Source organism: Brachionichthys hirsutus, chromosome 17 (assembly GCF_040956055.1).
Source record: "Brachionichthys hirsutus isolate HB-005 chromosome 17, CSIRO-AGI_Bhir_v1, whole genome shotgun sequence".
Lineage (NCBI taxonomy): Eukaryota > Metazoa > Chordata > Actinopteri > Lophiiformes > Brachionichthyidae > Brachionichthys > Brachionichthys hirsutus.
This window is the reverse complement of record NC_090913.1, coordinates 9,590,147-9,716,270: the sequence shown is the minus strand read 5'-3', so window position 1 is coordinate 9,716,270 and position 126,124 is coordinate 9,590,147. Positions and strand designations below refer to the sequence as shown.

Sequence of the window (126,124 nt, the reverse complement as noted above, 5' to 3'; positions counted from 1 at the left end):
GTTTGTACTTTCTGGTGGGAAAGATCATTTTGTACGCAATAAAAAAGAAAAGAAAAGGATGAATCAAGGCAGTTTATCTTAAAAGCTAATTGCTAAAATACAGAAAATAACCTTTTGGGTGCAGTCACTGTGCTACATTCCAGCTGCTGATAGCGCTATTGGACCACCAAGGACTTTCAGTACACTTTAATGATTTAAGACGTACAAAAACTGCTTATCATCTGCTCGCTGTCAGAGGGGCGGCATTTTGTTCGAAAGGCAACGTGTTTTTTTGGGTTTTTTTATATAGCAAGTTTACAGATGGAAGTTCAGAGTCTGTTCATGGCTGTGGAACAAGATGAAAGTTAAAAATCGAATCTCACTGCAGAGGTCTTTGGTAGAAAGCAGTACGGCCTGCTGACCCTTATAGTCGATTTGATAAATAAATGTTGGCCATTTTCTCTCTACGAGGACATGGATGGGAAGAAGAAGAAGTCCGTGGAGCTTCAGGAAGAATATCGATTCGCCACTTTGCCACACATGCTCCCAATTTCACGTCCCCCCCCCCCCCCTTGTTTTTTTTTTTACTCCTCTCTGGGTCTGGTTAGTCCTCTATGACAGCGCCACTGCTAGTCTCATGGTCGCCTGCAGCAGCAGGTGTTCACCAATGATTTGTGCAGATTTACAGTTGATGCAAATTTGATGCACAAGCTTGACTTTTTTTTTTTCTTTCGTTCGGCTTCTGGCAGACGAAACGGGGGTGTCTTGCCAACATCAGGCCACATCTGGAATAAGTGTTCCTGATGACACAATGTCTTTGATTAGTAAGCTTGTTAGGATTTCACAGGCTCAGAAGATACATGTTCTTGTGGTCCCTCGGCCCACCTAAAGCATTCTGATATGCGAGGGATGCTGGCGAGATAAACCAGGGTGTGCATCGGAGGGCAGATTGATCGGTGCAGCATTTCAACACTTGTCCTTCCTTGGGAAAGTGGATCCCTTTTTTCCGCTAGACTTTCACAACCTGTGGCTTTCATGCTGCTTCAAGGAGAAGGCCACTGCCAAGTATCACGGCTTACAACAAATATTTGTGTGGCCAACTGGACAGCACTGTTGCATTTGGATCCCGTCAGCGAAGCTCAAATACTCTCAAATGTTCCTTTTTTTTATACTGTGCTGCTCACATTTATGTTGATATTCAATGACTAAATTGTGGCAGCTGTTCATGGGAGGAGACGCCCTTTTTTTTTTTTTTTGGTGCCTGTTGATTTCCGTTGTTCTTCCCCAACTGAGCAGCATTAGCATTTGGTACACATTACAGCACTTGAAAGGATGATACATTTGGTTTTCATTGCTTCATAAATTGAAATAATAGCAATGCTGGATATTTATGGGTGTTTTGATCAGTTTGTGGATAAATACCAGTGACTAAGTGATTAAATTTGGAAAGTGCATAGATTTTATGCTTTCAGAACTCACTCTGACCCTGTAATCTGCAACGTGTTCGAAGGAACGCTGTCTGCCCTTTGTCGGTTCCAGAGATGCCTTTGTCATTCCACAGATTGCATGAAGTCTTATCTTTATCTTTGTGATATTGTGACAGTGATAGGATTGCTGAACAGTGTTCAAATGGTCAAAGAGAGGATGCATGAGGATGTATTTGCAGGACTTCTCTCAGATGCAGGTGAGTGAAAGTCACATGTAGCCCTGTCTTTAGGGTGTATGAAGGTGAATAACTCAATAAAATGGACATAGTTTTTTTTTTAATCATGTGGTATAACACTAAAGGTGCTCTTGCAACAGGATGCAAGTACCGTCAAAGTTCATAATCCAATGTATGTTAGCAGTGCTCAAACATCTTTCGTTGTTGGATTACTGCTGAGTTCTACCCAGCCCTGTGATGACTCCTCACTGCAGTAGACCTGCAGATGGAAATATAACTTGAAGGTGTAAAACAAACATACATTTATTTATTGGCAAAGGCGAGGCCTGCAAAATGAAGTGCAAAATGCTGAAAGTGCTAAAGCCACGGTGCGCTCAGGCTCATTAGCAACGTGCAAAAGTAGACGGAGCCATATCTTAGAAAATGTTTGCATACACAAGTGTGACAACTTCACCAGTGGCCAAACAAGCAAGTTCCATGTGTTTGTACCCGTCTTTCTTGGGTGCGTAGCAACCGGTGGCTTAGTCAGTTATGTCTTGACTAATTCATTTTCCATTACATTTTACTCAGAAATAGAGCAGAAACATACCGGCCACAACGCCCGGGCATTATTTATAGTATTGACCTTATAACTTGAAATATATATATCTTTATCTGTGGTGTCTGAGGAATAGCTGGTACACAGTTGGCACAATACGACAGCTCAAGTTAACAAAATCTCACATGGCATTTTAAAGACAAATACTCTATTGACACATGAATACATAACAGCGGCAGCGCAGTATACAGATTATGCCAATGATAGTTGTTCAGCAGGTTGTTTGTACTGGCTATGTGTCACAGTGTGGAGCCCGGGATAAATATTTACTGGGTGTTGAGGTGGGGGGGGGGGGGCATACTTGGTCAAGCTCTGTAGTTCAGGACCAAGGAGACAGCGAGGGATTAAGACAGTGAAGTCATCGCCACCGACTGATGTCGTCAGTGAACCAGTGACGTTCGCCCGTGACCCTTTTACCATTTAGGGGGCCCTGCACTGATATGAGTGTTATTGACCCAGAGGCCATGCGTGGCATGTTTGGGGCCTGCGAAATATATCCCAAGCTTTAACCTATACAACAGAGCCAATTATAGCTGCGAAAGACCAAACAATACGATCCATCAGTCAGGTTTTTTGAGTAAACAGGAACGGGCGGCCCATGTCGGGGTGTAAACTCCAAATCCCAGAGAAGCTAAGGGTCAGTGGAGCTGTTTGATTGTCTAATTGGGGGGGGGTAGACTCTGTGTTAGTGTGTGTTTCTGAGAAAAAGCGAGAATGAAAGATAAAAAAAGAGGAAGAGAGGTGTGTGTGTGTGTGAGAGAGAGAGAGAACACCGAGACACTTAATGAATGTGTGTTTGTCCTTCAGACCCCACACACCTCTGTTTATTTGAACATGGGATAGTGTTCCTGAGCTGTTTTATCCTCTCTGTGTTTGCTAGTTAACACGTGCGCCCGCAGAGTTGGCTCTCGCCGCGGCGCGCGCCACTTTTGAAAAAGAAGGAAAATATCAGTAACGCTGACAAAAATGACAGACAAACAAACCTTTACTTTTGCCTTCAGATAATCCTGCAGTTTGTGGACAAAGTGTCCCTTTTCATTATTGTTCAGTCTTCATTACGAGGCAGAGTGATAATCCAAACAACTCCACAGCAGATGGTGCCAAAGGCAATGGGCCAGTGGAAGATTGACAGTCGGTTTAGTGTCAATGATGTGGTGATGCGGGTCAGGGATAGCAGCGGCGGCCATCATTGCACAGTGGCTAAGAGCCCAGCCGGACCACCGGAGAGGAGGCCTTCACCTCTCTCCTCAACCATCAATCAGTCACCAGCACACAAGCGAGGATAGATAAAAGCAAACACAGTTACTCATCCTTGCACCTTGCTATTTTGTTTCATTTAAATTCACGATTATTCACAATTAAATTACATTTATAGACTTACTAGTGTAAACTTTGGGGGGGTATAATTGACTGATTAAGAGTGAATTTATGTCGATGTTTTCTATTTTTATTTTATTTGAGTTGAGATAAAAAGGTGACACACGCGACGCTAAATACAGCCTCAAGTCCAAAATGAGAAAATTTGGTGCCAATTTGAGAAGCTTTTTCGAGCATCCGACAAGCATTTCTGTTTCAGCGTAGCGACATCTTGAAACTCCAGGGTCAATCTAGGCCGTAATAAACACTGACCTCCAGCTTTATGCTCAAAGATAAGGAGGTTTATGTCTGTCACAACAGACCAGACCTGGCTTAGCGTTAAAGGTCATATCTAGCCCACTTAAGTGGCAAAGGGGAAAACACCCAGGAAATTCAGTTCAATCAATTTCCCTGCACGACGTTTCAAATGCAACGTCTTAAAGGTAACCCGACAAAGAGTCGGATGAAACAAAGAGGATGAAACACTTTCCCTTCTGGACGGATTCTCGTCTTCGGCGCCGGTGTTTCACATTAGCATCAGAATTCCCTCTGCACCAAACCTGCTCAACGTTATGTCAGTAATGTTGAAGTGTGTCTTTGACCTCTGAGACCTCAAAGTGTCCTTTGTGGAGGCCTGCTACTCATCTGGTGTTAGCTGTTTCATGCTGGTACGATAACTGACAGTTATTAATGTTAACGGCGACCTGCGTGAAATTCACCCTGAAAGAGGCGATGAAAGGGACGAGAGGTCCGCCTGGAATATTTACAGCTTGGTGATTTGCAAGGTGCCGTCTCGCTCCTTTGTTTGATGCTGAAATTAAATCCTATAGGTTTCCTCCCTTTGTCTTAGTCATCTTCACACCTTCACACGTGCATATATGTATATTCTACTACACGCAGAGGCTGCCCCATCGTGACACCTCCCTTTTTCACGCCAGCACTTGCTATTCTTTGCTGGTGGCGTGATAGTATTTGCTTAGAGTCGTTCCTCCTGGGTCTTTCAGTTGTCTCAAACACTCTAATTCAGCACGAGACCTTATTGCCCACCCAAAGAGGTTATAGGAAATCTCGACTGCCCTCTCTCTCTCGCTCTCTCTTGCTCTCTCTCACTCTCTCCCTAAGTGGGTGGTCCTCTGGGATATGGCTGAGGCACAGGTGGAGCATTGTAGGGGTGCTCACAAAAATAACGCCCCTCACTCTTCAACTGCAACCCCTCTCCCCACCCGCTTTTTTTTGCCACGCCTGCTCTTCAGAAAGGTGGACTAAATTTTGCAGAACCCTCAATTGGACCATTAAGGAACTAAAGATTGAAATGTTGACAGACACAAACCTGTGTCTTTGCCATTCTGGGAAAGATTAGCAAATTGTTCTTAATAATTGGCATATTGGCACACAAAAAAAATTCACCCCCCCCCCCCCCCCTTCCCCTACTAAAAAGATCCCCATGCTCTGGTTTTGTAAATAATTACAGTTCTGCTGTATGTGTTTTATAAAGTTTACATGGTAGGTTCAGTGCACCCTATCTGTTGTTTGGAACCCTGCAAACCACCAGCAAGATGTTGACACATGGCAGCTCTAGTGTAGTGCACAAGGCACGGATTACTTGGGACCATAATAAACAGGAGCATAAAGAAGGATCTGTGCAGAGAGGGTGCCCTAAGAGGGGGTGACTCTCCTCAGACCTCCTTGTCTTCGCATTTCTGCGACCGTCTCCGGCTTTCCGAAGACATAGGCAGGGATGCTGGATGTAATCACATGGCCTCCCGTCCCATACGATCCCACTGCGTGACCTGGTTGGTAAGGGGCTGACCAGCCACCTGCTCATATGTGTTAACAGAGTGATTCGTTGTAAATGGATGACGGAGAACAACAAAGAACATGTGTCCCGACCATCTTGCAAGCCGTGAAATGACATGGTATCAACAATATTCTGGGAAAATAATGGAATATTTGTGTGTGTTCTTTAAACAATCCTGCAGTCAACTCATAATGGAGCAATATTTGTGAAAGAGCAGCTGGTGCTCCCTATAGAAAAAAGCTCTAGTGTGTACAAAGACTTGGCTGTATGCTCCATCCACCTGCGCTTAGGTGAAGAGATGTTGTAGTTTCCATTCAATGAACCATTTATACAAGGTCGCCAACGATGTTCTGTGTGTTCTCCACGTGTGCACCAGTGTGTGTGTGTGTGTGTGTGTTAGCATGCTGAGCTCCTTTCATCAGAAAAGCACCATTAAGATTGACAATTTGGACAAGGCTTCTGGTATTTCAGTCAATGATGGCATTTCAGAGGAATCAGCCAACTTCACGTGAAGCTAAGCGATCAATTATCCGAGTTCCTATCTTTTCACGTCTCCAGTAACTCTCTGCTCAGATCTTTGCCAGGACCAGATGGTTACATTGGCCACTTGGGATAGCAAGAGAACCTAGAAGGACAGTTTTACAATGTACAATTATGAGAGAGATAAACTGCATGCTCAACAAAGAAAGGCATTCCCGGATCCTTTGCTTCCAGACTTTGATAAGGACCAAGCAGCATTATTTGGCCAATTAACTGCCTTTAGACTCCAAATACCAGCACTAACGAACACATTTTTTGAATTATCCTCTAATGAAGGCACGGCGCTGTCGATAAACTCTAAAGCTCGAGTCAGTGATCCGATTCAGTGTGTGTGTGTGTGTGTGCGTGTCTAAAACGCTCGGCAAGAACCCTTCAAAGTTGTCCGATATATTTTGCGTTTTTTTTCAAATGCCATTTGAAGTTGAAAGGCGTAGACTTCAGCCTGTTTTGTTCCACATTAACATTTCACAGAGAGATCAGGCGCCTGCCCTCTGCGCTTTTACCCCAGGGAGCAAGAACCCCCCCCCCCCCCCCCTCCCCACAAACTGACACTGATACAATCTCCAGGTAATGGCTGCTGCTCGCTTGCAAGCCAGAGGGTGTCTAAGGATATACCGTGTGTGTGTGTGTGTGTGTTTGACTCCAGGAGGTACCCAGCACCACTGGTGTGGTCACAGGGCCAAAGTTCACTCAGAAATGTGTGGCCTGGGGTCGAGAGGTGCTATGGCCTACGTTAACGGTGAGGGTAGAGTTTCAACCTCCGCCCTCGCCCTCTCTTTTTTTCCTCCAGGCAGCTCCGCCACTTACATTTCTCAGCATGATATGCGTGACGACCCCCACCTTTCAGTCAGGTGACGGAGGCCATGATGGAGGTGAAGGAAGAGTGGACAACGGGATGTTAAAAAAACAGAATTGGGTGGAAGTGGACGAGAACGGTTTGTGAATGATTTGTATGAGAAGGTGCGTGTCGATCAGGCAGTGGTAAACACATGGGTTGCAATCGCTTGGATATTGTAACTAAGTACATTTTTGAAATAAACCTCTTACACTATGGCTTTGATTGTATTTGGCAGCTATTGCTGCCTGTTACTTTGTAGAAACAAGCCATTATGATCAAGTACAGCAGTTCAAATTTGCTTTCTCGAGACGACCAACAACATGAAAAGACTGCTTACATCGTACATAAAAGGAGTTGAGTAATAAAACACGTCTGCTCTAATTGAAAAATTAGTACCTTGTTTGTTGGATATTACATTTTCAATGATACTTGTGCGGTTTTGGGGGAAAAAAAACTTTTTTTTCCCCTTAAGTCTTGCCGGAATTATTTACCTATTTTACCTTGCAATACACAACTTTGGCCGCTTTGGGCCTTAGAAAAACATCTAACAAACATTAGAAATTGTGATGACAGGAAGAAATGGAAAAATTCCCATTCCCCAGTGTGCTAAATTATTGACCCCAGAGAGTGATGAGTGGTTTGAATCGATGATGATTCTTGTCAACACAACTCTAGAAACATTTAAAATGTTATTTATTGCGCCTTACCCTCCGCTTGTTTTGGCTGCTAGTTTACTCACTGGATTGTGTTTTGGAGATAGAAACTTGTCTTAATCACAGTTAATATTTTTCTGATATAACTGTTTGAAAAATTCCCATTCTAATGTCAGATTGTGTGGAAGATATGCAGCTTGTGGAAGACAGGTCTTTCTGACTACAGGTCATAATGCGTGCTCGTGCTCATTTCTCACATCGGAATGACTAGCCTCAGGACCTGCGCCCGTCTTCTAAAGGGACGGGCAGCTGCGAAACCTGCATGACACAGATACAGGAAATTAATCTTCAGTGAACCGTCTCGGTTTCTGAACGCGTCTCCAGTGCTGCTGACGCCGGCAAACAGCAACCGGTTGCATATCAACAGGTTGAGCTGACTTTGTGCAGCATTTGCATTAATTAAGAGTAATCCTAAAACGTGGTTCGTCTCTTTGTCGGCTAAATTCTCCTCCAGGTTCACCAACAGCGGATTTTTGAAGGTAACAAACTCTTTTCCGCCGCCAATGAGGTGTAAGCAGTGACAGTTTCAGCAGCGACATGTTCTAGCAATTTGTGGTGTCAATTTTCACATCTCTCAGATACGAACACACACACACACACACACGCTCAGCATGCTCTGTTTAAGTGTTCTCCAGACTATATGATCCGCAGACAGGACGGTGTTTCCTCCTCTGGTAATCAGGTCTGGTCTGAAGGATCAGTCTGGCGAGGTCATCCAGACAGCGACAGAGGGAGAGATCTTTCTCCTTTATGATGCCCCGTCAGAAAAATGCTGTGTTTGTTCAGCTCCTTCCTAACAGATGTTGCCAGCAACCTTTTTTTTATAGATCCTACAGTGTCTTTAGTTTAGTTCCAGGTTTTCTCCATTTCTATCCTCTTCATTATTGAAAAGGATAAAAGGATTTTCAGTCTCTTTATTTCAACTTACTATATGTGTACTGTACCTCTTTCTTTTCTGTTTTAGGTGTCACTATGGGAGCCAATTACCTCCACCAACAAGGGTTCAGGAGGTCTTGGGAATACCTGGTCCACCATGATGAATAAATTGAATCTAGATCCAATTTAAAAAAATGATATTACGGTAGGCTAAATTAAATAGTTTTCTAGCAGTATGACTGAGGTCACAGATTGAGGGGCATAGAGGCATGGCGCTCCCACAAGGAAGTAGCTGAGCTCATGCAGATTCAGAATCATGGACGTTGTACGCTGACGATAAACAGAGTTACGGTTACAATCATTTAACAGCTGGCGACCTCATGTTGATGTAAATCATTCACATTTAAAAGAACACCAATGTTCTCTACTTTCAGAGCTTGGGCACACTCCGATCACGTCTTGGTGATAAAGCCACAGAGCGAGGTTTGTGCACTCGCTTTCTGGTTTGATTTCATTCATACGTTTAAAAACAAAAACTGAATTTATCCTGTGCCTTTTTGCAGTTTTGCCTCCTAGGCTTCCTCTGTCTTGTGTCCTCTGTCTCCCTGCTGGTGTTTTTCTGAAAAATAACAAGGTCTGGTTCTGTGTGTGTGTGTGTGTGCGTGCGTGCGTGCGTGTGTGTGTTTTGCGCTGGCTGCACTGGGCTGGCTTCTTGTGTGGTCCCCCCGGCAAACTTTATGATTTATTCAGCTAAAGGCAGAGGAGCACGACCCCCAGTGACCACAGAGAGAGAGCTGCACGTGGGTTTAATGATTTCACCACAAAAATGTCTGCTATGGATGTGCCTGCATGGAGCTCAGCCCCCCCCCCTGGCTGAATGGTAGCAGGGGGGGCTGACCGGCCTGAGTCAATGCAAATGCTTACCACTACGTATCAACTTGGAGGGATTATGAGGGAAGAGGAGGATGGAAAGAAAGCGGCATCCAATTGTCACGTTCCAACTGTCCGACAATGATTTCTGCATGTTGTTTCTACCTCCCCCGAGGAGGTTGTGTTTTCGCCTGGTCTGTCTGTCTGTCTAACTCAAAAGGTTCTGGATAGAGCTTGTTGAAATTGGGAATCCTACCAGGAACAGTTGAGTAACATTTGGTTGCGATCCTGAAGAAATCCTGGATTTAGGATCACTTTGACCTCAACAAGGTTTTAGCCTTTGCTTTGCATGCGTGCCTCCCGAGGTTTCTCTTGCATGTGTGTCAGAGGCTGAAATCTGTATCAAACCAGTCATCATTACAAACTCATTCCACAACCCCAGGAGGGATTACGCAACAGTCGGCACATGGTGGGTGTGACACACGCTGCTCCGTCAACCCATAGAGCTCACGGTGAGTAATGAGTCCACCCAGCGCAGCCTCAGTGCACGCCCAGGGCCCAAGGAAATGTGTGCGATCACCACGTCTGGTATGAGAACCCTCCTCCTCCTCGAGTCGCCAGGGACAGAAACTCATATCTGCTGCTCTGACATTGATCCCCAGCAATGCCTCCTCTCTAAACATATAATGTGAGCTTGCTATGGGGAGCTAGTGGCATTTAATAGGTGGGCGGCGGACACACACACACACACACACCCTGTTTGGCTTACTATACTTCTCTATTTTTCTCTTACACACACACACACACACACACACACACACGTTCAGGTCCAGACATAAATCAATTACTCACAATGCAAAGAAAACATGACCCCCCCCCCCCAAACATACAGAAGTGATAAAGACGTGTATTTCCTTAGCGGGGTCTGCGATGATATGTGAATGGACTGTTTTGTTTGCTTAGAAAATGGAGTTGAAGTAACGAATGTGCAGGCAGTGAGATTTGACGTCCAAAGGGCTGTTGAGCCCATTAAAGCTAACTGGGAATTTCTCCTGGTAAAGAAGAAAGTGTTACAAAAGTTGGACGTTCCAACGTCGGAGTTGCGAATGTGTCCAATGAGGTAGCGCTTGTTCCACTGTTTTCTTGTTCCGGTTTCCTCCTGACTACTTTTTCTTTCCTTCCTCCTCATCCTTGAAAGGATCTGGTAAAAACCAATCAGTTCCAAGCGTGACATATCCTCATGTCTCTGTCCTGCTTCACACCCTCCCTCTGCCACCCCATCCCTCTTCAATGAGCGTTTGTTTTGGGCCTTGTCACCGCCGTGCCGCTCTCTGGGTCTAACCGCGATGGTGGCGAAACCTCTCCTGCTAATTACTGCACTCCAGATGAGTCACAGAGGGAACGCGACCAAGAGGGAGGCGTTCGCTGCTATTTTTGGCCCTTGACCATAAGAGTTTCCCCTTCTGTGCCAGCCCGTCTCTGTCCCTCTGATCTCTGGACCTCCTCAACAGATGAAACAAGCACTTTGAAGAAGGCCTCGCTTGCCGGACCCGCTCACTCTCTTCGCTGGCTCGGTGTGAACGCCCGCCTGTTTCGGCTTGTGTCATAAAACACAAACATTCGTACATTCGCCGTTTGGGGTTTGAGAGCTTCGCTCAGCGAGTTCTTCATGTCCTTTGAGTTATGACAAACTTTATTATGCTCTCTTTCACATTACTTTAGCACATGAGGAAATGACTGTGTTTTCCTATAGAGCATGGGTCATGTGGCCACCACCCAGTGTTTGAACAGCTGTAACGAGCGCTCAGCATTAATAACTTCACTATGGAGGGGAGGCGATTGGCCCTCCTTAATGGAAAAAATACTTTAGAATTTTCCATCCACAAATTATTCCATTTTGATTTTTAGTATCGACATTCAACTGATGCTCACAAAGTTAATTGTCTCATATGCAAATTAACACTGTTTGGTCGCATGACCCAAATTAGACTGTACCTACCTACCTGCCTGTATGCGCCACTTTGTAATGAATAACTATGCCCCCCCCTGCCCCCTTAGGCATCAGTGTAGGAAGCAAAGCAGCAGGCCGCTCATGTGCAATCGATCACTCTCAGCGTACTGAGGGAACCTGATTTCTTTCTGCCCTACAGTTGAGAGTAAAATAAATGCTTCCACTCAAATCGATCATCTCGCCAGGGGAGAGAGGCTGCCAGGATTCCACCTCTGCTCTCCTCTGCTGCTGCGATCGCAGCTGTAGGAGGCTTATTGCCATCTTATTTAGTGCTAGTTTTCTAAGGTTACATACCTGCTGCTCTATTTTCAGCTGTTAACAAGCATGTTAGGGCGTTTGCTGCCTAATATAATGTCGCTAAGAAGTGAAAACCAGGCAAGTTTTAGACCTTGTCTGTCTGTCTATCTAATCCGTCCATCCATATTTTTATTTTTAGGTTAGCTGCTGTGTTAGAAATCACTCATTGTTGTGTGGTCTCTCCTTTATTTTCCATTGTGTGGTCAGGAGCATTGAGAATGCCTCATGCAGCGTTCCATCCTACCCCGTCAACAGAGGAGGGGGGCCTCACACAGCATCCAACAGTCGTTTGAAGATGAGGTTTGTGGCTAGTTTCCACCCACAAGGCCAAGCTGTCTCTGATTAGACCTCAGATCTAATTTGAGAAGGGGGCTAAGAGTGGGTTGGGCGTGCGGGTCTGCATGGCGCAGCCATCCCCTCCCAGAGGGCCCTGAGCTCGTGGGCTCACGGGCTTGACTTTCTCTCAGGAAATACATCCTGATGGTGGAAGTAAAAGCAGAATAACATGCAGATAAATGAGGGAAATCCTTCATCCTCTCTGCGTTCTGTTTCCAGCTATGATGCCGAGGACTGTACCGCTCCGCTTCCCATCTGCAGTCGCACACATCTCAGCAATCACGGCTCCGGTTGACCCTCTGGCCCAAGTGATGTATTTCTGTGCGTTGTGTCAGCTCCCTAAGCGTGCGTTCTGGCTCCAGTCTGGGTCATACATTGTCAGGAATGTTGATGAAAAATGACCGGTCATTATTACACGCCACGGCTGTCCGCTCCTCCACCCGCCCCTCACCGATGATAAGGGGATACACTTTTAAAAAATCCTCAGGCCCACATCAAAGACCACGGTAGCGACTCCACGCAACGTCCCACTGAGAATCACTGAGAGCCATTTTTCAAAAATGTTACAGAATATAAACCTGGCAGATTTTACATCCTTTTTGGCTCTGCTACCCTTCCTCACAGCCTGCCTCCTTCATCCTACTCCATTAGGGTTTTTTTTTTTTTATGGAGTCAAGTTTCTCTGTGGAGGTCATTGTAGTGCTAATGTTCTGCAGGGCGGGGCACAAAACGGACGGTATGTCAGAGAATGTCCCGGTTCCTGAGGGAGGAGATCAGGCGGTTCCAGGCAGGGAGTGTGAAGGTTTAGGTTACCTGCTCGCTGCCTGAACACAACGGCTCGTCTCCTCCTGGGTCCGGACCACCGGGGTAGCCGGCGCGACTCCTCGAGGAATCAGATAGTGTGGATACAAGAAGAGAGACACACAGAGTTCTCACACAAATATTAAATAGCAATCACACACACACACACACACGCTAAGGTGACTCATGTCTTCACTGACCCATGTCCTCTGAGCACAGCTCCCCGGGGCCTCGGGTGGATGTCGAAAGGTGTGATAGCTGTCGGTGACAGTCGGCCCTGCAACAGTTCTCTGATATCTTCTGTCACGCATCACTACCCAAGAAGCACTCTCTTTTCTCCTGTAGTCACTACACACTTCATCATGCTGTCTCACCATGCAAGAGGGCTCAAACCACACTCACACACACACACACACACACACACACACACACACATTCCGCCGTGTGTGTGCAAGATGAACCGTTACAGGTTATAAGTGAAGGAGTTTGACATTTTGTGCATTTTTTAGATTTGTTCAATTGTTCTTCTTCTTCTTTCTCCTTATGACAAATAACTATTAAATATTGATAACTTGTCACAGATGAGTTTCATGTCCTCAACTTAATCCTAATATTTAAATGACTCTTAAATGACTTATGTTTGACATATGACCATAATTGGTTGTAATTACAGGAAACCCACGGGGATGCTATATCTGTCTGTATTATTGTCCTTAAATAGCACACTAGCACTACCGTACATAGAAATATATTTATTTTCGTAAACCATAATTTCCACCCATTTAAAACACAGAGTAGATTTTAAAACGTCACAGCGAGCTGAGAATAGTTCTCATCTTAATATCTGGAAGCGTTTAGATGTTGTTGTTGTTTTTGTGCTCAGAAAACACTTTAAAGCGGGAAGAGAGCTGCGGTTAACCACAACAGAATATTTATATATAATTTCTGATCAGCTCCGCTAATTACCTTCCGCAGGCTAAATACAGGTAAAGAAAAATCAAATGAAATACATTGCGAGCCACCCTGGTTTTATGTGCTATAGCTGTCCCACACAAATGCGGTCGTCAGATGTTTTACAACCTAAAGTGGTGTGTTGGAGCTCTTTATGTGGGTTGCTACACCCTCGTGTTCCTCGTGCTGTTGCAACTGAATAATCCAACATCATCACCATCAGCATGTTGTCCTCCCCTCCTTGTTGACAAATGCCTTGTTTAACTCGCTGAAGTTGATGCAGCCTTTTTTGGTGCTCTACGCTGTATCTGCGCCGAGGATCATGACAGCTCCTGTGGAGAGCTTGGAAACATTTGTCCTTCCCACATTTGTCCTTAATGCAAATGAGGCGGCGATTGTATGACACTCACTCACACACAAACACACACACACACACACACGCTTTCTGTCCGCCCACGATCTTAAAGTTTCCTGCCAAACCCCTTTGCTAATGTTGCTCTTGACCGCAGTCTAGTTTAGAACATGTGGACTGTGGCTTGACATCCACTTGTGCACAGGTCAGGACGATGATGATGTGCCTCTCGAGCACCTTCCTCTCTCAGTCATGTCATGTAAACAGCTTCAAGTGTGTGACACTGGGATGCTTCCTGCTGCTCTGTGTGTGGTACGCTGCGTACGTCAGCTGACAAAACATAAATTCTGTTTTTTTCCCTGTTATAAATACTTGGACTGTGAATGGAAATAGCCAAATAACCAAGGACTGTTTTGATTAAACTCTTGGAGTGTGATGTGGAAAGTCTTGCAAAGATTTTGACATGAAGTTGACAATGACAAGAAAATCATTTTTGCATAAGCATTTATTTTTCTTCTTTAAACATGGCTGTCAAGATTGACCATGTATATTGCAACATTTTTTTCCCCCTGCAGATTGATTAAATCAACAAACATCAACAGTTTTGACTGATACAGATGGACTTTGGGCTACAACGGATTTCATCCTCGCTTGTTTCATGGTTAAATCTAAAGCCTGGAAGGGGAAAGTAACTGAAAATAAAATACTAGTGTTTGGTAAAAAACAAAATCTCATACTACACACGAAAGAAACTCAAAGAGTTCCAGTTTGATACTGTTTTTAGAGACCAAGCTATGCTCCCACTTTGTCCGACTAATCTAAGTCTGCATTCACTCAAAGCGAATGTGCAATAACAATCAATAAAACATCCCAGCATCCCTTTTTCAGAGAGGTTTGGTCAAGTAAAAACAGCCTATAGAATAAATAACTGTTCATTAATCATAGTGGGGATAGAACCTTTGAAATATTAGTATTATTGATTACATGTCATGTTGGCCAAACCTACAAGAAACTGCTAAAATAAAGCCATTAAAGAATTTGATCTTAGATGTTCAATGCAAAGATGTTGAACTTCCCCTTCAGCCAAAACTACTGAAACTCAAATCGGCACGACCATCAGCAGTATCTTTGATTTGGAGTCAGCAAAGCCTAAAAACTCATTGAAGTCTATCCGTGATGACACAAAGGAAAAGCAAAGAGAGAAAGTGGCAGAGAGCGCGGCGCCGTGACCCGGAGGTCATAGGCAGTAGATGATCTGGTATGAGAACAACTGATAGCCTGTCAGTAATGATGGGGCCTAATGCCGAAGAAGAAAGAGGGGAGCCGCAGAAAGAAACCTACTGAGAACTCCCTTATGTTTTTTGTCATCTGTGTGCCAAATTAGAGAGAAAGGGGAGAGGAAAAAGGGGGGGGGGGGGGGGGGAGAGAGTGCAGATGGACCACACCGACTGACTGGTTGGACTAATGTGGACGTTTTCTCTCCGGGGTCAGATATTTACTCCTAATTAGCCGGAGGAATGCAACGCATGAGAGCGGAACAGATACGTTACCATTCTGGCCGGAATTTCCTCTCCTTCCGTGGCATGCGCTGCTTTAACCTGATTAGGTATGGCACTTATCAGAGGAGATGAAAGCAGTACGGTGACGTACCGCTGGACACCCCCCTGCCCCTGCTCCCACCTCACCTCCCATTTCCACCCGCGACCCTCCAGCGCGGTCATTACCGGTTGCGCCAGTGTGTCATAGTGCTAGGAAACCCGTGCTGGTGTTTTACAGTAAGACCGACAATACGCCGAAGCACTTGTTACGGGATGGGATCAAAAGGATGTTGTTGGGAATAAGCAAGCGGGGAGACTTCCTATAAAAAATATTTTTATCGTAGGAAAACGAGATAAACAAGCTTTACGGGGTGGAATGAGGGGCATGTTGTTGTTGTCAGGAGGTGAGACCATTTCCAGTTTAAATGCGTATGCATGTGTTTTGTTAGCATTAAGCTAAGAACAACGCTTCACGGAGATGGTAGTCTAGACTAAACTCACACTAGACAGTCCAATTTATCTCGTAAAATAAAATAAAATGAAATTTATTAATTCTAAGAGCAGCAGATACTTCCATTCAGTTCCATTGCACTTGTTTGGCAGTAGCGGTTTCGCACATAGATTACGCTAAACATGGAGGGCATCTTTTTTAAAGGTTATCCAAATGTAAAACAGCAGTATATGAGTTGTATTTTGGGTTTTGTTTGTTTTTCTTTGTGTGTTATTTGGTTATAGTCATTAAAACAATCATTGGAATTGATGCAGACAGCCTTTGAATGCCGCACAGACACAAATCCCTCGATATGTGCGTGCAGAGCAGAAATGTTGTCAGCTTTTGTGAGGAAGGAGCTGGTGGTCTTTCCACTGATGTGGTTCTGAATTCAGTTTGAACGTATATTTTTTAGAAAACCCCAACACAAACAGAATCAATCATCGGCTGTCACACAAACCGCCAGTTTCGTGGAACGCCGTGACTACACACTTTACTTATCAGTGTCTGTGTATAAAATTAAATAAAAAGAACGATCATGAATATTCATCCAGCACAAAACGATCCGTCTTTCTTCTGCGTTCGTATTTTTCAGAAATGGAAATGATGTCGGATTTCAGTATTACGCCATGTGAGAATTATCACTTCTGAACGCGAGACCTACCCCTGCTCGTAGCCAGAGGCACATCTGTGCACCTTCTGTGGCGGGCTTTGCTCTGTGCAGATGAGGCAAGCAGATGATGCACGCACACACACACACACACACACACACACATGCTAACAGACAGCCACAGGTGGGCCCCCAAAGTGATAGCAACAACAAATGTCTTATACTCTTTAATGAACTCCATCCAGACAATGTTCCCGACCGCTCATCATCTATGCCTTCTGTTGTCGAGGTCCGAGCAGCCCTTGTGCGTTATTGGTGCCTCAGAGCTGATTGTGCTCTAATGGCCCGGGTGAACGTGTGTTACAGTCATTGGCAATGAGCTCATACCTTCTCATTTTCATCTTGTACCTCACACAGACCTACTATCGATACTCACACACATGCACACACACACACACACACACACACAAGACACTTACTCATCGACGGTCTGTGTTTGCTCAAGAGTTACGGGAACAGGCCACATTGAAATCTGGAAGCAGAAGAACCTCCAACCTCCAGCCTCCAGAGCTCACGGTTCGACTGATTGACCTAATGAAGACCAAAAGCTCCAATCGTTGAGTGTGTGCGTGTGTGTGTGCGTGTGCGCACGCATGCATGAATGTAGCATCTGTGTGGGCATGGCTATCCGTGTGAATGGGTATCAATACCTGACCACACACACAGTGTGGATGAACTGTTACCATTTGCACATTGGGCTTTCCAGACGTTCTGTGGCCAGAAGCCGTATTATCCTTCCCTTCCCCTGCTGTCTTTAATCCCACACAAGAAGACCCACATCACTGGTCTTTCAGGTGTGTGTGTGTGTGTGTGTGTGTGTGTGTGTGTGTGTGAGGGTGTGTGTGTGAAGATTGTTGGTTTTATCTGCTCACTAGGTGGCATGGTAGCAGTGATGGGATCTTGAAAGCTCAGTCAGTGCGTCTGAATTTAAATACAGCTGGTTGAAAAAAGTACACTGGGGGGCGGGGGGGGGGGGGGGGGGGGGGGTGGCAACAAGCCAGTGTGCCGGTCACAAGCCCGGATAAATGGGGAGGGCAGTGACAGGGAGGGCACCCGGCATAAAACCTGTGCCAATTCAGATGGAATTGTCTGCTGTGGTAATTTCTAATCAAGAGCAGCTGAGAGGCGATGAAGATAAATGTGTCCTTCACAAAGCATCCAGAGGTCATTTCTCTGTAACCTGTCTCTGTGCATTTAGCCTGAACACATTATTAAATATGATATTTACACTTTCATTTGTGTCAGCAAAGAATTCAAATTTAGTTTTTTGGCCAATTTTCAAAATTCTGAAAACCTACAATTCAAACTGATAGAAAAAAGAAGGAAGTGGAAGATTCTCTGCTCTGTGACGCTGGAAAACAGACTTTGTTGTTGTTTTTTGATCGAGACATGTTTCAAAATTAGTATTCTCTCGTCAGAATGGCGTTCCAGAAAGGAAAAGCAAAGGTTGATCCTGATAAAGCCAGTTTGTTAAACACAATTTTCATCTAGCATCCTTTTAAAACGTGTTATCCTGGAAGAAATAAGTAGGTTTTGCATTGGTGTGTTGATTTAGGTTTTTTTTTTGGTTGAATAATTATGAGATTAAGAAAACAAATAATCAAAAGAGTAGGTGGGAGTGAAAAAGTGTTTTTTGTAACCTCTGGCTGACGTCACTGTTTACCTCCTATATGTAGCTCATTCCACTGATGAATAACTGGAAGCCGTAGATCTGCATTTACCACACAAACATTTTATCCTCGGCTTCATTATTATTATTATTATTATTTTTTTACAATACTGCACAAATGCCTCCATCAGCATTTGCGGTGCCTGCAGGCAACACCTCTGCTTTCTTTTCCCCATGTTTAATACCTTTTAATATAAGAGCTTCTAACATTTCTCTTCCCCATCAAACAACGAATTGGTGCCAATACTGTAAGCCGCTTTTATTTATCCACCAAAATTGGCATCGGGTGAGTGATAAATTGGCTCAATGGTGCGTGGGTGGTATGGGCCGCCTTCTCTGGGTGGTCATATTTGGAAAATGGGAAATGTAATAAATGTGTATAATTTGGAGGGCATTTTTATCCAGATGTACACAAAACGTCCAGAGGAAGTCAACAGACTCGACTCTAGCTGTCTTTACAGGCGTCTTGTTCATATTCTCTTTGTCAAATAGGTGAAACGTAATGAATTTCCTTGGAAGCACTCGCAAAAAGGAAAAAAAAAAAGCTCATTTTTTATGAGAAAATGTCCATTTGTTCTCTTGAGGAAGTGGAGCATGCGCCAGAATGAATTTGTCTTATGTTCAAAACGCTGTGCACACAATGCACTCAGTGTTTCTGCCTGGAAGAGTTCCTGAGGATGTGTAAGCGATGGTTTCGCCGTATGCAGTCGGCTTATGGATCGGCCCGCTGAGGGAAGTGAGTGACAGAGGGCAGTGGGGAAGAAAGAAAGCAGCCAATAAGTGTTCTGGCTTCTTGACCCCTTAGCATAAGAAGTCTTCTGAGTTCAAACTCCGGTGATTACAAGCTGAGCTGGTATTTAAAGTGCCCCCCCACACCCTCCTCCCCATTCACTGCAGACTCGTGTGAGCTGCGTGTGCACAATTTATATGACTTGGATATAAGAGAGTGAAATGTGTGTGTGTGCGTGCATGTGTGTGTGTTTAGTAGGGGTTTAGTAAAGTAGGTGGGCAGGGTCAGGGGTTTCTTCGTGGGGTTCTGGAGCCAGCAGGCCTTCTCTATTGTTCAAGCCGGAGGAGCCAAAGGGGTCCAGAGGGAGGGGCATCAAGTATTGATGCCCAAGGTAATGCCCGCTTGGGTTAGCAATAAGTGTTTGTGTTCCTCATACGTACGTAGATCTTTGTTCCAGGAGGAACCCACAAGGGGCGGGAAAGGGGGAAGTAATTACAGATGACATAGGACCAAAGGGAGGAAATTGATTTAAGAAAGTGGGTGACCAGGAAGTGAGCAGGAATCTTTGTTTCCCCTTCAATTAAACTATAATGTCTCAGTGGTCTCCCTCTCTTAAAGCTGCACGCAGCGCTATAACCTCCAAATGCAGCTGTCTTCATTGTATTCTGATATGGAAGCGGCATTAAATGGGAATATTAATGGGATTCAGAAGTAAAGTAAAATAAATGCAAATTTTTCTTAGGGGGAATTTACTGAAAGTAGGGATGTTCCAGTCAGACTCACTCACTGATTTGAACTTGCAAGTCATGGCGCACACACCACATGTATAAGCGCTACACCATTCTCATTCATGTTTTGGGAAGTGGGTCTTCATGAATCTAACAGACTTCAATCTTCCGATCAGTGGAGTGGAGTTAATTGAATTTAAATGAATTGGGGAAAAATCGGTGGATTCATGAGCATATGGAAAAATTCTGTTAAATGCCGGCTTCTCTCCCTCCCTCTGTCTCATTTACTGTTGTTTCTCTGTTACTTGCTTGGCAAATGTAAGTATACAGTATGAATAGTTTTACAAGGCCAAGGGAGAAATAACAGTGAGGGGAGGTAGTGGTGATTGTGTGTGTGTGTGTGTGTGTCAGAGAGGGGGGGGGGGGGGTAAAGAAAGAGAAAACAGGTTGTCAGTGTGGTTGAACAGCAAAATAGCATTTTCTCCCTCGGGCTCAGCCTCCACAGATGTTTCATTCAGGCCCCATGGCAGGGCCACTCTAAAAGTGCTCCAGTCCCGACACAATTCAGCCCCTTTGTGCACCGAAGGAGAGAAGCTCAGCCCACTGTTTACTGCTCATCCACCCCCCATCCCTCCTTGTCTAACCCCCCTCCTCAAGTTAGCAGGCGGAACAATTGGGGAGGGCCTTGCCCAGAGCTGGGGCGGTGTGGCAGGTCAACAGAATGGGCTGTGAATCCTGTGCCTCTGAATCCTCCGGGTGGGTGGTCCAGCTCTCTCCCTTTGCTCTCTCTCTCTCTCTCTCTCTCCTGCACGTAGAAACACACCCTCTCCTCTCCTCTCCTCTCCTCTCAGTGATTAGCTCATCCACCAGGCCAGGCCTGATGGTGCCTGGGTTCTGTGATGTGGTGATAGGTGGCCCAGAAAGGAAGCCAGGCAGGGTTCTTTTTTTTTTCCGGATTAGTGGACTCCCAGTTCCTCATCACTGCGACAGACCCATTCAGGCCAAATGGCATGAGGGGCCTGCGGTGGCCACGTGGAGCTAGTGACTGGGTGGCAGTTAACACTAATCCTTCTGCTGATTACCACTGGCATGGGGAAATAAACAGTATTAAAACCTACAGCACACATATTCCACCTCCATAAGACAAGTACGTATAGAAATACTGGCTGCCAATTATCAACATTCAAAACAAATGAGGCTGATTAATCTGACAATAACATTGACGGCTGTGCAAATAATGACAGATACTTTTCCAAGTGCAGGAGATCAGTCGCACATTAAAGGTATCAAATTTCACATATGAGAAGCTGTGAAAAGAGTTAGTTTGGTATTATCACTTAAAAATGACTATTGATTTCTCACCAGAGATTTGCTGCTTGAGTCTCCCGATTGGCTAATTTTAATATTTTCTTTACCATACAATTAAATCAACCTCAGTTTCTCAATTGGCACAATATTAGTACTGATCTTTATATATATATATATATATATATATATAACACATGGTGCAAATGATTGATTTTGATATTTTGTGAACCTACATGCCGAATAAATCGTTTTCATATTATGACAGTAAATATAAAGTTTGTTCTACCCTCGTCTGGTAGCTTTCTCCTTAGTCACAGCGACATCTAGCGACAGTCAGTGGTACTGTCAACAATGGAAACATTCCACCAAGTGGACCTTTTTTTTTTCATCATTATTTCTCAACACTCACTGTTTAACAGTTTTAACTTTACAACGCAACACATTTAAAACACGTTCTGTTCCAGGCTTACAGGAGGAACAAACAGGCCATATTCTTCCCGAAATGAACAATCTGTAAGTAGCCAAAATAAGAGTCATGAACACACCTCTTATTTTCCTGCAGCGATAGGAGAGATTGAAGCAACGCGCCAGCAGAATATTTCCTCTTTATTACACCGTTTGAGCAACACTGTTCTCTGATGCATCCTGCTGTGGTCGGAGACACTGATCCTCTTTTGTTTCAGGAAGAAACTTACTGTATGAGAGCATCACCTCAAGAAGAGAACTCTGATCAAATATTGCACAGCTTATTCTCTTTCACGACCGCCGCTGCCCACTGGCATCAAACAAACTCACAATGCCTCTGATAGCTCGGTCCTTCTTGATCCTGGGTAAGACTTTACTATCCACGCTCCTGATTACGATGCGTTGATAACTGGCGACTTTGGACTCTTCTCAGAAGTGATCTTTTCTTGCAGGTTTGCTCGCTGCTTTCGTTGCAGCACAAGAGACATCAACGGTCACGGACAGTAACACTACTCTCACCGCAGTGGCGTTCTCCAGCACCACCAACATCTCCATTACAGCCAGTACGACGAGCATCACCAACAGCAGCATCACACCCTCACTAACAACGGCAGAAGGTGAGGCCGGTTACATGGATTACTTCAAGTTCTCCATGTGTCGTCATAAGATTCCATTCATCAGTTGTTGTTGTTTTTTTCATTTTAAATGATCGCTGCTGCCTCTGTCACCGCCTGCTTGTGGAATAACACGAGTCTCTGATTCAGGTAATGAAAGTTCGATGCCCACGACGTCCTTAACCCCTAAACCCACCGACAGAACAACGTCCAAGCAAAGAAAGAAAATGACAAGTTTAAACTGCTGGATGAGTGATAAAAACACAGCCTGAATGTTTGACACGTCCACTAAAGATGTATTTATTTTAATCTTATCTCAATTAGAATAAAACAAACAAACAAACAAATCATGGATCCACTTCGCTCTCTGTTTTCTTTTATTTAATCCTTCATTAAAATAGATAATCCCACTGAGATCTGGATTACATGCATCTTAAACATGGCGTTTTAATATTTCTCTCAGGCACCACTGCTAAACCAGTAGCTGACACATCTGACAGCATTGGTGAGTTAAAAGCTCACTAAAAACTAAAGAGTCTTTGTCTCAATAAACACACAGACAGTGCCTTTATCAACACGAACTGCATTTCCTCCTTCAGGTATCATCATCTTAGTTGTGATCATCCTCGTAGCTCTTACGTTCGCCGTCGTGTGCTATGTCGTACGGAAGAGAGGAAGGGTGAGCGGTCGCCCTTTGCTCCCAATCTAGATTAAAAATAGGTTGATATTTTGGGGGATATGGTTTTGCCTTTCTTTCTATGAATGGGATGGGGATACTGATTCCACACAGCCATTAGAGTAGTCCCATTTAAAAAAAATAAAAAAAAATGTTACTGCAGAACCACCCCTCTTGCTGAATGTTGTGCTAATAAAATGTGTTGTGTGTGTGCTTTGTTTTGTTGTTGGTGTTCTGAATCCGTCCTCCTGCAGCGCTACTCAGTTGACTTTGTCTCCAGGCCAGATGAAGCTAACATCCCTCTCAGTGTTATGGAGCCTGAGCTGCCCGACACCATGCCTCAGAACGGTCAGTGCAAAACACACCGTCATGGGCAAATGATGTCACACAAGACATGTGACAGTGCTCAGATAATTCAGAAGGGAATGTGGCTACAGAAAAAGTATTAAACCTGAGCCGTGCACAACTTTCAGGTCTGAAAACCTTTGAAAGCCCAGACCCTGTTGCAAGCACGTCGAAAGAACCAGAGGCCAACAATGGAGCCCAGGATGATCAGAAAGGTCAGACCGAACCTGCGACTAATGATTTATTTCTTTTTCTTTACAGTTGTGTCAACCTGAGAAAAATGGTTTGAATTCAAGAATATGTTTAGGGCAAATTTTGCTTTTGTTCCTTCCTCTTTCCTAAGATCAGAATAAAAGGAAGTATAGTTTGTGACACCTCCCTGCACTCGGCGTTAACACAGACACCCTGAGATAGATTCCTGCAGGCATGTAGAATATATAAACCAGAAGAACATGCGTTATTTTCCACCACATGGCATTTTGAATGAAAACAAATATTTTAGAGTTTGACTATATTAGAAATATAGGAGGAAAATTTTGTACCTGCCTAGAAAAACAAGGCATCGGTTAAATTATTTCAGAGACTATTTTGAAATGTCTGTGGAAAGAGAGGAAACAACTGACACACGCGACTTCCTCACTTTGAGACAAGGAAGGCTGCAAACTGCGACCTGCAGTACTCACGTTGGCCACTAGGTGGAAATGGAAGCATGGTAAAACAGTCTTCTCCAGTGACCAATTATAATATCTGCATGCTTATTACAGCCAAAACCTCCCCCATTGCTTCCCCATGACCTCACTGAAAAACTAAGACAGTCTTTCTTCATCCTCACAGACCCATTGGTACATACAGAGAACGTGACACAAACGTTCTAAATGCTAATATGTTGTGACAATGCTAAACTTCCAAGGTAATGTTTCATATTAGCAGCCTAGCATGTTGTCATTTGCTTTTAAGACAAACTGTACCTGCAGCCGACTATTACTGTTATATTTAGTTGTAACTGCAAAAAGGAGATTTGATTAACGACGCTTCTGCAGACAGGTGTTGTACCCCAGGTGTTCGACTCTAGGAGTTCCTGAACAGCTTTTTGATAAATAGTAGTCGCCAAGCTAAGGCAATGCTAACTGACTTTGTCTGTAAGCAACACACACAATAAATACTTTTGCTCAAAAGTTTTAAATGTTTATTTAAATACTACAATTTAACAAATAAGTACACGAGCCTAAGGCATTAAGATTTGCAGTCTCAGGTCAGGTCAAGGGTCTGCTCGTAGTAAACGGCCTGGCTGTTCACCATAAACTGGAAAGACTTGGTGATTCTCTAAAGAATGGAATGATGCCCGAGGAGACGTTTTACTCACGGCAGAATTCACCTTCCTCTCCGCTTTCCTTCCACGTAACCCTGGAGCAGATAGCGATGGGGCCGCCCTACTTTCCCACAGCTAGCCTCCAACAGCTGTGTGGCTGTGGCTCATTAGGAGCTGGTCAGTAATCAGCTGCCTCATTACCAACATGGTGCCCCCCCCATCATATGCATTTGACTGGGAGAAATCCTCCCCCTGACTTTCAGAGTCAAAACCACCTGGGGCTGTATGAGTGGGAACGCCGTTATTATGCATGAGGTCAAATACAGAATGAAGCCTCCCACATGTGATGGAGCAATGACCCAGCGATATGACTCAATGAAGTCAACTTCCTGTTGAAATGACACAAATGTTGTGTTTTACCAGCATCCGCCTCTGATTTACAGCGATGTGTGGTTTTAATTCAACCGCTGCTTGGTTTCCACCCGATGCCAAAAACTGTATTCAGCACATCGATGTTGTCGGAAGCTGCTAAAATCAAGTGTCGCCTTTCACAGCTGGAACTGTTGATCCCAGCACCGAGGCTGCGGCGCCGGCCCAGGACGGCGGCGAGGGAAAGCCCAAAGAGGAGGCCGTCGACCAGACTCCCTCTCCACGGGTGGACGAGAGCGTGGAGGGGAAAGCCGATGACGGGGGCGCCATGTCCATCAAGACTTTAGAGGAGTCGCTAAAGGAGTCAAACGAGAACAACAGCAACAACGCTGACGTCACTCAGCAGAAGGGTTGGTATTTAGTCATGATTTAATAATGATTGGCTGCTTTTCTTTTTTTTAAACCATAGTGAAACATTTGACCCAGTTTAAAGTGTCTTTTTTTAATATATAATATAAAGAATACCCAATCAGGGAATGGGAGGGCAAGGATTGTCAACATTCTCTCAGATATTCCTATTTCTTCTTGCGTTGTTCTACAGATACATACAAATACTGACAGGAAATGGAGTGGTCTTTGCATCAATATTTTCTTTCCCCCATTCTATTGATCAATTGATTCTACTGTCGACTTTATAATATAAGACAGTAAATCAGGTCACGTTGCAGCAGCTGCTGTACGGTTCATGCATCCAAACTGATAACGTGTTCTTCTTCTTTTCTTTCCATGATTAATTCTCTAGATCTGAAGTCATGCGGAATCGTCTCGGGCGTCCCTCTTGATTGGCCGGTGTGAGGCGTTTCCTCTCCACCCCTCCCCCCCCCGTGCTTTTCTCCAGGAACGCGGTAAGACCTCAGGAGATGGAGGCTGAGCTGCAGCTGCAGCTGCTGCATTTCTCATCCTGCTCAGGTGCTTGTGGAAGGGAAAACCTCCACCCTGAACTGTGCTTGGGAGGATTGTGTTTCTTCCCATTGAATCTAAAAAATGTCAAATTGCAGTATAAATAAATCAATACTGGAGGCTCTAAGTCAGTCTCTCAGCATATTTTGCATCACTTTCTTATCATCGCTTTAATTTTTCATTTGTCATCTCATTTAATACGTTTTGGATATTAGCAAGGTGCAGCTCCAAGATAATATTCCCTTTAATCTTTTAAATGCAAGTGAAGACAGAGGAAAAGAATAAACACACCTTCAGGTGTTTATTCTGTGTTTAGTCTATTTATAGCGTTAGAATGAATCGCCCATTCAAAAATGTAATTGTACGTTTGTACTTTACGTCTGTCTAAAAAAAAGTATAAAAAATAAATAAATAAATAAAAAAATCAAGAATGAATCGCCCATTTATAGGTTTTATGCTTCCCAATTTTATGAATAAGGAACTTCTCCTTGACTCTGCTTCCACTATTTCTCAACCGATGGATGGGATTCATGTTACACGTCGGCCTTTAGCCAATCCGAGGACCCCCCCCACCTGCATTCCCTCCGGCTTCTTATCTGCAGCCCTCGAGGCAGAAGCATGACGCCTGAGGAATTCACGCCGGCCCGACAAGCTGATGATAAGTTCCTACCTGAGAAGCTGACCGCTCAGATTCTCTGTGTCGTCCGTCACGGATCATCTCCGTTCCCACAAAAAAAACAAAAAAAAACACCAGCTTCCGGAACTCTCAGGCATCTCCACTTCATTGAGATTTTATTTATCTGTAGGTTGAGGAGATAAGTTTGAGTGGAGCATGTCTCTTTCTAGACAGTGACATTTAGTGAAAAAAAAAAGGTGAGCTCTTCACTCATTACCACCTGTTCCAGGAAGCAATGTGCAAGCTGGAAGCACAAGTTGAAAGGTTGCTCCCCATTCTGCAGGCCTGGATAATGGATATGAGCTGACAGCTCATAAAGCAGACTAGTATAATTAGACGTGGGACTTCACTGTGTTATTTTCCAGTCAGGGCTCAGCTTTCATGTTTAATGGTTAATGATGGAGGAAGCTGTCTGCACCGCCTGGATGAATATCTCACATCGAGACGTGAAGCTGAAAGTAAAAAAAAAAAATGTGTGTGTGCTATAGGATTACAAGTCTTTATCACAATAAGGTGAGGAATTTAAAATATATTTCTTCCTGCATCCCAGTAAGAGTGAACATCATCATTTTCTTGGGCTGTGTAAATGCAGATTTGTCGAACACAGGATACGCATTGCAGTAATAACAGTGAAGGCAAGCTTCCTGCGCCTGAGGATTGATGTGGTTCAGATCAGCCGGGCGGCTTTTACAGGAGGGAGGGACTGTCGGAAAAACCGGAACGACGCTCCCTTCATGAGAAGAAAGCATGTGGTGGAGGCCGGGTCAGAAGCTGTGATAATAAAAAAAAACTTGTGTGTCTGGAATAGATGCTGCGCAGGCAAGTTTGAGGTTGACAACTGTGTGTCATCATTTTCTTTTTCCTGAATAGACTGGATGACTTTCTCGCTTTAAGAAAACACAATGATTTTATATACGTACAGAGAGAATAGCACCGGGGTCCAATGGGACGCCACAGTCACATTGAACAAATGGGTGTTTAAATAAAATAAGATAAATCTTCAGATTGTTTTATTTGTAACGGAGTCACACGTTTACATGGAACATCTGTATGTGGTGCAATTTAAGAAACAAAACCTTGGAGTGAAAAACCCATTAATTCCAATTCCGTTTTTATCACTCCAGTTGTTCCAACTTGTTTTTCTATGCACGCCACTTGTGGAGTCAATAGCCCCCCCCCAATAAAGACATTCATTACCCCACAAAATACACACCGGCTCTTCCCGGTGACACACGATGCAACCGGTCTGATCCCTGTAGGTCAAAGCAGAAGTTTCAAATATAAAAAGCCGCTGATTACAGGACGCATGGCCGTGTTTGTCGTTTTCATTATTCTGCCCTTGTTTTTCCCCTTTCAGATTACGGAAAGACTCATTGGACCGCAGCTGAGAAGGACACTTATTGTGGAAGGAATTGAGTTGATTTCCTGTTAAAACAGCAGCTTTTTCATTATTAAATAAATTTGCTGTAAAATTGCATGAATATCATTCACATCCAATACATTTAAATATTTTGCTGATCCAAGTTACATTTCCCAACATATTATATATGTTTAACATATGTTTTGTGTGCATAAGTTAACATTATAAACATCCTAACGTCACTTAAACATTTGTGTGAACTTTATTCAGAAGCTTCTAACATATGTCACAAGTAAATTATGGCATCATCCATGCATGATGCCATAATTTATAGGATTTTATTTGCATATTTACCTCGTAAATAAATCAGGTCAATGAAGGCGCATGAAGTCTCTCGTCCTGTCTGATGATGATGAATATATTTATTAGATAGAATGTTAGGGTACAAGTACAGTCACACAGTAGCATGTATCACAGTACAAGTACAGTCAAACATCCTGTCTAAGAGGAGCATTTCAAAAAAGCCCTTGCGGTCTTGTTTCCGTTGAAAGTCCTTCGTACATCTGCTGCTTCTGCCAACTGTTCTATCAGATCTCCTCTTACTTGCTCTACAGTAAATGCAAATGGCTCCAGGTGCAAACGCATTTAGTTCAAAGTCGCAGCGCTAAAAGACTGGAACGCCCCGACACTTGTAGTACATTCCTGGATCCGGAACCAGCTTTCTGATTTTGGGCCCTGTATTATCTAGAAGCGGGTTTTGTAGTAAGTTCCTACATGCTGCTAATTAAACCATAAGTGGAGCCTTGACTGAAGGAGTAGGCAGATATTTATAAAATATACATCAGTTTGATTTCAGGGGCAATATTTAGGCCTCTGCTATATCCAGCTTGTTTCCAGGGGCTTCCTTCAAAGACAAAGTGATAGCCGAAATCAATCTTCCTGCCGGATACTTTAATCCACCGTTAAGCAGATGAAATGTCGCACTGAGCCCACGGCGCAGCAGTGATGGCAGGAGCCGATCTATAATTTGAACGCATGCTCCTCAATCCTAACCGCAGTGATGGCATGACGCCCTGCGCCAGATCACCCGGCGCAGCGGGACACAAACCTCTTCCTCCTTGGAACTGGATCCAAATGTCTTAAGTCTCAGTGCCTCTATTTATACGCTGTGTATATTTACAACAGAGCGGATGAGTAGGATGCTAGTACATAGTGACTAGAATTTAGGGCTCGTCGTCTTTGGCTATTTAAGGGGACGAGGCATGGAGGGGCGAGTACTCCTCTCTGATGTCACAGATTTCTGTAAATTGGTCGCTACCTCGTTCACAATGTCGAATTAATTCAATGCATCATCCTAAATTCTGTTACAATTCATCCTGGGGGGGGGGGGGGGGTGCATATTTGTTTCTTTGCATCTTTATAAACAGCTTAAAGGAGATGGAGATTCAGAATGAGGCTTCATCTTGACGGACGCCTGCATAAAGAGGGCAAAAAGTAAATCCTGATCCTGTCTGTCTTCTCCCTGGGTGGCTGTTGTGGCTACAGAGATGGGATCCGCTTGGGCTTTATTTCCCATCTATCATGAGGTCTGCTGTCATCATTTGGTGTCCCCCTGGATGAAGGGTCGACGTCGGGCAACGGGGCTTGGCATTGGCCCAACTTCCCTCCTTGTTTACTTCACACACTCATTATAAAGGCATGGCATGGACAAAGCCAACCTGATGGGTGACAGAATGCCAAGAGATGCCGATTTGACCCTTTCGTCCACAGGATATTTCTTGCAGTGTGCTTCTTCGCCATGGGAGGAATGTGAGCAAAATCTTGGAGTAACAGAGTATAAAAAGACTGGTGTATTTGTTTCTATAGTTACACCTCACTGCGAATGTGTGAGTGTTATAGTGTGTGTGTGTGTGTGTGTGTCCTTTTTTTAAATTCCTGGCTTGAGTGCAGGATTTATTTTAGGGGATGCAATAAAAAGTGTGACACAGAATGCCTGGATGCATGTGGCATCTCTGCTATTTGGGTTTAGCTGAGAGGAAGGTTGTTGAGTGGTTCACAGTGTTCCTAAAAGCACTATCAGGTCTAATAAACAGAGAATGATAACATTAATTGTAATAGATTACAATTAATCAATCAATACTATCATAAATGAAATGCATTATTTAGCACTTTATATCAGCTGCTGATCAGATCAGTTTAAAGGTTGTTTATATCAATTATAAAAAAGATAACTGAATGTATAATACTGTAATAGCAGTGGTAATAAAACTTGGAAAAATGTTGCCTACTGCATTTGAAAGAGGTGTGGGGGAAAAAAACGTTTGAGCAATGTACACAGATCGCTTCATGGAGTGTCAGCCCCAACTCAAAAGATGATCCATAAAAGGCTGCTCGGTATTTTTATCGTAACATGACCTTGTACGTCATATTGACGACACATTCTCACATTCTCACTGCGTCCAGTGTGACTCTTGATTTCTCCACTCAGAAATGCTCTATTCTTTGCATTTTCTATATATATATATCACAAAATGTTGCTAAAATAAAATTATTTTGTCATTAATTAACATTTCTTAGAGGCATAGATCTAATTTGGGAAAGCTCCAAGTATGTGAGCAGGCTGTTCCGCTGTGTTTTCAGATTCCATTCACCTGTCCCACCAGCTGATGCCAGGTTATCGTCCCTGGGTGTGGGAGGAATGGCCCCGCTGACGTGACATGACAATGTCTCCAAACTCCACCTTTCAAAGGATAAAAGGGCAAAAATAACCCAACTTGAATCACCTTTGCTTGTCACGGCCCGTCCACACACCCAAACGTAATAAACATTGATTATTTTCAGTATTCACTGACAACAATGACTAAATTTCTGATATGCAAAATTTACAAAACTAGAAACATCAAGGAATGATCTGCTGATATATACTTTTAGATCGATCTATAAGTAATATGTGCATTATTTAAAAATACACAATTTTCTGTTAAAGGTAATATAAAGAGAGGGTTTAAAATGTTCTTGATCACACGGGCTCCACTGAATTAGACTGGATTAGGTTTTGAACTGGATTTTTACCCCCCACTTCTTTTCAGAGTGACAAGGGGGTGTTGTGGGGGGGGGGGTAGTGCTGGTTCAGTGAACACTCTCATGGTCTCGTCCAATGGTCTGTCTTAAATTAGCTGTGGGGGCAGGAGGTTCCCTCCCCCACTCTGACAGAAGGCGGAGCCTGTGTCTGTCACTGACTACTGTTTCATCATTACCTGCACGGTCCTGCAGCATTCACCACACTTGTGTCTCTGTGTGGCCACTTTAGAAACAGAAACAGTGAGAGGACACACCTAATCATCAGAGAGAGTTTTCTTTTCTTTTATATATATATATATATATATAGTACCTTTTTTCCTACCTGGGACAGGAAGCTGCCTTCCACCACAGACTAATATTAACTGCAGGGCAACTAGCAACGGACATGGCTGGTTGTCTGCAAAGTTTGCTACTTGGTCGAAGGCGGACCCTTTTCAGATCCCTGCTTGGGACATTTGCTCTGAGCTTCTGTTTTGCCTCAGTAAACGCAGAGCCCTTTGATCCAGATCACCTTTATCACCACACAGGACCTAATGAAGACAACATCATCATAGCTAGCAACGCGATCAGGGTGCCCCTGGGTAGGTCTGTGTTTCTGGACCCCTTGAATGACCTGGTAACAGAAGTGCACCCTGGTGACCGCTGTCATATCACAGTTTTGGACAATGACCCACTGGCCCAGAAACCTGGAATGCTGACCCCTAAAAAGTTCCCCTGCACGTTTGGACCGGATGACGTGAAATACACCCACTTTGGATCCCGGAGCCCCAGCAAGGATCGCGTGAAGCTGCAGCTTCGCTATGATTCCCAGACGAAAACCATTATTATCCCCTTCATGCTGGAAGTTGAAGTTGTTTTCCAGCAGCTTGAAATCCTCATCAGGAATATCCCCCTTACTGTTGAAAAGCTCAATGGCGACAGCAACCTTGTTGATAAAAAGGCACTGGAGTTTTCCTTCGAGGATGGCGTCACACAGTGCAAGATCGGCACTCTCGCCGGCGAAGGAGGTCTCCCCAGGTATGGCATTCTTTTGAATAACCCCTTAAACGGCCAAATGATTGACTGCGACAGGTTTGTGACACAAGGCATCCGCTACAAGCACACAGCTCAGACCAACTCGCCAAACAGAGACTATATTCCAATGAGGGTAGAGCTGCAGGATAATGAAGGTGACGTCATCATGCAAGAGCATTTCCAAATGATGGTTAGAATCAGAGAGGGTGCGGAAAACACCGCTCCTAAACCCAGCTTTGTAGCCATGATGATGATGGAGGTCGATCAGTTTGTGATGACGGCTATTACAAATGACATGCTAGCTGCCGAGGATGTCGAGTCGGACCCCGATGATTTAATCTTCAACATCACTTTACCGCTGAGCCCCCAGCACGGCTGCATCATCAGCACGGATGATCGGAATCTGCCAATCACCTCTTTCTCTCAGAGAGACATCAAAGATCTCAAAATAGCATACAAGCCCCCCTCGGACGACTCGGAAGTCGAGAGGATTTTCCAGCTGGAGCTTGAAATCGTAGACCCCGATGGTGCCGTGTCTGATATATTTGCTTTTATGATCGTGGTCAAACCTATGAATTCCTTGGCTCCTGTAGCAACCAAAAACACGGGGCAGCTATTGTTTGAAGGTCAGTCCAGAGCGCTCTCCAGCGCCCAGAATTTAGAGATCAGCGATGAGGATAACCTGGAAGACGTGAGAATTACTGTCGTTGACGGCTTAAAGCATGGAGACTTGACCGTGTTCGGCGCTCGGAGGAAATTCTTCACGCCCGCTGATCTGGATGCAGGCATTGTGGTGTACCAGCATGACGGCAGTGACACTTATAGCGACAACATTATTTTTAGAATGACCGACGGCACTAGCAACGTTGAATTTTTGTTCCCCATCACTATCGCTCCGACTGACGATGAGCCGCCCATCATTAATGCTAACACTGGCCTGGTGCTATTCAAGAATGAAGTCATGCAGATCTCTCCCTTCATACTGAGCGCCACAGACATCGATTCGGAAGATTCCACCATCACGTTCATCTTGGAAGCGCCTTACTCCGTCATAGGGGAGCTCTTGCTGAGGCAGGCGGAGCCTCCCTCCGACCCGTCTCCCTGGAGATTCAGCGAGACAGACGAGATGTTTGAGCAGGTGGTGACTGAATGGCTCCAGCGGGACATTCTCGACGGAAAGCTCTTCTATCGTCACATCGGACCCCACAGCACGACCACGGCGATTGATCATTTTGTGTTCCGCGTTCAGGATGACAATGACCCTCCTAACCCATCGGGGGAACACACGTTCACCATCAAAATCCATCCTGTGGATGATCTTTCCCCGGAGCTTTTCGCGGGCACCACCCTTCACATGACCGTACGGGAGTATGAGCTGACTCCCTTCAAGAAAAGATTCTTGTGTTATACTGATTTAGATTCAGATGACAGGGACCTGAAGTACACCATTATCAAGAGCCCCACGGACACAGACGAGAACAACCCAGCCCCCCTGGGCAACGTTGTACTGACTGACAGCCCCGACACTGTAGTTGCAGAGTTCACCCAGGCCCAGGTCAATCACCACAAAGTAGCCTACAGGCCTCCAGACCAGGAGCTGGGCATCACTCCCAAAGTAGTTCAGTTCACATTCATTGTGGAAGACACCGCAGGAAACACAGCTGTTGGACTCTTCACCATCTTTCTGCAGCCAGTTGACAACACCCCCCCACTTATCACGAACACTGGGTTCACTCTTATGGAAGGAGGCACGTATGTCCTCTCGAAGAAAGACCTGCACGCCACGGACGCAGACACAGACGATCAAAATATCGTCTTCACCGTGGTCCAGGCTCCTCTCAATGGGAAGCTGCAATACTTGGGGATTGACATGACAAATGGCGAAACGTTCATAATAGATGACATTGAAAATGGCCGCATAGCATACATCCACGATGGAGCGGAATCCCTCAGCGACGTCGTCAAGCTCGACGTCAGTGACGGTTTTCACGAGGTTCCCATCTCCGTAAAGATCACCACCGAGCCGGTTGATGACGAGACCCCCGTGATTATGCTTCCGGACGGCCTGCTCGGAGCGTCCATCGATGTGCTGGAGAACGGAGCCACGGAGATAACGAGCCGCGTCATTCAAGGCCGCGATGAAGACACTGATGACCTCATGCTCACTTTCATCGTTGAGGAACCTCCCAGGTTGGGCGAAATCCTTGTTTATGGTGCTCCTGCTGAGAGGTTCACCCAGGAAGATATCATTAGCGGGGCAGTGGTGTACACTCACACATCTGGTGAAATCGGACCAGTCAGAGAATACGACTCCTTCAACATTACTCTGTCGGACTTGTCAGATCAGTGGCTGGTCGGTGGCAGCAAGGTCCAAGGCGTGACGGTCCACGTCACCATCCTTCCCGTTGACAGCATTCCACCCATCGTCAGTGTCGGAGAGCGGTTTGTTGTCACTGAAGGGGAGAAGAATATCATCGCTCTGAACCACATTCAAGCTGAGGATATCGACACTGACAGCGATGACATCCTGTGCACCATCATCGTCCAACCGACATCTGGATATGTAGAGAATATCTCCCCGGCTGCAGGCTCCGAGAAGTCCAGGGCCGGGACAGCGATCACCGCCTTCAACATTAAAGATGTCGCCTTTGGTCACATCTACTATGTCCAAAGTATCCACAACGGGGTGGAACCCGAGGAAGACCGCTTCACCTTCCGATGCTCCGACGGTGTCAATTTCTCCGAACGCCACTTCTTCCCCATCGCAATCCTTCCAGCCAACGACGAGAAGCCTGTGATCTTCACGCGCGAGTTTGTGGTCATGGAAGGCATGAGTCTGGTCATTGATTCGCCCATCCTAAATGCAGCCGATGCTGACATACCGGGGGACGAGCTGCACTTTGAGATCATCAGAGGCCCAAAACACGGCACGGTAGTTCAGCAGCTCAGCACTGGCACCATCCCTGTGAAGAACTTCAACTTGGAACAAATCAAAGAGGCATCAAATATTGTTTATGAACATGACGACTCGGAGACGAAAGAGGACAGCTTTGAAATAAGGCTCTCAGATAGGCGGCATACAGTGGATAAAACGGTTCTTATCATGGTTATTCCTGTCGACGACGAGACTCCAAGGATGGCTATAAATGACGGGCTTGACGTTGAGATAGGTGAGACAAAAGTCATCGGCAACAGGGTTCTGAAGGCCACAGATCTGGACTCTGTGGACAGAGAGCTCATATATGTTGTGCGTTATGGCCCAGGCCAAGGCTACCTTCAGCGTATCAGCAAGTATGGGGACGTTTTGGGAAATATTACCTTAGGGATGAACTTCACGCAGGATGAAATCGACAAACAGCTCATCCAGTATGTGCACACGGGTCAGGAGGGAATCCGTGACCTGCTGAAGTTTGACGTCACAGACGGCATCAATCCCCTCATCGACCGTTACTTTTACATCAGCATTGGAAGCATTGACATGGTTTTTCCGTATGTGATCAACAAAGGGGTGACACTAAAGGAAGGTGGGAAAGTAACTCTCACCACAGACCTCCTCAGCACCAGTGATATTAACAGTCCGGATGAATTCCTCAGCTTTAGCATCACAAGGGCGCCTAGCAGAGGTCACCTAGAGAGCACCGACCATCCAGGTGTTCCCATCTCAACCTTCACCCAACTGCAGCTCGCAGGAAATAAGATTTACTACATCCACACGGCGGACGATGAGATGAAAATGGACAGCTTTGAGTTCGAGGTGACAGACGGGTACAATCCTGTGTTCCGCACCTTCAGAGTGTCCATCACTGATGTCGATAATAAGAAACCTGTCTTGACTGTAAACAAATTGGTTGTGGAGGAGGGGGAGACCAAGCTCGTCACGCCATTCGAGTTGACGGCCGAGGATCGCGACACTCCAGACAGCCTACTGCGATTCATAGTCACCCAGGTCCCCGTGCACGGGCAGCTGCTCTTCAACAACAGCAAACCAATCACAACCTTCTCCAAGCAAGACCTGAACGAGAACCTCATCAGCTACAGGCACGACGGCACCGAGTTCAGCGAAGACAGCTTCTCTTTCACTGTCACAGACGGCACTCATACGGAGTTTTACCTCTTTCCCGATACTGTGTACGAGACTCGTACGCCCCAGACGATGGCCATTCACATCAACACCGTGGACAACGGCGTCCCCCAGATTGTGGTCAACAAAGCAGCTGCCTCACTGAAGGTTCTGCCAACAGGACAACTGGGCTTCTTGATCACCAGCAAAGCCCTTCGATCAGAGGACCGTGACAGCGACAAGAGAATCCTAAAATACGTGGTATCCCAGCCTCCCCTTCATGGCTTCATCATGAACACGGCGCTGGGAAATGACAGCATCAAGACCTTCACACAGGGTAAGGCGATGTCCCAATATGTAATGTCTTGGAATAAATTTAAAAGTTACACTGCCCAGAGGTAAAGGATGTAACTCGCATCAGCTTTAATTCTGTAAAGGGGAGCTTTAGATGTCTCCGCTGTCTTATCTAACATTATGTCTCTATATCTGTCATACAAACAGCTGATATTGATGACATGAAGATTTCGTATGTTCTGCTGGATGGGAGCAACGCCACAAGTGACATTTTCTACTTCACAATTGAAGACAAAGGTGGGTAATATTTTCACACCAATGTGCACAGACACCAAAACGAGGCCCAATACTTGGGAGCAATTAGCCCGAAGGCTGATCTAGTGTTTTAATGTGTTAGTCAAAATTTACACTTCCTGCTGCCTGTCAATCTCCCGAGTGTTTTGCATCACAAAGATTTAAGGCAGTTGGCCATGACTGACACCAGAATATAGATCCGCCATCTCTTTTCACCCAACTGGACCAGGTTTAAAAGAAAGGGGTCAAAGGGTTAAGGCAAAGGGAATGTGGGTTGTTAAAAGGCAGAGGTGGGGCCGCCTCGTGCTTTCAGATTTATTATGAGAGAACAATGGGATCCTTTACCCCAGGGTACTATTCAAATGTTCTTTCTTTCTTGTGCTTTGATTGATCCTGTGATTGAGACTACGTGTAAGTTCAGATTTCTGCGTGGATTCGTTTCTCACAAAGAACAAATCCAGTTTTGCCTGCAATTGTATATCTGATTTGGTTTTAAACTCTATTTCCATAATATAACATTTCTTGCAGGCCCCCTCTCCTGTTATACGTGCCTCGCTTTTAGGATACTAATAATATCCACAGGTGTAGTATGACAGCCCGCTAGTATATCTGTGATCACGATCTCATCCTGTTAATCCTAAAGAATTACGTTAAATGAACCACACGCATGTGCAGACATGATGATACACTGCCGTCAGGTAGATTTGCTTGAACAGCGCTATAAATATAGGAAATGCAGTGTAATAAAATGCAACAGGTGGCCTTTGCTATTTTAAGTGTCAGCTATAAAATACAAAAAACTATCAAATCAATCAACGAAGGAGGGAAAGTTTAGTCCATGTAGTTTGGTCTTTAATTAATCTGGATTAAGGGTGATGTTGGTGATGATAGTAGCAGCGCTATCAGGCCTTTGAGAAGGCAAGGCTCAAAGGAGTCTTCTTTTAGACACCAGTAAAAAAAAAATTGTAGGTATTCATTTGTTTGGACATTGATTGATTGATAGAGAAAGCAGATGTTGATATTCTTTATTCTGTTTGCCAGTGCTTTTATAATTATCATTTCTTTACCTCTGGTTTGTGGCCTATTAATCTTCCAGAATCAAAGGAGACGGGCATTTCTTAAATTAACTCCCGGAAAGGAACTCAAGGGCCTCAATTAGCTCGACTGTCCCCTTTCTGTTTGGCAGCCACACTTTGTTTTAAGCGCACACCAAAAGGAAACTGAACAGGGGCAGTGGTGCAGAGCGGGACATCGAACAGACGTCTTCGTGACCACAGTTCACATGCACGGGCTGGAGACCATGATGCTTTCAGGTCACACCGCAGCGTGCACGGAATTATTTGAATTCAAATGCAGTATTCTGTTTAACTTGACAACAATTTAGAATAAGCTCTCTCTCTCTCACACACACACACACACACACACACACACACAAGTACAAATAAGTAAACAGGAACATGAAGCAAAGGGGTCCAGTTACATATAAAAGCCATCTAAGCCAAGTTGCTAATGTGAAATGCTAAGAGGTGATTGCTTGGGGGAGGTGGCACTTACCTGGACAGGTAGGGACATGCAGGTGGAGAGCATGCTGTAGGTCAGCTATATCTGCGTACAAATCTAAGTCGGTGAGCTGTTGATGGTGGAGATTTGTAGCCAAGATTACCCCCTAAAATTACTCTCTGTCAGAACAAAACGTGTAAAAGTGTTGATACTCTTGATATCTCCAGAATATACGAGCGTCCACTACGATCTTAATCTCCATCAGTGACAATGAAGCCCATTTTTTTCTCGTTTACTCGACAAAGCATTTTGACGACTATGGGTAGTTAAGTAAGTTTTAATGTTTGACACAAACTCATTTTAGGAAACGACCCTCAGATGCACTGATATGAGCGACTGCTTACGGGTATTAACCCTGTCCAGAAGGTACCTGTCGCTACATGCGCTGCACTGGCTCACACGCACACACATTCACACAATCCACATAACAAGACCATAAATGAGGAGTAGCATCAAAGTGTGATTTATTTTACACTGTAGCAATGTTGCATGGCTGTTTCTGCAACTACATACAATGATGTGCAGCTACAGAGGCTTGAATGCGCTGCCTTTTAGCAGCAGCGCATGGTTGGCCGGCCCACAGGTGAACTGCGTCTTATGTCAGATCAGGAAGGGGGGGGGGGGGGGGGGCTCTGTGTGGACCTGTTGGTCTGCGGTTAAAGTTCAGATTCACTGGAGCCCTGGACAGCTCGATCAAGTCTGGACACATTAAGATGGCTTTTGTCTTTTGGCCTCTTTGCAGAAATGTGTTGACGTTGCGTAAATCATCCACATGACAAAAGCGGGGGGGGCATGCAGTGTTTGCTCACAGGGTCACATGCACCAAAATCTATATGCATTAACCTATCCTTGTGCACTGATATATATATATATATATATATATATATACTGACAGAAAAAGATGCATTTAATACATTCACCTTTAATTAAGTAATGACAGCAAAAAGCCTATATGTCTCGCATCGTATCACTTTGGTGTTAAAGCTGCAGAGAGAAACGACAGTTAGTGGGGCTGCACAAGAGTATCTTTTTGCTCTCGGTGTACTGGATGGATTTATCTGATATCTTAATTCTCACAAAGCAGTTGTAAAACTGTCTTGATTTCCGGTGATCTCAAACAGCTGTTGTGAATATTTCAAGGAGAAGCAGTAAAATACCAGCAGGACTCCCTGCAGCCCTTCAAAACGAGGGCTAATGCAGCAATAAATACTTGTTTTTACAAGTACATGCACGGCTCGCACATCCCTGTCCATCAGACATGGGCTGAGTGACCCACAGGCCAAGACAAAAAAAAATCCCTCACTTACTGTCAGATGTGTCGGGACATTCTTTATTAGAAATACAGGAATAAGTTAGTGTCACATATTTCAATCATGGCGGTTACTGGTTGCAGTTTCGTCTTGAAATTTGTACCTGCAGGATAGCCTCTGATTTCAAAGGAATACAAATCAAACACTACCGATCTACAGATCGGAAGGCCAAGCTGACAAAGCCTCAGAAGTCGGTCTCCGTGTTTTTCCCGATAGCAACGTTATATAGTCCCAGCAGTGTTATGTGATCATTCAGAACAGGGAGAGGAATGTACTTCCTTAGAGTCTGCAGACTCTGGGGCCACAGACAGAGCAGGGCCTGGAAGGAAAGCGGTATCCCAAGCAGACAGGTGTGTACGCGGGCAGGGAGGCTCCAAGCAGATCCCGTTTCAAACAACCCCCCCCGCAGAAATACAACCCAATCTCAGATAGCCTGATAACCCGCAGACTTCCATAGCCGAAGGTGACTGCCCAGGAGACGCAGTCCCCAAACGGATGCCGTAAAATGGGAAAGAAGTCGTTCGTGTTTTCTGTGCTGTAGTTCCATTTCTGTGACTTTTCCCTGGAGTCTGCAGAAACCTACACGGAGTCGCAAAGTTACACCCAGACGTCCGAACTGTGCTTTGGGATCTTACATGTCACCCGTGTCAACAGTCTCCAGGAGATTTACTGACTAATGGTGCCACAGGCCTCCCCCCTCCACCGCACCGCTTTCTGTTCTCACTCCCCCTCTCTTACCGTCTCAATGACTCCTTCATGGTTTGACTATGCTTTAGTGAATTCATCTTCTGACCTCTTCTCTTATTCCTTCTCTTTTCTGTCACATAGCGGTTCCCCCCCATACTCTATCAGGTCTTTTTTTCTTTAGCCTTGATTTATGGCAGTTTGATGGCTACAGCAGCTATTCCTATCTGCTCTCATATGACAATGCTGTCACAGTTGCCAAGCTGCCATTTGGTGACAAGCAATCCTTTCCTTATGTTAGAGAGGGAGAGAGATGGCCTAGCCTCTGTGACGTGTTGATCTACAGCACATGCTGCCACGCTCTAGGAGGAATGATTAAGAGTTATTAATATACTCTATATTATTTATATAATCATGCAGCATTCCCAGCATGAATACTTCAGAGTTCAGAGAGGCGTTCGCTGTAATGAAAAGCTCACTCTATAATATATGTAATGTACATATATATATAGAAATGAACATCCTTCAGTTTTGACCTCGCTATCATTTGATAGCACATATTTAAAGGAATGGTATTAAATGCCTAGAATAGCCGACTGGAATCTCACAAGTATTTATATCAACAGGATGATTAATGGCGATGCTTGTCACTCGACGAGATATTCTTAGCAGGTTGCCCTTCCTTGCATCATGCTCGTGAACGTCAAAGCCTCATTTCGACCTTCTTGTCCATCATGCCCTGTTTTATTTATTGATGTTTTGCTGAGGCAGGTTTTCGGATACTTGAAATTATAAAGAGTATTCATCTCCTCGTGCTGTACCTCTAATCCAAGTATTGAACGTTTACATCCTAGCGTTTTATGGAACCGATCACTTCGGTTAAGTCCGTCACGGAAACGCAGTTAACTTCGAGCCATTTCATGATTAACGGCTGTTAAATAAGTCAAACAGCTTTTTAACTTTTCATACGAGATTCATATTCATTGCTCGCCCTTGCCAGCAGAATGACATAAATCACCCTGAAGCTATCTAAATTATTAGATAGCTGACAACATGGACATTTAGAAACATGTGTGAGCTATAAAACTTTTCATCCCTGCAGAAATTATGGTGGTTGTCAATTTGAGTATCTAATGGAAATATGAGATGAGTCGGGCAGCCACTGCATGTACTGGATTTAAAACCCAGCCTGATGGAGTATTTGTCCTGTCAAACCATAAATCAGGTCTAAAATCCAAACACATTCATCCTCATCAGACGTTTTATCGGCCACGAACACCATTTCCTGGCCGGGATCTTTGCCGAGGCTCCAGTCTCAATGTCTGACATTTACAAAAGGAGCCAGACAAAAGAAAGGTTCCCCTCTCTTCCACGGGTGTGAACAACGTGGAGGCAGGCGTGGGAGGCAGGCCGCGGTGCTGGTTCTGGCCCACCCAGACTGCGGCCTGCTGTCTCCTTCAGTCGTCCATCCGCTTGATGAACAAAGTGAAAACGTGGAGGAAGGGGAATGCAGAGCGTGGGAGGTTTGTGGCGTACAGCTGTCACTCCAAGTAATCTGGGACAGGAACAGGAAGGAGGGCTTTGTGGGACACAGAGAGACACAATGGAAATGGGTGCATTTCGTTTAGGTTACAAGTACATCTGTCCGGCGGGCTGTTAGCAGTCAACAAGTTCTGGACGGATCTGGATGAAATTCCCAGCTTTCCTAGTTTGTCATGTGACACCTTTGCCTCTTGTTCGCATGCAGCTTTGATTGACCTTTTTAGGGTTGATATATTTGTGACACTACTTTTTTTTCTTTTTAATAAATAGCTCAAAATGTTGTAATAGGAGAAGAATAAAAAAACAAAGGCTATCTCCAGAGTGGCCTGTATCAAGTCGATGACCACGACTGATCTGACAGTTTGAGGGATTACACGAGTCATGAGATAGTATGGATTAGGGAAAAGGCTGGGTTTAAAGTTGTCGGACTGTGGCGGGTGACTCGTAGGGTTGTCGGTTCAGATGTGTGACCGCTTTCCCCAGATAATAAAGGAGCATTAATTCAAGGCCATAAAGTACCGAAGGTCAAAATGATTTGAGAATTGAAATTAAAGAATAATCTGGTGAATATGATGCATAATCTCTCTTCGACACCCTCTTTGGGGTCTCTAATGAACAAAATACCTCACAGTGAGGGCAGTAAAGCGTGAACCAGCCAGCAGATTGTGTTATATCTGTGCTTCCCCTGTTGGGAGGTGACAGTACCAAAGGGCATCAGGTGGAAATGGATGAGAACCAGAGGAAATAAGAAACGACTCATCATGCCTTCCGAGGAAAGAAAAGGGAAACCCAGGTATTAAGTTATCATGTTTCCCTTTCAAATTAAAATCCTTTTTTACCTTGAGCCAAAAGCAGATTGCAGTTTTTCCGCCTCAGTGGTTCCCGAACAAATAGATGTTTCGTTGCTGCGCTGTGCAGCGGAGGATGACTTTCAGACAAAGAATAGCTAGAACACTTTGTTGTTTTGTCTGCGGCCTTTTAGGTGGAAATAAACTTAAGCCTCAGCCATTCCGGCTCAACTGGGCCTGGATCTCTCTGGAAAGGGAGTTCTGTCTGGTGGATGAGGACGCCAAGTTCCTGGAGGTGACGCTCAAACGCAGAGGCTACCTGGGGGAAACCTCCTTCGTCAGTAAGTCTTGATGGCCTTCCTTTTATCTGACACGCTGCAGCATGAGATTATCAGAATTGAATGGATTAATGGCAATAACTAAACACCTGCTCTAATTTATAGTATGAAAATCACGAGACTAATCTAAAGAAGAAGTGGCCTTAAGCAGTCCTTAAATCTCTCGCCTTATTCCTCTCTCTCAGGTATCGGCACCGTCGATGGGACGGCTAAGCAGGACAAAGACTTCCGCGGCAAGGCCCAGAAGCAGGTCCAGTTCAACCCCGGTCAAACTTCGGCGACTTGGAAGGTGAAGATCTTCACAGACCAGGAGTTTGAGAACTCTGAGACCTTTGAGATTAAGCTGTCCGATCCAGTCATGGGTCTATTGGAGTTTCCTGATGCTGCAACGGTCGAGATCGTCGATCCCGGAGACGGTATGTCTCTAACAATCAGACTTTTAAGAGAGGTGTTTTTAAATAATAACATTTCTTATAGGTGATTATTCTGTATTTGTGTTTCTCTCTCCCCAAACAGAATCGACTGTCTTCATTCCTCAAGCAGAGTTCAAGATTGAGGAGGATGTGGGAGAGCTGCTCGTTCCGGTGCGCCGCTCAGGAGACGCCAGCCGGGAACTCATGGTGGTCTGCTCCACCCATCAAGGTGAGATGGACGTGTTTGCACTTATTCTGTCAAAATAAAATATGACAAAGAATTCTTCCTAAAAACATTTATTTATGATTCCTAAAAATTTATCCATTTTCATAAGGTTACGGCATCCCTATTTATGCACTGCACAATCGCTTTCCTTTTCAATGTTATGACCCCATGCTAATAGCATCCCACCAGTAAAGTTGCTGAAGCCCCCCCCTGTGCTCTCTCTTCCCATCCTTCCTCAGGCACGGCGACCGGCACCATGCCCAGCACTGTGCTGTCCTACTCTGATTACATCACCCGCCCTGAGGACCACACCAGCGTGCTGCGCTTCGACAAAGACGAGCGGGAGAAGCTCTGTCGCATCATTATAATTGATGACTCCCTGTATGAGGAGGAAGAGAGCTTCAGTGTCAGCCTGATCATGCTCATGGGCGGCCAGGTGGGCGCCAACTTCCCAACTGCCAAGGTGACGATCCTGGCGGACGGGGATGATGGTGAGTAGATAGGTATGAATTTATGCTCAATAGAGGATGATGAGGATATTGGGGGCCAATCTGAGTCACAGTTAACTGCTGAATACAGCTAAGATCTGCTTCTTCTTTTCATGTCTGCATTTTATTTTTCACACATTGCTTTAGCCTTAGCTCATAGGATTCATGCCAGCCTTTCTTGTAAACAGCTTGACTATATGAGAATTTAAAGATGGGCATGACAGGCCGCGGCTAAAATGCTGCTGAAGGTTGTGATTGGAAATATGAGTGATCCTCTCTGAGTGCCAGTTGAGTTGCCAAAGGGTTCACAGGAAGTATAATAGCATCAGACCCCAAAAACAAAAAGCCCTTTATACTACTTCCTGTAATGGTTTCACAGTATTTTCTGCATTCCATCTCCCTGTCTCTGTCTGTCGGGAACAGGATAACGCCACACAGGTGTTGACAGGGAGAATGTGGCCTGATTGGATGTTATGCTATACTATAGCTTTGAAAGGGCTTCAAACCCCACTGTGCCCCTCAAACGACCCCCCACCCCCCCGACCCATCCTCATTGGCATTCAGGGGAGCTCGGGGGAATCGGAGGGCATCCCTTTTTCTGCTGGAACCAAAAGACAGGTGGTGGAGAGGAGGGCATCTTGTTTTGGGGAATCTAAATGACTGGCATGTTTATATTCGACTCGACTCTACTTTAAAGACAAATTTCATGTTTGAATTCGATTCATTGAAGAAAATGTCTCAACAAATAATGACAAATTGGAAGCTTCAAATTCTTAACAATCCTCAAGGTCCTTCGTCTGTTTCTGTGACTAGTCTCACTTAGTCAACGTCACATTCCTCCACAAGATGTCCAAACTTTCCCCAGGGCTGCTTTTGGTGCAAACATCCCTCCTGACCAGTTGGATCTTTATATATAAATGATCAGCATCCCCAGAGATGAATGATGTAAAGCTTTATTGTATAAATCTGGTTCAGTGTGTCTGTGTGCCTGAGTGAACTTGTTGTTTGGACTGTCTCCAGCATCAACGGTGCGTTGCTATCACATAGAGTATATCCATGTTGCCATCCGACCATGTTATTAAATAGCTGCGAGGCTGGAGGCTTTTAAACTCATGCCAGAAGTCTCCGGTGAACTCAAGTGGCCTATATGGAAGAATGAAGACATCGTTCGCTGTTGGCAAAAAAAAACTTCTTCAAGTATTTTATAATCAGTATATTGAGTTTGCTAACATTAGCTGTCATTAGCCACCACAGGCTACAGGGCATCCTCCCTGACAAAATAGTGGGAAAACCCCAGAGCCTTTAGAATTTGCTTTTTAGTATTTTACAATTTATCAGGATCTATCTTCATGGAATATTTTAAACATGTTTTACAATTTAGTTTTTTTTTAATCATTTAGTAATACAAATTTGATGGTTTATCAAGATATGTCAATTGTTTTTAACAGTTTCCTAACATCTAATTGTGTAAGCAGATATTTTTCACCACCCAGCAAAATAATTATAATTTCTAAATCCATTATAAATTTCCCTGTTGCTACATAAAAGGTTTTAGTCCTTTATTTGCACGTCTATCCACTGACCTTGAAACCCGAATAGACCTTATATGTAAGTGAGGAGAGATAAATGGACTCCACGTTTCAGAGGTCTGAGTTCTTGCCCTCTGCCTTTGCAAATTGGATAGTTGGCTCCCTGTCTCTGCTAAACCTTCACCGTAGTGTTTATCAGCGACTATTATCAAAACCCGGGAACAACCCTTCACTCCTGCACGTACAAGCACACACCCTATTATTCAGGTATATCCTCAGCCTTCTGGCGTTGAGTACAGACAGGGCTGTCTGGAATTAGATGAGGGGGGGGGGTTAAGGTTGAAGAATAGAACAGGATAAGAGGGATGACAGCTCTCTTCCTGTGAGACTCAGAAATTAGAGAGCTTGTTCAGCTACTCGAGACAATTTGTCACTGAACTGGTTGCAAAGCTGCAAAGGTATATCATCGAAGCATCCTCGGACTCCTTAACTCTATCTTTGGGGAAGAGATTTTTACTATATTATGATTATTATGACAAAATGCATGTTCCACGTGTTGTTTTGGCAATTACAACAGCGTGATTCATTCAGTAAGAAAGTAGGCCTTAGAAACAGTCTTAATCATTCCTGTCCCATCCCACAGAGCCCTCGCTGTATTTTGGGGAACCTGAGTATGTGGTGGATGAAAGTTCAGGCTACGTGGAGGTGAAGGTCTGGAGGACGGGGACTGATCTGTCCAAGGCAGCTACTGTGACCGTCCGGTCGAGGAAGAGCGACCCGGTCTCCGCAGAAGGTAACGCTGGCTGTTCATCAGAATGAAGATTTAGAAGTTGCGATTCTGCATTTCACAGTTTCTACCCTGTTTGGCAGCTGGATTAGACTATGTCGGAATCAGTCGCAACCTGGACTTTGCCCCCGGGGTGACAATGCAGACATTTAGAGTCACGATCCTGGATGATCTGGGCCAGCCAGAACTGGAGGGGCCTGAGACCTTTGACCTTGTGCTACGGATGCCCATGAATTCTGTGCTGGGAGAACCGAGCAAGACCACGATCACCATCAATGATACGTTCACTGACTGTGAGTACCAAACACACACTGAAAACTGGGTGTGGGTTTTTAAAACTAATCTGAGATTATGTGAGATATATTCCACCGATGCTGGTAGGTATTTAAATTTCATTATAAATTATTATTATGTATTATTATTATATACATCATTTAATTGTCTATTGTCTCAAATGTATTTAGACATGTTTTTTTGTCTTTGCAGTGCCGAAGGTACAATTTAAGGAGGGACGCTATGAGGTAGACGAGTCTGACGGAGAGGTAAAGGCAATCGTGTTCCGCAGCGGAGACATTAACGTCAGGTCCACGGTGCGCTGTTACACTCGTCAAGGCTCCGCTCAAGTCATGATGGACTACAGTGAAAGACCCAATACAGACGCTTCAATCATCACTTTCCTGCCAGGTGCGTCCTTCCTCCTAAACTCTCTGTCCCCCTCGTATGCCGCCACATTCACGCTAGCCGTCTCTCTCCAGGTGAAATGGAGAAGCATTGTGTGGTTAGCCTGATGGATGACACCGTCCACGAGGAGGATGAGGAGTTCCGCCTCGTCCTGGGAACTCCCAAGAGCACGTCTCCACATGGAGCTTCCATAGGGGAGCGAAAGGAGGCGCTGATCACGGTCACTGATGAGAAAGACAGTATGTATCCTATCAGCATGCAAAGAACTGTAATTGTTTTAAAATATTTGACTGCAAAAATGAAACAAAAATACTCAAGTGATTCAAGGAATGGGAGTAATCCTGTCCATGGTGTTGATTTCAAATTCTCTTCTTCACCTAGAGCCTGTCATTCGTTTTTCTGAGATTAAGTACAGCGTACGCGAACCTCAGGTCAAAGGCAACATGGCTATCGTGAAAATTCCCATCCTGCGTGTCGGGGACACGTCGAAGGTCTCGGTGGTGAGAGTTCACACGAAGGATGGCTCTGCCACCTCCGGAGACGACTACAACCCGCTGTCAGAGGGTAACATCCTGGCTTTACAGACTCCACCAGTAAAACAGTCACTTGTCATTTGCGTCTTTGCTCACTTCCCCGTCTCCATGTCGAAGATGTTGTGTTCAAGGAGGGCGAGAAAGAACACTTTGTCCAGGTCGAGATTCTGTACGACGGCCAGAGAGAAATGAGAGAGGCCTTCACGGTTCACATGAAGCCCGACGACAACATGGTGGCTGAAATACAGGTGAAGCACGACACCTGCGCAAAAACCACACACGAATACAAAGTGAGTCCTGCATGCGCACGAGTACAGTGGTGCACGGCCACACACACACACACACACGTGAGCATACGCTGTCATGCCACCCTGTGTTAAAATAGCCAGGCAGCAGCTGGCATTGCTGTCAGCACGCCTGAACCACGGAGTCTTATAAAAAGCTTTTCCCTCTGGAGCGAGATGCTGAGGCGAATGTCCCAGCAGAGACAAACAGTAACCAAATCTATAAACAGAACTGTGTACTCTGCATGTATGTATTCATGGTCTTCTTCTCGGTAGATGAACAAGGCCATTGTGTACATTGAGGAGATGGACAGCGTGGCAGATGTGACGTTCCCTGCAGTGCCCCTGGTGGTTTCCCTTCTTATGTATGATGACACAGCTAAAACCAAAGACAAGCCCAACCCGCCTAACGGATACCCTATAGTGTGTGTGACGGTGAGTGCGGCTCCTTTAGTTCTTTCGGCAACCAGACACAGCAGATTTTCTTCAATTTTCTAGTTACCATCCATCTTGGCATTGTTTGCAGGCTTGCAACCCAAAGTACCACGATTTTGACAAAACCGGTTCCATCTGCTCTGCGGAGAGCATCAATGACACGCTCACTCAGTATCGCTGGATGGTCAGCGCCCCCACCGGGTCAGATGGAGTGACCAGCCCCATGAGGGAGGTGGACACAAATACTTTCTTCACCAACACCAAGTCCATCACTTTGGATTCGATCTACTTCCAGGCAGGCTCCAGGATTCAGTGCGCAGCAAGAGCCTTCAACACCAATGGAGATGCTGGGCTGGAGCTATCCAGTCCCATCGCTGTGGTCAGCAAGGACGAGGGTGCGTGAACGGCTGATAGGGCATGTGCAAATGTAATCTCGGTGTAGAGTTAGCCGGTCTAACTGAATTCCATCTCTCTGCAGGTATGTGTCAGCCTCGTATCCCAGGTACTGTTGGAGCGGAACCGTTTTCCGCAAAGATCCGTTACACTGGGCCAGATGATCCAGACTTCCCCAACCTCATTAAGCTAACTGTGCACATGCCTCACATGGATGGTGAGCAGGAACCATTTGTCTTAGCCATTTTACCAATCTAGACAAACATCCGGAAACTCAGCAACCATTTCATTCCAAATAGGCATGTTGCCAGTGATCTCCACAAGACCTCTGTCCAACTTTGAGCTCACCCTCAGTCCGGACGGGACACGCGTGGGCAATCATCGCTGCTCCAACTTGCTGGACTTCAATGAGATCCAGACTGGCCACGGTTTTATTACCGATGCAACAAAGAACCCTGAAATCATTGGCGAGACGTCACCTTACCAGTACAGCCCAATCATGCGCTCAGCCAACTCTCTGCGGTTCTACAGGAACCTCAACTTAGAGGCCTGCCTGTGGGAGTTCACCACCTACTACGACATGTCAGAGCTGCTGAATGACTGTGGAGGCTCCATAGGCACAGATGGACAGGTAGGACACGTGAAAAGGCAACAAGTGGAGATTCAAGAGTAGATTTATGCCAATACTTCCTACATCATCCTTGATAATCGTCCCTTATTTAGGTGCTGAATCTGGTCCAGTCCTATGTCACCCTGCGAGTTCCACTCTTTGTCTCATACATCTTCCACTCTCCTGTCGCTGTGGGAGGCTGGCAGCACTTTGACCTGCAGTCAGAGCTCAAACTCACCTTCGTGTACGATACTGCAATTCTGTGGCAGGAGGGCATTGGCAGCCCGCCTGAAGCTGAACTGCAAGGTAGGAATCTCAAGCATTGGCTGCTCCCTGCTGGTGCTTACAGAAGTCCATATGTGAAGCGCTCTAAAACTGTGTTCTCGCAGGAGCCATGTACCCAACCAGTATGCGTATAAATGAGGAGGGACGCCTAGTGGTCAACTTCAAGACAGAGGCACGCTTCAGGGGACAGTTTGTTATGTCCCATCCAGGTAAGACAGCGCACACAGACACATTCCCTAATCCCATCCAGAGTGATCATTCGGCACAGAACCCTGTGGTCCGTATCCTCCAGTCATCTATTTCTAGAGCTCCACATTTGAGGTCCTCAGTGTGTCAAAGTACCAAAGGTCATTTCAGCAACTGTCAGAATGACCCTGCAGTGTTTACTGTGAGAAAGCCCTGGCCCTAGCATGCACAAAACCCAACCTCAAAAGATTTAAGACTGTATACATGTCGGTTTTAGGAACCAGCTTGTCATCCGTGGTGATGTGTGCTGACCACCCCGGGCTGACGTTCACTCTCTCCCTGGTCAGAACCGAGCCCACTTACAACCAGCCCATGCAGCAGTGGAGTTTCGTCTCAGACTTTGCTGTGAGTTGATCAGAGTTTGCCAGCTTTAGCGAAATGATCACACATTTAATCGTTTTTCACATCTTTTTATGACCTATAGGTGCGAGATTACTCAGGGACCTACACAGTGAAGATGATCCCCTGCATTGCTTCACCTAATGGGGAGTTCAGCATCCCTCCCGTCTGCCACCCGAGAGAGCCACTTACGTTTGATATGGACATTCGCTTCCAGCAGGTTCAAATAACAATATATGTTTTTATACAGACATGTAGCATGGTGCACGCAATAAAATCCCAGTCACATTTGCCCCCTAGGACCTTATTTCTGTGAGGCAACAGTGCTAACCACTGCACCAGCATACTGTATACAACACAATTAATAATGTTTAATTGTTTCTATTGCTGTTTCATTTCGTGAAAATCCTATAAATGCAGCATTTACTACAAAATTGCATGACATTTCCAGACTCCATTCCATGTACTTTTCTCATGTGCTCCAGGTGAGTGACCCGGTTGCAGCTGAGTTTAGCCTCAACACTCAGATGTTCCTGCTGTCCAAGAAGGAGCTGTTTTTGTCTGATGGCTCCATGGGCTTCGGCGAGGGGACGGATACGGCTTTTTCAGAAGGCATTACAACACCGCCACCTAATGGATTTCAGTAAAAATTAAAGATGTATTCAGGGTATCCCAACTTCCCTCCCCTCTCATCTGTTCCTCGCCCCAGGCGCCACCATCTATGGTCGTGTGATGGTGGACCCAGTCCAGAACCTGGGCGACTCATTCTCCTGCAGCATTGAGAAAGTCTTCCTCTGCACCGGTACAGATGGGTACGTTCCCAAGTACAACCCCACGGATAAGGAATACGGCTGCCTGGCAGATGCTCCCTCTCTGCTTTACAGATTCAAGATCTTGGTGAGATGCAAAATTTAGTGCTTTGATGCGTTGTGGAAGATTCACGATGAGGGGGTTGAATCTGATATCTGTGTGATGTTCTACAGGACAAGGCCCAGCCAGAGACTCAGGCTCCAGCCTTTGGCGATGTTTCTTTCCAGGCCACATTGGCTCAGGACATGCTTGGGGGTCAGACTTTGACCAAGCAACCAGGAACAGACGGCTTCACGCTTTCCTCGTCGCCACTTTTCCAGGTTGGTGTGATTTTCAGATAGAAGTCTGTTCTGCCATGTGAATCTGCTTACATACCCTGATCTGAAAGAAACATTTCCAACCCTTTCCTTGACTCCACTCCTACAAAATGCCATCAACGAGGTTTCTCTTAAAGACAAAGTAAAAGACAACCAACCATGTTCGTTCTGCAGGTGGCTGCTGGTCGGGAATGGTTCATCCACACTATCTACACAGTCCGCTCCAGAGAAAATGCCAACCGCAACATCGGTAAGCGCAGCGTGGAGTACCTGCAACACAGCATGTCCTCTGTCCAACGCCCGGGGGCCTACGCCGTGGACGCCCGCCGTCACCGCCGCGCGGCCCCTGCCTTCCCTAGCCCCACCCTGACCCAGGACATAGGCATCGACAACAACCGGGGCACCAACATCCAGCACATTGCTCTGGACCGTGCGGACCGCGTGGTGGTCAGCCAGCGTCAGCCTTGGTCCCCTAATCGCGATTCCATTTTGGAGCGCCCACTGCTGGAGAGTTCTGGCAGAGAGTCGACTGACACCTCCACCGTCCCCATGTTGGTGGGCCTAGCAGGGATGATCCTCGTCATCTGCATCATCGCAGCCGTGGTGATCCTGCTGCTGCGATGCAAGAAGAGGGAAAAGAAGACCCAGCTACCTCCATACACCACCTCCTCTTCTTCTGCCTACAGCCCAGGCCCGGGAAACATGTGGAGCAGCTCAGAAAGCTCTGAGGTTTAGATATGGACCCCACCCTCCATCTCAAACATCAACCTTTTTAAAGAGACTGATTGTGCCACCATTGTGCCTTCAAATCCCAGCTCTCGTTGCACTGATTTGCAGAGAACGCACCAGTTCCTCAGTGGCCCGTTGATCTGGTACCGGTTTGTTCTGGAGTGTGCCGTTGGGTATTGCAGCCTATTTTGTTTCACCCATGCGCTTGGAAGCCCCTCAGAATGATTCGCCTGCTTCATTGGTTGCCACGGTGTAAAATACCCCCCTTTTATCCAATGTTTGGAAACGCATGAGAAATGTTTATAGTAAATGCAATCATTTCACTCATTAAAAGATCATTTTCTAAGTTCCTCCTTTAAACCAAACTGTTGTTGTTTTTAATCAGTGTTTTGCTTTGACTGAATCTTAGTTGAAGCTGGCCTTTATATGACAAATGATTTTTTTTAAGCAGATATTTCAGTTTACCTGCTCACTGCTTAACTAATCCGATAATGTGGTACCATTGGAAGGGATTGTAAATGTCATTTTAGTCTTTTGAAAATGCCTTTCTTCTGAGGATGAAATCAAATGCAAATCTGTGTACATACCAATATAGGATTGTGACTAAATGTATTATTACAGCCTGGTGAAACTTGAAAATCTATCTATGATCTATACATTTCTGGTTCCTGCTAGGCTGATTGTTATGTTTGTCCACTTCAACCGTCAAATACAAGTGTCTTTTTTGAAATAGTGTCTTATTTATCAGCAACGTTTTTAATAAAGGGGGTTTATTTGTGATGTTCAAAAAGACATTTTCTACTTCACATAAGAAGATACAAGAAAACATTTTGTTAAAAATAAAAAAACAAAGGGTACATATTCTTTCAAGCAATGGAATGTGGTACAATCAAACAGGCATAAATACATTTTTAGTTTAGCACGAGTAAAATAACAAAATACTAGCCAACAACAAAAAAAAAACTAAACCAGCACAGCTGCACGGTTTAGGTCAGCGACGACAAGGCAGGCTTGTAAAAGGAGCTCTTCCTAATACCTAAACACGAGATCACACAGTACACACAGTACACACAGTATGCGACCACAGCCTGTCAAACAAACACCGACACTAGGACTAACGATGCTGGAGCTGGCTGCCGCTCTCAAAAATCAGATACTGTTCTTGGAGATTCGAGCCGCAAACATCTTCACAACTTGAGCTTTTTCCTGCGTCCTCGACCGTCTGGGGTTCCCTCAGACTTCCGCTTCTGGGCCTGGGAATAATAATAATAATAATAATAATAATAAATAAAAGGACATTATTAGGAAAAGCATGACACACGTTCAAATCCAGAATGAATACATGTATAATAATAAATGAAAATCCAGAGAAACACAATATTTAATCATGTTTAAGGTATTATCTCGTAATGCAAATACGTAGATACAAAAAAACTGCATAGTTTTACACTAGTAAAGAAAAAAATACACAAGGTTAGACATGATTGTTTTGGCTTTATTAAAGAGATAGATTTACCGATGCAGTCTTTGGGCCACGTTTCTTCTTCTCTGCCTTTTCCCTTTCCTCCAGCTCCATGTTCTCTCTCTCTATCAATGTGATGAGGGTGTTGCATCTCCTCTGGAGCTCCTACGCACAACAAACATTAGTTGAATTCCTACACTGCATTTTAAAAAGAGAAAGCACAAAGATAAAAGGAAACAATTAAGAAAAAGTACCATGGCGGTCCTGGACTTGAGGAACCAGTCGAAGCGGAACTGGGGAGAGTTGCGGATGCACTGGCGCAGCTCGTCGTACACGCTCTCCTTGTCGAAGCCCAGCTTGTGAAGCATGCAGATGAGGAAGCGGTCCTCCTCCTCCGTGTAGTTCTTGCCCTTGTTGGTGCCATAGGAGATACGGAGCTGATGGAAGGGAGCCTTGTAGCGACCGATCTGGGTGAGACGTGAAACGGATTTAGTGAATATTAATCAGGGCAGCTAAAAGGATGGTGAACAAGCCAATAAAAGGGTCAGAGGAAGATTAAGAATTGAATTGTTTTACACAAGGCTAAGCGAGGCTAAGTGAGGTAAAGCTAATCGGGTCGCTAAATCATGAGTGGCCCTGCGGCTGCCCCTCGACTACCTTTGAGTCCAGTGCTTTCTTAATGCTGATCCTCCTCTGGATTCTGGCCTCCCCTCTCTCTATCTGGGCCATGATCTTCTCGATATCCTGCAGCTCATTACAACGCTCCCAGAATACAGCTGGAGGGGGGGGGGACAAGCACACATATCAATCCATTAACAGTTTTTATTCCTCTGTGGAATAGAGGACAAAAAAAAGCAATCCATACCAGAATATTCCATGACTTCCTCTGGAGTTTTCCCCTCAACCTCTCTGGCGATGTTCTCGATATCATCTCTTCCCCACTTCTCGTTGGCTTTGATGAACTGGTTGAAGTCACGTTTGTTCCAGATAGTAAATCCCTGTAATGGAGTTAAAGCTGATTAAATACATGCACCATCTGGGTTTGGAACCCAATTCCACCCCCCACCCCCCGCTGTCTTCAGCGAGCATCACCAGTACCTGTTGCAGAAGGTTTTCCTTCTCCTCCAGTTCCTCCTCCGTGAGGGCCTCGGCTTCATCAATCTTAGCTTGCTCTTCTTTCTGGATCTGGGCCGAATTCGGCATGTCGGGATTGCGGGGAACCTGGGCACGGCCACAAACATTTCTAAAATATGCTGACCAAGACATAATCTATTTCTCTTTGAATATAAATATTTTTTATACCTTGTAACCAATGGTCTTTCTGTAAAACAGAATTTCCTTTTCAAGAAGCTCAAATAGACGTGGAGGAAAGAACTGGAAGTCCTGGACATTTGGCTGCTTGGGAGGACGAGGAGCCTGAAAAAAACAAGTGCATGAGCAGGATAATATGGCGCCCAGCATCGTGTCTTGCATTACCTCGTGCTCTCTGAATGATTCCTGAGATCCCGATCATACCTTGGGTGCTTTGGGCTCACTGACTCGTAGAGCCTCTCTGAAGTAAGCATCCACAGCGTAGTTGGCTTTCCTTTCTCTCTTGGGGGGCTCGATCCAGTTGGTAATGACCTGAAGGAAGCAACGGGATTTACAGCCAATGCCTTTTGGGGGAAAAGGATGATTAAAGTTTGAATCTTTGTACCTTTTTCTTCTCCCTGTAATCTTCCCCTTCAAACGTGTAAACGCTGCTGTTCTCCGTGTCCATGGTGAAGTTTCTCAACGAGCTTTCGCCCAGCGACGACATCTTCTCCTTCATTTCCATTGTCTGAATATGAAAGGATCAGTGTTCATTTTAGGGAATTCCAGACAATTTACTTCCATACGTCCCCGTCCCCGACTCACCTTCCTTTCCCCTCTTTCCAGGATGGCATTAATATCATCGTCGGTGATCTCGCTCTCTTTGGAGGCAAACACGTGCGTGGCGCCGTGGCGGATGATGGACAGCATTTCATCTTTGCCCAGCTTGTTTGCACTTGGATCCACAAGTCTCCCTGTTGAGCAAAAAAAAAAATGGCTTTGTGGTCCACTCAAATCACCCATTGGCTTTTTGTTAACACACACTCTGAAATGTTACCTTGCTGGATGACAATGGAGTCCAGGCGCAGTTTCATCTCGGCTCTCTCTACGATCCGCTCCTCCACGGTGTTTTCAGTGATGAAACGGAAGACGCGTACTTGTTTCTGCTGGCCGATCCTGTGAGCTCGGTCCTGAAATTAAAATCATGTTTAAAATAAAAAAAATGTAAATGCTGCTAAGGTGAAATGGAACAGCGTCGATGCTGCAGCTGCAGAATGAGAGCGCAGGGCAGCGCTTCACGCACTGACCATGGCTTGAAGGTCGACTTGAGGGTTCCAGTCTGAATCATACAGGATGACCACATCCGCTGTGGCCAAGTTGATGCCGAGCCCTCCGGCTCTGGTGCTCAGCATGAAGATAAACTTGCTGCTGTTGGGCTCATTGTAAGCGTTGATAGAGATCTGCAAAAACACACAAACATCAAAGAAAATTCCTTCAGCCAAACCCAAGACGGATTTAATTCGTGGATCTACATCCCCTCCTCAGGACGCGAGAGCCACACCTGTCTTTCCTCGTGTGGGGTCTGGCCGTCCAAGCGACAGTAAGCATAGTTCCTCCACATGCAGTAGTCCTCCAAAATATCCAGCACCCTGGTCATCTGGCTGAAGATGAGCACGCGAGAACCTGGAAGGAACAGGGAGGGGGGTGTGGGGGTGTGGAATCAGTTAAAGGAATATAAATAAAACCCCTACTTTCACGGATAATATTTCTCCCATTAATTATACATGCTAAATCAGTTTCTTTGCCGGTATCTTCACTACAATACGCCATCTAGGTGGTCATCTACACACCCTGGTCCTTCATCTTGGGCAGCAGCTTGTCGAGCACCACCATTTTGCCACTGTTGACAGCCAGGTGGAGGTCAGTCGTATAGGGGGGGCCCGGCTCAGCTCCGTCAAACAGGTATGGGTGGTTGCAGCATTTCCTGAGCTGCATGAGAACGTTCAGAAGACGCATCTTGTCCATCTTGCCCGCTGAGTTCAGGATGTCAATGTCCTTCATCAGAATCTTTGTGTACCTGGTGGGTGGCAAAACGGGTGTCAGTAGTAATAGTGTGTGACAATTTAGCATCAATATTCAGGTTATATTAAGCTGTGCAGATACAAAAAAAGAGGCTTACCACTCCCGCTGCATCTTACTCAAGCCCACATACATCTTGATTTCTTTCTTTGGAAGCAAGGTCTTCTCCACATCAGCTTTTATACGACGTAGCAAGAAAGGACGCAGGACCTGCGGAGAAAAATATCGTAGCTCAAAAAGGTTGCTTCTCCCTCAAACATGATATATAATGCAGAGATTTAGAGGGACGCTTCAATACTAACAGTGTGAAGACGTTCAACCAACTCCTGATCACCCAGGCAGTTGTTTGTGTCAAACCAGGAATCAAAGTCCTGAGAAAAGAAAAGTCATTCGTGCGGGAATACAGAAGGCTTTTCTTCTACATAAAACACAACAGTCATATCGGTGAGGAAGGGAAGGGAGTTGACTTTTTGGAGATATTCTGAGTTGATATTTCTCATCTTACCTCTGCCGAGTTGAAGACGTCGGGCAACAGGAAGTTGAGCAGCGCCCACAGCTCATGGAGGTTGTTTTGAAGGGGGGTTCCAGTCAGCAACAAACGATTGGTGGTCTTAAATTCTCGCACGATTTCTGACAGCTGACGGAAATAAGACATGTTTTGGTCCGAGTTGTAAATTGCCAAGTCAGTCTAAAAGGTGTTAAATATCTCTTTCTCTCCAGAGGCTGTCTGACCTTTGATTTCTCATTCTTGATCCTGTGGGCTTCGTCAATGACCAGGTATCTCCAGTTGAACTTCTTGAACACTGCCTTTTCAATAATGAGAATCTCGTAGGACGTGACGCACACATCCCATTCGCCAGGCAGCAACACATCTCTGATCAGCGCAGTCTAGCATCAAAAGAAACATGCAAATCTCATTAATGGACCGGAGAGTAATTTGATTTTACAGGGAACAAAAAAAATTAACGAGATGCTAAAATGAGCTGCAGTCTTCTACAGTGTACCCTCATTGTTTTTGCTATGCTTCAGAATTTGAATATTAATCAAACAGAGACGAGCGAAACTGAGGTTAATGTAACGACATGCAAAAAATAAAAGCCCGTTACGGCCGCAGAACTGAGCCCACCCTTTCTTCTCTGTCTCCTATCAGGCAGACTGCACGGAGAGAAGGCACCCATCGCTTGAACTCATTCATCCAGTTGTAGAGGGTGGACTTGGGCACAAGCACCATATGAGGACCAGGGATGTTTCTGTAGTGCTTCATGTAACCCAGTAGAGAAATAGTCTGCAGAGTCTTCCCCAAACCCTGTAGTGATAAGACGGAGCAGGACATAACATGTGCAAGATTAGAAAAATAAAAAATAAATATAAAAAGAACAGGTTTGACCGAGGAAGCACCGACCATTTCATCAGCGAGGATGCCATTGATGCCGTTCTCATACAAAGAGATGAGCCAGTTCAGACCTCGGACCTGATAGTCTCTCATCTTTCCTGCTTTGACATCTAGATAAAAACATAATAATAATTACCATCACCTCATCGTGTTATGTACGTGCCTTCCTCTTAAGCTTCAATAAACACAGGTCAGTGCTTACAGGAGGGAGAATCGTCAAAACGAGTGCACACATTAGTTGTTTTGGTGCTCTCGTTCAGCAGCTCCTCATCCTCCTCTTGCTCCGTGCGGCGGTGCCGATTGCTGCCCGACAGAGAAAAGAAAACAATCTCATTGGGAGTAATGAAATGAAACGAATCTGTGCTGCATGGATGTTACCCACTCTCCAACAGACAGCAGGTTCTGTTTCTCATCTTTCTTAATGCGAGGGCGTCCAGGTTTCATCTTTAGAGGAGAGGTGGGGGTCTTCTGTGCAGCTGGTTGGATGAAATGAGCAAACAACTCGGTTTGCTTCAGCAGGTACTCAAATCTGTTGGTCCGATCTGTTTGCTACAAATAATAGAATCTTGGATCAATATATTTATCCAAACAGGTAGTTAAGAGCCATGTAGTCCAAAAATATAAGAAAAAGGTTTCCGTACCACTTTCTCCTCATACCCCGGAGTTGAAACTTTAGTTTTAGATGAGGATGAAGAGGAGGATGCATCTTGGCCATCGGGCCCCGCATCTGAAGATGACTCTTTTCCAGCATCGGAGAAATCAGACTTTTCCTAAGCAGGAATGATGAAAATGTCTCGTTTAGTAGCCATACTGTGATTTGTATACAAACAGCATACAATTAAAAAATAATAATAAACACAATTCTGTTGTAGGATGTTCTGTGTATACCAAAGAAGGGTAGGAGAAAATACACCAAGTTTAATTCCCTTTGGCAATTTATTTTATATTAAATGCATTTTTGTTCCCAATTTGTAGCAGTTTAATGACATCAGCATAAACTGTATGCTTCTCTATATATGTAGAGCCTGTTCATCATCATCCCGAAGCTGTTGTGTTAAAACAATCACGGAAACCCTCATCATTTTAGGCTTCTGATCAAAATGCAATAGAAGCGTGCAGTGGAGACGCAAAGGCAAGCAGCGCTACGCTATCGTTCTCCGCCGAGCTGCGCTCGGGGAAAACAAAGACGCGGATGGGAGAGGCCACCCGAGTTCCGTCTTATTGTTTTACACTGTCTACTTTCAGAAAGCCCGAGAAGCACGTCGCTGAATAGGTCTTGCCCCGAGAGAACACAAAAAAAAAAGGCTCGGTGGGGCTTTTGATGTGAGAATCGATGTGTGCGCATGATGGGTAGAAGCTAATAGTCAAGGCGCTAACCAGACAGGCTGGCCTTGCTTGTAACATTAGCATCAGTCGGGAGCGGGACCTGGAGCTAGCGATAGCTGCGCCGTAAGCAGCTAACTAGCTAAAACGCCTTGTTTGAGAGCTAGCTTTAATAATAACAAAGTAGTGGTTAACCACAACGTTGTTCTGGGGACAAGCACAGTCAGGTAACGGGTGAGAATTTCACGTAAACGGACTCAAAGTATATCTATGAGCGATGGACGCGCTGCCGACAGGAGACAATACTCGGTTCAAAATATCGTACCTCCACTCGTCCGGCTTCTTTAAGTTCAGTTTGTTCTTCCCGCTGTTCCACGCAGTTTAAGATTTCGGACATGTTTATCGACTTCTTTCTCCGATTCAGATCTATTGTCCGTTACTTGTGTGATACCGCCGTTTGAGATCCTCCGAACTTTGTCGCTAAAAACGACGACGATACTGTTTATAATGAAAGTAAGACGCACCGGTTCGTCACAGGAACACGTTCGCGCTAGGAAGATTGTTCTCGGGCCCTCTCGCGTTCACAAGTGATATATCGCGAGAGTTGATTTTGCTTCCTTCATGGTGTTTGTATTTTTTTGACATGGGTTAGCAGTACGATTACGATATTCATTCATTGATAAAAAAAACAACAACACAGAACTGGTCTAAAACAACAACTTTGTTTATTTATATTAATCTGTATTTATTTTAGTAAAAATGTGTTCTGGGAACATTCTCTCAATGCACATTTTTGATGGATAGGAATAGATCTATTTTGTTTTGCACAGCTTTCATAGCGCCTGAAACAAATGTGGTAAAATAAAATGTACATCATATAAGTTATATAAAAGTTTGTTTATATTGTATATATATATATGTATTAGTGTTAAGAAAGATTTTCGAAGGCCATCCATTGATTTTATTTGTCAGAATTAAGGAACTGCGGACCAGGCAATAGTTAGACGAAAAATGCTTCACATCAAGGGTCCTCCCAGTATTCCTGTCTGCAGTAATGACGTCAGCGCAGCGTTAATCAGCTGGTTTTGAGCTATCCGATAAACCAAATAAAGCAGTTTTTTGGTCAGAAAGGGTTTAATACTACCTAAAATCGACGCAATTTTAGTCGGATATAATTGACATGCTTTATCTGGGTAAGTGCAGCTCGTAAAACTTCCATATCGCGCTATTACATGTCTGTATGTTCCCTGAGCCAGTGAAGCTTGACGTTATTCAGCGAATGCCAGGCCTTCTGAGTGCTTTGTTTTTTTCCCGTTTTATTCGAGTATGTTTTTGCCATTAAACGGGAGAGCTGGTGAAAGCAAGTTGGAGGTATCGAGCAAACTATCAAACTCTAGACGGATAGGGAAAACAGATGATGTTACAGCTAGCATTAGCAAGCTAACCACCGATGTCAACACAACAGGCATAATTAGCGGTCTACTCTGTCGCTGCGAGATAAGAGGCAATCACCAGGTGTAAAGTACTAGTACTACATGTGTATACCGCAATAGTACTTCCTTTTACGTGGGGGCTTTTTTTGTATTGGCTAGAATTGATTTAGGAATGTGTAAAAAGAAATTAGACATTTCCATTTACGAAAAACACAACTCTTTCAATAATGTTAAATAAAAAATTGTCCCACTCATAAATTTTATCAGTGAGATAAATCTACAGTATGCGACTGAAACTCTATTATTTCCTACAGATCGCCATCATGGACAAGATTTTGGAGGGCCTCGTGAGCTCCAACCACTCTGCTACAGTGAAGAGAGCCATTGTGAAGAAGGTAGTGGAAGCAGCGGACAAAGAGGTGACTGAAGAGCAGTGTCACTTGCTGTTTGCTCTCACCACTCGCCTCATCTTGCTTGGCGAAGATGCCTTCCAGAAGCAGATTGGCTTACAAGTTTTGGATGCCTATGCCCGCTACCACCGCCCGGAGTTTGAGCGTTTTTTAAATAAAGACTTTGTCCTCAGCCTTCTCCAGCAGGGGTATGGCCAGCTGGAGCGCAAAGACCCAGCCATCATAGACTATATCCACTGCGGGCTGCGTTTGCTGATCAGCTGCCCCTCCATCCTGGAGATCTTCAGTGTGATCCAGGTGGAGGTTTTAAGGATGGTGTGTGAGCGCCCAGAGCCCGCGCTGTGTGCCCGCTTGAACACGTTGCTGTCAGACTTTGTGCAGTGTATCCCGAGGGATAAGTCGGGAGTTTTGTTCTGCCAGCAGCTGGTGAGGACCATAAGTTACTTCCACTGCTTTGCCAGCCAAGAGGAGGAACTGAGAGAGTATGTAGGTCAGGTCACTAAGGTGAGCACGCTCCTGCAGAACATCTGGATGGCTGACCCTGCCACCCTGCTTCCGTCACTGCAGGAAGTATTTGCCATTATTTCCTCCACAGGTGAGATTCCATACTTTCTTGAGCGAAAGCAGCTTATGTTGTAAAAACAAAAGCTTGGGTTTATGTGATTATGTATCCTTAGTTATCGTCACCCAGACAGCTGATTTATTCTTGCAGACCCGTCTTTCGATCCGTCCATTGCTCTGGCCAGTCTTGTTCAGCACATCCCCGTCCAGATGATCACAGTGCTCATCAAGAGTCTCACCACCGACCAAAATGTCAAAGACGCAAGCATGACTAAAGCACTCAGCAGGTAACCTCACCTGAGATGAAGGGCTTTTTTCACTATTTTATTCTGTCTGCATCATTTACACCCCCATGATCTCTTTCCGTCTCTCTAGAATGATTGACTGGCTGTCCTGGCCTCTGGCCCAGCATGTTGACACCTGGGTTATTGCTCTTCTCAAAGGACTGGCTGCGGTTCAGAAGTTCACTATCCTCATAGACATCACTCTGCTTAAAATTGAACTGGTTTGTAGTGAGAGCTCATTTTAAATGTATTATGGATAACAGCAAGTTGCTAAATAGAAACAGTAAGCTTTATTTACACCCCTCAGTTTTGGTCAATGATATTTAGATTTCTCCTTTACTATACAGGTATTCAGCCGTCTGTGGTACCCCATCGTGCGGCAGGGGGCGCTCTCTGTGCTCTCCCACATGCTGCTGAGCTTCCAACACTCTCCTGAGGCCTTCCATTTGGTACGAGATCTCCTGCCCCCCCCCCCCCCCCCCTTACAGCCCATTTCCCTCTCATATGGACACTTTAGTGATTTTCTCATTTTCTTCTCTTCTGGCTTAATTTACTTCAAAGCTGCGTAGGCCTCTCTTCCCACTACCTCAGGCTCGGCATCGCTCTCTTACTAATGATGTGTGAAAGCACTTCAATGCTGAGCAATGGCGTCTGAGTTGGGCCGATTTAATTAGCATCTCAAAATATGAATAGTCTCCAGAATGGCCTTTAAATGAGACCTCTGTGGGGGTGCCTGACGTTTAACTGGACCCGTTCGCTGTCCGTTCTGCAGATAATAGTAAACGATTAAGCCATGAGTTCCATCAGTGTCGCAGTATCCTCAACATTTTTGTTTTTGTATTCGTTCCTCACTATTCTAGGTTGTTCCACATGTTGTGCATCTAGTCCAGTCTTTGAGGACAGACGGTCTCCCCACCAGTAAAGTTTTCATGCTGCAGCTCACTGAGCTCATGCACTGCATGATGTACCAGTACTCGGGCTTCCCGGACCTCTATGACCACATATTGGAGGCCATCAAGGTAAAAGAGAGTTGGACACATCAAAAGACTCCCTTTAAAAAATGCACTTTAATCGAATACTTTGAAATTGTACTTTCAGGATCTCCCAAAACCTGCAGAAGAGAAGATCAAGTTGGTGTTGAATCAAAGTGCCTGGACGTCCCAGTCCAACTCAGTCGGCTCGGGTCTGCTGAGGCACACTGGGAAATCAGAGACAGGAAAGACAGGTCTGGTGAACCTGGGGAACACCTGCTTCATGAACAGCATCATCCAGACCCTCTTCATGGCCACAGAGTGAGTTGTGGCATTACTTTACACACACACACACACACACACACACAGTTGTGTACTACTACTAAAGGACATAAATGTGTTGAAATGTTGTTTCTCTTTAGTTTCAGACGGCACGTTCTATCGTTACCTCTAAATGGTTCCAACACACTCATGAAAAGGCTCCAGCTGCTCTTTGCTTTCCTTGCACACACTCAGGTTGGTGTTGCCCTACGAACGAGATATTACTGTAACTGCTGGCGTTGTTGATGGTGAACAGCTGATTGCGATGTGTATGTTGTGCATGTCTGCTTCTGACAGAGGGCGGCATACGCTCCCAGAAACTTCCTGGAAGCATCTCGGCCCTCCTGGTTCAACGTGGGCTCCCAGCAGGACTGTTCAGAGTACCTCCGATTCCTTCTAGACAGGTACAGTCACTCTGAACTGGTCCCCTTTTTGAACTCTGTGCTATGCTATCATAGCTATAGCTCTAATTAAAATCAACACTCTGCTTTATTTTCTCCTTTAACTCTGAATATCTGTGTCTCCTGATCTCAAGGCTACATGAGGAGGAGAAAACGCTCCAGGTCCTTGAATCAGCCAAGCCAAAGATGAGCTCCTCCGCTGACACAAGCAGCAACGACCCAAGAAGTTCTCCGGAGGAGGGAGAATCGTCTTTGTCTCCATCAGAAACCAAACCTCGGAGCGACAGCAGGACTTTGATAGAAACGATGTTCGGTGGGAATCTGATCACAGGCATTCGCTGTATGCAGTGTAACTGCGTCTCCGAGAAGGAGGAGCCGTTTACAGACCTCTCTTTGGCTTTCTGTCCTCCCGCCACCTGTCGGGGCAGCCCTCAACCGGAGCGGCCCTCAGAGGAGACCAAGGTTCTCTGTCAGGGATCCGTCAACGGTGGCAGTGAAGTTCCGGAGCCGGGCTCGAACAAAGCCATGGCTAGCAATATCCATTACGTGTCGTCGATAAGCGAGCCTCCGCTGTCTGTGCCTGACCTGGTGAACTATTTCCTGGCTCCAGAGATACTGGATGCAGAGAATGCCTATTTCTGTGAGAAGTGCAGTTCCCTTCAGCGGGCCGAGAGGACCATGAAAGTCGTTTCGGCACCCGAATACTTAATCCTCACCCTCCTGCGGTTCTCGTATGACGCCAAATGCCATATCCGGAGGAAGATTTTGGAAAACATCACCATCCCACCACTCATGAAGCTTCCTGTGCATGCCCCTTTGATGTCGACGCAATGCTCCTCTTCTGCCTCTTCACCCCTGCAAGTGGATTCTCCCGAGAGCAGTGAAAACCTGGCCAAGAAGCTCAAGCCGTCTCAGAAAGAGGAGGAGGAAGAGGAGGAAGAGAGGATCGATGGACCAGAGCAGATTAACAGAGGAGGAAAGACGTCGGTTCAATCGGTGGTTTATGTCCTCAGCTCCGTGGTGATGCATTCTGGTCTGTCATCTGAGAGCGGCCACTACTACTCCTACGGGCGTAACATTAATGGAAGAGACGGGACGCAGCATCCGGCCAATCACTTTGCCCTCAAGGAAGATTTGGGAAATGGCCAGGCGGCGTGTAGCACCTCCACCTGCTCCGCTCTCTCTGAGCAGGGAGATTCACTTCCTCATAGCAGCCAGGAGGCAAAGGATTGGCTGCTGTTCAACGACAGCAGAGTGACTTTCTCGTCTTTCCATTCAGTCCAAAACATTACTAATCGCTTCCCCAAGGACACAGCCTATGTGCTCATGTACAGGAAGCAGGAGGAGCCGGAACAGAGAATAAATGGGGGGGCGATGGCAAATGGAATGAGACTGAGTGCTGAACCTCCCCTGCAGAAAGAGCTCCTTGATGCTATTATCAAGGATAACAAACTGTATTTACAGGTATGTGTGTGTGTGGGGGGGAGGCATATATCTATTACATGTATCTAAGAGACTGGACAGTGAGGGATTTTGCGTTGAACTGTGCTGTGAAGCTGACGTTCCAGCTCAGTGTGAACAAAGTAAAGAAAAAGACAATCACCTCTAGATGGCGCTCTTTTAATGTTTAATGACAGAACTGTTCTAAAATAGCTCTTTCACACGCCATCATTTCAGCATATGTCCGTTAAAGGAACTCACTTTGAAGCTTTTCTCGTTCTACCGCGTTGTCAACAGGAACAGGAGCTCAGCGCCCGGACCCAGGCTCTGCAGGCACCTTCATCCTCCTGCTCATTCAGGCCCAACGGTTCAGATGACAACAACCCACCGGGGAGCTGTGGCCCATCTGGTGGAGGAGGAGGAGGAGGAGGAGGAGGAGGCTTCAATACCATCAGCAGACTGGTTTTCTGAAAGGGAAAAAAATAAGGGAGCCCTGAACATTCATACTGTCATACTGAAGTGAATATATTCTTAGAAAGAGAGCATAGAGATGATTGGTTCTGTTAAAATCTCAAGGGTTTGATTACATAGCCTGCACATCACCATTTCACTCATTCTGAAAGAGTTTTTAATTTATTTAGATCTTTGTTTTGAGTTGGCCCGAGATTGTGATTGCCCTCGAATCCTCCAAATCTGAAAATTTGATGAGCAAATTTGGTGAAATCTCCTTTTTAGATGAAAGAAATATTCAATACACTTTGCTATTTTAGAAATCAAATCAAATCCCTTGAATCTTTTCATACATGCTGAATGTGGACAAATGGTTCAGCCTCGATCATATCCATGTCATCTGACGTTACCTCATACACAAATGTACACAGACAAACTTATGCAAATCCACGCATGTGCAGTGCATGGCAAGGAAGAAAGCATTCGCCTGTAAGAGACAGACTTTGATTTTCGTTTTGTCACAGCTCTGAACACGGCTGTCGAGCTGTGTTTACTGTTCTGACTTGCATGCAGCTTTTCTTCTCATTTTCAGGGTGCCTGAGTCTTTGATGTGTGCTTTTTTTTGGTGTTTTATTGGTTTCCTATTCCATGCAATAAATGTAAATATGACTTCAAATTTCATTCTGAATAATATTGGAATACAAATCTATTTGTGAAAAATGTAATTCTGTGCAGGGCATATTAAGGGGTGAGTATTTAATACTGTTCTCCCACTGTTATGGTGATCCACAGGGAGCTGAATGGTTAACCCGCTTGTTTAAATTTGGCAATAGTTAACTGTGTGAAGGCATATTTTAATTAATTCCTCTGATTTGATCATTCAGGGAGAACATTTGTTTATCATTGAATTAATGTGCCTTTTGATATTTGATACAATTTTTTAGGAGGAAGTTGTCAGGATATACTCCTCATCTATATTCACAAAAGCTTCACCTTTATACAATAAAAATAAATAATAATTTGTTGTATTTAGCTCAATTGTATAAAAGTTCAATTCTCAGTTTGGCGAGACGGAGCAGTGAGTGATTTCTTAAGTTCATGTTTGCGATAATAAACCAAACGGATGTTATTAGTGTGTTGTTGTCCTCAAACACATTTCCACGTCTACATCTCCGACGCAGGCAGTGATACCAATGGGATTGAAGCTGCATGTAATGCATGTTCTCACCAATGAAATGGTTGAACCTTGTAAAATTTTTAATACTGGTACTGGAAACTTGAAGACTCAGCAATGTGTGATTTTTATTTTTAGTCAAGTCACTTTTATTGTAAAATACAAAACTGCACAGTGTATAATTTGTCAAAACAAAAGGGAATAATCTTTATTGCAAAATATTGCTGAAAAAGAGAAGAGAAACTGGGACGTCATACTCTGCGTTACCTGATTACAGACAAGTGACCTCAGAAATGTGTCGTTTATTGCAAAATGGCATAAAATATGGCCGTGGAAAGAAAAAACTTTCAAGTGGGCGTTTGGTAGATTCTCAATTATTAATCAGCCAAACCATTACACATTAATTCTCACTATTGTTGAAATGTTAATTATTTGTAATGATTACATATATTCTTACATGCCATGTTGAGAATTAGTAATACTTGCACAAGTGTTATTGCATAAATGCCGTCCTGTACGTGACCGTATTCATTTGGTATCACTTAGAGGAAACGAGACCTGGTCTGGTTCTCTAGTGCGGTTATGAATGAGTTCTACAAGGGACAGCGTTCAGGAAAACTGTCGGACACACAGATTCTAAGAAACCCAATGCATCAAGAACATGGTACATTAGCTGTTCCATGTTGTAACACTTAAACTGTAAAGTTGAAATACATGGAGTGTGGGAAAAAAATCCTTGAGTAAAATTTGCCTTTTGTGTCTATAGTGTTTAATTGCTCCCTTTTACCCCATCAATACAAAGGCTTTTGAAAAAGTTAACGAGGCTGTGTAATGAGAAGTCATTAATCATAGACTAGCATTAACCCCCCCCTTGAGGGTGGTGTGTGTGTGTGTGTGTGTGTGTGTGTGTGTTGGGGGGTTTACCATCACAATAGAATTCCAGTAAGATTCCTGAGATTCCAATCCACTTGAAACATGTCTTTACCAGCGGATTGGCGATCAATAATAGACGGACAATTAGAACCGTTTTTATTTTACCACTGACAGTATGGCATATAATATGCCGCATTAACGTTTACATAATACATTTCAAATAAATTGATAGCACGGTGAATTTTTCTACTTTTTATTTTAGAAATATTTACAAATTAACTAACTAATTCAAATTATTCCTTTGAACAAAAATTATACCAGAAAATATAAATGCCATAAAAAGCAGAGGTCTGCCAGGATGTTCAGGTTCCCATTCATTTCTCGACACCGTGGGGCCTTTCGCTCTCACTCCCAGGCGCACTCCGCCCTGCTACATCATCGTTCCTCTGTACTACCGCCCTTCAGTCAGTTATTGTTTTGTGCTCCGGAAAGCAAACGCTTTCTGAACTACATATCCCATCGCAAAAGCTCCACCGTTTCCCTGATTGCCGCCGCCTCCCCGCTCCAACTCCGTCCTTTAAACTACTATTATAGTAGATGCGACGAGACTCCAACATCCGGCGCTACCTTTCAAAATAATCTACCTTTCTTAAACCAAGAATTCATAAGGCAAAAAAATGCACAGGCAAAAAATATGTAGTGTGGAGTAGTGGCTGGAGGGGGGGCAGTCTACCTGCATAATGACAGATTTAGATTTAATAGTGTGAATACTTATGATCATAATACCACTATAATCTGTATGTATTATTATTTATGACTGGAAAAAATATGTAAATTTATATATTATATATACTATTATACTAATACTAATAATTATATATACTATTCTATCGTTATGCATAACATTTAAAGGAATTCCTGGTCAACTGTGGCCAATAACAACTGGAGTTCTGGACACAACAGGCATTTATTTTGAAAGTACAGAACCTGAACTTCCTCTCAACTTCGCTGAGGGAAAGACGGAGCCGCCTTGTCAATCATAATTAAGGAACCATGGGAGCGAACTGGTAGGAATGCTCGGCGGAACCACTGTTTACGGTGAAGCTTGTTTTAAATCACGCAAAAACGAACACTATGCGCCGGCGCACCGCGGGGCGTTGTGCGTCGGGTCTCACCAAACTGGGAGAGCGCTCCGCTCGGACGGGAGTTAGCGCGGAGCGCTATTTGTAGCAGAAACTTGGCGCCTTTTAGTTGCTGGCGTCTGGTTTTTTTTTTTTTTGTGCTACCACGGCGTTCCACTCTGGAGAGAATACACAGGCCGCTGTTGATATTTGTACAAAAGGCGGTGCCACCTTTTATTAACTTCAAGCGGCTACAACTCGTGGGGAATCTGTTCCGCGCGGCGCTAGAGCTGCTTCGCTTGTGCTTTTATTCCACTTTTGAAGGAGGCTGGACGGTACATATTCCGCAGTTTAATTGTTTTTTTTTTTATTGCCTTTGAACTTTCCGTACGCCGTTTGAGCTTTGTGTCGTCGTCCCCCCCCCCCCGCTTTCCTTCCTTCCTTCCTTCCTTTAGGGACGAGAAGACACTCCCAAAAACAAACGAAGCCCAGCAGAAACCTCCGCTCGAACTCCGGGGAGAGCAAGAAGGGAGCAGACATGAGCGGCGGGGACGTGGTGTGTTCAGGGTGGCTCAGAAAGTCGCCTCCCGAGAAGAAGTTGAGACGTTACGTAAGTGCGCTTTATATCCTATTCGTGACGGTATTTCTCTCTTTTTTTGTTTTTAAAGCAACGACGTGTCGGCTCTGTCCCGGGCCGGCGCAGTGACAGGCGCGTAGGCCTCATCGTGCTCGCCTTTCTACCCATAAGTTTTGCCATGTTTTTATTTTTTTTTCTCCCACTTTCCAACTTCAAAGGTGTTTGTGGCCTCTGATCTCCTTTTGCCGTGCGGCCCCTAAAGTAAGACTGACTTGAGGCTATCTGTTTGTTCAAAGGCACGTTGTTGTTGTTTTGGGACACAGCTGAGACTGTCTTTTGTGAGACAGCCCCCCTGAATGGCTGCTTTGTGCCACCGCACACCGATCTGTTCTCACGGTATTTATTACCTCCTGAGGATTACGTTTTCGCCCAATAAAGGCTGCGTTGATTTCCTCTGGGGGGGAAAAATGTTTAAGTTCCACCATCATATATGAGAGGAAACATCCTGCAGAATCTACTGTTTGCAGACGGGCGCACAATGACGTGTTTGCATCACAGCGCTCAACCCGTGCATGAAGCTGCTGATGTGAAATTAGTGTTGTGATTATTGCTTCATCATGATGAATAGACGGGTATTTATTTTATACGCTTTTTGCACATGCTGCATGCATGTATCCAAACGATGAACACACTGTTGTTGTTGTTTTATGATTTGTTTTTTAACGTTTGAATCGTTGCTTTTAGGTGGAATGTGTTTAATGTCGGCACTCACAAGACATCTCCATTCATGCAGCATCAGGGACTGTTCTCTATTTAGGAGAGAAGTGGTGTTATGCAGAAATTGGGAGGCACGTTAAATATTTTTCTGATATATATGCAGCTCATAGTTTTCTATGTTTACAGGAGCTGTATTTGGCATTTAATTAAAAGTGTTTTTTTTTTTTGTATCTTCCGCCTTCCTAAGCAGGTGCAATGTCACAAGTATATATTTTTGAAACATTTTGCGTATTATTTAATGGACTCCAACAATAGCAAATTACAAGACCATGGTGGGGCTGCCTCTGAAAGCTCAATAGGCTTAGCCCCATGAAGCTCTGTAATCCGTGAAAATGCCGGCCATGTGTTTTTTTGTCGACTAACAAATTGTTCCGCTGTTGTTCATCAGGGAAATCACCTCCGGCTGCTTGAGCTAACGGCCAAAATAAGCAGAAGCTGATTTGCTTCAAACTTAGAAATGATGGAGCCGGCGATGAGGAATTGTGATTTTTAGGCTGCCAAGAGTTCGTGGCTTGATTTTTTAGGTCTGATCTGAAAGGACAAATATTGTGGCTGTAAATTCAGTCTTTTTGATTTTTCACTTCTTGGATGACACGGCGACTAGTTGGAACTCTTGAGGTTGTGGGTTATCCACACGGCTCATGGCCACCGGCCTTGTGTGGCAGTAAACGGGGAGACGCAATAATCGCGCGACGCCGACCACAGAGTTGAACTCCTTGACATCATCGCTACAAATCTTTAGTTTTTTTCTGGTGAAAGCGGAGTTTGCAAACGGTGTGTAGAATGAGAAACAATCATGGCGTAGGCTTCCTCGCTGACTTATGGCGTGACCGACCTTGTGTTTGAAGGCTTCGGGAGAAGCCGGGCCTTTTCAGCGGGCGATCGTTTCTGCATCGCTGCGAGGTGGAAGGCCGAACCATGATTGGAGATCTTTGCTGTTTCCTCGTGATGACCGTTGTTTAGTGGGATGTTTTACTTGTGAAACAAAGACATGCTTTGCACTCAATCCAATCTTTAGCCTCCGTGCTTGAGCCGAAGCTCCCGAGTCGACTGGAGGGAAGGAAAATGTTGAACCCTGAAGGCCTTTCTCCGAGAACATAGCCTCTTAGGCTAACAAAGAACATTTACTGGATCGTGTCCTCACTGCCTCAGCAACGCAGCTTCTCGTTTGGAGCGAGCAGACTACTGATCTGCCATCGCATATGCCATTAATTATTTAATGTCCATTACAAACAAATAACCATTAAATATTAATACGTTTGCTCCTACGATAGTTATCCTTACCCGCCCTCTTTGGTCACAGACAAAGACTGTTGTCATCGTCTCAAAAGCATCAGTCGTGTCGTAGCCACACACGCGACGGACGGTTTGAAAGTGTTGCTCTAGAGACTCACAGACATTTTGTTCCGTAACACTTTGAACAAAGTGCTCATTTTCATCAGTTTAAATCTTTTACGACTGAAGCTGCTGCTCTGTCATTGCATGGCAAAAGAAAATCCATCACAAATGCCAGAATGAGTAAAGGCGTGTGGACGTCGGCAGCGCGTCATTTATACGACACATGGTAGATACCGGCCCCGTCTCGCCGTGTCAAATAAATGAGATAAGATTTAAATGAACACGAGCGTCGGGACTGCGCTCTTGTTCCCATGGTTACAATCTTTATGTGTGTTTATCAGGAAAAGCTGTTTAAACAATTTTGGTTTACAGGAATTACAAACAGCCACAGGATCCACCCACTGGTAATAAGGCAAGCAAGCAGATTCCACCGAGTACAATCGGGTTCCGATCCTGCCGGGATAACGGACTGGTTTAGCCAATCCGGATTCTGTAGCCTGATGTGTTGTATTTACTATCTTGGAGATAACGACAACCGAGCCGGGAGGTTTGCGCACTGAGCAGGGCTCGACTTCAACACTTGCCCTTTGTCTGGGGCAGGTCAAATATGTCCATGGGCAAGTGGGAAATAAATACGATGTCTGCTATAAGGTGCAGGAATTGTCCATCGCGTTGAAATTGTTCAGAAAGCTGCGATCACATGATTGATAGTTATTTTTGCGTAAGGAATACTCGGTGAATACGATTCATTCAGAATGCCCTCCCAATCTGTTGCAGGTACGACGCTCCGTGCTTTGGTTAAACTGCATGTGTTGCTCGAGCAGAGCGCTGAGGTTTGTTGGATTGAATTTTCGGGTCAAGGCTGACAGCGTTTTGTAAACAGATGTGGGTCCTGGCCTGGTGCTGCTCCGCCGCCCCGGGTGCCAAGTCCAATCCGCAGCTCACGGCGCGACCGTGGAACTGCTTCTCATGCAGACTTGGTTTTCCTGTTTAAGACGTGCAAATAGGTTATGGGTTGTGTTCTCTGTTGGAATATGATTCTTGTGTGTGTGTGCGTGTGTGTGTGTGTTCTTTGTGCAGAGTGAGAGCAGTTATAAAGTGAAGCTATTCTTACATTTGCCGATGACAGAAATGTCTCAGGTATTCCTGAAGGCTAATTGTTCAAGCCTTCAAATGCAACCCAATTTAGTTCTGATTGATTGTGATCATTCTGATATGACATGGATATAACATAGTTGCTTTACCTCATATCGTGCTTTAGCTGGTTGGCTAATGACTTTGTACTTCCAGAGTGGAGCTGGAGTCGGTTCTGGACATAGAACCAGGAACCGCGAAATGTACTAACCCGACAGAAAGGCTGTATCCGATTTAAAAGCCGAGTGTTTTGATAGACCAGAAAGCGAGCAGCATGAGAACCCAGAGCGCTTCTCGAGAGCAGCACCATTATGCCGTCTCCAGTGAGAGCAGCTCTCTGTTCTCTCCGTTTCTGTTCCCAGTGCTTCTTGGCAGGCCGGGCCAGCAGGAATGTAAGGTTGCTCCTCTTTGCTGGTCTGGTGGGGTGTGAGAGCGCCCGGGCCTGCTCAGGCTACGACGGGCTGGGTCGCACTGCGACCCAACTCGATGGACCCGACCATTCTGAAGCGCTGGGAAAGGAAGAAAAGCCTCTCCCTGGCGCCCCGGCAAGGCACGGCCGCCTCTTCCTGTGCGAAGGCTCTGATGGCTACCAGATGGCGGGCGAAGAAAGAGGAGGAGGGGGTCATTTGCTCTTTCCTCCCTTTTCTTTATCTATCCATTCTGCCATTGCTTTTCTTTTTATTTGCAAAATATTACCTTTATTGTTGCCTCATTGCTCTCGTACTAACGGATGACGAAAACAACGGAGTTCCGAGTCATGTGGCATGTCACACACACACTGTGTTTTTTTCCAGGTTTACACATCCTGACACACAAGATGTTCTGTCTGTGATCAGATAAATAAAGGTGTACTCTGAGATACGTTTTGACAGCGTTATGGTTCCACTTTTCTTTTACGTCGAGCCCTTTTGACGCGGCAGCAGTGACGATAGAAGCCTGCACACGCCTCTGAACCGTGTATTGAGGTGCGCTTACCGGTCGGTCGTTGGTTAATGTTCACATGTGGATAGCTGTGTTGGATGGTGCCCTCTTTATTTGATGCGTTCAGTGTATCCTTGACCCAGGGCTTCGAGATGCTCAGTTATTCTGACAAAGAGAAGCAGCCAGAGTCTCGTGACCCGGGTCTTTCACAAACATCCCCACTTCCCTCTTAGATGTGGAAATATCTACAAATGACAAGACATATGAAAGTAGTAACTGGAAGCCCAGATGGAATGTTTGATTGGATGTTCCCATAGGTTGGTACAGTATTTGGGAACTTTTTTTTATATAGGCCTTGAGAGAATCTTAGGATTTCCAAATGTTGGGTGATCAGACTGATTGGCTCTGAGGGCAGCTGCTGAAGGTATTTGCAACTGTATCTGTTTGCATAGAGATCCAAAGGTTCACCTGTTATTACACACACACACACACACACACACTGTTGGCGCTTTAGCTATGTGGTGCCGTGTGATCTGACCCTAGCCGCCGTGTCTGCAGCATCTTAATATAGCTCACTGCTGTCATGGTAGTTTTTGCCCGTCCTCCATTGCTGCGTGTGTTGTGTGCTGTGTACACATCAATATGTGCGCCTGTTTGTCCTTGAGGACCTACAGATAGAGGGGGGGGGGGGGGGTGTTGTGTCAGCCTGGAGACTAGATGCGAAATGTTGCTACCGACCTGTGTAATTTTCCAAGTTGCTGCGACTCAGACGGGCCGTCAATAAAACAGATGCTGCCTCGAGCCAATCACAATTAAGAACCCTTCTCATTTGGGTTTAAACCGTTTGATTTATCGTTAATGAGTGTTTGTTTTCTTTCTAGTAGGAATCCTCAGAAGATTTAGGAATGGACAGAGAGAGATGGATGGCTCTATTTTACGTTTTTATTCACCACTGGTCCTGCTGTGGCCGCCTCCGTGATTGCATTACAGTTACTGGTGCTGCCTGATATCTTTGGCCTGGACCGATGCCAGAGGACATGGTTAAACGCGCACACGTGTTCACGCACACACCCCCGTAGGGATGCAGCAGAGTCCTGCTCTGAGAGCATTTGTTTCCAGCTTCATCGGGAGGTGGGAGGCTGGAGGATCTCCTCCCCTCGTCCACCTACTTTCTTAGTTTTTCTGTGAAATTCCCGTGACCCTCTCCTTTTTACTCTTATTGCAGAGCTGTCTTAAATATCTGTGGAATACCTCGACTCGTTTCTCCGCTTTAACCCCATGGCTTTTGGGTAACCGACTTTTAACTTTGAAATCCATGCAGAGTTCGAGGTTTGTCGTTGTTTTTTATTACTTGACATGAAATATCACTCTGTAGTTATTATGAAAAACATAGGCCAGGTTGGTAAATGGAAAAGTGTTTGTGTGTGTGTGTGTATATTTTAGCTTTATAATAAAAGTTGCACATAAAAAAATGTGCTTCTGTGTTAAATGCTTGAACAGAACTTGATGCTTGTGTAATGTTCCACGCTACGGTCTCTGTTCTGCTGCCTTTTCTTTCTTGAACTGTTACATACACATCTGGCTGGACCGCACTATTTTACTATACTGGGCAACAGGGGCTGAAAGGGCAATTGTTTCCTCACGTCAGCGGCCAAGGAACAACGCGATCATGTGAACCCAGTCTGCCATGCCAAAGGAATGTGTTGAATTTTAGTGACGCAGCTTTGACAAGTGCATGTGACTCTCTGCAAGTGCTTGGATTTGCAGGAGGGAGCGAAAGCAGATAGACGGAAAACAGCCGGAGAGAGGGCAGGTAATCAAAGAGCAGAAGGCCGTCGCTAAAGATGTCAAGGCTGTGGACAAGCGGAGCGTGGAGCTTTTGGCCTTCTGCACAACGTGAGAAATTTGGAAGCCGAAAAGACCAAACAAGAAGAAGTTATGAGAATGTGATCAGCTTTTAGTTTTGAGAGAAGCAAGTCCTTAAGTCAGAGGAGACGGTCTTATCTGTAATATGGCTTTAACTGTGATGGCTGAGACTGAGTGGGCAGCCATCACATGCACAATGATGTTAAAGTACGCCGAGACTGGGAATCATCTTCAGCGAAGAGGTTCATTGATTTTATAAAGGAGCCATATTTCTTTTTTTTTGTCAGCTTTTTGTAATGGTCGGGCTGGAAAAATATTTAGCACTGTTATCTTTGCTGTTGGTATTGGTGGCTAAAAACCGACGTGGAAGAGGGATTCCAAACATTCCTCGCTCGATGTGAATCACTGGATGGGAATCACATTAACACGCACGCCACGCACGGCCTCGGAGGTATGTGCCAACGCCGCGTCGATTCCCTTTCCACTGAAAGTGCAGCAGTATCATCTGAATTTGACAACAGAGAGCGGAGGTGTGCAACAGTTTCAGGCCACTGGCTGGAAAAAAAAGCAGGTGCGCCTTTCGCTTGACGAGTCCCGGCATGCTCGACGACTCGGCTCGTAGAACAGGACACCTCACGGGGTTAATGCATGTGCTAAGAATAAGTGTTTCACAGCTGAGAAAGACAGTTGATCAAAAATCATTCGCAGCGACACCGGCTCACACGAAGGCCCCGACTCCAGAGATTTGAGCTCTTTTTTTATTTTTATTTTTACTTCATTGTCTGAAGGAAACCAGCTGTTTTTGCTTTTTTTGCTCCTTAATCCTGCAATACTTTCTATTTTTATTTTAATGCAACACCACTGGCAACAGAGGCGAGTGTACCAGAGCCCATTTCCTAATCTGTGTAGCGCATCTCAAGCCATTTCCTTGTGGATGGACTCGAACAAGAGGGGGACTAATTAGATCACGTCGAAGGCAGCCTCTCCCCGGCAGCTAAATGTGGTTTGGAATCATTTTCATTGGACTGGATTGGATTAGACTGCTTCTGTTTGCTGCATGGATAATGACTCGGGTTAGGTATGCAGAGAGGGAATGGACCAACAGTATTAACAAGGCACCTATTATCCATCTCAAATGTTTGTTTTCATTGATTTGAAATCAATCAAAAGGGAAAAATAAAACACACTCAAACAATCTCCGTCTCAAAAAGCAAGCCACTTTTTTCCATAAACACGTACGCCGTGTGTCCACACACCTGCCCACGGATACTTTTACGGGTTGCGGTTAAACACCATGTCGTGGTTATGTGTTGCTTTCTCGCCGTAATGAGAAACACCCTCGCTGCCACAGGAGTGCGTTACACTAGAGTGCATGTCTCCGTTTAGTTTACTCAGATGACTAAGATGTGTGCGCGTTTGACATGCGCTTCTTGCAAGGTTGTGAATAGGCACGGGCCTGCTTGCTTGTGTTTTAGAAAGTGACAAATGTTTTTGTTTATCTCTGATTCAGACCTGCTACAAGATTGTGTTCATTTTTGGCCCATGCTTGCACCCTTCCAGTGAGTGCAATGGAACGCACGCCTGCGGTTTTTTCATAATTTAATAAACAAAACCGACCAGAAACACGACTTTCTCGGCAGGTAAATATCTTGGCAGGCCTCAGTGCTAATTTCTGGAACTTTTGTTCATGCAGGAGTGAGTCACGCGGGAGAATGCACCTTTGGGCCAGTTTGTTCACCAGTTGCTGATATTTTTGGTTGTGCCCACCTACCTTGGGCTGGCACTTTGCACGCGTGCTACAGTGGGGCAGTGGTGTGCAGTGGGGACTGGGGTGAGCAGTTGTTGCCAGGGGAGGTGGTGTGTTATTTTCAGTCCATTGTGTCTACTTCCTGTGGGTCAGGGGTTATTGGAGCAGGGTGTTTCAGACTTTGTGGAGTAAAGAGAAGGGGAGGGGAGTTAGCAGGGTAAGCAGGAAAGCGGTCAGACTCACTCAACATCAGGAGCTTGCTTACTTCGCTTCTCGTACGACGTTTTTTGTTTTTGTACGTGCAAAGCTTGGAATCTTCAGAACCAGGTGAGAGCCACTAATTGCATTTTTAGCAATGAGGAAGTTTCTTCCCCCTGAGACCAGATTTCAGACCAAAATCAGTATCGCTCACTCATCAGATGACCTCACACTGTTGTTGTTGGGATTCCTAACGACCCTCTTTTGCCATTAGTTAAAAAAATTAACTACTCGCTCTATTATACGAGCAAATCCCCATCATGGTGCAGATGTTATCCGCTCTGCTTCTCTAACATAGCGGTAGTAACAGTATGTCAGCCTAACATCTGTGGGATTCCACTCAGGGAGCTCTGAGGGTCCAAAGAAAAGACGAACTGTCGCTGTTTCCCAGTTTGGAGGTGAGAATCCCAACAATTTAAGAATGTTGTTAAACTGTTGCAGCTAATGTTAGTTTAGAGAAGGCTCTAAACTTAGCTTCGGGCCGACCCTTCAGCGCAACCGCAGTGACAAAAGGAGGCAAAACAGGAAATCTTTTTGTCCAGTGTGTGTGTTGGGACCAGATGACCAGGAAGATAAAAAAAAAAGTGCTAACAAAGTGGAAACTTCCACTAAGGGATGTTTTTTTGTGGTCTTGCTTGTGTCCCCGTCCTTTGTTTTTCTGATTCGCAAAGATTCACGTTTGCTGAAAAACACAGCAGGAGGCAGTCGGCGTAGTTTTCATAAAGAAGCGAACAGTACAAGCGCTAACACTGCTCGATGCTACGTTAAACGCAGCTACAGGCTGCGTTAATGTTTAAACCTGCTCCCCGCCGGTTAATGCTTTACTCTGCTAACACAATTTAAGTCTCAACCTAACCTAAGAGCGGTTGGAGGTGACATACGGCAAATGTGGTTGGTGGAAGACTGATTCAATCATCCTTGTTTTCTGAAATCAGACAAGACGACCTGCATCAATCCGTGGAACAGAACCACTGAGAACCTCTTACTGGAGCTCTTACTGGAGCCCCCCCCCCCCCATCTCTCACGTTGTCCATCTTACGGACCGTCTCCTGGTTTTTCCCTCCCTCTATCTGTGGATCCTCATATAAATGAAATGGGGATGGTTACTTGTCTTGACAGTTCCAGTCCCCGCCCTGCTAGAATTAGTGGACCAGCGAGACCTCACATTTGCTGTCGAAGGCGTTGGCGTGTGAGTGGGCGCCGCTGTCCTCGCTTGTGTGGAATAGGTAAGAAGACGCTGGCGTCGGAGAGTTCACTACCTGTTGTTGAAACTGGTGCGTTGCTTTCTGTAGATGTTATTGTCGTTGTGTTAAGTTTAATATCGGATATGTTTCGAACTTTTATTACAGAATCTGTGGTTTAGGTTAACCGGAAGATTTTATTTCTATTATGAAGCATACATTTTGTATATATTTTTTTTTCGTGGGATTGCGCCCAAAAGTTAAGAACACCTGTCTGCTGCTCGGGCGGTCTTTCGTGAGAGCGATCATCTTTGTGTTTGTTGTTTGCAAAGATAGCAGAACGTCTGCTGAGGTCTGTGTTCTTTGGATGGTTAGGAGGTTGCTCGGGCCGGGGTCAGATGGCGCCTGGCTGGGTGAGAATTTCACAGCTGCACATGAAAGAGGAGCGGCTGTCAGACGGCAAAATGAAAGCGAGAGGGGGGAGGGATTCTGTGGATGATAAAGGGCGAGCACTGGCTTATTCTGATCACAGGTGATCCTATAGATTGGTGAGCACGCACATACTGTGAGCTTTGCTATTGCGTCCCACAGCTGGGGCAGATCATTGACGTAGGCGGAGCAGCTAAACGTTGGCGTTTACAAAAGCTGCTTTGAACGTGTGGCATTGAAACGGTCGGTAATATAAAAGATTATTATCGCAACCGTTCAGACGTATCTATTTTTAGCACAGACGCATGCACGTTGTATTTACACTACACTGGGTAGAGGAAAAACGCAAGTATCAACGCTTGCAATGTTGTTTTTCAGGGCAGACCATTATTAAGAAGTAAATACTAAGTCATTGTTTGTAAAAGGTAATTATTTCAGAAATTGGAATCATGGAAAACAGATTTTGTTATGCTGACTATAAACTACTGACCATAAAATCGTGATTTCATGGTTTCCGGTCTCAAAGAACTGGATGTAGCGATGTTGGCAGAACCGTTTGCTTCAGAGTTTAATCTGCCGCAGTACACCGTAGTACACAAAAACACTGTCGATCTGTTTGACGCCGTGGATTAATGAAAGTTTTCTTCTGTAGACACAAATATGAATTATATCTCTGTTTGTGACTCTTCAGCATCATCACCTTCCTGCAATAATTGATGCAGGACACCAAGTGAATAATTGATAAAACAAGAGCACAAAGATCACATTTGAATTTGGTGTGATAATTCAAGGTTACTTATCTGCAGTCCTTTTTAAAAGGGAACGTTTGTCTTGAGCTCGGCCTCTTCTGGAGGAATTGGGACTTAAGATTTTCGCTGCGTATCTGACCTGTGTGGGTAGAGCGGGGCCGCTCGCACACAAAGCAAGGATGTGATGTTTCGCTTTAACAAAGATTTGTTCTTGTTTTCTCTTGGCGAGGAGAGAAACCAGATGACAGCTGATCAGTTCAGACCCAGCTGGGAGTTTTGCTGCAGGTGTTTCTAAACTGGTGTTGCTTTCTCTTGGGTGGCCCAATCTTTAGCTTATCGATCTTGCTTTCTAACTGTTATTCCTTCCTGGATCCTGTGTCGGCAAATGGGACAGCATATTTTCTGCAATGGTTATCTGCCTCTCAGTGTGTGGTAGAGCAAGAATGGAGATGTCAGTGAAACTTGAATCGCGTTGCATGAGATAACCAAATCATGTAATTACCCGTCTGCACATTTGTTCTCGATCGATTGCTGTGTTGTGGGTTAAACAGCAGTTTAAAAGAACTCGTTTCTGCAGAAGTGCGAGTTGCGTAAAGCTCTCGTGTGTTATTGCGCTTCCTGTGGGCTGCCCCCAAAACATCATGTGTCTTTGTGCTGACTGTTGTTTTGGTTATTACAGAATAGCATGACAAAAACACATTATATAATCTGTGTATCTGATAAATACACAGATTATACACAGTTTTTTTTGGGGGGGGGGGGGGTTTGGGTACGCTCCCATTTACACCCACTATTCTCCACTACACCCGCCCCTTTTAATTTACTAGCGGTGGTTAAGAGTATCTGGGACAACCTGATTACAGAGAACAGGAAGTCAGACGAGGGGAGAGGTCACAAGCTAGCGACCCTCACACTCTCTGCAGCACACGATAAAGTCAGAGGGCACAAACAACAACAAAAACAGCTACTACTAGCGGGACAGAATGAAAACGGCACCAACGGACGCACAGCTTGCGAGGTGGGCTCTGAAGACATTGGAATCTGGAATAAGTTTTGGCTCTATCTGGACATGTCTCAAGGTGGAGGCGCGAATGCCAGGCAGTTCGGTACCGAATTATTTTCAACTACTAATATTGCCGTAACCTTTTGGGTTCATCTAACAATGCTCCCATCATAACTGCGATCTCATTAGAGCACAGCCTGTTAACCTGAGGTCTGAATATGGTGGTAACACGGTTCCTTCGGGGATGCTCGATGTCAGACGTGCACCTGTTTCCATAAATGTCTCCTGTCCCTCCGGCAGCCGATGACGTTGGCTAAGCGGCTTCACTCAGCCAAGGCCGCGTTAACTGCCATCTCTGCCGCTGAAGGATGTAAAAATAGCTATCTAGTAAGAACCCCGGTCATGTCTCGCTAACAAAGACTGATTTGTGCAAGTTGCCGCCTGAGGCACAGAAGATCTTTTGTCTCTCCCCTCCGTCTGCTTCTGCAGACCTCGTCACCAATGCCATTAAGCGGCAAAACCTCTGACGTGCTTGACTTTCCTTTGTTCAACACGGTCCCATAGTCCTGCTAGTGAGGCTCCGTGGTCAACTGGATTGTGCGTTCCTGTTCCTGCATTTGTCATGGAATTAGTTTTTGGCAGTTTTCTAATTTTGTAAATGCTACTAATTAATATTCAGGCATTGGGTCAAAAAGTTATTTTTGGCATGCAATTTGGTTTGTTTTTTTGCCTCCTGAAATGATTGGAGTAGAAATGTCGTGTCAATAATAATTTGTAACACATTTGTATTTTGGTGCTGCAGTGTGATTTTCACCTACCGGTACTCGTCTTCGATTCTCTTATTGTCTGCATGTACTTAATCCATGTAAATATCATTCTTGAATGATTGCAGTTACATTATGGACCAAAGATATCACACAAAAAAATCTAAATATAGGAAGTTGTTTTTAAGCAGGATTTAAACTTTACATTTTTCTCTTTACATAAGACAAATCCTGACACACTGCTTACTTTTGTATTACTTTTATATCCAATTTCCTGTTTGAGAGATCGATTGCTATCAGTGTAAAGGCAGTGCATGAGTTTTTTTTTTTTATTGGACCATAAAAATAGTTCTGTTTTCTTTCTTACAATAAAATGTTGTCTGATGGTGATTTCTGCCTGAGAGAAAAGAGTGACAGACGCTAATTTGTTCTGTTTTTACCAAAGTCTTGACCTTCTATTCCTCATCTTTTCCCAGCGCTAATCCTGCACACATCTCCCCCCCCGATGAACAAACAGAGAAGCTGTCCTCGTCAGGATGAGTCAGTGCAGCTGGGATTGCAGGTCGTTTACCCACAGCCCACTCAGACGGGACAGATGGCTTGGCTACTCTCATGCTGCTAAGTGCTAACTGCGCATCCAGATCCTGTTAGCTTAACCAGAACAGTAGAGAAAGCTCGGCCATTGCAAACTGCCGGTGTCAGACGGAATGGACTTCAGTGTATGTACACAGCTATGTTTGTCGCACACGACACCAACGCCCATGGGGGGCGCCGTCTTTGTGTAACGTCCTGCTGCTGCTGCAGAAATAACGCGCCCCCCCCCCCCCCCCTACAGGTCAAGTGTAATTTACCATTTAGGTGTATGGAAGTTTAAGTGTGGCGTTTAGCAACCTGTAATGACGCTACATTCACGTTAGCAATTAGTGCACTTAAAGAATTTTAGGGCGCATTAATCCATGAAGCAAAATTAGCTTTCCAGGCGCAGCAAATGTGGATTTATTTTTAGGGTGAGGGGGTTACGGTTCACCAGTAACTGGTTTATTGTGTTCAGCGGAATGCACAGTTATTTTTAGAAGCTGCAGCTCGAGCTCTTTTTGCTTGCTATGTAATGGATATTTTTCTGTTATCGCTGCGATGCCGAGCCGTCTCTGTTACTCCACCAGTCCTGGTGGCAATTTTGACATTGCGCCCCCCCCCAAAGTGTTAATTTTTGTTTTTCCTTTCCGATGTCTGATATGAGCCTGCTGTGGCTAATTTCTTTCTTTACAAACGACGACAGGAACAATGCCTCCGTTTGTGCCAAAAAGTGTCTGAAAGGAATTATTCAGTACTTTTTCACGCTTTCATGTTCACTTTCTTTCTCTCTCTCTTGAGAGTTACATTTGAAAACAATGCTGTTGGCGACAGTCTTTTTATGAGGGGGGGGGGGGGGGGGGGGGGGCGCATGTGCAGCATGGCGCTGGTCCTTGAAGAGACGATGTGAAAGTGTTTCTTCTTTGGAATAAGTGATGGGACAGCTGATTTGGTCTCTATATTTCAGTTCTCAGTGGCAGTGCCGTTTTGGTCTTCTCCAGATGATGCATATTAGCTGCATGTTGGGTTCATGAGACCTTTGATGGCAGGCCGGCTGCACTCAGTGACTTCTACTCTTCTTACCGCCCCCCCCCGTCTTAGTCTTAGTCTTCCCCTCAATACTCTCTCTGTCTGACCCCCATATGCTATAGGATCTGAGTGGATGAATGGAGGGTGTCTTCCCGTGTCTCACCCTATCAGAAGGACACTAGGATACTTGGAACAAAGTGGGAGGGGAGAGGCTGGTAGGGACAGCTGCCCTACCGGGGTCGTCCTCTCCGTCCCATTCCAAAATGGGTCAAATGATTTTCTTACCTGCTGAAGTGGGCTCTGAACACAGCCTGAGCTGAATGGGAATGTTTGTGTGTATTCGGTCTAGACGAGACTCCAGAATATATTTATGAAGTACTTTGTAGCCGTTCATTCAGCGCTGTATGGACTGTAGAAAAGGGAAAGCAGGTTCTTCATGATTCTTGACAGCAGGTATGTAACGATTAACTAGACAACCATTGATTCACTGGCGTACTTCAATTTCTTTTATGTTAATATTTGGTATATCCTGTTTTCTCAGGAAATGGCAGAGATGCCCCCCCCCCCCCCCAAACATAATATGAATATCGAGGGACTACTTTGGTGTTAAGGATTTGTCTATGAGGACATGTCCAAGTTTTATCTTCTGTCTTCATTGAAATCGTCAGATCACACTGCGTCTCTTTCATGACTTTAATCCATGACAAATAAATGTGTTCCACAAAGCACATACTTTAGACTAGAGGGACTAAAATGGCCCAAATCAGTTCATTACAGACTGACACTCGTCTCTCTGTAGGATCACATCCGTGCTGTCGGCCACTTAGTTACACAAACCTTTAAGTGGGGCAAACAGGTCGTTTACATTCATGTGTGTTGCCTTCAGATATTTAAACCCTCCTGAGGTCAATAATGCTGACAGTCACGACCACGAAATCCTCAATCTGAATGCAAACTATTTCACTTGTCACTTAGAACTGAAGGAGCCTCGTGGGTGAAGGCGACGTGTGTTCAAACGGCTAGATTGATGTCTGGCCTTCGAGGATTGCTCTGACCTGGTTGAGTTAACGGGGCTCAGGCCGAGCCAAAGGCACGCACAGAGAGACCCGTTCTACCATGGGCCTCCATCCCAGAGATAGGACAGATTTATTTTTTATTTTTTTAAGGTTGTTTTTATTGTTGTTTTACTTTACATGTTCCATGTCGTCCTGTGGTATTATTGTTGTTGTTGTGACCTCTGCTGCAAAGCAAATTTCCCCTTGTGGGACAATAAAGCTCTGAACTGAATCTCGCCAAGCCTGCGTGCATAAACCGCACATTTGGGCTGCTTGATGAAATGCGTTCATCTCTTCAAGATCCTTGAGATTCAGTTTAGTGTTTGGACTGATGTTGGAATCTCTGAAATCTAACTGATTTGTAGGGGCTGCACCGATCTTTAAAAATCCTGACCTGCTGATTCCGATTTTGGCCGATACAGATTTTTTTAAATAACTTGCAGCATACACCTTCAACGTTCCAGTCTTATTTTGCTGAAAACAAACAAAACTTACGCTGGAGACCTGTTTGAGCCTCTCACAGCAGTATTAATCGGCCGGCTGATCAGCCTGTTTTGTCATTTTGATATTCTCTTTACTTGAATTTTAAGAGACATTTACTCCCTGACAAGCTGTTTTTTTTTTTGTTAAATGGGCCTCGGATGCATCTGTTCGTTACTTGTCCCTTGTCATCACTCACCCTGGGCCGGCCTGGCTTCACTGTAACTTAAGCCTTCAGTCCTTCTGTTCTCCGCAGGGTAACTTGACCCAAGACTGCTTTGTCATGTGCCAGAGAGAGAGAGGGAGAGGGAGAGGGAGAGAGATGTTTCCTCTCTGCACCCACCATCTTTGTCTGACCAGAATTACAAACATCACTTTTGTTTTTGCACCGTCACTTTGTGGACAACATGGATTCTGACGTTCCGTTCGTCAGTCGACTGATAAATGACCAGCATCTCATGTCCGATACCAAAGATGCAATCTGAGATTGAGAATGCGATTATATAATCCAGTCCTTTTTGAGATGAAGCGTGTGAAACGTATCCGCGTGTCGGAGTGTGTTGCTGTAGAATGCTAATAGGGGTTGTATCTCGTACTCGCCAGCGTGTGTTTGTGTCTTCGATTCGATTTATATCGGCAAAGATCTGAGAGTCTTCATCGCTCGCCCACGACGAACAACAACATTATGAATCGGGTTAGGATCTCTCCTGAAACTACAACGACTGGTAGAAAGGTTTCTTGTATTTTTCATGCGTGTAGCGCCAGTAAAGTGGCTTCTGCGCATCAGTTAGCTTTGGTTTCTTGAACGTAGCCTGTTTTTATATCTTTTCACGAGACTTTCTGCACAAGTTCTCAAGTTGTGCTCTTGATTTTTAACAGATTTTTTCTGTTCTGTTTACGTGGTTACAATAGACGCTAATGCTCATTCTGGTTTGTGTATGGCTCCGGCTCAGGCATTGCAGCTGGGGGGCTGGGGGGCGGGCAAGGGGCAAAGCAGAGACGCATGCAAGAACACATTGGCTAAACTGGAAAAATAAAGCTTGTGCTCAGTTGGGAATGGAGCTGTCATTGTCGAACCCAAATAATAACCTATGCCCTCGTTTCTGCGCTCGCCCCCCAGGCATGGAAGAAGCGGTGGTTTGTTCTTCGCAGTGGCCGTCTGACAGGCGACCCGGATGTGTTGGAGTACTACAAGAATGACCACGCCAAGAAGCCCATCCGCGTGATTGATCTCAACTTGTGTGAACAGGTATCGCTTGACATGATCAGTTCCTGCTTTCTGAATGTGTAATTCATTCTTTGTAGGTGCCCGCTTGTAGCCATGTTTTCACGTCAGGGATAATTTCATTTTCAAACATTTTTTAAAACACTTTTGCCGGATGACATGTTAAAGGAAGACATGTTTGTCCCTCAAGGTGGACGCTGGGCTTACGTTCAACAAGAAGGACTTGGAGCACAGCTTCATATTTGACATCAAGACCATTGACCGTATATTCTACTTGGTGGCGGACACTGAAGAAGAGATGAACAAGTGGGTTCGCTGCATTTGCGACATTTGTGGGTTTAACCCCACTGATGACGGTAAGGACGCATCATGGATGCCACGCAACAACCCGGTTCACGTCACTCACATCCCTCTATGTCTACAATTAAAGCTGATGTACTATTACAATTACACTGTAATAGTAGCTTTCTGTCGGGGTGTACTTTACCCACGTTGTGTACATATCCAGCTTTAAGCCAGGTGCATTATTAATAGCATTAATGGTAATTGGGCTACATTTCAGCGCCTGCTGAATGTACCAGAAGGCCTCTATTCAGCCTGTATTGGTTCACAGCTGAGGGCCGGTCACCCATGTGTGTATCAGTGTGTTTGCTCCAGGCTCACATTACTTACTTGTTCTCACTTCTGGATAATCAAAGCATTGTGCGCCTTTCGGTCGCACCCATCTGTTGTTCTTCAGCTCCATATCTCATTCTCGTTCACCCTGATGTATTTTGTTTCCCCTCGTGTGAAATGTGACTTCATGCATCTATACTTGATTCTATATATACTATATCCAAAAGTATTTTTAGCGTGATGATAATTTTCCTTTAAGGTTGCACTAATTGGACATAATTTCCATCGACAGCTTGTCATGTCAAATCACAAAGATACTGTTGGTGTGATTTATGTACTCTTTAAACCTGGAGACCGAGTCAATGGCATGTCTTCAACTGAATTCTTATTATTCAAACAGCCCTGGTGTGCAAATTCAAGGTGCTGTATGTAAAGATAAATGCCTTACAGATAGCCTTTCTTACAGTTTAACATCCTGTTTTTTGCTGGCTTGCACTTCTCTGCATGCGAGAGCAAACTTCCACTCATCGTGTGCGGCCAAACTAGAGTGCTTCACGGCTGGGCAAATATCAATGGAGGACACATTAGGCAGAGCAGCAGGGGGGTGGGGGGGGGGGGGGGGCACAGCTCTGATGGGCGGTGTAGAAGGTAGAGATAGGTAGAGATTCCCTACATGAATCATTTCTCGTAGCTTTCCAATAAACAAATGGGGGAAAAGGAGGGAACCTAGAAGAGATGAGCGGTACAAACGATCTCCTCGCAAGAGAGAACTTTACTTTCAAAGGAAGAAGAGAGGGCCTTGATAATGAAACCACGTCCATTATTGAAGTGAGCGAGAGGAGAATATACAAACACCTGGAATGAAAACGGATATATTTTACCACGCATACTCATCGCCGTGAGCAACGCAATCAGCTTGAGCAGAGGGCTTTGGAGAGGACTCGTCGTGACTGAGTTTAAAGACGTCTTCTCTCTCCAGAGGCTGCGAAAGCTGCTCACCAGTCAGCCATCGGCGGGCCGGTGGTGGACGCCCCCCCTCACCCAGCACTGAGTAACATTGTCGGTCCGGCAGCGGTGCTGTCGAACCTCCCCCCTCCATACCAGCCGGTCAACGTGCGACACCTGGACTCTCAGTCCAGTTCGGAGGAGCCTCAGGATTACCTGTGGCTGGTCAACTGTGAGAGCAAAAAGCCGGAGCCCAGCAGGTATGTCCGAGGCGCCGGAGTCCCCGAGCTGGAGTGCAGTTCTTTTTCCATACGTTTCACCTGTCCTGCCGAACCCTGTGTCCTTTCTGCTGCGCGGCGTTCAGCTCGGTGCAGCCTCTCTCTTCACTGGAGGGAGACCGAGAGTATTTGCTCCTGGAGGAGTGTGAGAGCAAGACTCTTCCTCCCCAAGGTTTCCTGTGAGTGGGGCTGCCTGCTTGTGTGGAGTGCCCGATTCCTCTATTAAAATAATAATAATAGACAGGTCAAGCACTTCTTACAGAACAGACTCATTCTTTAACACAGCCTTCATTTTGCATGTTTTAGAAGTGACCAAAGATTAGTGATAAGAGATATGTCTATTGTTTTACAGTGTGATATAAATGCCCCTGTCATACTGGGACAAAAATGGCTCCTACAGCTAACTACTGTGGGGTCGTGTGGCTGGGGTATTTATTTACTCCTGCTCCAATCAGCTGTGATGTAAACCTAACAAGATGGCGACGATTAAATACTCGATTAACATTAATTTGGTCATTAGTGCGAAAAAAACCAATGACTGTAACTCACCGGCCCGTGTCAGTCCCCGATCTTTATCACCAAAGTGAAAGGGGGGGGGCGTATGTAATCTGTTGCTTTCTACTGCTCCCTGTGTTCCAGCATGCTTGTGGCATTGAACGTGACGCCAGTAAAGACGAGTCTGTTTGCTATGGGAGAGAACTGAGTGCCTAAACCACTGACCTGTAGCTTAATGAACCTGCACAGACTAATGCAGACTCATTATCTTTTTCCTCCTCTCTTGTATATCGTTGTTCTTCTTTAGAGCCCATGCTGAATGTTCCAAGTCTACCTCTTCAGAGACGGACCTGAACGACAACCTCCCCTCCCACCGCACGCCCACCTCCTCCACCTCCTCGGCAAAGCACACCTCGCACAACGGCTTCTTCCCCCAGAATCCAGCCCCTGCCTCCGCCTCGTCCATCTACGACTCGCCTCCGTCACGCGGTGCCTCGATTTCGACCGATAGCGGCTTTTACCACCTCCCCCGCAGCTACTCGCAGGACACCGTGCTGCTTCCAAAGTCGGCCTCCTCGCCTTCAGCCTATCCGGACAGCGGGGACGGCTCTGAGCTCTACGTCTTCAACACGCCGTCGCGGAAAGCCTCCATGGAGGCGCAGATGCGCAACCTTTCCATAAGTTATGATATCCCACCTACACCCGGTGCAAACTGTACTTACCAGGTGCCCCGCACTTCGTCCTCATCGACGGGGGTAGGAGAGGGCGGGGGAGATGTTGTTCCCCCTCCCCGACCGCCCAAACCTTTGCTCAATTCCAGCTCAGGACCCCCGCCGGCCCCCGCTGAGCGGTCGCCTACGGACACCTACCACGTGCCCCGCTCAGCCTCGGAGACGGATGGAAACTACTGTGTGCCTACGGGTGCCGGCGTTAAGGCGCTACGCAGCAATACCATCGGCACCGTGGACTGCTCACGCCTCCGCAAAGGTTAGAGGAGAGAGATTTCTTATTTGTTGGAACACCCGTGTGAAAATAGGCTTTATGATCTTGAAATGTATCCAAATATGGCGTATGATGCACACGTTGACGCGGACCGAAAGGCTTTTGCAGAGCTTTTATTTTGGCATTCAGCACTCTTTATGCGTTTGTGATGGGTGGTAAGCGATATCAGATTAATTTCAATTTTCATTTTTACTGAAACCAAGGATAAACCTTAGCAGTTATCAGCAGTACATATTCTGAACGGCATCGCCACTAAACTCACGAGAGGAAATCTATTAAAATAGGACGGCGGAGCCTTGGAAAATCTTCAAGAATAGCCTGGATGTATTTTATAGTCGCAGTTTAGCAAAAATAAAGCATCTAAAAAAAAAAAAAAAGAAATCTGGCAGTAGTATCTTCTGAACTTGTGTCAACGTGCAGCCTGAACAAAACCTTCACCTTCATTTGAGGCCACAGCATGCAGTATATTCCTCCACTACTCCCCCCTCTAGTGGTGACAGATGTCATTGCAGAAGTATCAGCGGCAATATAAGACAAAACCCAGAGAGGTAATCCTGAGGTGAAACTCGAGCTGCCAGTCTCACCTGTGTTAAACGCTGCTGAAAGTATCGGAATATGTCACAGCGCAAAAATATAATTCTAGTTCTGATGTGATCAGACCGGATTATACCATTTAATTCTGCCTTTGCATCCTGGTGAAGGCCATTAAATAGAGTGATGCTTCATGGAGCTCGCATTCCTGTTGATCTGGGACTCTTACTGTATTTCAAAGGAGTGACGTGGCCGATTGTTTTGCCCGTCCTGATCTCCATCCACCACTTCCTCAGCTGTCATTTGCCAAACAAGCACTATGGCAGTTCTCGTGGCTGGAAGGGAAGAGCATTAGTGACTACATCAGAGCCGAATGAAAAAGCAAAAAAAAAAAGAAGTCGATAAATTAAAGTCGCTGAGCACGAAATGATATCAGAATTATAGATTCGTGAAAACGCGCAGCATTCCAAATGGGCTTGAAAAGTCGGCCGTGGTGCTGAAATAGGATTCATAGCTGATGTTTTCTTTGAGCGATAAAGATAATTGTATTTCCTCTTTTGCAGATTTTGGATCGCAGGACTGCTACGACATTCCCAGATCATTCCCGTCTGACAAAAGCTGCTCATTTGAGTTCAGTGAAAACTTCAACAGTTACTTTGTAAGTGTAACGCTGTCTCTCTGTGTCAGTTACACTCGGTAGTTTCTGTATATTTGTATATCTGTAATCTCTTTGCCGCAGCCCATGCTTTGTCTGCTAATGAACGACACGCCAGCCACCGCTCATTTTGTAAAGAAAACATAATTACTGGTCTCCGTTAAGTAGAGTGGCAGCCTCAAACCAGCTCTTTCTGTTCTTTGTTGATGAAAACGCTTGTTTGATTTGTGGCTCTCAGAAAAGCAAAGGAATGATGCCAGTGGGCAGCCAGTCTGCGGAAGAGATCGACCAGAACTACGTACCCATGAGTGCCAACTCCCCGTCGCACCATCACTCGGGCTGCTTGCCGGAACCCATACACGAAGCGAACTACGTGCCCATGACCCCGAGCACCATGGAGTTCTCCTCCCTGGGGAAACAGGTGCCCCCGCCTGCCCACATGGGCTTTCGCTCCAGTCCTAAGACCCCTCCTCGTAGGCCGGTGCTCAGCGACTGCCAGCCGCCTCCGGTGGACCGAAATCTCAAACCCGATCGTAAAGGTGAGCGGGCGTAGTCGCGCATGCAGTAAAAGGGGGGGGGTTGCTGCGGAGGTGATGCGTGCTGTAGGTCATTGTTCAGTGTGCTCTGTGTCCACTAATGCAACAACTGTCTCGCATTCAGCTGCTGGCTCATGGTTAGAAAATCAGCTGCACCAAATCGTGTCATTTCCAACCAGTTTTCTTAGATGTTGTTGAATTGTAAAATCCCCCCCCCTTCGATTGGGCGGTGCATTGAACGCGACCCTTTACCTCAGTGTCTGTTCCCGACTGTGTGTTCTCCGCTTGATGAATTAGTTCAGTGCCTGCTACATCCTCTCACGCCCCACCCATCGCAGAAAGCTCCTTGTCAAAAGCACTTTTGTCCTGAGCTCAAGAGGCCGTGCGGACCGTTTCGGAGGAGGCTGGCCCCTGTGCCGCGGAATGGCCAAAGCCGGAGTAGTCACCTCCGTCTCCTTTGTTTCCGTCCTCTGAATGGAGCTCTTTGATGAAAGGACCTAATAGCCAGGGGAATTGCAATCTGGGCTGATTGGGCAAAGACGTTTGAAATTTGAAGAGACAAAGAGTCGTTGTATGGGAACAAACATAATCTACGGCTGGTTGTCACTAAAGAAATAACATTACCCAATAGAGAACCCTTCCTTTCACGACCTCTGGCTGTTTTTGAACTTCCACAAATGAAAGTTATCAAACAGAGAATCATCTAATGACTAAAGTTTAAGTCGGCCGGTTTCAGGGCATTACTTATATTCAAAGAAGAAGAAAATGAAATCATTGAAATTTCCAGTGCAACATTCCAAGTCGCATTCAGCCAATCCGTTCCCAGCAGCTCGTCCTCACTGTAGTTTTCCCAGGCCCTTGAAACGCTGCTGTCGGTCCTGGACCGTAGCGTTTGATCCTCGGGGCGTGGAGTAAAGTTTGCACGCTGTTATTTTCAGGGAGTTGGACCCTTTTCTCCATCCCGTCTGACACTTCCTTTCCTTTCTAACGCTATTTATAAATCACAAACAACAAGCCCACAGCCAAATGCTCTTATGTTATGATGCGCAGACTGAGACTGGAGCGACGTAAACAGTCTTGAGTAACGCCGTGGTTGAGCTGCGCTGACATGAGATATTTTTAAACCACTATTACAGTAGAGTGTGGGAATGCCATGAGCCATGCAAACTTCCTTTGAACTCGGGACTAATGCTACCAGCCGTGTTCACCTTGTGTGCACTTCTCTCTGCTTCCGTTTCCTCAGCAGTGTGTTACGAAGGCTTTGTCATCTGTGCTGAAGGCTAAACTACTTTTGTTTCATTAACACTGTCCTGTGTTGTTCTGCTGAAATTAAGCGTCTTACTTTTCAGACGTTTGTGGCACATTTCATTTTCATTCTTGTCGGCGCTGCAGAAAGAAAATGTTGTGATAAGTGTGTTGATAAAGGAGCTGCTAAATAGACGTGCATTAGCAGTAAGTTGTGCACATTTGTACGTGACATGATTTCTCACTGGACACTCATCGTGCATGCACAGCTGTGATGTCAGTCTTTGTGTGGGAAGCCGTGGCGCATGGAGCGAGGTGCATGTTGGGCAGCATTGGGTCCGCTGTTGTCATGACGATCGTTCTTTTGATAAATGTGCTGCAACTACAAAATGATCGGGGGTGTATGCGAGGTCGTGGTTTCCCAGCAAAGTCTCCGCGTCTTTCGCTTTGCATGGCAAGGGTTTGTTAAAGTAGCGTTTGACTGCTGTGATCAACGCAAGTTTTGTAATAAGCAAAGTCTTCTTTCACCAATCAGGTCAGAGTCCTAAAATAATAAGAGCAAAAGGTGTCGGTTTAGAGCGAACCGACTCTCAAACCGTAGGTGAATTCCCACGGGGACGACGCAAGGGTAGGTACCGATACTGAACTGCCACTGTGTGTCTGAAAGCTTTTCATTCTTTGACCTGTCCAAACTCTTCTCCATTTCTTTGCATGCTGTCAATAGTGGGATTTGTTGGGATTATCATGCCTGCTGCTTCTATAGAGATTAAATGTGTGTGAACCACAATCAATAAAGTAGTATTCATAATACTTCCAGAGCCACTCATGCAGGTGTGAAAATATGACGCGAGCCGAAGAGCTGTTGTGTCGTGTGTATTCTTTTAAATCCCAGCAGGAAGTGCGGAATGTGCACTTGATGCGTGGTGAATTGAGTTTTTTTAAACTAAATTGCCTTTAGCTTTCACCGCTGCCTCGCCTTCTTCCTGATCATTCCTTATCCACAGTCAGCCAAAGTTCTTAGTCTGAAACGTTACTCCGAACCAACGTTTCACTTTGTGTTTTGTTTATCCTCACATAATCAGTTTTCCAAAAAAACACACGCACACACACACACACACACACACATTTAGATGTTGCTGCAACAGCGGAATCATCACGAAACGCACACTCTGGAAATCAGGTGGCTCCTCAGAAGGAAATTGAACCACGATATCATCTATGGAAGTAACCCTCCCTCCTCGGCGTGAGCACACGGGAGCGTGCAGTCGATGCGCACCTGCAGGGAGCTAGGCTCTGATTGTGTTAGCGGTTAGCTTAGCTATTCATTTGTTCACGTGTAAAGGAATAAACAATGAACTCTGCATGCTGTGCGACATCTCTGCGGCATCTTAAGTGCGGGTCGTCAGCAGAGACTGACTGCTATGTGTGTGTACCTTGCTTCAGGAAGACCTGCTCCACTAGAGATCAAACCGCTGCCGGAATGGGAGGAGCCCTGCACGCCCGTGCGCTCGCCCGTCACGCGCTCATTCGCTCGGGAGTAAGTATCCGACACGCACCTGTTCGACGCGATGCCACCCAAGTAAAGGGGTTGTTCACACTACATGCAGCCCTCATTGTATTTGTGTTTTAGTTTAAAGTCAGGTGGGGCAGGCCGTCCCAGGAAGAGGCACTGGCACTTCCTGTCAGGCATAAATGGAGTGCCTGTTTAAGTATGAGGATAAAGGAAATGATAAAAAATATATTCTGCCGCATACTTGTTATACTACCGACACCTCTATTTTAGGAAAAGGGTCAGTTGGTGTGAACATTCTCTTTTGTAATACTTCTAGTGTAGGATTCACTAAAGAATTAGGCACTAACCCGTCATGCATTACTGTCGTGGGTTAGTGGGATGAGGTCTATCTCTGCGCGCCGTGTTACAGGAACTGTTTGCCGATTGGCTGTGATGTCTTGTACGTGTGATAACCTGGAAGCCGGTGTGTAAACATTGTGACTGCTACTCAGTTCCTCCAGGTTTCCAATGCCAACAAGACCCCCGTCAGTGCATAGCACGGCCTCCAGCACTGACTCCGAGGACTGTGAGGAAAATTATGTACCCATGGAGTCTAATATGTCCACAGATGACCCAGTATGTAGCACACAACTATCCTGTGATTTCTACGAAGCTGCATGATCCCTTTTCTTTATCCTGTACTACGCGAGGTGCACCGTAGAAGCAGTGGAGTTTGGATGAGGCAGACAAAGATGTTCCAACAAAGAATGTCGCGCTGTTGTAGTCGTAGAAACCCCGTTGCTTAAGGCACGCATCAGTAACTAGCCGCTGCAGACGGACTCCTCGACATTTCAATCCTTTTCTTCACGGTTTCCTCTTGTTCTGCTGCTTTACTTCCTTTGTTCTTTCTTTTGTTCTTTTGCTGATTGGCCACAATAATTGGGAAAGTCGTCCATCCATTGGTGGGATAGCGTTTCTCCCAGCAGGAATGCGTTCTCTTTCAGTTTGGGGAATAGATTTGGCATTTTTCTTTTCTTTTTTTTGCCTGTAAACTTTGGTTAACTTTTCTCCGTTTACTTTAATATTGTCTACTGACTTCTTGTTCTTTCATCCCTCGTGTTCCTAATTTCTTCGGCTTCTCCAGGCTCTGGCTTCATCTCCGTTTCAGTTTTTCCCCGCATTCTGTTCTTGACCACCTGCTGTTCTCTTCTTCTTTTTTCTTTGTCACCACCTCCTTCTCACTCTTTGTAGAGAGGAGTCCTTCTACTGCACAGTCCCCATCACCCCTGTAAAGAGGGAGGTGGAGGAACTTGACACCATAGAGGAGGTGAGCAGGGTTGCCAGGTTAGATATGCATGGCCTACCCTGTGAGAATACCAGTAGTTACTGTACCAGTTCTCCTCAGATCAATACCTAGGAGTACATAGTTTGATATATGTACTAGTATCCCTCCCCAGCACTTGCAAGATGACCTCGAGGGTTTTATTGTTCATTTTCCCATCACCTTTCTTCAAATCACTGCATCCTAATTTTGTCACTATCCTAGTTCTAATAACTATGTAGTTAGTAATTAACACCATGTAGCATTGTCACAATACAAGAAATTGAAGTATTACAATTTAATGGTAAGATATGACTAAAATAAATAAAACCACAAAGCATTGTCAGTAAAAACATTTTTTATTCAAGATAGAATTATGCAAAACATCCCAGAATAAACCAGAAAGGCCCTCGGAAGAGTTCATGCCTCCGCCCAGGCCCGAAATTCCTGAATCCGCACCTTCATTTGGATCCGCTCCCAAATTTAATACATGCTCAACTCTAGCAGGACAAATCAAATTATTCAGATAGATTAGGAGTAATGGAGTAACAATCTTTTCAGTATGAAGATCTACCAAATATCTTTTGAAAACTCTTTGACATTTTGATAGGACAGTTTTTACTGTTAGAACATGCTTTGTGAATGAACCTTTTTTTTTTAGTTTGATCAAATATCCGTTAAATCTTAGAAATCAGATGTTGGTTATTGTGATAATGCTATAATTGAAATACGGGCCTCTTTTCACTGTGCTGCGGTTTGGCGTTCCTCCTGTGTCAGTAAAAACAAACCTCTTCTGGCTCGCGTAGAACAACAAGCTCGGTCCACCCATGACTGCAGACGGCGGGAGCAGCCCTGTGGTGAAGCCCAAGGGAGACAAACAGGTGGAGTACCTCGATTTGGATCTGGACTCCGGCAAGTCGACTCCACCGAGGAAGGTAGGACTATCAGCCCCGAAAAAGAAGCCCATTTAGAAGAATTTTGCAATCGGTTGTATTTTTTTTAATCCTCCTCAGATGAAAAGCAACGGAACGGGCGTGGCAGCATCGGACGAGCGCGTCGACTACGTGGTTGTGGATCAGCAACGGACGCAGGCCCTTAAGAGCACCAGGGAAGCCTGGAACGATGGCCGCCAATCCACAGAGACGGACACCCCTTCCAAAGCAACCAAGTGACCCCATTCCCAAACGCCAAACCGCCCTCCTATCCCTCAAACCGTCGGCCCGTTCAGACGAGTGCAGGCTGTTTGTGCTTTGGGACGTCCTGCCTCGGCGCCACCGTTACTGTGCAGGGGCCGTGGAGGTTCATAGCCACGCGACTGTCTTTAGTTTACACTGCTGCACGGTTTAGGACAGCACTGTGTGTACACATTTAGGAAGGGCTATTGAGCCAGGAATAAGCTGTACACAGTACAAAGCCGGTGGAATGACTGGACTTGTCTTTGGGGTTTGACTCTCAAACTTTGACCATTCACTGCCGCCTGTTCTGTTTATTCGTTTTTGTTCACTTTTCAATGTCTGGTGAGCTGATCCAGAATTAACATTTCCTTAAATTTTAATGCAGTTTGGCGTGTGAGTGAAAAATCACTTGATGGGCACGATCACAGTCCTTAGTTAGTGCGACACTCTGCTAGTTGTCATAGCTAGTAAACGGTGTTTCTCTGGAGATAATGTCCTGCTGTATTTAAACAAAACTTGTTGTACGAATGCGCTGCAATTCTTTTAACAGTGAATTTTACTAATTCAATACACTAGTAAAAAGTGCAACACACGCCGATCAACCAACGAACAATTTACAATGTCGTTAAGAAATAAATGCAAGACCTCTTAAAAATACAGCAACAAAACCAGTAGTGTCCCGAGTACTTCATCCTTCACGACCCTGCTGAGTGATTAAGAACTGCTTCAGGTGGTAAATTTATATTCCTGGCAGGGAATCGTCAGCCTCCTGTTTAAACTGCATCACAGCACCCCCTGCTGTTGTGGATGACAAAGTGGTCATTTGTGAGATAATCCTGTTTTCAACTCTGGAGAATTTTCTTTTTTTTTTTTTTTTTGCACTTTTATGAGATGATCAGTTTAAAAGACGAGGCATTACTTTGTCGGCGGTGTTTTGTATTTTTGAAGCTAAGTTAGATAATTGTTGGCCATTTATAAAACATTTTTTTATTTTTTGTGCTTGGCTCGAGTCCGAACATTTGCGAAGGCAAACTTTAAAAATCATCCCTAAAATAAACCAGTACGACAGAATTTCAGCTGTTTACTTTTTTTTTTTTTTTTTTAAGGCAGTGAATTGTACATCTAAGTGCTCAATTTAAACTTTGGATTCATTCAAGGTTAAATCCACTGAACATGATTTGATTTCCATTTACTTTGTATCTGGAGATGCTTCAATCTGATAATGGAAGTACAAAGACTGTATAAAAGTGTTATGTATATAAACAGGAAAAAGTGTCCTTTATTTGTTTGGAATATCCAGCGTGTTTGACCCGAAGGTGTGTGGATTCTGCAGGGTAGAATCCTCTGCCTATCGGCGGCGGTATCAAGACTTGTGATTATTGAATGAATTACTGTGAGTTTTTAAATGAACGTGACGGCTTTTCTGTAAGTTATGCAAAAAGTATCAAACCGAGGCTAGATTGAGAAAATCAGGTACTTTTTAGATGCATACTAACACAACTATCCATTTCTAATTTATTTCTCTACTTGTTTCATCAAGTGGAAGTCACGTCCACCTTTAGCTCAGTGTTTTCTATTCACGCAGAGAAACGTTTGCTTTAAAGGTTGTTAAAATGCTTAGTTTTTGACGAGTACCGGTCAGCTAGTTTCACAAATTCAACTCTTTAATTTATTTCAAAAGTGAACTGGCATACAGGTCTTGAAATGGGCTGCCTCGTGTAGTTGAAAGCCTTTATATCTGCATCACATTGTGCTTTACTAACCTGTGAACAATCACTCTGTCATCCCAAGCACGTGCTACCCACAAATGTAGAACCATTGCTGTACATATTTTTGTCGTCGATCGTTTGAAAAATGTGCCTACTAAGTCATCTTCATTCTACTTCACTCTTTCCTTATTGCAGTCTCTGTGATATGATCTGCAAAGCCGATGATGCTTTATCTTTTTTAATGAATCTTGACCGAAAATGTAAACTGTAATAAATAAATCAAACCTCTTATCCGTGTGGCGTCTGTCGTCAATGGGTTATGATTTGAAAGTGAAAAAGATAAGAAGAAATGGAGCGAATAAACCCTCAGTTGGGTAGGAATAGAATTCTACTACTACCCTACTTTTGGCTCAAATGTAAAATAAAATACTAAGAAATATTCATTTCAACATATGGTTTAAGCATTCTCGTTTTGTTTGTATAGTTTAAGCACATGAAGCAACCAGAACAGACCGAAGTCATTTAACTAATGGTTTTTCCTATAATGTTAATATGTAAATAAGCCCATGATATTTTATTAGGGGGCGTGACCCCGGAATTAAACGGGTCTGGCTCCGCCCACCTGCGTCACCAAAGTTCAATTACATGACTTGCATGAGGAAGAGGGTCAAGAGAGGTAAGAGGTTAGACATTTATATATATATATATAAATATATACTTTCCTAATTTTCAACAGTTGAACAGGAACTAAACCGATGTCGTCACACTCTCGCTCCAAAGTTTTCCTTTTTTGAGTTTCAGGGTTCTTTATTGTTTAATTAACATTGAAATATTACTGTTCACCTTGTAAATACGTGTTGGAACAAAAACCGTCGTGACTCTTGAATATTTTATTTTCGTCGCACGAGAAAAAAGCATTCGTTGCATTTCTTGGAACTTTGACGGCCTAAATAATATCGACTTAATTAATGTGATTACGTCACCTGTGACGCCGCGTCAATTAGAGCCCCCGAGAGCTGCGTTAAAGGCTCTTTAACTACAAATAATGTTCTGAGGTTATCAAGAAACGTTTGTTTTAGTATAAACGAGGGCGCAACGCCGTCTGTGTCCGTGTGACACATTCTCTAGTGTCGCGCGCGCGTGCGTGCGTGTGTTTTAATTTAGGAAACGGCAGCTTGACCAAAATAAATAAATAAATAAAACTAACTGTCCCATGACAACTAAAACCATGACATGTCAATTAGGAAACAGCGTCTGAAGAGGAAGGGCTGAAAGCCTCAGAAACGCAAAGCGTGTCGCTTGTTCTAGTCATTTATTTAGCGGATATACTCTCAAAGGAGTTGGAGAAACGCGCCGCTGTGTTTATCTGCAAATTTGCCGAGTTTGCGTGCGGGAATAGAAAACCGCGCTTTATTCCTTCACAAACTTTTAATGAACACCTTGATTTAATCACTGAATAAATTCACCACTTACACACCTCATCGAGGTTAATTACAGTAATCCTCCTCCACATGGACTTGTTGAACCTTCACGCTGTTCAGTCAGAGCAGCTGCTGCTGCCCTTCGCCGGCAGCCAATCTCGCAAATGATGGGGTCAAGGCTCGTTACTAGGACATTATTCACCTCAATAAATTGGGCGGGCACGCTAACGGCATCCTGTATCCTGATTATCGATGATCGTTTTGACATGCACAGGTGAATTATAGATCCAAATTTGACCCTGCTTTTATTGCTGTTAACTTCGCTTCAGAGTAGACGTGTGTTTTTTTTTTCATCACTGACTGGGGAGCTATGGCAAAAAAAAAAGCTAAAGTCTCACAGTGAGAATTTAAAATATGTTTCACTTTTCACTCATCTCCTTGTTTATTTAATGAAGGGGACCACTAGATGGCGCTGTTGTGTGAGTAACTCCTTGCATTTAGTTGCCTTTTCATGCTTTCCCACACCCCTAGTAGAAGCTCTGCAGTGCTGACCCAGCCTAAATTACAAATACAAGTTATTCAAGATGAACTTCATAAGACAAGGTGCCGTTTCCCCTCGGGTGCTCTGTAAGTGAGGCTTTGGGCGTCGACGTCTGTCAGTGTGTAATTTAGAAAGGAAGAAAAGCAAACTCTCAAACTGTTTTAAATATAATACGTGAGCAATGCCACTACTATTTAAGACCAGTTAAAACAAATGGTCTTTCCACTGGATGGACCCTTTCCTGGATGCGTTCAAACCGCATTAAAATAGTATATCACCTTCTCATTTGCACATTTCTACATGCATTGATCAGTCGCCCATGACGCCACCGTTTATTGCAGTCTGTGATATTTTTTCTGGTAAAGTTTTTGGGTTGTTTGTCTTCTGATTATCCTTATTGTGGGTCCCAGAGACCTTTCAGAGATTCCTCAGTGGTTTTCTGATGTTCTCATCCTTGTATGGAGATAAAGACGGTGAGCAATTATTGTAATTAGAATAGTTAACGGAATTAATGGCAGTTGTTTTTTTTCATAGTTCTGCACAGAAAATAACAACACAATGATTTATGCCTGCAGCTTGCTCTGTTATTTGCATATAGTTATATCCCATTTTAAATGAGACGTGCGTTGGCTTCCGCCTTTGTGAGATAAGCAGCGTTGATGCATAACTCCCTCAGCTAGCTAATTATCATAGATTTATGGATTCAGCTCAGGCCTCTGGTTTTCTCAAATGAAACATCCAGGCTGACTGATTTCACAGTCGCATTTAATCCCATAAATATTTAGCACTGCACACAGTGAGACATGCTCCATCCCGATTTGGCTGCATGGAACCTTTTAATATCACAGCACGTAACCGGACTAATGCTCATATTGAGACAGGATTATAGTTTCTAAAACATACAGTAGATGAAACATTATCATCTGGTTGTGTTTAAATTGAAGAGTCAAAAAAAGTCCAGCTATTGATTTTAGCTTTTATACTTGGATGCAAAAGTTGCAGTCAGTCAAAACATAAAGCTGTTTTAATCAACATGTCATGACTGAGAATGCTTGACATTGAAATGATCCTGCTCCGTATGTCACACATGTGCCTTTATGTAGCCGGATGCAGCCTGTGGATGCAGCCCGTGGACGCAGCCCGTGGACGCAGCCCGTGGATACGGCCCGTGGATGCAGCCCGTGGACGCAGCCCGTGGACGCAGCCCGTGGATACGGCCCGTGGATGCAGCCCGTGGATGCAGCCCGTGGATACGGCCCGTGGATGCAGCCCGTGGATGCAGCCCGTGGATGCGGCCTGTGGATGCAGCCCGTGGATGCAGCCTGTGGATGCGGCCCGTGGATACGGCCCGTGGATGCAGCGTCTTTGGTCGTATGTGAGTAATGGGACAGAGAAAGCATCTCTGGCTTCTTAGCCAGGGCAGAGGAATAATTATGAGGTGAGCTTAGAGGCTGTTTCCGGGCAGCAGGGAGCCTGTTAGCCTTTATTTGGCCTAGCCGGTACTCCTGGACCACTGCCTGGACTGATGGGAGCGTTCTGCATGCTGGCCTGAGGTGATGTTTTGCGGGGCCAGGTACAGCGCTACTCAATGTCTCGGGACAACCGGCAGGCACAGGTGTTTTGGCCAAATGCAGGCGGCGGGGGAACAATGGCAACGATGGCTGATTTAGTTGTTTATTTATTGTGGGAAAACAATTTAAGGACTTGTGCAGTTGATGCTAAAAATAATAAATCACACTTGCTTTAATTAACACCATTAGTATGAGTGTAAAAAGTCAGCACTGCATAGACCTCAGGAAATTATGAAGATGCGTGTCATACTAATGGGGGAACACTGTAGGTGTTGCAAATGAGCGTCCCTCCAGAGGCAGGCATGCCCTGCTAGGTATCATCGGGCTGCCAACGTGTTTAATGGATGGGCTCGAGAGCAGCTGCTTGTGTCCTCTGCTGGATGCATTTATAAACCGAGCACACTTTGCATTTTTATTTTAGAAAGAGTTGCAAATCAAGTCATTAGTAGTTGTGGCATTAATACGGCAGCTTTAAGGTCGTAATTGACAGTTTTTGTTAAAGCTGGGCATTAAAAGTGCTGCTTTAGCTTCATACAGATATTAATAGTGGTGACTTTTATCTTTTATTGGCATAATCTTTGTGTGGGTTGCATTTCTTTTCGGCGGTTCTTCCGCAGTACTGGTGTATATTTCGCCGACGCCGCTTCTTATTTTGCCGGTATTTCCGTCTCGCTGTCGATTGAACTTCCCTCCGACGTTCCCGTCCCTCTGAATGAACATCTTGTGCTTCTGATCAAACGCATCTCATTACAGTATTTCCTGGCAAGCCTGCATTGAGTCGTCTACGCTTTTGTTTACCGCATCTGTCACAATCCTTTTCCTTTCAAACTTGGCAGCCGCTCCGTCTTTCTCATTATCCTCGAGTCACCCCGTCAACATCGCGCCACGCCCCCCCGCGTCATTTAATAAAGCTAATAAGGCTGAGCCAATGCTGAACTGAATCTAAAACAACTCGCAGCGTAATGCAGAGTGGCCAGAAAGGGCCAGATGCACACTGACTCGTTACATCGGCTATATTCTCTTGACACCTAAATCCCGTTCCCAAAAGACCGTTACAAATGAACTGGTAGAAGCGTAAAGACTTAAAATACGTACCTGTAAGTGGGAGCAATGGTGGGCCAATCACATGCTGCGATAAATTGAAGAGCACTGACCGAAAATGTACAAAAACGAAATCGTTTATAGACCTCATATCACATGCATCATTAGGGGCAGCTTTGGCTCAGGTGTTCTGATCTACCAATCAGAAGGTCAGTGGTTCCACTGGGGGGGGGGGGGGGGGGGGGGGGCTGGCATGTCCTTTGTTCCCAAACCTGGACAAATAGGGATGATTGTGCCAGGCTTAAGAAAACGTGTGCAGAATGTAGAGACAAAATAATATCCACATATGTATCCCTAAACAGTGAAAGTAAGGAGTGCCGTGTGTCGGATTTAATAGAGACTGAATATGGACACAGTTGGAACAAACTCCTCCTTTGTCATGTCAAACCTGCTTTCCCGCCTGCCTCGGCTCGGTCTTTCGCATGGCCTCCTATCCTATGGATTCCGCTTCCTGGCGGTGGCCCAATGGAGAAAGAAGTGAGCGGTTTCTCTTTTCTCTTTTCTCCCTGTCCCTCACGCTCTCACCAAAGCTGGCCCCCGTTAATCAAATTTAACGGGGGCTTGAAGATCGACTTTGTGTGTGCGTTTGCAATGTCATCAGTGGAGATTTAGAGCAGTAAAACTATTACTGTATTAGAGAGAATGTAATTGTATTTAGAAAGCAGGGTCCTCCTTAGTTTCACTACAATCTAGTGCACTCTTTCACAGCTCCATTAGCTAAGCTGATGATTATTATATTCCCAAAGACATAACTGCACATTTCTATCGCGTCAGATACTAAATTCACACTGCATAACGAGTTACTATTAATTATTAATGGCTCGAAGAATTAGCCCGAAGATAATGCTAAATGTATGCCTCTTGATGATGCACTGTAATGTTGTGGCTAACATCAACCACCACATGCACAATAGGAATTAATGTTGCCCAACAGCTCAGTGATTTATGAATAGGAGTTTGCTAGTAGCCATGAGTTGTTAAAGATGACTCACATGAGAAGCGATTAATTGCTGGGGAGAAGGAGAACTCATCTTTTCATGCTAAGATATCCATCTTTTGATTATGCGACTGCCTGAAGATTATTTTCTCCCGTCACAACGCCCCGCTGGAGGGCTCCTCGGGATTCAGATATAGATGGATCCACGAATCGGGTCTCAGATGGTTTTCTGGATTTGTTCCTGTCTGTCTTCACTCTTTGTTTTGTAGCCTGTCAGCCGTGGATCCCTGGAGCTGGTTGTCTTTACGCAGCATCTCGGAGCGTCAGCACAACATTTTGATAAAAATACGAGTCAGGAAAGATATGAAGTTATCAAAAAGGGTGCGGGTTGTGTCCTTAAGGCTAGACGATGAGCAATTTTAATCTTGATTCAACTTCCTCTGGGTAATATCCTCACCAGTCTTATGAGTTACTGTAAAATGTGTGAGAATTTAGAAGCTGCTTATATGCACATTACTGAAAAGCCAAATACACTGAGCTGAGATTAAGTCCAGCTGTTTGGAACTCTGCTTGATCATGTAAGCTTTTATATTTTTCTATAAAATACACACTGTATTTATCATTCTTATAAATCATTAGTGCTGTGATGCTGTAGCACGGCAATTATTCTTATTAATCCACCTTAGCTTACACAAAGTCGCTCCAATAAAAACGATCAAATAAAAAAAAAAATATATAGTACGATGACGTTCAGGAAAAATTACAATTTAGAAACTGAAACTCCAGACATGACAGGAAATAAAACACTCCATGCTGTGCTGCCCACGTATTTCATCCTGCGTCTAACTGCTGTATTCACATGAGCAAAGCCACAGATCATATTGAGGGGATTGCTCCTGGTTTTCAACGTAATAGCTCGAAGCAGGCCAGGTAAGAGAGAGAGAGAGAAAAAGAGCAAATAGAACTGCTATAAAGATTCACTTGTTTGCGAGCGCAGCGCATGTGAACAATTGAAACTGGCCGTTTGTGAGCTCAGTGTGTCTGCATCCTGCAGAGAGCATCGCCAGAAGAATATCCAGCTAAAATAAAATGAATAATATGCTGCTTGTTCAAACCTTGTGCAGCTTTGGACTGCAGTCTAGGGATGGACATAAAGTGTGAAATATATAGCGCTATTGATCCTGTCTAGCCTTGGGGGGGAAAAAGGTGATAAAGATGAACAATACTGTGCACATTGTATTTAAGATATATAGGATGGCCTTTTTCCAGCTATGAACTTCTTCCGATGCACGACATCCAATGGGAGAAGAGCTTATTCATTACGATTCTGTGTTGAGGATGCATTTTATGCCATTATTTTGAAAAGACGGCATAGCGTTTGGTGATTTATTTATTTTATTTTTTCTGTGAGAACATTATCAGAATTAAGCAACAACTTCTGCGGTGGATAATGACAGCAGGTTCTGACCGTGCAGGATAATATAGTGAATTTAGGCATCAGAATTAGTTTCTCAAGTTAATCTGATACCATTTGGTGATTCATTTCCAAATCGGTCGCCGGCCGTTTCCTCAAGTATATGGATTTAACTGTTTTTTTAAATCTTATTTTATAATAATAGTCTTTGACTTTTTGACTGCCGGTTGGACTAATAATCAAGTAATTTGAAGATCCAACGTCTCCACCTCCCTATAGAATAGTGCTTTTGTGTAAAGACAATGAAATGCGACCGAAACCATTTCATGCGATCAATAATGAAATCAAAGGAGCTAAAAAGAAGGAGAAAAAGGTGTGAAACGCACTTAGATCTGCGTTAAATCCTGCAGCGGCTGCTTTGTGATGCGGCTTGAGCAACACCTCAATAGAGAATCGTTTCCTTGAGATGACGGCGCTGCTTTCACAACAAGTGGGTATAAAGTGCTTCGTACGAAGCTCTGAGAGGAGATAGAATAGCAGCCATTGATGTTGTCCTTGGAGAGCTGCAGGAAAACGTCTGATATAATACGAAGCCTCAAAGAAGACGGAGCCGAATGTGGGCTCGACCGTCACCATGGCGATAAGTCTGCTTAAGCATAAACGCGCGCCTTCTCTGAAGCATAACGTTACTGTAGTTTCAAACAACAGTCAAATGTTCTCAAGCACTTGATTCAAGGATGATAGCGTAAACATTTAATGATGATTAATGAGTTAATGATTTCATAATGTAATTTAAAGTCATAATTACTGTCATTATTTGGTATTTAGCAGCTGCTCTGCTGTGGATCAATCTTGATGCTGCTGTTTTTGTATTCATGTGTTTTTATTTTTGTATTATCTTATGTTTCATGTTATACGATTACAACGGGAAAAATTCACTGACCATAGCGAAATCAATCGATTCGGATTGATTCTGCACATTCATCCATGTATGAACATAAAATTGGTCGTTGTGCCCATGTAATGTCGACCTCCATTCCTTTAGCGGCCATTATCAGAATAAGAGAGAGCGATCTGAAAGAAAGTGCTTTAGCGTCCTACATAAATGGATGCACTCTAAAGTTAAAACTCCCACCACCAAAGCAGTTTAGCATTTAGCCAACATTTATACAAGTGGTATACATCAGGATGGAGGGTATTTTAGGGAAACCTTTTTCCGTCTCTCGGCTTTGGCATCGTGAAATGTCTTTTTGTAAAATTGGAATCTGTCCAGTTGTCAATTGAAAATGACAGAAATTTACTGGAGTGAAGAACAGAAGCAGGACAGACGCTCGGTCTCCCTCTAAAGCTTTCCATTTGGTAAATGATGCTCGGGTGTTCGCTCTCCGTATATCGGCACCTCGTCCATAGCTTTATTTGCTTTAAGAAAGAGTGGGCAAAAACAGACACTACTAATAATCAAACAGTCTCTTAATAAATAATCACGCAGCGCTTCACAAACAGCTGCTAAGATGGCTGCTTACAATGAAAGAGTGTTTAGCGATCAGCCATCGAGAGGTTAATATTCTCATCTTTATTGTCTCGTATCCAAATCAAGCACTAGTTGTTTTTTTACTGTTCTTCATTGGCAGAAGATTCACTTGAGTCAACAGTAGTTTGAGAGCATTTCAGTGGTTTGCAGTTACCATTTAAAAAAAGACGCATCTGTAAAAGTGCCTTGATATTTTTCAAGGAATTAAGTAGCAATAATTTATTCATTCGCTGTTGTGATATTTGTCTTGGAAAGCTTTCACGAGGAAAACATGAAACTCCTTCGGGTCTGTCATGATAAATGTTACAGCAGAGCAGATGCTTCAGCAGAAGAAGACATTATTCTAATTACTTTGCGCTGTATTTCATCCACAGTAAATATCACTGCAATAAGATGTGTGCTAATGCATTTCAACATAGCATGATTATAAAGTTAACAGGCCTAATTTGCATGTGTTTCATAGAAATCTCTACTGGATGACTCGGTGGTAATATTAGTTCCTGTGGAGCAGCAGGTAGGAGGTTCAGAATATATCTGAATACCTTGCTTCAGACTTCTGTGGGTAAATTCCTTGTTCAGGAAGTATATATGCATCCATGCCGCCATCAAATAAGACTGGATCACCTTTTCAAAATTCCTTTAAAGACAAAATCTGAAATTAGGCTGTTTTGTCCAGACTAAGAATTTGAATGGTTTGAAAAGTGACTACTTTGATGTCAGAAAATATGAAAATGCAAGGATTTAGAAAAAAGCATTCAGACATGGGGTCAAAGAAATCAAAAGCTTTCAGATTTAACTGATTCATTTTATTTTTTTCATTTGTGTATTTACACATGAGACCCTGAGTGAAGATGTTCTGACGGGGGCCATCATCTCTGCTGATTGGCGATAAAACGGTTGCCAAGGCAAAGCCTAAAAATCAGTGAGATGAATGCAGTTGCTTCTTAGCTAACCCTGACACACAAGCCAAGGCTGCGTTGGATGCAATCTGCTGTCGTTTCAAAGGTTCTTTCCTCGGAACATATGCACAGAATTTCTTTTGCATTTCAATTTGGCAACATTTTCTGACCGCCAATCGTCTGAAAGCAGTCAAGTAGAAAAGAGCCCCACTTAGTCAATGTTACAGCACAACGCAGGTTTACGCACACGCTTGTGTGTGGAAATACACAAAATGTCCTCTCAAGCGTTTGCACACATGGACGGTTGCATGTTGAGGTAACTTGAACTGAAGCCCAACAACGTGCAGCTCAGGTTCAGGCCACTGCCAAACATGCTTTAGGTGCAAATACGGCTATTTAAAGTTAGAAAACTTGAATATCTGTACAGGTGCAGAATTGCCATCCAATCTGGAGCCCCTGCTTTTAAAGTCTAGTGCATCCTGCTGTCTCGCTGAGATGAACGGCTCCCTCTAGATGAGATAAAGCACACTCAGTGTTCTGCAGGAAGATAGATGGGGAGATTTGCATACTGGGCTGTCAGTTTCTTCCACTGCCAAGCCTCTTTCTTCCTTAATTTCTTTTTAGGCTGTCTTTCTTTCTGCATTTTTCAATGTACGGGGGGCTCAGAAATGAGCGCTACATAAATTACTTGTAGTTAGGGGATGCCATGATGTCTAATGTATTATTCACAGTTGACTGACAGCGGTACTTTTTACACCACTTTAAATGGGACTCTAGTGGGTTGAAGTAAAAGGAGCTAATGCAAATAAGACAATGGATTATGGCTAATGAATAGGCCATGATATTATTTTCCAGGAGACACACAGGACAGGATAAAAGTGGCGGACATACAGGGCAGCTACATACGGAGAAGCACCCATGGTGCTGGGATACCTGGGATCTTGAAGACTAACCTACCTACGTTGTTGCCCTCCTACCGGGACAAAAGTGAAAGAATAATTACAGATTTATGAAGCTAATAATAGTTGGTGTAGCTTTATGGCTCAAGCCTTGTGCTTTGATTTTACCCGGCTGCAGTTTGACTTGCAATATCTTTTGATTAGAGGACATTTTACGAACTGTTATTGTTGCGGCTAATTTAAATATTTGCAGCATCGCTATAAATGATGATGTTTCTCTAAATGACCTTCGTACATTACGTTTCCACGGTAAGTTGGGCATGCGGCTTCGCTTCAGCCTTTTCTGCTTGTTCTCCATACTCTTTGGCGATGAGTCATTGGAGGTTGAGACGATGCGAGGCTTATGTTATAAAACAAACTTAACAATGTCCCTTGAGCGCTCTGCTCACATTGACAATAACAAAGACGCATTTTCTGTTGATCACAAGTCCCGCCAGAGAGCGCCTTCTAACGCTCATGAATACTTATTGTTCAAGTGGTTTTTTTTTTTACTGAAAGCTGCTTCCTGGTCCATAAAGCCCAGGTGTACCTCAGACGGCAGGTTAAAAATAGCTTTGGTAGGAGGCAGAAAGTGTTGAGATCTGTATCTATATCTGTCAATTAGTGGCCATGTTGTAGCTGGATATTATATACTTGCGTTGTTATTAACAGAAGAGAACGGAACGCGCGTTGTGAGTTCTGATGGATGTAAATGTCATTTGAATTCATGGTCTGCTGTGTAAGTCACGCTAGCCCCTCCAGGGACAGATGCTCCATGGGAAAATGTTGAGAGATTAGCCTTACATTGAAATAGCCACAAAAAAACCCATTCATTATTCATTTTTTCCCCTCCTGTCACTGTGACATATTGCTGTCTCTTCCAGTCTTGACGTGCTCTTACCAAATCCACAAGGGGCCTTCTGTTTAGCTGCTGTTCCCTTCATGGTGCTGTTAAATGGCTCATTAGGAAGGCTAAGGTGTCATTTACTGAATGACAAATGTATTGGCTCTGAATTTGTTTCATGCCACAGTTCGTCTTTTAAAATGTCCAACTTCCTGCAGAAACTCCAGAACCGGTCGACAAACAATTTTTGTTTCCTTGTTATTTTAACATGAGGCCTGTGATGCCATGTCAAAACAGGAAGGGTGTGTTTTAAACTCTCCTCTCAGCTGAATGGAATCATTTTCTTTAGGTATCTTTGAAAACAGCGTTTTATTATGTGTGGTGGCGTGAAACGGTATCAACATTACCACGCGTTTACTCATCATCCTCTTTCATAGCGCTGCATCACAATAATAACAATAATGAAAGATTAGTGGGGAACAGAAACTCCAGAAACTGCTTGTGAGAATGTTTTTGCGATTGGAATTCTGTCCGGGATACCACTTTAACCGGGTGGATCTGCAATGCAAAACACTTTCATTGTTTTTGTTTGTTTTTGAAAATGGAAAGTTGTTAAAAAAATGTTTCTCTTATTCTCTCCATCTCTCTCTCTTCTTTGCTATCGCTTTGCTCCTGTAATCAGTTTGTGTCAGCACCCCAGGTTTTTCCTCTGAAAGTGCCAAGACTGGGAGCATTTGGTATTCATAAAAGGAAATAATGGGCTTCCATCAATCCTTAGAGAAGCGTGTTTTGGCGAGATCTCCACATGATAATGCTTTATAGCATCTTCTGGGTGACTCTCCTGTTCTGTGTTCCTGGAGGGGGGGGCTGCCAATGGTAAAGGACCGTTTGCATTAGGTGAAGCCATCCTGTTTCCAAATATTATACTATTACTAGATTAAATACTGCAATTGTAGCGTTTTCATTTCCTCTGCTAACATTAAAAGCGTCTCAGTGCCCCATTATATCTTTATCTTCTCTCGTTTTCATGCTGGGAAATCTAAAGGTTCTTTCTTGTCTTTTCTTTTTTTTATCCCGAGGCATAAAACAGCATCTAGGTACATCTAGATACACGAATGTATATTCAGGTTTATTCATTGAAATTTATGAGCAGAGATTAAAAAACAAAAAAACAAGTCCTATTTTTCAGCAGCGGGTTCACAAGCCGCAGGTCATTTGTAAAACCTGTTCGGATAAATACACGTGGAATAAACGCTAAGTATGCTGACAGACTATTAATAAAAGGCCGTACAGTTTGACTTGGAAGCAAGAATGCGGCGGTGCAGCCAGAGATGAAACCGAAGGCTGAAAGCTAAACATCAATCTGCTCTCTAGCAGGACGCCAAGATGTTGACGCTTGGAGCCGTTAGTTTGCTAAGCAGGTAAAAAGGCTAATGCTTACCTTTGAAATGCCGGCACAGTGTGATCTGCTGCTTGAACTGTTTCTGCACCAACATGAAAGCCCGGCGTGCAGAATTGCTCATCTGGTGGTCGGTTTATTCTGCGCTGCAGCCCGCTGTGTGAGATGAGGCAATCACGGCAGCGCATGTCGTCGCCTTGCCTACAAGCTACGTCTGTGTACATCCTCAGCGTGTGCGAGGTCACTGGGAAAATGTTCAGCGATCCGCCGTTGAGTCCGCGAGAGCAATAAAGTCCAGGATTTAAAGTAAAACAGACTACCAGCGATTGTCACGTGTAACACTGACCGTCACCTTGACAACGTGAGTGTTTGACCGTGATATTGCCAGACTTCTTATCCACTGTGTTCAATGAGACGAAGAGCCATTTTTGTGGAACATAGTCATCGTCAGCTACAAAGAAGAGTGATTTACACATCTTCTTTAATAACCTCTTTGATAAAAAGATTTAATTTTGTCCTAAAGGTAATTAGTCTCCTGGGAGACAATGTATCATTATGGGCAGTAAATGGTGACCATAATGACAATATATCACAGGTCTCCGAAGGAAATGGCAAACACTTTCCATGATGTTTTGTGCCAAGCGTTTAGATTATTTAGATTATTTCTAAATATTAATTAATTTCAATAAATAATATTCCAGAATCACTGATTCCACTTTGTGAAAGTCATTTTCTCATGACTTCAAATTGTTTTTTTAAGCCATATAGGATCTTTCTTATTGCACTTTATCAGAATAAAAAAATATGAACTAAATGCTGCTTTCTTTTTAGCGTATAGTAAATTGTGCTTAAAACCAGCTGTAATGGCTGCATGAGACACCATGTAGACTCAGAAGGAAGCAAACAACAACATGGCCTTCCTGGTGGTTATACATACACCCAAGATTGCTTGAATAAACGTGTAAATAATTTAACAGATACTCAGAACTGAACCGGGCTCTTTCTTTACATTTGCTGAATGAACTCATCAAGCCTGCTGGCCCTGTATCGCCCTTCTGAATTTAAATTAGGAAAGATGATGAAACACCAGCGAGACAATCCATGGCTGGACCTGTCTAACCTGTACAGCAGCGACAAATTCAAAAGAGGCTCAGTTGAAATAACTGAGCATTATTTTCTGCTGTGTACGCTGTGATCAGCAGTGATTTAAATTAAGTCTATGTTCAGTGGGGATGCACTGTGCTCTGCTAAACCAGGATAGCCTGTGTGCAAACATGATAAACTAATGCCTTTAATCAAGGTGACAGCCAGCAGGATGTCAGCGTCTTATAGCAGCCCCCCCCCCCCCCAGTACGACCACGCAGCAAGAATAAACAAATACTCGGGCGAATGCACTCCCCGTCCAGGAGCGGATGCACATGAATATGTCAGCCCAAGCTATTCCCAAGCATGTCTATATTGTTCTGCTTGTTGCATTTCTGGTGTAGATGATGCTGTTGCTAGGGCAACAAGAGTGTTAGAGAACATTCATTCATTTTCTTGGCAACAAGGTGATCAACGATCGTCTCATCTTCAGCCGCTTTTCCGAATCCGGGTCACAGCTCTTACGCTGGAGCCAATCCCAACTGACATCGGGTGGGAGGCAGGGGTACATCCTGGACAAGTCGCCAGTTCATCGCAGGGCCATGTAGAAAGAAGCCGGAGAACCCGAAGTGAGCCCATGCAGACGCAGGGAGACGTATGCAAACTCCCCAAACTCCCCCAGGTGGTATCGAACCCAGGACCTCCTTCATCCTGTTTGTTTTAACAGTAGTAGTTCAGATTTAAAAGCGTTCTAATCTAACAGACTATGCCGTAGACGCATAGCGTAGTTTGTGTCCATGACAAGGCTTCTGAAATTGCTGCAATTACTACGGTTATTTCACCCATTAAATATGATTCATAGCTTGTTCCCAGCAGCCACTTCATTATTTTTGAACACTCAGAATATATCGTAGTTCCTGCCACATGGCAATTGAGATAATGAAGAAAAGGCTTGTGGTGAAGAGAGAAAGAGGGGGGGGGGGGGTAGAAAGAGAACTGTCCACGGACAGTGGGAGTCCGTGGAGTCTCTGACGGAGCGTGTAGGACAGAGCTGAACATCTCCTCTCTCAAGCAGGCTTAAAAAGGAGTCGGACAGCAGGGGACCAATGGCTTCCGTTAAATCATCCAGCTGCGCGATGCTGTCTAAAATACAGTCATGCAAGGCTCTTGTGATTCGACATTAAGTTATGAATTTAAATAAATGATTCATTGAATCATTTAATTGCAATGATGCAGAGTGGAAATGAGTCAGCTCGAGTCTATCCTACTAATTACAGCATGAGGGATTTAATGTTTTTTGTCTCCTCATTCAGGCAGCATGAAGAGACGAGAGGAGTTGTTGTACCTCATAAAGCAGATTTAAACGGTGTAATTCTACTGTTTTAGAGTTACCACCAGATTTAATCATGAATATCAGATATTATTTGAGCTATTTTTCATATAATTATTGCCCAGCGCTGAAAAACAGTAATGAGCTTGATCATCGGAGCGTTGGCCTCGACAGGTTTCTGTGCTTGTTATTTTATTTTACAGTGGCGTCAACAAATATTCCTGTAATATTATTTTAGATCTGATACCACCCTTTTGATTATACTTGTGTTCTCACTCTCAATAGGCCTGGTTTGCATGTGTGTGCTCACGTGCACAGAATCACATGCACACGCACCCCCACCCTTTTATGCAAGTAAAAAATGGGGAGGAATGAAATTGTGAAGTGTAGAAAAAAGTATGAGGATAAAATCTTGCCTCATTTTGAAACTTTCAAACAGAATGTCATCCAGATTTCTGCTTTGTTCAAAGTCCTATTAAAGTTTGTCTGTGATGTCTGGGCCTTTGCGCTGTGAAGAAATACAGCCCAGCAGCCAATATATTCCTTTTGCCACCCACCCAAAAACCAGTTTGGGGCTTATTCTGCCAATCAACGTGCAGTGAAGGAACTCAAAAGAGAGAGTCATTGCTTCAAAATCTTAAACTCTATAATGTCAGTCATCATCCTAAATTTTATGGGAATTTAATCTCTTAAAAAGAAATGTGAAAATGTCACAGACTTGGCGGCAAGTCTGCTCAAGTATTGTTCAAGCTTCTTTTAATGAAATTCATATAATCAAATGGGAATAGATTGAAAGAGACATTAATTAATCTACGAAAAAAGGCATTATCAAATTCTTTTTTTTTTTGCTGTTATTACTTTTCATCCATGAAATATCCTCAAATCTCCATAAATGCGATGGATAGCTACATGATGAGATTAGCCCTGTTTTCATGTGACGTCGTGGTTGAGTCTGGAGGGGGGGGAGCTAGATCCTAACTTTATGCTGCACGTCTTTGCATCTGTTTTTTATATACTCCAGTGCATTTAAACCGCATCGCTGTCAGCACCAATCTCAATGTGTTGTGTGTGAACTATGAAATGCAGGGAGCCATGGCATTTATTGCTGCTGTTTATGCGCCGTGCAGCTGTCAGTGTGGGTGTTCTGTCTGAGTCTAGATGTTTAAAGGTCCCTGTCTGATTGGGACTCCTATAAAAAAAATCAAAAAAAATCCTTCCACATCAGATTTGAGTAGTATGTAGTTTTAACTTAAGGGTCTAAAAGCTATTTCAGACTTCTGGCATCTGACAAAGCTGATTTTTTAGAATGCTGTCAAGGTCACATCCATTAATAGATTTTGTATAGCTAACATCATACATAACTACCGCTCTCTCTCTCTTTTTTCTTCAAGTCACACTGCTGCTCGTTCTGTCCTCTGGGGTGTCTGGGACACAGACTCTAAACCTGAGCACAAACTGTCCCATTTGTCATCACAAATAGGTTTTCTGAAGCAGCTCCCACATTTGACTTTCAAAGCAATATTTAATATCTGTTCCCCTGATATGGCTCTAGGCCTCGTCCTGACTCTCTTGCTCACAATGGACCCCTCGTGGGGCTTTTCTAGTCCCAATGTTGACTCTTTGTTTTCCCACAGTAGCCTCAGGCACACCTTGTATGTTGGAAACCTGTTTCTGGGGCATTTTGCATGCTCTGTTGCAGTTGCCTCACCCCATGCTTGTCCCCGCCTTCACCTCTGTGTACGGCACCCAGTAGGATTCTCCACGGCAGCAACACGCCCAACTCAGTGGAAACGACTCTTCAGTGGCCGACAGAGCCCTTTCATGAGGAATCCTCCAGTCGTTGTCAGAACCAGAGAACAAAACAGAGCTCAGGTTTAAAAAAAAGGGTTTAACCAAACTCCTAATGACCACCCAGACGGGGAAGGAAGGACCGAGATCACGGGTGCTCGTTGTAAATTTGGAAATTCATTGATTAAAATTAGCAGAATCTGATGTGTCAGTCGTTCGAGTTGAACAGCCTCAAAAAGAGTTAAAAGAAAAAGCCTAACTTGACAATATTTAATATTTAATCTTAGAAGGACCTTGAGCCCAGGTGGGAGGAGTCTCATTCTTTTTCCAATTGGACTAACCATTTATCTGTAAATTGTGCTTTTCCAGTCTTTATTTGTTGTTTGGGTATAAATTCTCTCATCATTCTGTATGAGCGTTTTCAAGAAATTCAATAACTTCATTTTGCAAAGAAATTATCAGACTATTTTCATGACCAAAAGATGAAGCCTCCAGAGCCATTACTGGGCAGCTCAGCTGCACCATCTTCCATTTCTCATCTGAAAGCCTTCCTGCTTGAATGAATATGGAATCCAGTGATTTAGAGTTTTACATTTTCACCAGAAGAAAGAAAAGTGTTTGTGTTGCTAATAGAAAAATGGTCATGTGCAATTACTGTACACTAATGGGTATTACATAACACAATTACTGACATGAAGCACTTTTGAAAACATATATATCATGTTATCTCTCTCTCTCTCGTGTTTTGTAACCCTACTTTCACTCGTGTAGAAATAAAACAACTTGATTTGACGCATCTGTTGTGTGTAAAGTATAAATCACCATTGTGATGTGCTGATATTAAGTTAATCTCAGAAACTGTCAAGCATCTGCTTTGACGGCGCTGCCCTCGGAGGGTACGTCTGAAGGGGCTCTGTGTCTTAGCGACATTGGAACAGTAATGCGTGCAGCACTTTTTGGCAGAATTATATATTTATTTCTTTATTGCTACTACTGCAGTCTGTCAAGTCCTATTTAATTGAAGCAGGCGGCCGCAAACTAACCCATGAAAAGATATGGCTAGCAGAGTGCCACAGGAAACTAGCCATCCATTTCAAGGAGGGAAATAATCAGCGAACTTTGAAACGCACTGTGTGAAAAGCCCATTATTCTTTCTACGCAGTACACAATACCTTCTTATTACTAAACAGAATTAATATCGTCAAGTGCCGCCACAATAATAGTTTTGCAAATCTTGCCGATATTGTTTTCCATTGGTTGAATTTGAGCAGATACATCAGACAGATCCTTGCGAGCTGTAATTATATTGGTATATTTAGCATGTGGTGCACATTTCTACGTAGCCTAGCGGTAAAAGAATGTGTGGGCAGATACCTACTCTTATCGGCCCTCTTTGCAATTATCAATTAGGATTTATTTCCCAGACGAACAATAACTCGCTCCCACATTGGGGTGGAAGACTCCAATGCAGTTTGCCGGGTAGCAACAATACAATTGCATTAATGGCTCATCATGTGTTACATGCCATGTATGTAGAAGTTGCACCTTTTCATTGTTTTCCTGGCAATAGGATGAAAACTGTGCATACAGAAAGCTTGTATAATGAAGATCACGCAGCTCAGGTTAATTACACATGTGATTTATAGTTTGCCCTGACCTCAGCCCCATTACGATGACAGAGACCCCCCTTCTCTTCTCTGGAGAGGTCCTTAAGGCGCCCCGAATGAAGCGCAAATACTCATTTTCCTTCGAGCTAAAAAAACTTGACTGTTTAGAAGCAGTCCATGTTTTCCCAGCAGAGAATCATGACCTCGGACAGTGGAATGAACTTGGAGATTATTGGCCAGTTTGCATATCATACCGTGCACAGGAGGAACTCTGGCTTTACTGCACTGGTTAATGCTTATTCAGCAAACGCACTTAATTGGGAATGTGTCTGCGGATGTGTGTATGCATTTAAGTATTCAGTACTCCGTTTAAAAAAAAGAGCCAAGGGGAATTTAATGGACTTTGCTTATTACTAGCCTGCATCATGGTAAGACCACCGACTACATAATCCCCTCACAGTGTTCACTGCATTGACAGTCACCATTCTGCGCATCACAGATAATTGATCGTCATAGAGCCTGCCTGCACAGAAAGCTTCTTATAAAGTGTAGGGAGTGGAGAAGTATTGACTAAATGTTGGGGAGACTCAGATTGAAGGACACATGCTATTGAGCATGAAAGGGTTCCTTGGGGGCAATGTTGAGTCTTGATCAATGTTACGAAATTGGATGGAATCAATGGCTTGTGACCTGAAACTTCCAAACTGCCTCCAGTCATGAAGAATTGTAAGGTTTTAAATCTGTGTTGGTACATAGAGGGAGACGTATGCAGTCAAACTGATCACTCCGTGTTGCGTCTGTGACTTTATAGATTAAGGAGGGCATTCGCCTTCATTCATAATTAATTAACCTCCAGATTTGCTGAAAACCAATCTGCTATTTGCAGATGCCAGACAAACACTCAGTGTTTTGGAAGGACATATAATTGTATGATCGAACCTGCATGAGGCAATGCAGCCTCAAAGGGAAAGTATCAACTGTGCATACAGTAGAATGACTGGCAGCATCTGTATCGGTGCCAGTTGTCAGCGCAATCAAGCACCCAGCTGGAAGATCATTTGTTGCCACTAAGTTTCAGAAGTAATAGGATTTTGTGCCCTCTAGAAACAGACTACCGGTAGTCCTTTCGTGTGTTTTACGAAGAGGAATGGAGTGACATGAGGAAGCAAAGGGCTGGATGATGTGGCTCTTTGTCCTGATAGAAAAAAATACACTCTTTGTTTCACTCAGATGGAAACTATTTTACTTCCATTTTTTTTTTTAATGACTCCAACCCCCCCCCCCCCCCCCCCCCCCGCGCCTCGTGCGCTTCTTCGCCTTTGTCGTTCTTATCCTTTTCCAGCTCCACTTCATTTGGTATTTCATTCTCAACTTGAGTATTTTATTTGACAAATGTGTATGTAAATCAGTTGGCATTCATACAACAACACATTTTTCATTGTGTGGCTTGTAACAGTCCGAATAAAACCGAGTGTGTACATCATATTGCGGTGTAAGGATCAATCTGGCCTGTATGCCGAGCACATAACCGTGCACCTTAAGCTCAGCGCTTGCCACTGGGCACTAAGCCTTGTGCAGCGTACTGTGGTACTATTCTCATTCATTTTTCTTTTCTTTTTTTTTTTACCCTAAACTACAGCACATTAGAGATAATGGGAAATTACAAGAAGTAGGCTTCAGGTCTGTGGCGGGATACATTCATGCACACCTCAGTGACGATTGATTGTTTTAGGTTTGTGTCATTACGTAGATGTACAGTATATTCATATATAAAGTGCAAAAAGTAACTATATATGATGGAATTTGATATACAGGAAATTAGACAGGTTCAGGAATTGCAGAAATCTCAATTTACTGTTGGTTCAACGGTTGAAATGTCTCTGACCCAATTATAAACTTGTCATCTTTTTACATCGGCACAGCAGTGAACAGTGCTGACAGCTGCTGTCACGAGAGACAAGGGAGGCTTTTGGAGGTGTAAGGGTGAAATCACAGCTTTTTCACAATTTAATTTGAATTTCACATCATTCCTGTCCTGGTCCGATTTGTAAATTAATTCAGGTCATAGTCCAGATGACAGATTTTCATCCCTTCTGGGTCAGGGTTACCTGGTAAAAGTTTTTCATGGTACTTGTGATGGGTTTGTGGCTTCATTTGGAACGTTAATCTATTTAATTCTTGAATGTGTGTAATAGCAGTCCTGCTACAAATCTTTGTGACACACTTTACCAGAACAATAAATGTACAAATGCAAGGTTGACGGCAGGTTTCTGTTGCCTGAATGCGACGTTCTGTGGGAGGATAATAAAACCCACCTCCTTTTAAGTAAATTAGCCTTTCTCCTAACGACGTGAGATTAAATGGGAATTGTTAAAAGAAATGGCCTGACTCATTTTTGGCAGGAAAAACATTCTTTTTTTTTTCTGCATCAATTAACCCATATAGTGACTTTGCAGGCATGTAGAGCTGAATATTAATATGATTTTTGAAGCCAATATCAGCAGAACCTATTTATTAGATCTTCTAAAATATATTTCACTGCTTTTAATCAATAGCATCATTTTAGGGGATGAAACAATCAAGATAGGGAGTCTGATTCATCATCATAATGATCTCAAGTGTGAGACAAACATCATCTCCATGAAAAAAGCAAGCAGAGGATGTACAATCTGCAGGAGATGAGGTACAACGCATTAAAGAAACACTGACTATGCACTTCTACACCCCATCACTGGTCAGGTTCTACGTATGAAACAATGACGGTGCACTTCTACCCCCCCCCCCCCCCCCCCCCATCACTGCTCATTGGTAAGCTGCCAAATACACTGCAGACCTTCACAGACAACGACCCTCCACAACCCTTGAATGTGGCAAAATAACATATTTATTTAGCTCCTGAGCCCTTATGTGATACTCTGCACCTTGCTGCATAAAATTTGAATAGAATTCTGTGCATTTGACATAATAACACATCTACAGGGAAGAAAAATGCTTTCCATATCATGCAAAGCACAGGCTCAAACTGGGTCTTGCAATTTTCATTTCCTCTTCAAAACAAGAAGACAGCAGGCCATGGTTGTTTCTAACAATAAAAACACACACACACAGATAAATAAACAAATAAATGGAAAATACTAGACATGCTGGATCCTCTTAAGAGCATTGTGTATCCCTGAAGTGGAATTTCTTCTTGACAAGGAGCGAAAGGAAAGGAATCAGGGTGAGAAGACAGCTGGGTGAATTTTTTTACGGTGGTTTTATTTTCATCTTTGTGGTGTAAAATCCGGTGTACACTCTGTTTTAAATGTATTCAATTACATTTAAGCACTTTAATCCAGACAGATAGATATATATATATATAATTATTATTATTATTTTTGCCGCTATATGCATCTCTGACATTGGTGTTGGTGATTGCCAGCCACACGGTGATCAGTATGCGCTGCAACATGGTGAGCAAAAAAGACAAGCCACATCATTTATAGATGTCATGGACGTCCCAGCGGTCCACTATTCTGGTTGTGTTAGACTGTTCACTTAATATCACTGAACCATTTCTTACATGGGAGTGCAAATGGCTCTCCCAGGACTGCAGCAACATTGTAAGTGTAGGTGTTCTCTCCTAAGCTAATTTAATTTACGGAGCCATATATTCATTTGTGGTGAGGCAGAAGGAAGCGTCCAGGGAGGACATTCTGAGGCATTTTCACCTCATCACATTTCAGCATGCTAAAATACATGCATAACAAAATTTATATTTTTAATCCCACTCTGTTTTGAGATTCCTCAACTCAACAAGATTTACGCAACTGGCTCCATTTTCTGATGAGAACTATTTTAGCCGTGATAATTTAGCTAATTAACCGTGTATCTGGGACTACAAGCCTTATCGTAGAAACAGTTTTTTTCCTAGTTGTAACACAATAGCTGTTGATTACAGTAATCCCCTTCTGATTAAAGGTATGCTAATGATGGGATGCAGCTGGCGGATTGTTTAGAAACGAGCTTACAGTTTCTCACATCGGCAATCAAGGCTACAGGAAACTGTAACTGCTTCGCTGCAAGAATCTCAAAGCTGATCCGAGCTGTCTGTCAGTGTTTTAATACTATTTGCTGTCATTAAGTAGTTCTATTGACTTGGGGGCAGCTGCACTGATGCTTAAGGACTCACACAAGAATCCCCCACAGTGGACATGGACACACACGCGCACACACACACACACACATGCACAGGCTCCATCACTCAGAGTTATGGTAGCTACACTCTGTCTTCCGGAGCGCCCACAGCCAGCCCCATAGACCTGTCATACATGGTTCAGTGGATCATTTTCAATTGTTCTTTAGACGCTCATAAATCACCCTTGAATGTGTGTGTATCCGTGACACTACACGTGTGTGTGTGTGAGAACTTGCAATACTTGACCCCGCCTTCACGCTTGTGTTAATTTACACCTTCCGTTCTCCTGTAAAAGGCTGAATTATGTCCGCCTTTTTAAGAGAGTTGTTTTTCTTTCACATTTCCCCTTTACGGTGAATCTATTTGCACTCGCAAAATTAATTCATAAATTTTCAGCTTCGTAAATTTTTATTTCCACTTTCCCACGCCTTGAAAGCACAAGTCGGCTTTCGTTATTCATTCTGTGGACCTGCTGGCTGTTCTGTCCTGGCATTTATATTTCCCTCCGCCAAGGCGGAGGTTATGAGATCAGCAGCGTTGGTTTGTTTGTTTGTCTGTCTGTCTGTTAGCAACATAACTTGAACAGATCTTGATCTTATTTTGCATAGCTGGTTTAATATCTGCATTTGTGGAGTGAATTTCAGCATTCATTCCTAAACAGATAACACACTCAACCTAATTTCTCTGCCATTCTTCCCTCGGACCTAGTGCCCCCCCCCCACAGGTGCTTCAAACCATGCTTCACATAAGCAGTCTGGTTACATGCGATTGCTTCAGCGATAACCGGAGGTCTATTTTGCATTTCTGTGCTGTGAACATCCTTCAATTCTCTGCGAGTCGAGAAACTAAAAACGAGACTCGAGTCTTGAAAAGCTGCAGAATACAACAGACCGCAGACGTTACTTTTTATTTACTGCCTGGTTAATAACTCGCTTTTCTGCAACGCTCGCTCTCTTTTATTTGCTACACCGCCACACACCCAACGCACGCCCAGCAGAGCACAGTGACTTGTTTTGTGGGTTTGTGGTTGTTAATGACGAGGCGAACAGCGAGACAACCCTGGTTGCTTCAATTTCTTTCCGACTCCACCTTTTCGCATTCGACCCAGCTTGTTCGGAACCATTTGGGAGTGAATTAATTTGTAGCGGCCACGACTTTTGTCAGTAGGATTGCAGTTTATGTGTTAACTTCTAAATTCTGTCAGACATTTAACCCCCCAGTGAAGGCCTCAGAACATACTGTATTTGTCTTCTTACAGTATGGTGTGTATTTAAAGTAATAGCTGCTAATACTGCTATTTGTCTACCTGCTTTTATGCTGTTAACTTTAAAGGAGGGAATCGCTGAAACATCTTTCTGGGTGAAGATAAATATTTGAAGGATTTCCTGGCAGAGACGTCTCATCACCGTAATGAAACTCACATGCTGTGCCCCCAATAAAGAAATGTTTTCTTCTATTGCAACGGAAATGTAAGGAGCACATAAACTGCTGAATTGCCTGTCTTAACTGCAGGTACATTTTGACTGTGGAATGTCTTCTTGTTTTTGTGCCAACGTTTTCCTGCAAATGTAAAGCTGCAGTCGGTTAGACTGAGAAGGCAGCTTGGCTTGGCTTGAAAATGTGACTAATTACAGCTATCAGGTCTTTGCTTGGGGTGAATCAGGCAGAAATGTTAACGAATGACGTAATATTTAAAGTTTCATTCTTGTTACAGCGCTCCTTGTAGGGAATCTGCTTTGTGGGAGCAGCGATACACGTATGTTGTGTCCCTGCTGTGGCATGATGAGAAATAATGCAAGTGCTTTGGGAAACTGTGTTCCATGATGCTGCCTTTGAGTATGCCTAATCACTCAACCCGCTAAGGATGCTCCCACACACAGAGAGAATGTAGGCCTCCACGTGGCGCTGAGAAGGGGGCATGGTGGGGTAGTATCAAACTGCTTGGGGTGAAGTAATCCGCAGGGAAGGTCACTGACGGGGAAAGATTAGGTAGCAGTTTGGTGCTTCCTGAAAACCCTGTTATCCCATGTCTTCTGCAGCAGATCTTTTATTTTTTGTGAGCAATGTAATTGATGGTCAGGCTGTGATCAGACTCAGCGGCGGACATCAATCATTGTCCTGCAGGCAAGGCACCAGCTAGTAAAAAAACAAGAAAAAAGACCATCTTTCTTCTGAGAGGATGCTCTGATGCCTCTCAGTGAGAGACGGTGCCCGGCTGCCAGACAGACGATACAAACAGCTCTCATCAGACACAAGCCCCCCCCCCCCCCCATCTTCTCATTTAGCATTTCCCCCTTTCATTTCAAAACCTGACCACTTCACAGAGTGACCAGGAACATCTGGATGAACGCATCGACAGGTCAAATCATACGGACGACCAACATTTTTAGACAATGCCATTCTTTGCCCCCCCCCCCCCCCCCCAGCTGTGTTTAATACTTCAGAAAAAGAATGGTGGAGCTTGCATTTTCGTGCTTTTGCAAGTCAGTGCTTACAATATTTAATAAGCCTCTTAAATAATTGGGAAAGAATTGGCTCCCATGGTTTACTGGATTCAATCACGTCCAAAAACATCAAAACCCTGACAGTATGAATGTTTCATTGTTTGTTCTGATGAAATGTAAAAACCTCAGCACCTTTAATTTGTGTTTGCCACGAAACTGGGAAAACCAAAAGCGGCCTTTTGTATTTTTGATCAAAGCACACTTCTTCTTTCTCTACAACTGGCTCTGGCCTTCATGTTTTGAAGTGGTGAGATTTATTTGATGCTCTTCAATTCCTTAAAATGTCCTCACCCAGTTGGCCACGGTTTCCGAGCTGCTTGAGCCGGGATTCTTTTGGAACGTCTGGCAATCTCTTTATGGCCCCTATCAGCCTCAAACACATGCAAGGGCATTCCCGACTTGCTCTGTGCCTTGGTAATATCTCATTTTAATCCAAGAGGCAATTTGGTAGACGAAGAAGAGAGGAATTTCATGCTGAAACATCTCCCCCAGCTCACGTAGTTAGTGTTTTAGTGTTAAATTTGTAGTCTCTAAACATCGTTTGGGTAAATTCAGAATCACTTAAGATTCACCTGGAGCCTAGAGGCAGCCTTAAAGGCATGCTAGTTAACTATTCAACTCTGGAGGCCTTATATCGATCATTTTAATTCAGTATTTATTTCCTAGATTTTGGTATCTCAGACTTTAAATGTTGTTCAAACACAATATCACGGCTGTTCTCACCAGCCTGACGCTAAAAAAAATGAAAAAAATGAAAATGCGATTTCATCCAATGTAGTGTCTTTGTTTCAAATAAAAGAAATCAAGACACATTAAAATAGAAAAAAGAAACTTTGCAAAACTTGGTCACTATAAAGTAAATTCTCCATTTCCTTCCCTCTGCCAGAGACAAGCAGGTCACTGGACTCTGTATGTATAGACCATGTTAATACAGGTCATTTATTTATGCATTAATTTCATTATTGGCATATCTTACTATTTCTAAGGTTTAGTCTTGCTACATGCCCAAAGCGTATAATCAGCCTTCAAACAAAGGCAAGCTTCATCTACTTACTGCTAGTTTTTATGGACTTCCTGCCCCTGATTGCTTCCTGGTTCGAGACCACCTGTGAGCTTATCTACATATAAATTGATTCATTTCAAAAATGTCCCCAGCCTGGTGTTTACACACCCAACAGCTGCTGATGACAGCAGACTTTCTTCCTATGGACTAATATCTGCAGAACGCTGGCTGTGTGCACCTTCTGGAGCAGGCTTTCAGATTATATTTATAAAGCCAGGTTGCACATCTAAAATGCTTCGCACATTTAACCACAGGCAATGGAAGTCCTGCAACTTCTCAGATTAGGGATTCGTCTCACTTGCCTGATAGTTTTATGCTGATTTTAATGGTTGTTTTTGAGGAGCAAGCCATTCTTAATGAAGCTTAAACCGTTGCCTTAAGATTTCAATTGGAGCTCAATTCCTCCCCACTTAACGCGTTTGTTTCTTCATTTAAATTCAGATTACTAATGTTGTATACGGAACGCTTTAAGTGCATCAAATGAATCCAACGTGTGTCGGTTCAGCTCTCAGCAGGCCGTCAAGAGGAAAACTCATGGATGTTTAAGAATCCTTTCTAAACACACTGTTTTACAGTATATAGAGTAAGTACATGGCATTCATGTCATGCACAATCACATGATTTAAAATATAGGTTATTTTTATATTCAGTGTAGTTTTCTGTTTTCTGAAACAAATGTTTCGCTCTCAATCTTTTTTTTTTATTATTATTGTGAAAGTTTTGACAGCTTGTGCTGTCAATGGAAACATGCTGAGGAGAAGACAGCACGCCAGGGTAAAAATACGCTGTAGGCCTGCTGTTCATAGCTGACTGAAAGAGTTGCATTCCATTCTGTTTTGCATGTAGTGAAAATACATGTTCTTTTATTGTAGTTTCTAAAAATGATCTACCAAGTGTTTTATAGCCTAAACTACACAGAGCAGCAGTAAAAAGCAGGGCAGCAGAGAACTCCCAAGCCCATATAAAAAGCTTTCAAGATAGCAGTATAAAGGTTGTGTAGTGGTAGTAAAACATTGTCCAACTAAATTAGTACAAACAAATAAAATACAATGTAAATAAAAGGCAGGCCTTAAAGCCTGTGGTGCTAACCAGTGCTGTTATACAGTCTACTTATCTGCAGATCTATTATTCATTCCATCTTGCCAACACAATTGTCCTGCACTCCTTTGTGGCTAAGGCAGGTTAGCATAGGAATATTTTTCATCTCATTTTCATTTTCTCACCGCTTATTCCGCTATCGGGTCACGGGCCAAGCTGGAGCCAATCCCAGCAGTCAATGGGCGAGAGGCAGGGTACACCCTGGACAAGCCGCCAGTTCATCGCAGGGCAACACAGAGACAGACAACCAGCCACACACACACTCACACCTACGGACAATTTAGGGTCACCAATCAGCCTAGGCTGCATGTCTTCGGAGGTGGGAGGAAGCCGGAGAACCCGGAGGGAACCCACGCAGGCACGGGGAGAACATGCAAACTCCACACAGAATGGCCACAAGCCGGAGACGAACCTGCGGCCATCTCGCTGTGAGGCAACAGTGCTTACCACTGCGCCACCGAGCCGCCCAGCATAGGAATAATTTAAGGTTAATTGTAGTATGTATTTTGTCCTTTTTTTTTTACATTGTTAATTAAATAAGCACAATTAATTTGTCAATTCATCAATGTATTGAATATACTAAGTGTCCGTCCGACCGTCCGTCCGGGTAACCCTATCCCAGCTGACTACGGGTGACAAGCAGGGTACACTCTGGACGTGTCGCCAGTGCAGCGTGGGGCCACAACTACTCAAGCACACACACACACACACTCACGGACAATTTGGTGTGATCAGTTCACCTAAATCGCATGATTGTGGAGGCCAGAGAAAATGTTTGCTGTTTCCTGTAAAAACCTTCACAAGAACTGAAACTCTCACCTCGTCCATTAGGCTTGATTCCAGAAAATGCAGGTTTTGATGTACAGCCGGCGTATGGGAGCTGATGCATGAGATTCCCAGCTGTCACCGCGTCACAGAAACTATATGCTGCATGACTTTGTGAAAAATCACAGCCTGTTGGACGACACGTTGTCTTATTTATTTATGAACGCTCTGACAGTCCTGTGCTTTACATCTGTTTAACTGTGCATCAGTTTGGAATTTACTCCC

At 44.3% G+C, this 126,124-nt stretch overlaps 4 protein-coding genes across 4 annotated transcripts; 3 read left to right on the top strand and 1 right to left on the bottom strand.

The window, feature by feature from the left end:
- The first annotated feature begins 31,352 nt into the window (after positions 1 to 31,352).
- On the top strand, positions 31,353 to 51,962 carry frem3 (Fras1 related extracellular matrix 3). The gene is made up of 24 exons (XM_068750787.1): positions 31,353 to 36,378; positions 36,543 to 36,632; positions 42,708 to 42,854; positions 43,037 to 43,267; positions 43,368 to 43,493; positions 43,730 to 43,981; positions 46,151 to 46,300; positions 46,378 to 46,587; positions 46,781 to 46,978; positions 47,050 to 47,214; positions 47,357 to 47,539; positions 47,626 to 47,756; positions 48,069 to 48,227; positions 48,319 to 48,622; positions 48,706 to 48,837; positions 48,920 to 49,251; positions 49,344 to 49,536; positions 49,620 to 49,724; positions 49,979 to 50,106; positions 50,186 to 50,320; positions 50,586 to 50,712; positions 50,810 to 50,997; positions 51,084 to 51,230; positions 51,402 to 51,962. The coding sequence occupies exons 1-24, from the start codon at positions 31,353 to 31,355 to the stop codon at positions 51,960 to 51,962; spliced, it is 9,420 nt and encodes a 3,139-aa protein (XP_068606888.1).
- Positions 51,963 to 52,712: 750 nt separating this feature from the next.
- LOC137906477 (SWI/SNF-related matrix-associated actin-dependent regulator of chromatin subfamily A member 5) lies at positions 52,713 to 59,681 on the bottom strand. The gene is made up of 24 exons (XM_068750747.1): positions 59,610 to 59,681; positions 58,603 to 58,731; positions 58,344 to 58,510; positions 58,164 to 58,264; positions 57,971 to 58,071; positions 57,695 to 57,874; positions 57,301 to 57,456; positions 57,074 to 57,205; positions 56,871 to 56,939; positions 56,669 to 56,778; positions 56,340 to 56,566; positions 56,051 to 56,172; positions 55,797 to 55,949; positions 55,547 to 55,679; positions 55,315 to 55,463; positions 55,115 to 55,237; positions 54,934 to 55,041; positions 54,721 to 54,834; positions 54,517 to 54,639; positions 54,284 to 54,416; positions 54,076 to 54,194; positions 53,673 to 53,885; positions 53,473 to 53,583; positions 52,713 to 53,209 (listed from the first exon to the last, which is right to left on the bottom strand). The coding sequence occupies exons 1-24, from the start codon at positions 59,679 to 59,681 to the stop codon at positions 53,144 to 53,146; spliced, it is 3,111 nt and encodes a 1,036-aa protein (XP_068606848.1). The 3' UTR covers positions 52,713 to 53,143.
- Positions 59,682 to 61,040: 1,359 nt separating this feature from the next.
- usp38 (ubiquitin specific peptidase 38) lies at positions 61,041 to 66,684 on the top strand. Its single transcript, XM_068750756.1, has 10 exons — positions 61,041 to 61,722; positions 61,840 to 61,975; positions 62,064 to 62,193; positions 62,320 to 62,421; positions 62,833 to 62,991; positions 63,071 to 63,264; positions 63,366 to 63,459; positions 63,562 to 63,668; positions 63,800 to 65,129; positions 65,403 to 66,684. The coding sequence occupies exons 1-10, from the start codon at positions 61,041 to 61,043 to the stop codon at positions 65,574 to 65,576; spliced, it is 3,108 nt and encodes a 1,035-aa protein (XP_068606857.1). The 3' UTR covers positions 65,577 to 66,684.
- Positions 66,685 to 69,261: 2,577 nt separating this feature from the next.
- On the top strand, positions 69,262 to 98,111 carry gab1 (GRB2-associated binding protein 1). The gene is given in 13 exon segments (XM_068750850.1): positions 69,262 to 69,333; positions 85,725 to 85,853; positions 86,020 to 86,185; positions 87,381 to 87,398; positions 87,436 to 87,649; positions 88,470 to 89,149; positions 90,259 to 90,353; positions 90,589 to 90,889; positions 92,667 to 92,759; positions 93,575 to 93,668; positions 94,136 to 94,259; positions 95,751 to 95,879; positions 95,958 to 98,111. Coding segments are annotated over 13 exon segments (2,274 nt in total). The 3' UTR covers positions 96,117 to 98,111.
- The last annotated feature ends 28,013 nt before the right edge of the window (positions 98,112 to 126,124 follow it).

Bases quoted from the DNA above. Each gene is read 5' to 3' on its own strand.
- usp38 (XM_068750756.1), top strand. From the start codon at position 61,041: ATGGACAAGATTTTGGAGGGCCTCGTGAGCTCCAACCACTCTGCTACA. The intron at 61,976-62,063 runs GTAACCTCACCT...CCGTCTCTCTAG, and splicing joins ATGACTAAAGCACTCAGCAG to AATGATTGACTGGCTGTCCT. The intron at 63,460-63,561 runs GTTGGTGTTGCC...TGCTTCTGACAG, and splicing joins CTTTCCTTGCACACACTCAG to AGGGCGGCATACGCTCCCAG.
- frem3 (XM_068750787.1), top strand. From the start codon at position 31,353: ATGGCTGGTTGTCTGCAAAGTTTGCTACTTGGTCGAAGGCGGACCCTT. The intron at 46,979-47,049 runs GTGCGTCCTTCC...GTCTCTCTCCAG, and splicing joins AATCATCACTTTCCTGCCAG to GTGAAATGGAGAAGCATTGT. The intron at 47,215-47,356 runs GTATGTATCCTA...TTCTTCACCTAG, and splicing joins GGTCACTGATGAGAAAGACA to AGCCTGTCATTCGTTTTTCT.
- LOC137906477 (XM_068750747.1), bottom strand. From the start codon at position 59,681: ATGTCCGAAATCTTAAACTGCGTGGAACAGCGGGAAGAACAAACTGAA. The intron at 58,511-58,602 runs GTACGGAAACCT...TATTATTTGTAG, and splicing joins CGGGGTATGAGGAGAAAGTG to CAAACAGATCGGACCAACAG. The intron at 57,457-57,694 runs GTGGGCTCAGTT...TTTTGATGCTAG, and splicing joins TAGGAGACAGAGAAGAAAGG to ACTGCGCTGATCAGAGATGT.